Source organism: Haematobia irritans, chromosome 1 (assembly GCF_050003625.1).
Source record: "Haematobia irritans isolate KBUSLIRL chromosome 1, ASM5000362v1, whole genome shotgun sequence".
Classification (NCBI taxonomy): Eukaryota; Metazoa; Arthropoda; class Insecta; order Diptera; family Muscidae; genus Haematobia; species Haematobia irritans.
Window position 1 is genome coordinate 236,625,328 of NC_134397.1, and position 115,234 is coordinate 236,740,561.

The following is a 115,234-nucleotide window of genomic DNA, read 5'->3' on the forward strand; positions in this document are numbered from 1 at the left end:
TGGGAAATATAGTGAATCTTCCTGATTGTATGATGTCCGTCCGTCTTTCAATTACGGTTGCCACAGTTGGTAAAATTCTACGAAAAATGGTAGATTTTTTACTGGTATATTGGTAGAATTCTTCAATTTTTTTTATAGAAATAACAAAATTTCCAATGGAAAAAATGTTGGCAAAAACTGTTAACAAAATAAAATAGTGGCAAAAATTTCTGTAGAAATAATATTTTGACAAAATTTTCTATAGAAATAAAATTTTTACGAAATTTCCTATAGAAATAAAATTTTGACAAAATTTTCTATAAAATTACAATTCTGACAAATTTTCTATAGAATCAAAGTTTTGACAAGATTTTCTATAGAATTACAATTCTGACAAATTTTCTATAGAATCAAAGTTTTGACAAGATTTTCTATAGAATTAAAATTTTGACAAAATTTTCTATAGAAATAAAATTTTGACATAATTTCCTATAGAGATAAAATTTTGACAAAATTTCCTATAGAAATAAAATTTTGACAAAATTTTCTATAGAATTACAATTCTGACAAATTTTCTATAGAATCAAAGTTTTGACAAGATTTTCTATAGAATTACAATTCTGACAAATTTTCTATAGAATCAAAGTTTTGACAAGATTTTCTATAGAATTAAAATTTTGACAAAATTTTCTATAGAAATAAAATTTTGACATAATTTTCTATAGAAATAAAATTTTGACAAAATTTCCTATAGAAATAAAATGTTGACATAATTTTCTATAGAAATAAAATGTTGACAAAATTTTCTATGAAATTAAAATTTTTTCAAAATTTTCTATAGAAATACAATTTTGCAAAAATTTTCTATAGAAATAAAATTTTGCAAAAACTTTCTATAGAAATAAAATTTTAACAAAAATTTTTATAGAAATAAAATTTTGCAAAAATTTTCTATAGAAATAAAATTTTGACAAAATTCTCTATAGAAATAAAATTTTGAATTTTTCTACCGAAATAAAATTTTGCAATAATTTTCTATAGAAATAAAATTTTTCAAAAATTTGCTATAGAAATAAAATGTTGACAAAATTTTCTATAGAATTAAAATTTTGTCAAAATTTTCTCAAGAAATAACATTTTGCAAAAATTTTCTATAGATATAAAATTTTGCAAATTTTTTTTTTGCAAAAATGTTCTATAGAAATAAAATTTTGCAAAAAAATTCTATAGAAATAAAATTTTGACAAAATTCTCTATAATTGTCAAAATTTTGAAATTTTCTATCGAAATAAAATTTTGACAAAATTTTCTCTAGAAATAACATTTTGACAAAATTTTCTGTAGAAATAAAATTTTGACAAAATTTTCTCTAGAAATAACATTTTGACAAAATTTTCTGTAGAAATAAAATTTTGCAAAAATTTTCTATAGAAATAAAATATTGCAAAAATTTTTTATAGAAATAAAATTTCGACAAAATTTTCTATGGAAATAAAATTTTGACAAAATTTTCAATAGAAATAAAATTTTGCTAAAGTTTTCTTTAGAAATAAAATTTTGACAAAATTGTCTATAGAAAAAAAAAATTGACAAAATTTTATATGGAAATAATACATTTTCTAAAAAAAATTAATGCAAAATTTCAAATTAATTTTTTAAATTTGGTAGATTTTTGGTAATATTTTCTTCAAATTTCAATGTCTATGTCTACATTTTGGTTTGTAATATTTGAGTTTTAATGGCAATGCAAAATTCGTTATCATTTGAAATTTTCAACAAACTCAGCTATTTATATACTGAAATCGTCAAACGTTATTTGTACACTGAAAAAAGCTTACCAAGATAATAAGGTATATTGTAGGTATGTCTTGTAGATTTTATGATGTCCGTCCGTCTGTCCAAGTATATTTCTATATTTTGGTTTCTAATACCTGAGGCAATTCATACTTTGTCATAATCTGAAAATTTTAACAAACTCAGCTATTTATACACTGAAAAAAGCCAAATGGACATCGATGAAAGTTTTATAAAACTTTTGTCAAACAAAAAAATCATAATGTTAAAAAATTGTGTCTTCTGTGTTATGTTACGCAAAAATTGCATTCTTACCACGGTTGCCACTGGGGCCAAAAATAAACTACCAAAATTTGAAGAAAATTTTACCAAATTCTACCAAATTTAAAAAATTTTAAGTTGAAACTTTGAATCAAATGTTTGTAGAAAATGTATTTCCATAGAAAATTTTATTTCAATAGAAAATTTTGTCTAAATTTTATTTCTATAGAAAATTTTGTCAAAATTTTATACTCTATAGAAAATTTTGACAAAATTTTAATTCTATAGAAAAGTTTGATAAACTTTTACTTCTATAGAAAATTTTAATTTTAGAGAAAATTTTAACAGAATTTTAATTCTATAGAAAATTTTGACAAAATTGTATTTCTATAGAAAATAATATTTTTTTTGTTATTTAAGAAAATTTCTTATGCTAAGAGAAAAAATTGGATTTGAAAATTGTTAAAATATCTTTAGCGCTGTACGAAGTTCAAGGCATATACAATTTTAGTAAATTTTACTCATTTCAGAGACTTATGAACACAATTTTAGCAAACTTCATCCATTTTAGGAAAATTTTAGAAAATTTTGTCAAAATTTTAATTCTATAGAAAATTTTGTCAAAATTTTAATTCTATAGAAAATTTTGACAAAATTTTATTTCTATAGGAAATAATAATTTTTTTCTGTTATTTAAGAAAATTTCTTATGCTGAGAGAAAAAATTGGATTTGAAAATTGTTAGAATATCTTTAGCGCTGTACGAAGTTCAAGGCATATACAATTTTAGTAAATTTTACTCATTTCAGAGACTTATGAACTCAATTTTAGCAAACTTTAACAATTTTAGGAAAATTGTAGAAAATAATAATTTTTTTCTGTTGTTTAAGAAAATTTCTAATGCTGAGAGAATAAATTGGGATTGAAAATTGTTAAAATATCTTTAGCGCTACACGAAGTTCAAGGCAGATACAATTTTATTAAAATTTTACTCATTTCAGAGACTTATGAACTCAATTTAAGCAAACTTCACCTATTTTAGGAAAATATGAACTATTTTTTTTAGTAAAATTGTGCAATATATTTGTATAAATTTTTTTCTTATTTTTAGTTCACGTCATTAAAGTTTCCAAAAAATTATTCAAATAACAAAATTTAACTAAAATCAACTAGCCTTAATGAACTAAAATAAAGTTCAGTTGGCATTAGCGCCCTCTTTTGTGAGTATATTGGATCCATGTTATGTTTTTTTCTCGTTTCTAGTGTACATAAATCTTGTAGCAGAGTGTAAAATGTTAATTTCTTTAATATTGTTAGCAGTGATCTAATGCACGAATATAACAATCGGAAATACGTGCAATTCCTTTCAAAAAAAATCCCCTTCCCCGTCCACTTCACTCTCAACTGATTATGAGAAATGTGTTTTTGTATTCCATACATATAAATCTAAACCAAGTCTGGGACGAAAAAAAAATTAATCAAATTGCCCCCCATCATTCAAAAACTATTCAAAAAAATGGGCGGGTACTTGAGTCTATCAAACTATGGCAAAAATCTGGAAAAAAATAACGACAATGACTTGTAGTGATTACAGAAACGACGACGATAATTATGACGTCGATAGTGTTGGCGTTGACCAAATCCCTCCATTCAAATTTTCCTCGTATCGCTTCTAATTCATAACAACGAAGTACCAGTGATAGATATGAAAATGGGTTCTTTAGACCAAATCAATAACGATAGGTAAGCCAGTAGACTCGCGACCGCCAAAGTTGAATATAGTAAAAAATTAAAAAACATATACAAAAATTAAGAAAAATAATTAATAAATGCAAATAAAAAGAAAAAAATATATTAATATTATAAATATTAAAAAAAAAAACAGATAACCAATTATAGATGATACAAAACAAAAAACAGTGTCCTAACCGTTAAAACAAAAGTGGTTATTAAAAAAAATTCAGCAATAACAAAAAACGAATACCAAAACAATTGATAAAACAAGACAGTCAAATCGCTCATCAATTTTAATTGTTTAAAAAAAATCGGACGAAATAAAATCATTACGAAAAAGGTCTCGTTTAAAACAGTGCATATAAATCGTTTTTCTAGAGTGGCAGAAGAGTATGATGAAAGGTGTTTTTTATTTGAAAATTTTATTGTCATTCCTGGTATTAGTCGCTGATGTTTGGATTAATATTGGACCAAATCTAGTTACGGGTGGAACTATATCTAGATATGCCGATGAAGTAAGGAAAAAAATATTAATGGCTCGATCATTGCCATTTCAAGATTGTGGTGAGTATTGATAATAAAAAATATACATTTCTAAAGCCAATCTGAAGGGGTATGGTCACACATATTTGACCGAAATTAGTGCCAACCTTTTCCCACGAATATTTTCGAAATAAATTCGAATAACATTAAAAAAAAAAGTGAACCTATATGGCATTAAAGCCAATTTAATTCTATTTTAGTTCATGGAATTATTATGTGTTTGAGAAAGTTTTCCTGACTTTAATATTATTTTTGCGTACTTTAGTTAAAATGAATTAAAATGAAAAAAAAAAAAAACAAATGAAGCATAACGATTTACTTAATTCGTACTTCCCACAAAATAGTTCAGATTTTTTTTTAATTTGTTCAGAATTTTCTTACAATTTTACCAATAATGCGCCCGTCTTGAACTTCGTATGGCACTAAAGACATCTTTCCAAATTTGAACTCAATTTTTTTATTTCACACAACGAAATTTTCTTTTACGAGTGAAAAAAAAAATAATTATGTCTAATAATAATAAATCTGTCGAACGGGTGGAACTATATCTAGATATGCCGATGAAGTAAGGAAAAAAATATTAATGGCTCGATCATTGCCATTTCAAGATTGTGGTGAGTATTGATAATAAAAAATATACATTTCTAAAGCCAATCTGAAGGGGTATGGTCACACATATGTGACCGAAATTAGTGCCAACCTTTTCCCACGAATATTTTCGAAATAAATTCGAATAACATTCAAAAAAAAGTGAACCTATATGGCATTAAAGCCAATTTAATTCTATTTTAGTTCATGGAATTATTATGTTTTTGAGAAAGTTTTCCTGACTTTAATATTATTTTTGCGTACTTTAGTTAAAATGAATTAAAATGAAAAAAAAAAAACAAATGAAGCATAACGATTTACTTAATTCGTACTTCCCACAAAATAGTTCAGATTTTTTTTTTAAATTTGTTCAGAATTTTCTTACAATTTTACCAATAATGCGCCCGTCTTGAACTTCGTATGGCACTAAAGACATCTTTCCAAATTTGAACTCAATTTTTTTACTTCACACAACGAAATCTTTCCAAATTTGAACTCAATTTTTTTACTTCACACAACGAAATTTTCTTTTACGAGTGAAAAAAAAAAATAATTATGTCTAATAATAATAAATCTGTCGAAAAATAATTAATTAACCTAATTTTTCTAAAATTAACCAAAATTTTCCTTCCTGTTGGGTGGGGTCACTGTTGTTTGAGGTTAGTTTTCGAAATATACTCCTACACGTAAGGTTGTACATCCAATATGAGCTACAAATTTTGTTGGTTAGAGTATGGCGTCGAATTTTTGTACGTACAAAAAATTGCCCAGTTTGTCTGTATCATAACCGAAATATCGTACAAAAAAGTTTTTCAAGTCAATATGAGTCCTAATAATTTATAATTGAAATTTCTTCAATCACAGACAGTCATTACCGTAGCTAAACAATTTTCCAAGGGGGGGGGGTGGTCTATAGCCCCCCTAACAAAAAACATTGACTGAAGTTATAGGTTCAATTAATGTTTTTTATAAAAATGAATAAAAAATCAGACTTCAACATAACTAGACATTTAATTTATAAAAAAGCAACTATAAGTAGTTCCACAATTTTTCCCAGCAAAAAATTTGGGTGTTGGTCTAAAGGCACAACTTTAAAAGCATTTGAAAAATTTCCTCACAAAGAATTATTTTAACTACGCAGGAAATTGTTTTAATTCAATTTTTTATAACTCGTTTTTTTGTTATTTTTAATGGGTATTTTTTTTTTTGATAGGTTAAAAAAGAGTAAGAGTTTATAAAATGATACAAGTGTTTAACATTTTAATATTTAAAAAAAAATTTCTGAGGCCTTCCTACGCTTATGCACACAGTGTTTCCAGTACAGGGAATTTTCCCCAAATTGGGGACATTTTTTCATGGATGGGAATGAGATTTTTGAGTTGGGGACTTGGTGGGAAATTTCCATAAATTTTGGAACTTTTGTGGGGATTTTTTCCTAAATCGGTTCCGTGTAATCTGGTTTACATGGAATTATTTTTATTTCTCCATTATTAAACAAGAACGGAAAGCCTAACTAGGCCGGGTCCGACTTTATTATATCCTGCTCCTCTTTGTAGATCTACATTTTCGACACCATCTCCAATCCTTCAGATTTGTTGGGTGCAGTGTTGCCAGGAGATTTTGGAATCTTCCCCCCAAATCTCAGGTAAAAAACCCCAAATTGTACCAAATTTTTTTCAAAAGCGCCCAAAATTTTTTTTGTAATGCACATGGGAGCCACCGTGGTGCAATGGTAAGCATGTCCGCCTTGCATACACAAGGTCGTGGGTTCGATTCCTGCTTCGACCGAACACCAAAAAGTTTTTCAGCGGTGGATTATCCCACCTCAGTAATGCTGGTGACATTTCTGAGGGTTTCAAAGCTTCCTAACCTAACCTAACCTAACCTACACAGAAAAAAAATTCACGAAAATTTTTCCAATTAAAATTTTAATTGAGTTTTAAAAAATATTCAATTAAAAATTTAATTGATTCAACAAATTTTTTAATTGAAACAAAAGTCAATCACAAAAATTAATAGTATCAATTAATTTTTTAATTGGATCAATTAAATTTTAATTGATACTATCATTTCTGTGATTGAAAACATTTCAATTAAAAAATTAATTGGATCAATTAATTACGTGATTGAATCAGAAAAACATTTTTTGTGTGTAGTAATGAACATCAAAAATTCAATTTTACAAAAAAAAAAAAAAAAATATATATATATATATATATATATATATATATATATATATATATATATATATATATATATATATATATATATATATATATATATATATATATATATATATATATATATATATATATATATATATATATATATATATATATATATATATATATATATATATATATATATATATATATATATATAATAATATAATAATATAATATGTATATCAATTAAAAAAGCAGATAGTAGAAAATAATTCAATGAATAAAGGTTTTAATTCACACCCAGCAAAAAAATTTGGAAGTTCTTCTAAAGGCATAACTTTAAAAGCACTTCCAAAAATGTTTTCCAAAGATGTTCTTTATTTTAACTACATTGGAAGTTCTTTTAATTAAATTTTTTATAACTCGTTTTTTTTTATATTTTTAATGGGTAATTTTAACTTGTTTTGTTTCAAATATATTAAAAACAGGGTAAAAATTTATAAAATGGAACAAATTATTCAAATTTTGTCGGTAAAAATGCTAAATACATTCTAGAAAAATTGCGAATTTTTGAAAATATTTGAGGTCATACGTTTCAGACAAGCTTTAGAGTGTATTAAAAATCATAAAAAATTATAAAAATTATTTATTTGGTAAAATACCCGAATTTTTTTTATTTTGAGAAAATTTTTTATAAAAACAAATGTTCTATAAAAATAAAATTAAAAAAATCTAAAAATAAAATTAAAAAAATCATTAATTCAAAATATGTTATAAAGACAAATTTTCTATAAAAATTTAAATTTCACAAATTTTTCTATAAAAATACAATTTAAAAAATTCTAAAAACAAAATTAAAAAGAAATTTCATAGAAATACAATTTCTACGAAATTCTCTATATCAAATATACAAATTTGAACTTCAGAATCCTGTAAGGTTTACTGGCACTGACATTTTGACAGTTGATCTCACAGCTCCAAAACTGGTATGACAAAATTTTATATTTTTCTTCAATTTAAAACATTTTTTAAACAGAGCCTATTTCTTTATTTTTTTTTCATAAAAACTTGTCAAAAAAAATTTTTAAGTTGACAAAGTTTTCTATAAAAATAATATTAAAAAAAGAAATCTAAAACAAAACTACATAAAAACTTTTGTTGGGGATTTGTGTGAGGAACTTTAATTTAAATTGGGGATTTTTGGGGACAATAGCGTCCTAATTTGGGGACATGATGCAGAAAAAATATTGGCAACACTAACACAGAAATAGTATCAAATACCAAGGCACTATGGCTGAAATCGCGTTTTTAGCCAAAAAAAGAAAAAATTACAACTTTAAACTTTTTCTAGATGGGGTTTACTAACGAACACATTGATAGTAAAAAATCGAAATAAATTGTTACTGTTGGCAACCCTGTTTATGCACAAACAGCCGTTAATGTTGACACAACTTGTAATAGGCCATAACAAGAGTAAAGCAACGCAATTTTCGTAAAATTAAAAACTGTTGTTTTAGATAAATATTTTTATAAAAAAAAATTATGTAAGTATGAGTTCTAATACTCAAGGAGAGTACACACAAAAATTTTTTTCTCTGATTCAATCACCAAATTAATTGATCCAATTAATTTTTTAATTGAAATGTCTTCAATCACGAAAATGATAGTATCAATCACAGTTTTAATTGGGCATAGAAAATATTCTTGATTAAAAAATTAATTGATTTTTTCAGCAAAATTCAATTAATTTTTTAATTGATTCAATTAAAAATTTAATTGAAGTTGATTGCAAAACGCAATTAATTTATTAATTTAAAAAGGTAACTATTTTTAATTACTTAGTTAGATTGGCTTAGAGTTTTTATTTGGATTAACAAATGATTGTTTGAAATACATTTTTAATTAAAAAAGTAAAAAAAATCAGCACTTTTTTTAACTGAATTAGTCTTCCGAATTTGGTTAAAAAGTTAATTGTATCAATTAATTTTTTAATTAAACATTTTAAAAATTTCAATCATTGACTTAATTAACTTAATGTTTCTATCATGACTAAAAAGTTAATTGTATCAATTAATTTATTAATTGAAAAAATTTTCAACTTCAATTAACTTTTTAATTGGAAATATTTTGGTGATATTTTTTTCTGTGTAGTTTAACTACACACAAAAATTTTTTTTCTGATTCAATCACGAAATTAATTGATCCAATTAATTTTTAATTGAAATGTCTTCAATCATAGAAATGATAGTATCAATTAAAAAATTAATTGAAGATCAATTAAAAAGTTAATTGATCCAATTAAAAAATTAATTGATACTATTATTTTTGTGATTGATTTTTGTTTCAATTAAAAATTTGTTGAATCAATTAAATTTTTAATTGAATATTTTTTAAAACTCAAATAAAATTATAATTGGAAAAATTTTCGTGAAATTTTGTGTGTGTATATACAAATAGAATTTGCTAAATGTTTGTATTTCGTAGTAATTTTGATGGATTTTTGTGTGTACTTTTTTTGTAAAGTTTTGAAGAGTTTTATCGTTTTTCGTGGAGTAAAACTAAAAATGTTGTGAAGTGTCATGGGAAAGTTTTACATGTGATTGTTTGTAGAAATGTTCAGTTTTATGCCATGACAAACTGTCTGCATTTGACTGCTAATGAATGAATGAATGATATTTTTCAGAAACACTCAGGTTTAAAAATTTTGAAATCTTTGAGTTTTTGTTGACAAATAAGAGAAATGATTCGAATTATAGAAATTACATATTGAAGTCTGACGGTTTGAGTCGTTTGCAGGCGTAGTCTTGGCAGCAAAAAAAAACACAAAATTAAAACAAAAAGTTTTGGATTTTCATGTCGAAAAGCCGAAATCAAATGGCAGTGGAAACGGTGATGAAAACCATTTTTTCGCACGAAAGAGAGAAGAGCATTTTCTCGCAAGAACCTTTTAGGATCTTTTACTGGTATTAGTATTGGTTTTTAAAACATTTACAGCCAATCTTAATTGCTTTCTCCTCGGAAAATGGCACTCAAAAGTCTCGTCGTCATTGCATTAAAAATAGTGAAATATTTTTCACAAAATATGAAAGGTCCCCGATGTCTGCCACATTATACAAAATATTAGTATATTTATCTAAAAGAAACAAGATTTTTGTAGTAACTGTAGATTTCCTTGCAAAAAATTAATCTGAGGCCCGAAGCAAGTGTTGAAAAAAAGATCGAGAAGGTACCTCTCGTCAGGATTCAAGGGTGCACAATATACTTCATCTTTGAACTATGGACAGATCTAGCTCATATATTTCTTGTTTACAAGAACCTACACATACCATAATTAAAAAAAAAAACAACATCAAAGTGACTAAACGTTTTAAAAAGTTTGGATTACCAAAAAGACAAATAAAATTGCAAACATTTTTGTTAAGGAGTAGTCGTATGAACTTTCAGTGTACTAGAAAGTTGTTCATAATTATATAGGCTTACCTTGTTTGTTTGGTAAAATTTTCAATAGTTCATGAGCTGAAGTCAGAAAACCGAATTTTTTTCGTCATTTTTGGGGTTTTGAGAAGAAATTTTCCGACTTAATATAACAGGTTGGCTGATAAGTCCCCGGTCTGACACATAAATGGCGTCGCTAGTATTAAATGCATATTATTTTTATATAGTACCAACCTTCAAATGATTCGTGTCAAAATTTGACGTCTGTAAGTCAATTAGTTTGTGAGATAGAGCGTCTTTTGTGAAGCAACTTTTGTTATTGTGAAAAAAAATGGAAAAAAATAATTTCGTGTTTTGATAAAATACTGTTTTCTGAAGGGAAAAAATACGGTGGAAGCAAAAACTTGGCTTTATAATGAGTTTCCGGACTCTGCCCCAGGGAAATCAACAATAATTGATTGGTATGCAAAATTCAAGCGTGGTGAAATGAGCACGGAGGACGGTGAACGCCCGAAAGAAACATCAAACATCAAAAAAAACCACAAAATTATTTTGAATGACCGTAAAATGAAGTTGATCGATATAGCAGAGGCCTTAAAGATATCAAAGGAACGTGTTGGTCATATCATTCCTCAATATTTGGATATGCGGAAGCTCCGTGCAAAATGGATGCCGCGCGAGCTCACATTTGACCAAAAACAACAACGTGTTGATGATTCTGAGCGGTGTTTGCAGCTGTTAACTCGTAATACACCCGAGTTTTTCCGTCGATATGTGACAATGGATGAAACATGGCTCCATCACTACACTCCTGAGTCCAATCGACAGTCGGCTGAGTGGACAGCGACCGGTGAACCGTCTCCGAAGAGTGGAAAGACTCAAAAGTCCGCTGGCAAAGTAATGGCCTCTGTTTCTGGGATGCGCATGGAATAATTTTTATCGATTATCTTGAGAAGGGAAAAACCATCAACAGTGACTATTATATGGCGTTATTGGAGCGTTTGAAGGTCGAAATTGCGTCAAAACGGCCCCATATGAAGAAGAAAAACATGTTGTTTCACCAAGACAACGCACCGTGCCACAAGTCATTGAGAACGATGGCAAAAATTCATGAATTGCTTGCCCACCCACCGTATTCTCCAGATCTGGCCCCCAGCGACTTTTTCTTGTTCTCAGGTCTTAAAAGGATGCTCGCAGGGAAAAAATTTGCCTGCAATGAAGAGGTGATCGCCGAAACTGAGGCCTATTTTGAGGCAAAACCGAAGGAGTGATACCAAAATGGTATCAACAAACTGGAAGGTCGTTATAATCGTTGTATCGCTCTTTAAGGGAACTATGTTGAATAATAAAAACGAATTTTGAGAAAAAATGTGTTTTTCTTTGTTTGACCGGGGACTTATCAGCCAACCTGTTATTCAGCATTTTTGTTTGCCTAGTCAAGAGCTACAACTGAAGGATACAAAAAATAACACCGTTTTTGAGGTATTTATGGCAATTACTTTAAAAAGGGGGCGTGGCCCGCCCATCTTTTCTAAAATCGATTTTTTATAACTACAAATCTTCTAACCAAATTTTGTGAAGCTAACTTGGTGGGAAGTATTTTGTGCCGCTAAAATCATGATGTAGCCCCATAGTGCAACGTAAATAAAAACGAATCAATCAAATTAATTAATTGCAAAAGCGCAACACAAAAATGGATGAGAACATAACACACTGTTACAACAACAAAAATTAATTAGTCGAATTAAACAATTAATTTGATTTTTGTTTTAATTCAAAAGTTGGTTGAATGAATTAAATTTTTATTGGAATATTTTTTATAATTCAACCAAAATTTTTGTTGTAATCATTTTGGTGATATTTTTTCTGTGTACTTTCTTCCATTACACCCAAAATAAAAAGTATTGACGTGAGGCCAAAGATTCCATGTCCTTAAAATGCGAATTCTTTTTTTGCTTAATTGCCGCACACAGAGAAGAAATATGATCACTAATTGTGCGTTTCTATTATTGTTAGCTTCATTGCATTTCACACCATTCCATTCTAACTCACTTCATTCCATTCCATTTGTTCCAATTAAATACACCCGATTTTATTTATGAGGCTCTTAATACAAAACCCTTATTTTACCCATTGCACCAAGGTCTCTCCCATTTGCTGTATAGCAAAAACTCTATCTGTGCCGGCTTTAAATGCCGATAGAGAGCAAATTATTTTCAAAACTATTTTTAATTTTCAATTGGAGATAGGACAATTATTATGGCACTATTTTATATGACCAACAATCCAATTTGTCATTGTAGTAATCGTCTAAACCGTGTGACTTCTTATTTATTGTGGGAAAATTTCCCCTTATCAGCGTTTGGTGACTGATTACCATTGTAGTTTCTTTTCGTTTATGGTTATATGATCATCATCCATAATAAATCAAAGTTTCGTGAAAAACTTTAATCGACAAAAACAAAAATCACTAACAATTTTACTACCAGCACACAATATTAAAATTAAATTGATCCAATTGTAGTTACAGAGAGCATTGGAATAGAATTACTAAGACAGACAGGCCCATTTTCATGTCATAGTGATATTAAAAAAAATATATAAATATACTGTCGTCTTTAAATGACCATATTTAGTTCAATAGATATTCGAGTAGTGAAGGTAAAAAAATATGCTTATCAATCGTTTTATTGGTCATAAACTTGCATGGATTTTTTGGGTAAACAAAAACGCTATTTTTATACCACCCATATGGAATACCATGGGAAATATGTGACATTGACTATTTGCAAATGTCTTAATGGGGGGAATGAAAGCTTCAATAGGGAAGAACTTTGGTAATCGAAATCAAATGTTTGTTTTTCATTATTATTATTTGAGAATTTTTTTGAATATTAAAATTATATAGTCCATATTCTTAAAAAAATGTGAAATGGCTAAAGTTGTATGTTGTACACAGAAAAAAAATTTCCGTAGTTAAACTAACGCTAAATGTAATTTATTTTTATTGGAAAAAAATTATTTGCTTGTAGTTAAATTTTAATATTTTTATCGAAATTTTCCACAACTTAATGAAATCTTAAATTTTTTAAGTATGTCTCAAAAATTTTATGAACTAAACGTGAGTATAAAGTTCAATGACCGTACACATAAGTTCAATATGAACTAAAACAAATGAAAATTCTCGTACGATTCCCAAAAATAGTAAGAATGATCACGATTTGGCGCCAATGATTTTCTTCTTTACTTTTAGTTAATTTTTTCTTCTATAAGATGATGTAATTTCGTGAACTGCAGTTAAAAAGTACAACTAATCATTAATTCTTTTGTTTGTTTTTATGCGTACTTAAAAAATTGATCATTAGTGTCGTCTTACTGGTTCAACACTAAATGTCTCTCTCCCGCTCTCGTTTAATAACTCACTGCCAGGACTGCCAATAACATTTCAAGAAAAATCGTCACTTTTTTCCGAAAAAAATCGTCATAATTGGCATATTAATCGTAAAATCGTCAAAAAATCGAGAATGCATTTTTGCGTGGTCGAATGACATTTTTGTGTGGGTGATTTATATGATTTGACATCGGATTTGTTCACTCAATTGCTTATAACTTTGTCATTTGTCTATTTGGTCTTATTACTTACGTTAGAGTATCATCTATACGACCATGAAGTGAAACAAAATGTTTCTTTCAATGGTTTGTACTTTGCGGGGAAAAGGTTCACTGTAAAACATATTTTTTGAACATTTGCCCTTTTTGCATCGATATTTTTTGAACCACTTAACCAATTATACAGATCCAATTATACACGATTATTTGTCATCTCAATACCTTTCATTTAAGTTCCAAAGATATAATCGGACATTTCTAACTCGAGATATAATTTGTTTAGTGAAAAAAGAGCGAAAAACTAAAAATAACGGGATATTACAAAAACTGTTCCATAATTTTTTTTTAACCTTTTTTTCGAATTCAGCAGATCAAAATACATAACAAAAGTCAACTCTCATCAAATGAGCATTCTACGCATTCTACGCAGTAAAGGTGGAATTACATACCATGCGGTCATGCGTGCGTACGTTGTATTCGAATGCGTTGACGAATACGATTCTTCAATTGAGTTATACAGCATGCGTCGGGGCACCAATGAATTTGCTGATTACATTCCTTGCCTCTGCGCTTTTTGTTATGTTTTCGTATTCCACGCACTTTTTACAGTAAAGGACTTTATGTATTTTAACTTCAATCAATAATTTCTCGTCCATATTTTAGATTGTTCTTCGTTTCTTGATTTGTTTACATGTTGTCAACGCACCCGACGCATTGAAAAGTTAAAAGTTCGTCAACTTTATGCGTCATATGCATACGTTACTTTTGTCGTGTAACTCAAATAATTGTAGTTCCAACATTTTAACTTTTTTTGACAATAGCATATGACGTACGTACGCATGACCGCATGGTATGTAATTCCACCTTAAGTCATAGCCGAAAGCACTCGAGCGCCATACAGTAACTATTTGCATATTCAAAATGTCCGCTTCTAAAACATTAAAGTTAGGGTACAATTACTTTGATCTGAAAAAAATTGCCTACCACTAATATTGATTTTAGACCCCATAAAATATATACTAATCGACTCAGAATCACCTCCTGAGTCGATCTATCCCTTCGCCCTGTCTGTCCACGTATTTGGAAATTTCTAACTCGAGATATAATTTGTTTAGTGAAAAAAGAGGGAAAAACTAAAAATAACGGGATATTACAAAAACTGTTCCATAAATTTTTTAACCTCTTTTTCGAATTCAGCAGATCAAAATACATAACAAAAGTCAACTCTCATCAAATGTATATTTTCAGTGTGAACTAGTGTAATTAGTACATTAACAATAACTTTGATCTGAAAAAAAAAATTGCCTACTACAAATATAGATTTTAGACCCCATAAAATATATACTGATCGACTCAGAATCACCTCCTGAGTCGATCTATCCCTTCGTACCCCACGTATTTGGTAATCGCAGGATTCCAGTCGCAATTATTAATGAACTTTGGTTCATTGCGTTTTTTTGACGCAAGGACGAACGCTATTGAAAATAGGAACACATTTAGATATAGCCCCCATATATTGTATCGTCCGATTTCAACAAATAGGTTCATATTGCGCTTATTTACTAATTGATCGTCTTCAAATTTAATACAATGTAATTAAGCGCCATTAAAGTACGCAAAATTTCATCGAATTATTTATTTACCAGTCAAAATCAGTAAAGATTTAGATATAGCTCCCATATATGTATCGCCCGCTTTGCCGAAATAAGGCCATAATATCCTTATTTAATAACTTGCAATTTGTATATCTGCACTGAAAAAACAGTGAACCCACCAGAAAGAAAACTTTCGGTTTAATTTAGAAAATTTTGAACATTTTTAGAAAATTTTAACTAAACAGTATTACAAACGCTGGCATCACGCCAATGTAATTAAAATAAGTAAATATTTTTCGACAAATTCAAGAAAATTTATTAGATATAATTAAGTTTTTTCACTTGCTAATGAAAAATGTGTAGTTTAAAAGAAAAAATTGGAGAATGTCTTTAGTGACATACGAAGTTCATGGTGAACGCATTTGTAGTAAAATTTGCAAATTTAAAGAAATACTCAACTAACTATACTCAACTAACTATAACATATTTTGTGGAAGACACGAATTTAGTTTATCTTTATGCTTCATTTGTGTATATTTTTTTCTTCAGTTTTGGTTAATTTAACTAACGCAAAAAATTATTAGAGTAAATGAAACTTTCCCCAAACATAATAATTCCATGAACTAAAATAAAGTTAAATTGGCTTTAGTGAAATAGAGAGTTCACTTTTTTTTGAGTGTGAAAACTGACAAATGTATGTGTCTCTTTTGTTGGATTTTCCGGGTAAACAAATGAATTCCATTAAAAATTTGTAACGGAGCTAATATCGCCATTTTCGAGCCAAAATCGAAAAATCGGCATTTGCTATTTTTTGAGTCAAAAATCGTCAAAATGCCGATAAATCGGCCAAAATTGGCAGCCCTGCTCAGTGCATTGTAATATCACTCAATTATTCGAAATACTCAATTTTGGAAGATCTTATTTATTTTATAACAACAACATTAATCTCATTTGTATCACTGTCGTTAGGTTATTGCACAGCGTTGACAATTTGGCTTTTTTCGTCAGATCTGTTTTTTAAGTCGTTTAGCGATATTTAGATATATTGCACATATGATTTGACTTAATTTGAGAATTTGCATCTTTGTTTGTTTTGTACAATAAGCTAAATTTTCAATTATATTTTTTATTTTAATTAAAATTTTCACAAAGCTTCGTTAGAACCCGTTTAGCTAACAAACTTTTAATCTGTTTTGTGTATATATCTGTAAAAACTATATTGGTGATATTTTTTCTGTGTAGATGAAATCTCATGTAACATATATGTGACGCATTGAATTATTTTTTCAATCAAAATAAAATGTAAAACATTTCGTATCGTATTGTTAAATCCAAATTAATGGCATTATTATTTTTTTTTATACAATACACCAAACATTAGCTTGATTATAAATCTTCGACTTTATAATTTCTTTAATTCAAATGTTTATTTTTTCTGTAAATTAATGATATATATTATTTATCTTTTGTATAAAATTCACAACAAGCTCAATTTGTTTGTTTTTTTTTTTTTTTGTAGAAAATTTACTATTACAATTTAATATTAATCAGGGATAATATATCGGTGAATTTCTAATTTTAGAATTTCTTTAAAATATTTTGCGTTTTATTTTTAAATTCGAAAAAATCGCCTACATTTGTCATACCGATTAGAAATTTTTATTGTGGGTTTTTCTACCTTGCTACGATGATGATAATAAGGCAGCAAGTCTACTAAGTGATCGAAATGATTAATACAAAATTTATAAGGGAGCGTATACTTGTTGAAGAGACATAAATAATACGTCTCGAAAGCGTCATTGATGTGAGTGCGTCATTGATATGAATGGCATTTCTTGTGACTTCTGATGACATATCTGGTGAAGTTTGTTCAACAACAGTACTTGGCATTCGGCAAATAATTAAAGCCATTAAAATCATCGATTTGCATATATAAGATGTTAGTTGATTTTTTTCTAAACCATGGCAACCCTTTAGTCAATTGGATGAAAGAGCCTTTTTTTTAAGAGGCAGCTTTGTCATAGTAAGACCGCTAGATGTCTCTGCTAATACAATGTCATGATTTTGCGTCGATATGCCTCCCAAAAGTCTAGTTTAATAGCTCCACAAACGAAGAAAATTGGAGGAATTCTAAATTCTCTAGTTCTATTTATATTTCCTCTCGATTTTAAGTGAGCGCTTCCTATTGATAATTAAGTGTAAATCGATAGCGCCATCAAAGAGACATAAATAATTAAATTTCCTAATAAACAAAACTGTATTGTATTGACATATACTGATATACAATTAAGTACTCGTATTTAAGAGACTCAAGTGCAATTCAAAATATTTTATGTTACAAACCCAGTTGTTGTAGTTTTTCAGGAAAAAAAGCAAAACAACAACAGAGCTATTGGTATATTTATTTGCTGTTATTGACCGGTTCTTAAATTGTCACCGGTTTTTAATTTTTTGATTTATTATTTGTTGAAGAATCTAAAATATTTATAAATATTGTTTATCAATATTGGTTTGTAATGGACGTTTTTGTTGTTTGTCTTGTATTTTTTTTATTAACAACTTAATACCATTATTAATTATAAATTATTGTCTTATTTTGTTGTTATTTTTGCGACTTAAATGTCTTTATGGTCACAGACATTATTTCATTGTGGAATTTTCTTTTTCCATCCATGCAATCCAATGCTTATGGAAGTCATTGCTTTGGTGTGATACTCTAGGATTTGTGATTGATTACATATCAATGAAATATTTATGCAAAAGGTAGACGATACTTTGTTTTGTGTGCAAATTACAAACGAATTTAGTAAATCTTTAGGCTTCATTTGTGTATAATTCCGTTTTTCAGATCATTTAACTAACGTACACAAAAAATTATTAAATACCAGGAAACTTTCTCCAAACATAATAATTCCATGAAATAAATAAAATTAAATTTAAATTAAAGACTTCATTGAAAAGTTAATCGACTTTTGGACAAGGAAAAAACTTTATATCAAAGATATACGTCTTTGATTCTAAGCTTAATTCACAGTTTTTATACCCACCACCATAGAATGGTGACGGGGGTATAATAAGTTTGTCATTCCGTTTGTAACACACCGAAATATCGATTTCCGACTATATACTACTATAAAGTATATATATTCTTGATCAGGGAGAAATTCTAAGACGATATAACGATGTCTGTCTGTCTGTCTGGCTGTCTGTTGTAATCATGCTACAGTCTTCAATTTCAGCAATCGTGCTGAAATTTTGCACAAACTCGTCTTTTGTCTGCAGGCAGGTCAAGTTCGAAGATGGGCTATATCGGTCCAGGTTTTGATATAGTCCCCACATAAACCGACCTCCCGATTTGGGGTCTTGGGCTTATAGAAATCGTAGTTTTTTTCCAATTTGCCTGAAATTTTAAATCTAGAGGTATTTTATGACCATAAAGAGGTGTGCCAAAAATGGTGATTATCGGTCCATGTTTTGGTATAGCCCCCATATAGACCGATCTCCCGATTTTACTTCTTGGGCTTATAGAAACCGCAGTTTTTATTCAATTTACCTGAAATTGGAAATCTAGAGGTATTGTAGGACCACAAATACGTGTGCCAAAAATTGTGAGTATCGGTCCATATTTTGGTATAGACCCCATATAGACCGATCTCCCGATTATACTACTTGGGCTTATAGAAACCGAAGTTTTTATCCAATTTACCTGAAATTGGAAATCGAGAGGTACCTTAAAACCGTAAAGAGGTGTGCCAAAAATGGGGAGCATCGCTCCATGTTTTGGTATGGTCCCCATATAGACCGACCTCCCGATTTGGGGTCTTGGGTTTATAGTAACCGTAGTTTTTATCCAATTTACCTGAAATTGAAAATCTAGAGGTACTTGAGGACCATCAAAAGGTGTGCCGAAAATGGTCCGTATCGTTCAATGTTTTGGTATAGCCCCTATATAGACCGATATCCCGATTTTACATCTTGGGCTTCTAGAATCCGAAGTTTTTATCCATTTTGCCTGAAATTGGAAATCTGGAGGTATTTTCGGGCCATAAAGAGGTGTGCCGAAAACGGTGAGTATCGGTCCATATCTTAGTATAGCCCCCAGAAACCATAGTTTTTATCCGATTTGCCTGAAATTTTAAATATTCTGGTATTTTAGGCCAACAAAAACGTGTATCAGATTAAGTTTTTATCGGTCCATTTGGTAATGCCTCCATATAGACTTGACTTCTTGAGGGTATAGAAGGCGCACTGATCATGAAAATTGCTTCTCAATGTAAAATTTCCAGATTTTACTTCTCGGGTGAAAATCTACAGATTTAAGATTTCAAATCAAGACGTTATTTTAAATTTTCTTACACACTTACAAGAGATGTTAATGATTCCTTTAAAACTCAAACAAAAATGGTTCTTATAAATCCAGAATCTGATATAGTCCTCATAGGTCCTCATGCCCTCCTGAAATTTCAAAGGAAACCCTAATATTTGGTTCATGGTGGTGGGTATTTAAGATTCGGCCCGGCCGAACTTACTGCTGTATATACTTGTTTTTTTTTATAAATACTATAATTTATGTTCCCATTTGCAACATTTAAAAAAGTTTTTTTTATATCCGGATTTGGCTTTGTCCAAAGTATCAGCAGTTTTCGAAATAATAGTACTTTATAATGAGAATCAATAATAAATTATTTTTTTCTCGTTCCAGGGTCTCGTTATTTAATTCTATACCTGAAAATATCGAGCTGTTCGGAAATTCCTTGTACCATGTACCGTGGTACAACAGTTACTGTTGATGTCATGTTCGATGATGAAGGTACTTATTTTTACTTAAGCCAGTTTTAATGCTTTTATTTTTATTTATTTTTTTTTTTTTTAATTTGAAAATTTTGATTTTGCAATTAAATTTTTTCTTCAATTTTCAGATAATAATACGACATTTTTGAAACATGAAGTAATGTGGATATTGAATGCCGTCAAAACAGATGCCCACATTAGCCCAGATCCTTGTGAGGGTGATGAGGCATGCATTTCCAATGATAGTGATGGTAAATCATATTGGGCTTCTCTTCATGTAAATCGAACACTACCAACGGTATGTAAACTAATTAAATTATTAAATTATTAATTATTTGCTTTGTTGTTCCACAGGTACCAGGCACTATGATGTGGGAGGCGGTTAATCAATATTATCAAAAGATACTTTGTTTCTTAGTACCAGTTACGATAAAAGAAATGTAACAGCATCTTTAATAATTATGTCAAATGATGAATAAATATTTAAGGGCAAATCAATATTATTTGGGATATTCATTATTTATGGAGAAACCTCGATTGAGAGGCATCGTTGTGTAAAGATTAGCATTTTACATTTTGGGAAGAACATAAAAAAGTCATATCGGTGTTGTTTCAAGTAAGAGGTTTAACACGGCTTTAAAAATCAGATTCGTTATCATTGTGCTAAGCATAGAATGAGATAGTATTAATTGCACGCAGAGAAGAAACGTGATTGTCACAATCATATTCGAAGAGCAAAATAATATTATAGGAGCTATTTTTGCGATGAACATGGTTCTAAGAAAAATAAAATTGTCCTCATCTAAAATGTTATTATATTGATAAAAAGAATTTTGTTTGAATCAAAAGACAATGGCAGCGTTGCCAATTTAGCTTTTTTCCCGCTAGATTTGGCTTTTTTTGGAGTCGTTTAGCGGGAAAAAAATGCATTTAGCTTTTAGCTTTTTTTCTGGCTTTTTTCATGACCCTTTTAGCTATTTTTGGCTTTTTTTATTTTCGACATGTTTCTATTGAAATATGGATAAATCGGCGTTTTTATCTAAGCCTTGCTGCAAGTATAAGGGTTTCCACATATTTCAAAGCTCAGTTGAAACATTAATAATGAGTCCAGCCATTATGCGGGCATTTTTGTAGCAAATACACCTTGTTGTAAAGTTTTTTTCATTATATACATAAAAGTTATCGTAAACTTTAAATCTACTATTACCATACAAATTTGTTAGATAAACTGTCAGTAAATTATTGGGAATATTATCATTTGACTCAACTTATAAATGGGTATGTTTTCATGAAAGAAGGAAGAATTAATGAAATAGTCTTTAAATGTGAGGAGTTTTTGCATCTTAACCACAAACCAAAATAGCGTTCAAAAATAGAAGATGTTTTTCAACACTTTATTTTAAAAACGTATATATACAATAATTTCTACTTGAAGTCGAGTCTGAATTTGGATATTTATGTTGGCGTTAGCACGTTTTTAAAGCACTTTGATAGCTCATGAAGAAAAGGAAAATGTTTTTACTGGGAAATGTAAACTATAGGTATTTTCTACTATTTAAATAAAAGTAATGTATTTCGAATTTTTCGCAATTTCAAATCCAAACTAAAATTTTATTTAAAAAAAATGACAAATCATTTTTTTACCAAATCCAAAGCATGCTTAGATCATTTAATATTTTAAAATAACAAGTAAATAAAATAGAGGTGTTGGGAAGGTAGCTCCCACAAAACGAAGGACTTCCAGTAAAAAATTTGTGATAGTAATCAAAATGTATCGAATACGCAAACAGAGCTAATATGCCTTAGATATTGTTACAGTCTCACAGAAGTGGAATTAAAATGAACATAATATGCATTGTAAGTGAAATAAAGCCTTTAAGTTTGTTAAATTTCAATCATAAATGTGACTTTTGATACAAAAAAATTTAGCTTTTTTTCTAGCTATTTTTTAGCATTTTTTAGCTTTTTTTAACTATTTTTTTGGGCAAATCTAGCGGTTTTTGGTGAAACAATTCTGGCAACGCTGGACAATGGTCACGATCTAAAATGTTATGGTATTCGTCAAAAATGTTTTTCTTCCAGTTAAAAAAACATGGTCACAACCTAAAATGTTTTGATCTTTATGAAAAACACTTTTTTCGTCGTCGAAAAAAGGACGCCACTCGAGAAAAGAAACACACAAAATTAACTTTATTTATTTATAAACTAATTAATTGTTTATTAGTTTTCATAATGTCGTGCAAGCAAACATCACATATTTTTACACACTCTATTTTGGTTCAATTTCAACAATAATTAATCATTCCATATTTACGTTGTGCCCATCAAATGCACAAACGCAGGCATCATGTAACTGCAAATAAAAATAAATTATACCATAAGCAAAACGCAGATCAAACACCACACAGAAAAAAAATTTACGAAAATTTTTCCAATTAAAATCTTAATTGAGTTTTAAAAAATATTCAATTAAAAATTTAATTGATTCAACAAATTTTTTAATTGAAATAAAAATCAATCACACAAATTAATAGTATCAATTAAGTTTTTAATTGGATCAATTAATTTTTTAATTGACTGTCAATTAATTTTTTAATTGATACTATCATTTCTGTGATTGAAGACATTTCAATTAAAAAATTAATTGGATCAATTAATTTCGTGATTGAATCAGAAAAATATTTTTTTGTGTGCAGGTAAATTTTTGCAATTACACTTTCCTTTTTATACCCTCCGCCATAGGATGGGGGTATATTAACTTTGTCATTGCGTTTGTAACACATCGAAATATTGCTCTAAGACCCCATAAAGTATATATTCTGGGTCGTGGTGAAATTCTGAGTTGATCTAAGCATGTCCGTCCATCCGTCCGTCTGTTAAAATCACGCTAACTTCCGAACGAAACAAGCTATCGACTTGAAACTTGGCACAAGTAGTTGCTATTGATGTAGGTCGGATGGTATTGCAAATGGGCCATATCGGACCACTTTTACGTATAGCCCCCATATAAACCGACGCTCAGATTTGGCTTGCGGAGCCTCTTGGAGGAGCAAACTTCATCCGATCCGGTTGAAATTTGATACATGGTGTTAGTATATGTCTCTAATAACCATGCAAAAATTGGTCCACATCGGTCCATAATTATATATAGCCCCCATATAAACCGATACCCAGATTTGTCTTGCGGAGCCTCTAAGAGAAGCAAATTTTCTCCAATGGGCTGAAATTTGGTACATGGTATAAGTATATGGTATCTAACAACCATGCAAAAATTAGTCTACATCGGTCCATAATTATATATAGCCCCCAAATAAACCGATCCCCAGATTTGACCACCGGAGCCACATGGATGAGCAAAATTCATCCGATTCGGTTGAAATTTGGTACGTGGTGTTATTATATGGTCTCTAACAACCATGCAGGAATTGGTCCACATCGATCCATAATTATATGTAGCCCTCATATAAACCGATCCCCAGATTTGACCTTCGGAGCACTTTGGAAGAGCAAAATTCACCCGATCCGGTTTGAAATTTGGTACGTGGTGTTAGTATATGGTCTCTAACAACCATGCAAAAATTGGTCCATACCGGTCTCAATTATATATAACCCCCATTTAAACCGATCCCCAGATTTGACCTCCGGAGCTCTTGGAGGAGGAAAATTCATCCTATCCGGTTGAAATTTGGTACGTGCACTCATAGAAAAAAGTCTGCTAAAAACAGCAGTCGATGTCTGCTGTTATATTTTTGTACTTCAGGGCGAAATGAACAACAATTTATAAAAGTTTTAGGTTATACAATTTTCCCCAAAGCCTATTTAAGAACCAAAAGTAGTTTTTGGTATATTTTTGCACTGTAATATACTTACAAGCTCCTAAATACGATCAGCAAACATTTTGTTTGCTGTTATGCCTCAATTCGATAAATATTCAGATTTTTGGTCAAATGCTATAGATATTCATAAAATATTGTGTTCATTATGTTAGGATAGCTCCTAAGTTGACATTTTTATTTCTTTTAGCCAAAATAAAACATGTTTTAGTGTAATCGAGCTTAAAAAATAGCAGGAAATGTTTGCTATTTCAGCAAACAATGACTGCTGTCCTTTCTTCAGCAGACTTTCTGCTGTTTTAGCAGACTTTTCTGCTGTCCCTACTAACAAATTTCTTTGGGTGTGGTGAAATTTGGTACATTGCGCTAGTATATGGCCGAACAACCATGCCAAAATTGGTCCATATAGGTCTATAATTTTATTTCTATAGAAATTTTGTCAAAATTTTATTACTATTGAAAATTTTGTCAAAATTTTATTACTATACAAAATTTTGTCAAGATTTTATTTCTATAGAAAATTTTGTCAAAATTTTATTTCTATAGAAAATTTTGTCAAACTGAATTATATACGTATTTAATCGGCCTTTTGTTGTTTAATATATACCCCGTATGGACTAACTTACAATTGAGAAGACGGTATTAAGAAGTTCTAAGATACCTTGCCATCGGCAAGTGTTACCGCAACCCAAGTAATTCGATTGTGGAAGACAGTCTTTAGTACAAGTTTCTACACTCTTAGAAAAATATGTTTTTCATATGTTCCGATATAAACAAAATGTGTTTCGGGCACAATTTTAAAACACAATATATTTTAGTGCAAACATGTAATGTTCCTAAACTAACACTAAACGTTTGGGACATCTATGTTAATATGTTAGAATATACTATGTTTGGGGCATGAATTTTTCATAAAAATCATATGTGTGAATGCAAACATATATAAATTTACAAATTTCGACTAAACATACATATGTTTTGATATTTTATTCAAAGCGACAGAGAGAGTATAGAGAAAGAAATAGAGATGGAAACCGGGAGAGTTGACGAAAGATATCAACATAACATAGGCTGTCCATTACATCTCTTTTAAAGAGAACATGTTCTCTTTTTGTGTTCGTATCTTTTTGTTCACTCTCTTGTTTTGGTGCCGTATTTTTATGTCCAACAGTGCTCTTTATGTACTCTATTTAAAAAAAAAACTAGATTGATGGAATTTTATTTATTTAGGAATTCGCCACAATTGTTCGCCACTAATTGTTTACTGGGTTAAATATGTTGACAAATTAAAGGCCGGAACACAATTACGACGTTTCGACGTACGGCGTTAAAATTAGTAATATATGTAATTGAACGTAGGACGTAAATACGCCAATACGTTGTCGTCGTCAATTGTGGGCGAGATCATAGGAACATGTGTGTTTTATTTTTGACAGCGTATTTTTGAATTTATTTTGTTTATTTTTTAAGAAAATGTGATTCTTTTTGTTTTTTATTGTTTTATTATATATTTATTTCGTCGTTTCTATCATTAGAAACTATTATTATTTTAATTTTAACATCAATAAAATTATTCATTATTTAATAATGAATTTTTTTATTGTAAACTCTTTTTTAGTTAAAATGTTCTCTTTTTTAAAGCGAAAGTTCTCTTTTGAAAATTATCCATATGAAAACCCTAACATAACACAGTGAAAGAATCAAAAGAGAACAATTTCTGTGAAACCGCTTGTATGTTGTTTCGGAAAACTGTTTCATGATAAGGCCAAACATTTAATATGCTTAAGTCTAAATATTATTTAATTTGAATAAAGAGAATGGGCATTCGGAACCAAGAGAATAGACATTTGAAAAACAAACACCATATGTTTACGCCTTGAGAGCAGCATTTTATGTATGTATGGACATGTGTTTTGTTTATCATTTTGGCATTATGAGCAGTGTTGTCAGTATTTTTCGGGATATTGTCCCCAAAATAAGACGCTTTCATCCCCAAAAATCCCCAATTTAATTTAAAATTCCCCACAAAAATCCCCAATACAGTTTTTGGCAAGTTTTTTGAAAAAAGAAATAGGCTCTGCTGTAAAAAATCCGTCATAATCTAAAAGTTTTAAAAATATGCAATTTTTTATACCAGTTTGCGAGTTACAATCCAAAAAATGAGACGGGTGCTCAAAATATTATCTGATACAATCCCTCATCAGAATTAATTATTGGTATAAAGAATCATCGAATTTATATCTTATGCAAATCATCTTCTAAATGAACGAGAAAGAAAAAAAGAGTTGGGTCAACATGTATAGTTATGAATCAAAACTTAGTTCTGAATAGCTAAGAAATAAAATTGGGTGATCGATCAAAAGGCGTTGTTGTCCCGATATGAACTCTATTACATATGTTTTATATATATTTTCCAAATCAGTGATGTATGCAGGTGAGGGTCCAACACTTCGACCCAAGTCCTCACGAAATAATTTCACAATAGTGAACAATTTCATAGAAACAACGTAAATTGTAAAGTGGCTCTTGGAATAGAATTTTTTTTTCATATTTTGAAGATTCTCTGTACTTCTTTAAGCCACTTTTTAAGCATATAGATGTAAAGAATTTCATATAAACTCAAAACCTGATTTGTTATACTGACCAGAATTCCCCACAAAAATCCCCAAATTTGTGGAAATTCCCCACCAAATCCCCAAGTCCCCAACTCCAAAATTTTGTCCCCATCCACGAAAAAATATCCCCGATTTGGGGAAAAATCCCCAATACTGGCAACACTGATTATGGGCACAATTTTTTTCTTGGTTCGTTAAAAGAAATCAGGGGTCTTCATAAAAATAAATGAAATAAATGAAATAAAATGAAATAAGGAGGAAATAGTGAAAAATTACACAGTAAAATGTATAAAAACAAAGTTTAGTTCCTCTTTATTAATAAGTAGTCCACGAAGAGTTGACGGATACCTTCAAACATAAAAGCGGGCATTAAGTACGAGTTTTGCAGCTAAAACAATTTAAAATGTTTATTTTCTTTAAAATGAATTATTAAAGAAAAATAAAAGGCATTTTAGAGCAATGGTGTTAAATGCTATTAAAAAACTGTTCACGCCTAAATAAATTTATGTTTATATTATAAAATAATTTATGTATGTTTATACTTGACTCCACGTTCATCTTTTGTTAGAGTTTTTGAATTTCTTCCAAATTTTAAAGTTTTGTACCAAAAACAGTTTTTTGTTACAAAATTGTTTTTTTTGCAATAAAATCATCCAAAAATCAGTCAATTTTGTTTATATCAAGCACTGTTACTGACTATAAATCTTTAGTAACCCACATTTCGAAGTTTCATTATAGAAATTTTATATAGTATAATATAAAAGTGTAAATTAAAAAAAAAGTGTTCGGTCGGAGCAGGGATTGAACCCACGACCCTTTGCATGCAAGGCAGGCATGCTAACCACTGCTCCACGTGGCAAACAAATGTATGTTTCTGTTAAATAATATTATGTTTGCATGGGCTCGTGGGCCCTGCAAACTATGCTATATAAATGTAACTTATAACGATAATTATCTACTGGTGACCATAACAGCTACGTAGCCCAGTGGATAGTGTGTTGGCTTACAAACTGTCTGGTCCTCGGTTCGATTCTCCGTGCAGGCGAAAGGTAAAATTTAAAAAATTTATAAACGTGAACAATTTCTTCAACATTATTTGTATTGCATAAAAAGGTGCCAAGAACTAAAATATTTCGTGGAAGTTAAAATTACGAGTATGTTAGGCAATGAGCACAATCGTCTTTGGGAAAAAATTTTCCAAGCATATAATATTTTTGGGCTCAAAATGCTTCCAAACATATAATATGTTCACATAAAACAAACATATTAATGTTTCGGCAGTATCCAATAATATATGTGCTTCCTGCAAAATATGTTTGGAACATATGTTAAAGAAGCGAATTTTTTTAAGGGTGTAGACGGTATACTATAATATTATAGACTGTATACTAATTATTTTCTAGAAAAAGTTCCATTATTTGTATTAAATTTATATTTATTAAATTGTTAGAAATATTCATTCGTTTTGTTTCTTATGTGAACTTAAACCATTACACGCCATTGCTGATTTTCTGTACTCAAGCGAGTACAATGGCAGGAAATGGGTTAAATAATTGTTCATTATACTCAAAAAACACTGAACCCACCAGGAAGGATATTTTTTTGAATAATTTTAGGCTAATTTTAACTAAACAAACGTCTATCTCACGGCGATATCACAAAATTAACTAAATAATTTTTCGATAAATTCAAGAAAATAATTATTTTTTTTTTCACTTGATAAAGAATATGTTGTAGTTTGATGGAAAAAATTGGTGTTCAAAATTGCAAGAATGTCTTTAGTACCATACGAAGTTCATTATTGGTAAAATTTACAAATTTTAAGAAATTCTGAACTATTTTGTGGGAGACACGAATTTAGTTAAACATTATGCTTCATTTGTGTATAATTTTCCCCCTTTTTGAGTTAATTTAACTATTGCAAACAAAAGAAATATATTAAAGTAAGAAAACAATTGCAAGAATGTCTTAGTACCATACGAATTTCATGATGTGCGTATTATTGGTAAAATTTAAAAATTTTAAGAAATTCTGAACTGCATTTGTATATAATTTTCCCCCTTTTTCAGTTAAATAAAATATTTGTATAAAATATATATCGTTTCGCAAAAACTATGTTTTTCTGATGTTACAATACTTTTCCCTCATTGTATTTTCGCTTAAATGATAGAGTCATTCGAAAGTTATTGTTAATTCATAATGTTGTGAGGGATACAGGACACTCCTTTCCCACCTCTTTTCCCAATCGAAATCGCCATAAAATTCGACCCTCTTTAATATAGCCCCAAGCACGCATACATCACACTTGAATGATCAATTAACTTGAAAAAATAATTACAATTTACAATTCAAAAGAATCTTTTTGCAAAATTGCATCTCCTTCTGTAAACTTAACAGTCGTTCACTCACTCATTCACAACTACTCACACAGAATTCATTTGATTACATGGTTAAACATTTTGCCCTCTTGCTATGAGCACGCTAAACATATAACAGTGGAGGAGTTGTTGTGTGCTGTTATTTGTGAATATACTACAACAACGGCTGCTCTAAAGTCCCCCCAAACAAAAGTCAACAGCAGCAGCACCAGAATGTGACAATAACAACGCCTATGAGTGAAATGTTGTTCCCCCTTCACAATCAATGGCAAAAGCACTAACTAAAAACAAATCAATGCTCAAAGCACATGTTTGGGGGCCTAAAACAAAAAGCAGCAGATTACCCGGCATGCCGGCAACAGCAACGTCTACGTTACCGTTATCGTCACTGTCACCTCTGATGCTTTGCGTTTTGTTGTGTGTTTGTAGCTAGTGTGTGTGTGAAGTGTGCAGTGCTGCCGCTAGTGAAAAATTGAGTGAAGTAGATTTTGGAAAAAAGTGGAGTAGATTGAATAAAATTGAAGTAGCATACATTTTTGAAAACAACACATTAGAATTCATTTTATTATATCCTCCACCATAGGACGGGGGTATATTAACTTTGTCATTCCGTTTGTAACACATCGAAATATTGCTCTAAGACCCCATAAAGTATATATATTCTGGGTCGTGGTGAAATTCTGAGTCGATCTGAGCATGTGCGTCCGTCTGTTGAAATCACGCTAACTTCCGAATGAAAGGTCCACTTTTACGTATAGCCCCCATATAAACGGACCCCCAAATTTGGTTTGCGGGGACTCTAAGAGAAGCAAATTTCATACGATCCAGCTGAAATTTGGTACATGGTTTCAGCATATGATCTCTAACTACCATGCAAATTGGTCCACATCGGTCCATAATTATATATAGCCCCCATATAAACTGATCGCCCGATTTGGCTTGCGGAGCCTCAAGAGAACCAAATTTCATCCGATCCGGCTGAAATTTGGTACATGGTGTAAGTATATGGCCTCTAACAACTATGCAAACATTGGTCCACATCGGCTAACAATTCAATGATTAAAACCGATATGTTCATCGTAATTAAAGGAATAGGAAAAACAAATAGGTAATATGGGGTAAAAATTTTAAAATTTGAAGCAGAACAAAAAGTGAAGCAGATTTTAAGAAGAAGGAGTGACGAAGTAAATTTTGTGAAATTGAAGCAAAATACTTCGATTGAAGTAGTAGCGGCAGCACTGGAAGTGTGTGATGGGGCTGTGCAAAATGTATTAATGCGGCTCTGCCAGAATAAACGTCAAAGCTCAGTGCTGCTTTTTAGTGCTAAATAAACTGTTGACAGCAACAAACGCGCTTGTTTTTAAAATTACGATCGATCAGTTTGTTTTCGCAGGAGCAACAAATTGGTTGTGTCTTGAAAACGGGTTGCAAATCGGGTGTGTATGTGTGTACGTGCGTACGAAGAATAATAATATTACGGTAACGAATACGACTAATGGCACATGGTATGGATGGCTGACAAGTAGAAGAAATAAACGGCATATTACAAAAATTTTATAAACAAAAATCGAAATAACAAAAACAAAATAGAAAACAACCAACGATCTAATTGTGGCAAGGAAGAAGAAGAAAGTTTGTGTTCATATTCACACACACAGAAATAACATTACGCATGTACGCATTTCAGCTAAACCTATAAAGAATGAAATCTAATAGAAGTACAATAACAACAACAAAAGTTTTAGAAACCAGCACACTTTATTGTAGTATTTATATTTATATATAATAAAACACTAAATAAAGAAAGTGTGTTTAGTGTAAATCGAAAAAATATTTTGTAAACTAAACCAAATAAATCACAAAACCCGCCAACCACGAAAAAAACAAAAATTACCCCCACCACTCAAAAAAAAAAAAAACAAAAATGCAATAAAATACGAAAAAGTTTCAATTTTCAAAATATGTGAGTAAAAACATGGTTCAACTCTCTATAAGTGCGGTGTTATGCATAGCGGTAGCTGTTCCTTGGGTCTCTTGTAGAATTTGCATAGAACACATTTAAATTGAACGCAATTTATTGATTTTTGCTTAAGTCACAATGGAGGGCCCCATCATACGGAGAGCACAGGGCAGATGTATACTCACAAGAGAATGGACGGACGGCTAGGGAGAGAAAGACGACAGATGAATGTAAGTTCGAGCGAGCGAACGGACAGCAGTGCTGCCGCTACTACTTCAATCGAAGTATTTTGCTTCATTTTCACAAAATTTACTTCGTCACTCCTTCTTCCAAAATTCTGCTTCACTTTTTGTTCTGCTTAAAATTTTAAAATTTTTCCCCATATTACCTAATTGTTTTTCCTATTCCTTTAATTACGATGAACATAGCGGTTTTAAACATGGAATTATTAACCGATGTAGACCAATTTTTGCATAGTTGTTAGAGACCATATACTTACACCATGTACAAAATTTCAGCTGGATCGGATGAAATTTGCTTCTCTTAGAGTCCCCGCAAGCCAAATTTGGGAGTCCGTTTATATGGGGACTATACGTAAAAGTGGACCGATATGGCCCATTTGCAATACCATCCGACTTACATCAATAACAACTACTTGTGCCAAGTTTCAAGTCGATAGCGTCTTTCGTTCGGAAGTTAGCGTGATTTCAACAGACGGACGGACGGACATGCTCAGATCGACTCAGAATTTCACCACGACCCGGAATATATATATACTTTATGGGGTCTTAGAGAAATATTTCGATGTGTTACAAACGGAATGGCAAAGTTAATATACGCCCATCCTATGGTGGAGGATATAATAAAATGAATTCTATTGTTTTGTTTTCAAAAATGTATGCTACTTCAATTTTATTCAATCTACTCCACTTCTTTCCAAAATCTACTTCACTCCATTTTTCACTAGCGGCAGCACTGACGGACAGCCAAACGGGCAGACAGACAGGCGGACATTGAACGACACCCCTTAGGCGCCTTTTGGGGGAGTAAGAGACCAATGAGACATGGAGCAAGGCATGTCATGCCTTCCAGTATAGCAATGTCTCACATCAAGGAAGAACACTAGTGTTTTTTCATTTTTTTTTGAAGTGTGAAACACAAAACGGAAAACAAAAGTGTCAACAAAACAAGCCTAACAGTTTTAATTAAGTGTAATAATCCTTAAAATAACAAATGAAACAAATATACGCACACACACATCTGCATATACAAATACTATTGCATATGCACATGGGTATTATATAGGTTTATACATTGCATAGCGATATCCAACTGCTACTTCATAAAAGAAAACGGCAATAAACAACCAACGATGTGACAATCAGCTACCAATCCACAAACAATTACAATAGCAACAACAATGTCAACGGAACAACAGCAACAACAACAAAACCACATCAACAATACGAACATGAAGAGCCTGTCCGTTTTAGCCTAGAACCAACCGATTGACTGGTTCAAAAGAATAAATATTTCAAATAACTGAATGTTTCATCATCATACGAGCATGCATTAGCCCCATACCATCCATCTATATATGTATTTATCCCATGTCAGACTATTTTCACCCATTAACGATGCACTGTGGTTTTCTAAATGTGGCCCCCTTAAAAGAAAAGGACATCGAAAGTGTGGAGCTTAAAACAGCTCATATGTTATAGGAACTTGACAATTTGATAATCGGAAATAGAATACTTTTATAGGAATATTAGAGGAAATTCTTCTTTGAAAAATAAATTTCCTTAAAATAAGCTATGTTACGTGGTTAGTCCTATAAGTTGGAGCCATATTGGTGCAATGCCCGTCTTGCATACATAGGGTCGTGGGTTCAAACCCAGTTTCGACTGAACACCAACATGTTTTTCAGCGGTGGTTTACCCCCTCTCTGTAATGCTGGTGACATTTCTGAGTGTTCCAAAGCTTTTTTAAGTGGTTTCACTGCAATGTGGAACGCCATTCGGACTCGGCTATAAAAAGGAGGTCCCTTGTCATTGAGCTTAACCCTCTAATGCCCAAGCCCGCCTTTGGGCGGGCTTCATTTAATAAGGAAGCTTTTAGTAAAACACACCTTAAGTTAACAAAAATGGGCAAAATAAAAACAAAACTTATTAGAAACTATTCAAGAGGCTTTGCAGCATATGCTGAATTTTACGGTATAAATTTTTTTTGCTTAGTTATCTTGCTTTTGTGTCGTTAAAATTGAAAATTTAATCAGATGGCAAAAAAATTGGGGCATTAGAGGGTTAACATTGAATCGGCAACACTCAGTCATAAGAGAGAAGTTCACCACTGTGTATCACAATGGACTGAACAGTCTAAGTGAGTCTGAAATATCGGCTGTCACTATACGTAACCTAGTTCAATAAGTATTTACCCTACCCGAGTTATATATATTCCCGGCTTGTGAGAATTGAAGTTTTGAGATCAAAAGATGTCGCCGAATCAAGAGCCACATATTTTGACCTGCATTGGTATTGATTCCAAGCCACAGGCGATGTTTCTCTAGAATAAAAACAGATTCTAGGAACCAACAAAGTTTGCGATATATTAACAAACGTGTAACGTGTAAATAAATGTTAATTTAAATTTTTAAATTAGAATAGACACACTACAAAGCAAGGAATGATTTCTCAGAAAGATTGAACCACATTTTTATAATAATTTTTTTTGTACATTAGGAAAATTTGGCTTACTTCAAAGACATACGATTTTAACGGAGGGACGTAAACAGAAAAAAAATATTTCAATACAAATATAATGAAAATTAAAATTACTTTATTTTTGTCATAAAATTTAGATAGTACAATCTTTCATATTAGGTCAATATATTTTTTGTATTTTGTGTGCGCTAGTCGGAGGAATATATAAACAAGTAAGTAAAGTAGAAAGTCGGGCGGGGCCGACTACATCATACCCTAAACCACCCCTACTGAATTAGTAAACACAAGCATTTGTGGGGTATCCTTGGTATAGGTTTTGGAGAACATAAAGGGGGGAACATGTTTATGGGTGTCTTGTCACAATCTGAGCAGAAATGTCTAATATTAGGAGCTATAGTTTATTTTGCACCAAAAGAGTTAGTATGCCACTAATATTGAGTCCATTATTAAAAAAGAGGAAATCGGTCAATTAGTTGTGGGTAATAAATTCAAATTTCTGCAAATATGGCAATAGATTTATGTAAGAGCTACGTGTAAGTCTAAATACGATCAGCTAGTACATCAAAATTTGAAATTTGAATAACATAGGTTAATAAATAAGAGTATTATGGCCAAATATGACAAAAGTGAGCGATGTATATATATGGGACCCGTATCTAAATCTGAACCAATTTGTATAATATTTTGCAGGTATGATTGATACCACAGAAGGTCACTTTGTGTAAGATTTGAGTACGATAAGTTAATAAAAGAGGCCCCTATGGTCAAAAATAAGGTTATTAGGGGCAAATTTTTCAAAATCGGGCGATACATATATATGGGAGCTATATCTAAATTTGAACCGATTTCGATGAAATTTCGCACATACAGTTAGATCTATAGAAGATTACATTTAGCCAACTTTGAGTACAATCGGTTGATAAATAAGGGTTTTACAGCCAAATTTGACCAAATCGGGCGATACTTATATATGGGAGCTATATCTAAATCTGAACCGATTTCGATCAAATTGCGCACATACAGTTAGAGGTCTAGAAGATTATACTTAGCCAACTTTGAGCACTATCGGTTGATAAATAAGGGTTTTACGGCCTAATTTGGCAAAATCGGGCGATATATATGGGAGCTATATCTAAATCTGAACCGATTTCGATTACTTTTGGCACATATTGTCAGTACCGTAAAAGATTAGAGTAAGTCAAGTTTGAGTAAGATCGTTTAATAAATAAGGTTTTTATGGCCAAATTTGGGAAAATCGGGCGATACATATATATGGGAGCTATATCTAAATCTGAAACGATTTCGATGAAATTTTGCAGACTTAAAAGGTGATGAAAAAGTTTACTATGTGCAAAATTTGATGACGATCGGTTTGTAAAAAAGCGCAACTTGACTCCATTTGTCGAAATCGGGCGATACATATATATGGGAGCTATATCTAAATTTGATCCGATTTCTTCCAAATTCAATAGCGTTCGTCCTTGTGCCCAAAAACACCTTGAACCAAATTTCATCCAAATCGGTTAATAATTGCGACCGGAATCTGTAAACAACAAATACATGGACAGACGGACGGACACCAAGCGCTAGATCGACTCAGGAGGTGATTCTGAGTCGATCGGTATATATTTTATGGGGTCTAAAATCAATATTTGTGGTAGGCACATTTTTTGGCCGATCAAACTTATTATACCCTGACCACTATGTGGTTTAGGGTATATTAACCATGTCAGCACCATTTTTTAGGAGTTTTAATTTTTGAAGTTTAGGAATTGCTCAATTGGGAAATATTTCTCGTCAGAAAATATGATGTTTGGAAATTCACCAAGTACTATGTGCAGCAACAATCTCAAAATATTAATTTACAGTCCCTATTTTTTGTATTTGTAGGGGTATCGGTATCTTTATATCGGTTTATACACGAGTCTCTTACATGTAAGGGAAACATATATAGATTCTATTGAGAACTCCATTTATAATGAAAATGTCTCAAAAGTTGGAAAGTCGTAATGTCATAAGTCGAAGGCAAAGGCACATTTTCCACAGATTTAAATAAACGATTTTTCTAAATTTGCAAAATGATGGGCATTCCATTAGTGGAAATTCAAATGTTTTAAATTTTGAAAAAATCGAAATCTCGACTTTTTGATTCGCAATTCAATTTTAGTCTGCTGCATTTTGTGGGAAATTTAAAATTAAACTTCGCGGGTTTTATATTTCGAGATACTTTTTTTAATGACATCTGTGCCAAATTTCTCAAATCTTGAGAGACCACTCCGAGAACCCACTCAGAAAAAAAAGTTAACACTATATTTTACTAAAGCCAATTTAATTATATTTTAGTTCATGGAATTTTTATGTTTTGGGAAAGTTTTTTGACTTTAATAATTTTTTGGAAAAATTATACTATATTCGTGTCACCCTCAAAATGATTAACATTTTTTTTTATTTTGTAAATTTTATCAATAATGCGGCAATTTTGAACTCCAATTTTTTCCTTCATGCTAGGGAATTTTCTTTTACAAGTGAACAAAAAAAATAATTATGTTTAATAAATTTTCTTGAATTTATCGGAAAATATTTACTTATTTTTGTGAAATTGACGTGACAACTGCATTTGTGATACAGTTAAGTTCAAATTTTCTAAAAGTATATAAAATTTTCCTTCCTGTTTTTGAGTGAGTTTAGAGTCTATTGAGAAGATTCAAGTTCAAACAAAAAAGCTCTGATGGTTACACCTGAAAGGGGCTTTTTAGCATATTTCGGGGATTGGATAAAATGTCCACATAAGTTTCGCAACGCGTTGAATTTGATGTTGAAGAATAAACTTTTCATTTAAAAACAAATTTGACTTACTTTTTTTCCCACATTAGGATATGTAAAAAAGGCACACTGCTTGCAAAGGGGTTTCTGGTGAAAATTCCATAGGTTTGATACTTATTTTTGGGCCTATATATTAGGCTACGTAATTTTAAATATTTACCACATTTTGATCCCTGTATTGAGCCAAATGCACTTTATCACAATTTGTTTTTTCTTTTTTTACAAATTACAAAACCGTATATATGAATGGTATTTAATTTCCGTAAATGTCAGCAAAAATTTACTAAAAAATAGACACAACGAACAAAATAGTTTGAAAATACAATTTGTTTATCCTCTAGGATTCCTTATGATTGATCATTGCCCTTTCTGATGCCCTATATTTAAATTATAAAATTTCTATTTAAAATACATTTTATAAAAACATTTTCTCGGCGTAGGTTATTTTCAAACTTTACATTCAAACATTTTATCTTATTAATACGTTTTTGAGATATAGAAATAAAAAACTGCCGGAAGTATTTTGGCATAACTTTCCGATATATCGAGGATAATTCAGAATACCTGACGTACTATGTCACACTTCTCTTGGCCTGACTATAGTCGAATGAACTTATTTTTCTCCTAAATATTCACATAACCGTATAAATACCATGATTACGTCTCCTATCTCCATTATTTATTCCCTAACCAAAAAAAGAGACAATTTAACTTTGTACATCACTGTGCTATGCACAGTGACAATTTTGATTCGCATCAATGAATTGGCAATCAACCATTGGGCTATTAACAAACGCAAGCAGCCACAAGCAAAGCAGGCACGGTGTAGTCAGTCAGGCGCAAAAGTGCGTTTACACATTGTGTAATTCTAATTCTAATTGAATTCCGTTCGAATTGGGGTCTATGGGTGATTATTACGCGTTTTGCGGCAGTGACTGATCTTTAGGTTAAGTGGTGATGTGTATAAATGGTAGAAGGATGATATATGGCTGCCAGGCCAGTCCATAGTCTCAGAGGGGACTTGGTTTAAGTTGGCTGACTTGGTTGGTTGATTGGTTTGTTTGTTTGTCAGTTCATTTGTTGGCGGGTACTGATGATTTTGTTACGATGATGACAATTGGTATGGATGAATAGATGATAAGAAGATGTGTAGACGTAACATACGTAAACATACACACAGACACACACGCACACACTATGTGTTTTAACATCGACGTGAGTTTATTGTTTGTTGGCGCTCAAGGCATACGATTATCGGTTTTAATAACACACAAATACTGTAATAGTGACAAAATGCCAGCTAAGCTGATTGCTGTGCAATGCATAAACGCACGCACTCTAAACCCAAACCCAAACACACACACACATACACATAGATAATGTACATAGAAATGTGAATACACTCTGTATAATGCTGTGCACTGCAATGCGTAATAAATACGCACGCATGCATTCACTTATTCAAAGGCATACACATCCAACGAACCAATCACAAGCACACACACGTTCACACAATCTGACAAACACATGTAATACGCAGGGTATTAATGTGGCTCGTATGCAATCTATACTGAATTGAATTGCACAGCAAGTAGAAGTGAAGACGTATGTCATCGTTTTAACACTCTCCTCTAGTTGTTGTTACACAGATGCGTTTGAGTAAAGAAATGTGAATGTTGGTTTAAATGCGTGTGGGTGTTCCAATTTCACTAAATGTGATGTGTTATCCCTTATTTGCGTTGTCGTCATCATCATCACCATCATCGTCGTATTATTTAGCTTGGCTGGTTTTATAGGTACAATTCAATATATGTGTGAATGATTCATACGCACTCAGCAGAAGCAGCAGCAATAACAGCAGCCAAAGTGTGAGTACTTCGACAGTGATACACTCATTCATTGGGGTGCATTCATTCAATGCAAATACATACGTAGAGTGTTTGAAAAGTTTGGTTTTGCACATTTCAATAAATTATATGGATTCAAAGGTACCATTTATAGAATTCTCTCAGTATAGTCAAAATCTTTCTGTCTTTCTGATTTCAAAACCGTAATTTCAAATGTAAACTAAGGCAATGTCAAATGTAGTATGAAAAGAGAATTAGATTGTAGTTCACGTACACATAGACGTATGATGAATACTTTGTTACAATTATATCGTGATCACTCATACGCCATATTGGACATTTGAGTAAAAAAAAATAATATCATAAGAGAAAAGCTAGCGTTTTTTAGTGAAACAATTCTGCCAACGTTCGAGTTTAAAGGTTAATAAAAGTATAGTATATGAATAAATAACTACTTTGCCAAAGGAAAGTGATATGTTTCAAAAGTAAAAACTTTTTTCGGGAGGTTCAAGTGTAATTTACCAGCAAAAAAATTGGAAGTATTTCCAAAAAACATTTCTTTTAAAGCGCATCCCGGGATCCCCTATCGATTTTTTCCACTCCCGCAGTCCTTTTGGACAAGTCTTAGAAAGTAGGGAATTAGGCCGTTTTAAGTAAAAATTTAGGTTTTGGACAATTAAATTTCGCAAAAAAATAGAAAATCAATAAAAAAACCGTAAAAATCATCTCTGCTGTGCCGTTTGACTTTCTTCCAAGTAAGTTCTTTCGAGAAGATTTTGAAAATTACAATAAGTTTTAGTTTTTTGTTGATTTTCAATGGAAAATAAATTTATACAAAAATATATGCAAAAAACAAAATAAAAAAGATGTATAAGACAAAAAAAATATTTTTTAGAAAAATATTTAATAAAAAAAATTGCCGCTGATGAGATTTGAACCGGCCGTGGTGTCATATTAGGTTCATATCAAAAAACAATTGAATAGACGTTTCGATGCATCGTGTTCAATGGCATTTGTTGCTGAGTGTGCTTAGGCGCTCTGTTATGGTGCCAACAGACCCAGGTTCAACCCCCGGTGGAAGCGAAGAAGTTACTTCGGGTTACTTTGGCTTTAGTGAATTAACCGAATTTATTCTGATAATTGGTTGATAGTTTTGCTGCTAGTAGAGGATGCTGATGAGGAATGTGATAATTCTGAAACGGCCGTCCATCCAACCATATTGCAATCTATAGGGCTTTGCCCAAATAAATTTGACAAATATACTTTTCCTCTGTTTGTTAAGCCAAAGACAATAAACTGTAGGATGATAGGAAATTGGCTTGCGTCATACCAAATATTGCATTTACCATGTTAGTTCCATACATGTTTGTAATTTTTTATTTGTTTTTCGTTTTTATTTTTTAAATGAAAAACTTAATTTTCTTAATGAAACTATGTTAAGTTTGAGGAAACAACAAAAAAAAATTACATTTTCCCTTTTATGGAAATTTATTTCGTGTACTTAATTTCTTTTTATTTGCATTTTAATGCTATGTCAATACTTGTCGTATACGCGTTTGGTTCGATAAACAAAAAGCATGAAACTGACACCGTAAATGGTTTGATCTCCTCAGTAGCCAATTTCCTATCTTCCTAAAGTTTATTGTCTTTGGGTTAAGCAACTCTTGTAGTTTTGTCAACGCATGGTTTTAAGCTGAAATCAAAACAACAACAATGATTGAAGAATAAAACAACAATTATAAACAAAACGAATTTATTATAACTTCAAAGGAAATGTCCAAATTGATAATTGAGAAATTTCATTTTCTTCAAAATGAATTAGTAACGTAGCGTTAGCATGAAAAAATACAATATTGCGATCTTAGGGCTCGTACGTAAAACAATATATTGGTCGAACGCCCCATGTTCAAAAGATGAAAAATAGACTACTATCAGTTTATCCGCACCGTGTCCAACTTTCGTTTGACCATCCTGTACGATTTTTTATAAAGACAGACATTTCTTACGGATAAACTGATATTATGAACGCCGCATTAGAAGGGAGAGAGGGAGAGAGTATTAACTAACCTAACCTACGTATTTTCATATAATAGAATCTGCTTCAAAATATTGTATTTTTATAGGGATTACATATAGGTCACATAAACCTCATTGGAAACTTAATTACAAAAATCTCTAAAGCGTATCTCAAAACTTTTTACACAACTCCACTTGTGACGTACAATCTGTCGACGCTGGTGGCAGTGAGTGCAGTGTGTGTGCAATGCATAGTGAGTGAGTAAGTGTTCGTTGCGTGTCATTTAAAAATTGCATGTTTAATTGAAATCTATTTCTTTTTGTACGCAATGACGTTGTTGTTGGTACCGTTGAAGTTGGCGCTGTGTAATTGTTGTTGCTGCTGCTGTTGGGGTTCTGTATTTCAACTATATATGTTTTTGGTTGTTCCCTAGTTCAACTTGTCTTTGTTTTTAGAGAAAAACACTTCATGTTCTTTATACTGGGAAACTGGGCAACATACAAATGCATGCGTCTACTGTGAACGATGATAATCATGAAAATGATGCTGCTGCCAAGGCAACAGATAATGATGATGATCTCAATAATGAAAAATCGTTTTTTTCGAGTTGTTGTTGTTCTTGTGATTATGGTTCTTGTTATTGATGTCGGTGTAGTAGGTTTTATTTAGGAATAGGGGAAAATAAAATGAAAAAATTCTATGAAAGACATTTGTAGTTTGTGAAAATATTTGCATTTAAAATTTTCCCATTTCATTAATGCCATTGAATGGCATTCCCTCACACTTCTCTTGCTTTCTATCTCACTCTCTCTCTCTCAATGACTCTCTTTTACGACTTTGACTACACTAGTGTGACAACACAATAAGCACCAATGCCGCTATTTACAAACGAACACTCATTTGGTTACACTTCACGTCACAGTAGATGCCTTATTTACATTTACACCAAATGTAACCACACTCAGTGTGTGTGTATCAATATGTGCGTATGTAAAGCACTAACATGTTAAGGATGATAGAGGAGAAAGCCTTACTGTTTCAATGAATGAAGGCTGACTGACAAAATACACGATGATTGGAGTATATTTTGAAGTGTTTGTTTAAAAAAAATGTTGCATGACATGGTAATGGGGAGAGATGGGTGGATGAATGGGTGGTGTTTTAAGTTTGTGCTTACACATGTAACACCTTGAAAATATTCTTGGGAAACCTTATAAAAATTTGCAAAAAAATATAACCAATCCCTTTACGTTTTCGAGAGTGAACAGCCTAGTCTCACTAACAGTTAGGAGTTTAAACTCACTCTCTCTTTCTCTCTCTTCACGTAATAACATTTTTTTTGTATTGTTCGAAGTTGATCTAGTAGACATACGTAGTAGCTTATCTATTAAAATTATGATGGACTCACATAAACCATACCAGACTGAAAAACCAAAGCTCAGACTCTCATAACAAAGGTGTTTCCTAGAGTGTGTGTGCATTTTTGCGGCTTTTTATTTTCTTATTGTTGCCTTATTGGTCTTACCACTATTTAATGTCATCAAATATCCAGAAACCCATTGCAACTAGCAATCATTTGACGTTTACATGACATCTATATCTGAGTGTATCTGAGAACTATCCTACAATATTACTATAAGTTGTCTCACACACATGTATATGGCCGGCTAACCGCGAGAGCCTGACAAATGATAAATGATACCCGGTATTGCGGTCTAAATAAAACATTCTTCCGACATTTCGCGCTTTGAACCAATCAACCATCTAATCGACTAACAAAACCAAGAGCAACCGACGGGTATTGTGTATTGTGAGAGTGTTGTTGTTCTTCTGTTAACATTTTGTACAAAGTGTGAAAATCCTTTAAGTGCTTAAATGTAGATCGAATTACATTTCACCTTAGCCAGTATGAACGCTTCGATAGAGGTGTAGTGGAAAACAAAACGTAAAAGAACAGACAGTTTAAGCAATATTAATCTTAAAACAAAAATCTGTGTAGATAATTTAAAATATACACAACACTGTGGATCTAAATTCAACATAATATAAAATTTGGAAGGTATGTTTTTAAAAATTCTCTGCTTAATATTTACAAATATCCATATAACGTGATTGTGAAATCATAAAAATATTTATTTTATGGTCATAACATTTATATCATTTTAATGATACATTCTTTATATAAAAACTTATTTATGAACATTTTACATTTTATGAACTTTTTTACGTTCCTCGATTTTTTGAAGTAAAGTAAATCGCGCTTTAAGGATGATTATTAATATTTTAATTTAAGTTTTAGATTAGAGGTAAATAGCTTCAAAAGTAATTTTAGGAAATAAAATATACATAATATTAAAAGCAAATTTCTTTGAAATAAATCTCAATAACAGACCTTGTTTTATTTTGTTTTTAATTTGGTATTATTCTATTTGAAATTTTCATCCTTCTGTTAATTTCATAATTCTTTGGAGAAAGGCAAATTTGTCTTCATGTAGAGAAAAACTATTTTAAGATTTCAAATTTTTTCATTAAACACAATAAAGCTTTAAGAATAGGCTAAGATTTATTTAAATGATGTTGCAGCCTCGATTTATAGTTATTTTTTTTTTTTATTAACAAAACTTATTTTACTTTAAGTATCTATAATAATTTGGATATTTTAAAATTAAATTAAATTTATTAAAAAAATATGAAAGATTATGCCACCTACATTTTAGGATACGCAGTTAATAATCATAACGTTTGCTTTAAGAATTGCTTTCTTTAATTAATTTATAATAATCCCTCCGTTAAAGTCCCTTAAGGTAAATAAATAATCTATAAATTAACTGATAATTCCCTCAACTCAAATATAAAGGCAACTGATAATCTATCTTTGGATTAAGGACAAACAAGTTTCAAAAATAGGGTAATACTTATTTTGAGAATTTGGATCTTCGGTTACATTTTTTTTTCTTTTGAAAATAAGAAACAAAAACATTTGTATCTGTTATAATTTGGATTTTTAAACTGGCATTATTTGTACATGGATACCTTTGCAATATATCAAATATTGCAAAAATAGAGCGAAAAGTCGATATATGAGATCTGCATCCTAATTTTAAATTTAATGAGCCCAGATTTAATGCTAGATAGCTTCTTAAAAAAATATCTTCATTTTACATCTTTTGTTCGGATACCAATACCAAAATCCTTAAGAGAAACTCAAAATCATTGAATTCAATTAAAGCTTGTTTTTGAGTTTTAATTTTAATTTTATAAAATCCAGATTCTTTTATAAGAATCTAATATATATTATTTTTTAATTTCATTCAACTTTAACTGAGATTTTGGGTACGTTTTGACTTTTTAATTGAAATATCCCTTGGTGCCATGTTCGACTGCTCTCGCTAAACGTTGTATGATGGAAAGAAGATGTTAGAGCGTGCAACAAGCCGGAATGAATCAGGGAAGCCAGCATCCTTTTTTCAACCTAACCTATCTATTTCACACTAATTAATGTAGAACCACACAAAATTGTATTCATATATTAGTGGTCCGACAACTTTCATACGAACTTTTTTAACTCCATATTCAATTTTTTATATGTTTAGTGTTTGAAAATATTCCTCTCCAACTAAGAGGTACTTCACAAATTTTCTATAGAAATAAAATGTTGACAAAATTTTTTATAGAAATAAATTTTTGACAAAATTTTCTATAGAAATAAAATTTTGCAAAACAAGATTTTTTTGTTTGGTAGATTTTTGGTATAATTTTCTCCTAATTTTGGTAGATCATTTTTGGCTCGAGCGGCATCCGTGAAGGCAAATCCGAAAAGCATGGAAGTCAAGTCTTTCGGGGTACTTTCAATGGTTTACACGTTTTTTTTTCGATGATGATCCTCTTCTCCTCAAAAGCATAATTAAAATCTTCGGCTAATAGAACTCTAGTCTTTATTAAAATATTTTTCCTTCCACTGTTCGGTACATCCTACTCGCGACTACATACAACTTGTAAGAAAATGTCACAATTTATTTACGCCCAAAAAATTCAAGCAATCTTCATTAACATTGTAATGATTGTCATCATCATTCATATCGGTAAAAAGGCATCTAAACGGTCGCACACATGGTGGCAAGCATTTACGCAGTACCATGAGATGAAATATAAATGCAGATATACACACATACATATGATCATATTCGCCCATATCTATACAAACACGTACGTTAATGCATAAAAATACAACAACACAAACAAAAACGATATAATGCAACAGCAACAACAGCATCAGCAGCAATCGTTAACCAAGAAATTGTGGAAAAGAAGACGAAGAAAAAATATTCACAATATTTGGTTCGTGGTCGTGATCGTGACCCGCATTAAAAGACGCGTGCACGCAATTTTATAGCTTGTGGCGTTCACTGTTGCCTTCATTACATATTCGGTTCGCATCACTTCATCTCACCTCGATTCTTCATCGCTTTTTTTCGTGAGATACAACAACACATCCTCGACAACCACAACAATGCCGCAGCAGCCGGCAACACCAATAACAGCAGCATCAACCGAACACGTACAACGGCAATAAGAAGAGACATATAATTTCTCATTGTGGTTTATTTCATAAAGGCATCGCAACGCATATCAACACTCACACACACACGCACAATTGCACATTTCTATATCTGCACGAAATAAAAACATCGTTGTCGTGCTCATCGTCATTGTTGTCATCATCTTCATGATTTTCGCACTCATATGAAGAATGAGACGCTGCATAGTGTTGCCAATCTGTTAATATTTTTTGAATTTTGATTTTTTATGCAAGACGATATGCAAATATTACAAATTATGACAAGTCCTCCAATAGGGTCGTCAGCATTTTTAGCTTTCATTTACGGCCCTCGATTGAATCCAATACTCTGAGAAATACTAAAACTTGGAAAATAAAAAAACTTCATAACAGTGATGTTTGTGAAATTGCAAAGTAGTGTTGCACATGTTAAGATATTTTCCTTACCCAATGAGCCAAGGGACTCAGGATCTCCCTATACACATACAAGCGTTTTTACGCTTGTAAAATTGTATTTATGTATATTTACCTTTACATGGTCATGTTCTTTTGGAAAATACTTAGCCAATTTTTACTAAGTATACAAAATAAAATAATGAATACAGAAAAAATATACTGATTCAATCAGGAAATTATTTGATCCAATTAATTTTTTAATTGAAATGTCGTCAATCACGAATATTATGATCAATCACAGTTTTAATTGGGCATAACAAAGCAAGATTAAAATATTATTTGATTTTATAAGCAAATTAATGATTTAATTATTCACCCAAAAAAGTGAACCCACCGTGGAAGAAAATGTAGGTTTATTTTAGAAAATTTTAACTAAAATAGTTTTCTAATGGCAACATGTTATAAATAAGTTAATAATTTTTGTCAAACTGAAGAAATTTTTTTTAAAACTAATTAATTTTCTTCTGTTGTTTAAGAAAATTTCATATGTTCAAAGAAAAAATTGGATTTAAAAATTGTTAAAATGTCTTTAGCGCTGTACGAAGTTCAAGACAGGTACAATTTTAGTAAAATTTACCCAAACTTCTGCCATTTTAGGAAAATATGAACTATTTTATTTTGTAGTAAAATTGTGCACTATATTTGTATACAACTTTTTTTCTTATTTTTAGTTCAGGTCATTAAAGGTAGCAAAAAAATATTTAAATAAGGAACATTTACTCATATTGTGCAAAATTTAACTAAAATTAACTAATCTTCATTAACTAAAATAAAGTTCAGTTGGCATTAGAGCCCCTTTTTTCTGGGTGTTCGATTAAAAATTTAATTGATGTTCATTGAAAAACTTAATTAATTTTCATTCACTTTCTAACAGACTTTTAGTTTGATTAAAATCTTGATTGTTTCCATTAATAAATTAAATTAATATTTTAATTAAATATTAAAAAAAATTCTCATCATTTTTTAAATGACTTAGTAGTGTATTATTTAATTTTGTAATTGAAAAAGTTTTCAGCTTCAATCAACTTTTTAATTGGTAATATTTTTTCTGAGAGAAAAAGAGTAAGATATGTTACCTTCAATATTGATTAAGTTTTGATCTTCGTGGAATTACATTTGTTTTTAATTACATATGCTAATCGACATACATACATTTTTTTATGCTAACTCCGAGGTATGTATTTTATTTGAAAAGTGCCCTTATATATTCCACAATAACGCAGAAAGAAAAGCGTAAACTACATTATGGGAAAAATGGACTATCTCGTGCGAAAATTGCACTAAATTATATTCCAAATTTTAAAATTAATTAAATTAACGAAAATTTTCCGAAATTTTTGGATTTTTAACTGCCATTTACGAAATGCATCTCTCTCGAAAAGCAAAAATGAACTAAAAATAAAGAAAAAATCTTAGGCGCCAGATCATACCCATTTTAACCACGCTGTAGTTCATTCTTACTATTTTTGAGAAGTGTACGAAAAACTTCTTCTTTTTTAGTTAGAATTGAACTAATTTGTATGTCATTGAAATTTTACTGCTATTTAGTTCATAACATTTTTGAGACATACTTGGAATAAAGAAAAAATCGTTGGCCTGGGAAAAATTTCTTACAAAATATTAAAAATAAACTAAAACAAAATAAAATTTTTGCAATAAATATTAGGTCATTTTGGTCGCTGACACCAAACTTTTGCCTCCGACGGCGGCAGCCTGAAGACTAAGCCGATATAATTTTGTCTATTCGGCAGCAGACAATCCCCCGCCGAATAGACAACTTGAAGTTATCAATGGTTAATGAGATTATTTATCAAATTTATATTTCATTAAATTTCATTAAAATTTTCCGAGCTACATTTTTGCGAAATTATTACAGCCACCTTATACTGATTGATTGCGAGTAAAAGGTTTAAAATTTTGGCAAAAAATGTAGCAACTACACTAGTTTACACTGAAAATGTACACTTGATGAGAGTCGACTTTTCTTATGCATTTTGATCTGCTGAATTCGAAAACAAATGTTTAAAATTTTTTTTATGGAGCAGTTTTTGAGATATCTCGTTATTCACTAAACAAATTATATTTCGAGTTAGAAATGTCCGATTATATTGGTTGTTGGTACTTAAATGAAAGGTATTAAGATGACGAATAATCGTGTATAATTGGATCTGTGCTCTAATTTCGATGGGAAAAAGCCAAAATTTCAAAAAAATCGTATTTTACAATGGACCTTTTCCGCCAGAAAAGTATAAACTATTGAATTTTTTCGAATTCAGCAGATCAAAATACATAAGAAAAGCTGCCTCTCATCAAGTGTACATGATTTTTTTTTTTTTTGTAAACTAGTGTTATTAATACATTTATTTGATATATCGATATCAAATTGATATAAAATATCAATTCCATTTAATAAATTTTAGAATTAAAAAACAAAAAGTAATACAAAACGGATGATAAAAAGTTTGTGTTTGAAAACGATTATTTATTGTGACTTTTCCAACATATTGTCTTTTTGGTTTTCCTGGGAAATTTACCCAAAACATAACTTCTACTCGTCTATAGCCTTGACGTTTACTCTCTCAATAGAAGAGAGCAGGGTTATATCGTAAGAGTAAATCGTCTTTGGATACACATTCGATAAATACAAATAAAATAATTCGATAAATAAACAAGTAAGGAAAGTCTAAAGTCGGGCGGGGCCGACTATATTATACCCTGCACCACTTTGTAGATCTAAATTTTCGATACCATATCACATCCGTCAAATATGTTGGGGGCTATATGTAAATGTTTGTCCCAAATACATACATTTAAATATCACTCGATCTGGACAGAATTTGATAGACTTCTACAAAATCTATAGATTCAATATTTAAGTCGGCTAATGCACTAATTTGGAACACAATTTTAGTAAAAAATATGGGAAACATTTAAATCTGAAGCAATTTTAAGGAAACTTCGCAAAAGTTTATTTATGCTTTATCGTTCAATATATATTTATTAGAAATTTAGGAAAATTAGAGTCATTTTTACAACTTTTCGACTAAGCAGTGGCGATTTTACAAGGACAATGTTGGTATTTTGACCATTTTTGTCGAAATCAGAAAAACATATATATGGGAGCTATATCTAAATCTGAACCGATGTCAACCAAATTTGGCACGCATAGCTACAATGCTAATTCTACTCCCTGTGCAAAATTTCAATTAAATCGGAGTAATAGATTGACCACTGTGGTCATATGAGTGTAAATCGGGCGAACGATATATATGGGAGATATATCTAAATCTGAACCGATTTCAACCAAATATGGCACGCATAGCTACAATGCTAATTCTACTCCCTGTGCAAAATTTCAATTAAATCGGAGTAATAGATTGGCCACTGTGGTCATTTGAGTGTAAATCGGGCGAAAGCTATATATGGGAGCTATATCTAAATCTGAACCGATTTCAACCAAATTTGGCACGCATAGCTACAATGCCAATTCTACTCCCTGTGCAAAATTTCAATTAAATCGGAGTAAAAGATTGGCCACTGTGGTCATATGAGTGTAAATCGGGCGAACGATATATATGGGAGATATATCTAAATCTGAACCGATTTCAATAAAATTTGGCACACTTGACTACACTACTAATTGTACTCCTAGTGCAAAATTTCAACCAAATTGGGGTAAAACTCTGGCTTCTGGGACCGTATTAGTCCATATCGGGCGAAAGATATATATGGGAGCTATATCTAAATCTTAACCGATTTCAATAAAATTTGGCACACTTGACTATAGTACTAATTGTTCTTCTTGTGCAAATTAGGGTAAAACTCTGACTTCTGGGGCCATATAAGTCCATATCGGGCGAAATATATATATGTGAGCTATATCTAAATCTGGACCGATTTCTTCCAAAATCAATAGGGTTCTATTCTGAGCCAAAACACATACTTGTGCCAAATTTGAAGTCGATTGGACTAAAACTGCGACCTAGACTTTGATTACAAAATGTATTCACGTACAGACGGACATGGCTATATCGACTTAGGAGCCCACCCTGAGCATTTTTGCCGAAGACACCATGTGTCTACCTCGTCTCCTTCTGGGTGTTGCAAACATATGCACTAACTTATAATACCCTGTTCCACAGTGTGGCGCAGGGTATACAAAAACTTTAATAGATAATTTAATTTATAATGGCAACTCTGCACTAGGATATAACAAAACTGTTGCCAATATTCCGGCTAGTGTTGTTGCTGCGTGTTGTCTACTCGTTTTGACTTTACAAAAGCCAAACAATGAACCAGGAATCTTTGTTGTTGTGTCAACCACTGTGCTATAGTTGTTGTTTTATTTTGTTTTGCCTATATTCGTGGTGAAGTGTTAATCGATTCGCATGCATTTATTCTTGTTGGGAGTGTGTGTTATTAGATACAATGGAAGTTGTTGCTGTAGCAGCAGCAAATAACACCAACAACAATGTCAATAACAACACATATTTCAGGATCAATAAAAAAATAGCAACCGCATGTACATTACCAATAAATATATTACAAATAATATTAAGTCAATGAGAGACATGGTATCAAAGCAAAAAACATGTTGGCGGTCGCCAAAAGGTCCCAGTGCAAAGAGTATATCATTGTCTACTACCAGCCTGAACATTCATTCACACTTCTAAATGTAAACTAGGGACAGTGTTGCCAGTATTTTTCGGGCTCTTGTCCCCAAAGTAGGACGCCTTCCTCCCCAAAAATCCCAAATTTAATTTAAAATTCCCCATAAAAATACCCAATATATTTTTGGCAAGTTTTTTTTGAAGAAAGTAAAGGAATAGGCTCTGCTGTAAAAAAATCCACCATAATTTAAAAATTGGAAAAATATGCAATTTTTGTTATACCAGTTTCCGAGTTACAATAAGATTAAGATTTCAAACCCCAAAACCAGGAGACGGGGGCTCAAAATATTATCCGATACAATCCCTCATTAATTATTGATATAAAGAGTCATCGAATTTGTATCTTATGCAAATCGTCTTTTAAATGCTCGAGAAATAAAAATGGGAGTTGAGTCAACATATGTAGTTAGGAATCAAAACTTAGTTCTGAATAGACAAGAAATAAAATTGGGTGATCGATCAAAATGTGTTGTTGCCCCGATATGAACTATATTCTATATATATGTGGTCTATATTTTTCAAAGCTGTGATGAACGCAGATGACGGACCAAGACTTTGACCCAAATCCTTACGTTATAATTTCACAATAGTAAAATATTTCTCAGGAAACAAAGTAAATTTTAAACTAGCTCTTGGAATAGAATTTTTTTATTTTGAAGACTTTGTACTTCGTTAAACCCCTTTGTAAACATGCACAAGTAAAGAATTTCATATAAACCATTGTAGCTACTTTGTTGTCTTATTTAGAATTTAAAATCAAATCAAACAGATAGACATTGAAAATATTGTTTGTTTTATTCATTCGAATCCTGTTGTAAAAAACCACTAAAGAAAAGATTGGCTACAATCAAATATTTAACGGCCTACGAATCATTCTACACTCGGAAAAATGTAGATCCTTGGCACCCACACCATAACTCAAAACCTGATTTATTATACTGACCAGATTTCGAAAAATCCCCAAATTTATGGTTATTCCCCACCAAATTCCCAAGTCCCCAACTTAAAAATGTTGTCCCCATCCACGAAAAAATATCCCCGATTTGGGGAAAAATCCCCAATACTGGCAACACTGATGATACATGATTAATTATATTTGAGGGAAAAATATTTTCAGTGTGATCATAACGCTAAATTAAATGACTACAAATAAAAGAAAATTAAAGCATTTAGAAAACTCGTTATTCATTATCACTTCTTTTTCATTATATTCACATCACAGGGTAGCTGACATGACATGTTCACAATAGTGTATGGGTCAAACTTGTAATGACAGCTGCATAATATTTGTAAAACGGATGTAGCAAACGTTGTTGTTACAGTTTTTTTGTATCACCAACCGATACTTATTAATTATAAAATTTTTAAAATATATCTATTTAAATAAAGTATTTTTGCTCTAAAGCCACAGTCTGTACAATGTACGGTTGATAAGGTAACATCGATAAAAGAAAAACTCAATAACAATTGTAGAAGCAAAGTCGCACAAATGAAACTAGGAATCTTATAAAATAGGACTACTGTGCAATCCTGTCCACGATATTTTGGCATCATATCCCAGCTCCCAAAAAAGTAGTTTGGGCCTTATTTGAGTGCAAACTTGAATCATCTCCAATGAATTTACATGGGCTTGTCATAGGTCGAAAGTACTCAATTTTTAGATCATTTGAATTGCTTTAGAAGTGTTGCCTTGGAAGTTCATATGGATGAAGAAATTAAAAAAAAAAATAAAAAACCAATTTAAATTTTTTGAACCCTTTTTTTCTTCTGACGGCAAGCAAGTTGGCAGTTTGGAAGTAAAATTCTTGACTTCTTGGAAAATATTAATTCAAGTTTTGGAAAATCGTTTTATCAGTTAAATGACACAAAGTGACAAATGTATCTGATTTCTCAAAAACGTTTGAAAAAATTTGCATTGGGTGTAGGTGGGGGCTTTAATTTGAAGAATCACATGGATAACAAACATCCAACTGTTCATTTGAGACAACGTCTCATGCCAATAGTATGAATAATAATGTTGACTTCAGCTGGTCCAATCCAATTGTTTGTTTTATTCCAATTTTGTTGTTTTATTCAATAACCCTCGGAAAATTTAAACATTGGATCTCACAATAAAAATGATCGCTAAATATTTACATCCTCTGTCAATGGTAGAAAATGATGAATTTAAAAAGTTTACAAATTGCAAGCATCAGTAATACACATTTCCATCTAGATATACCCTGATGAAAAAATACCGAATAGTGAATACAAAGTTGGCTTTAAAAATAAGGTACATCCAACTGTCAAAACCATGTCTTGTTACAATTGGTTACATTTTACATTCCACAGGTTACTATTGTCAAAAACATGTCTGGTTACTACTGGTTACATAGGTAACTATTGGTAACTAACATTACGATTTAAAGAAAGCAATTCGAAAATATTTAATATCTTTTGTTTCCTAACATTAAATTCGTAAACAAAACTGACATCCGGATGTACTTGAATTTTGTTGTTTTTATTGTTTTTGTAATACTGCAACTACCTGGGAATTATTTTACTATGGTCAGTTGTGATTCACTACAGTTTCACTATTGACATTTCCTACAGGGTCCTTTTGAAAACCGAGTCCGAACGGCATTTTCCATTACGATGAAACCTCTTAAAGAAGCTTTGAAACACAACAACAACTCTGTGTAACGCTACATGATGGGAGCCACCGTGGCCCGTCTTGCATACACAAGGTCGTGGGTGCGATTCCTTCTTCGACCGAACACCAAAAAGTTTTTCAGCGGTGGATTATCCCACCTCAGTAATGCTGGTGACATTTCTGAGTGTTTCAAAGCTCCTCGAAGTGACTTCCTAACCTAACGCTACATGATGTTATGGTTAGGTAGCCAGTATTTCAGCTATAAACCGGCCATTAAAAAAAAAATCAGAGAATTTTTCAGACGCATTAAATAATTCAGGTACAGATTCCCTTAATGCCATGTTGCATATATTGGCCAAGCACTCAGTTACAAAAGCAGCGGTAAGCTATCACAAAATTGGACAAAGAGCACTTCTACAATTAATGACTTATTTATTCAGTGGACCGAACACCAAAAAGTTTTTCAGCGGTGGATTATCCCACCTCAGTAATGCTGGTGACATTTCTGAGTGTTTCAAAGCTTCTCTAAGTGGCTTCACTGGAATGAGGAACGCCGTTCGGACTCAGCTATAAAAAGGAGGTTCCTTGTCATTAAGCTTAACATGGAATCGGTCAGCACTCAGTGATAGGAGAGAATTTCACCACTGTGGTATCACAATGGACTGAATAGATGCCACCTAACCTAACGCTACATGCTTTTGTGGTTAGGTAGCCAGTATTTCAGCTATCACCCGGCCATTAAAAAAAATTTCAGAGAATTTTTCAGACGCATTAAGTAATTCAGGTACAGATTCCCTTAATGCCATATTGCATATATTGGCCAGGCACTCAGTTAGAAAAGCAGCGGTAAGCTATCACTAAAATTGGACAAAGAACACTTCTACAATTAATGACTTATTTATTCAGTGGGCCGAACACCAAAAAGTTTTTCAGCGGTGGATTACCCCACCTCAGTAATGCTGGTGACATTTCTGAGTGTTTCAAAGCTTCTCGAAGTGGCTTCACTGCAATGTGGAACGCCGTTCGGACTCAGCTATAAAAAGGAGGTTCCTTGTCATTGAGCTTAACATGGAATCGGTCAGCACTCAGTGATAAGAGAGAAGTTCACCGCTGTGGTATCACAATGGACTGAATAGTCTAAGTGAGCCTGATACATGGGGATGCCACCTAACCTAACACATGATTTTGTGGTTTGGTAGCCAGTATTTCAGCTGTCAACCGGCCATTAAAGAATTTTTCAGACGCATTAAGTAATTAATGTACAGATTCCCTTAATGCCATGTTGCATATATTGGCCAGGCACTCAGTTACAAAAGCAGTGGTAAGCTATCACTAAAATTGGACAAAAAGCACTTCTACAATTAATGACTTATTTATTCAAAAAGTTTTTCAGCGGTGGATTATCCCACCTCAGTAATGCTGGTGACATTTCTGAGTGTTTCAAAGCTTCTATAAGAGGCTTAACTGCAATGAGGACGCCGTTCGGACTCAGCTATAAAAAGGAGGTTCCTTGTCATTAAGCTGAACATGGAATCGGCACTCAGTGATAGCAGAGAATTTCACCACTGTGGTATCACAATGGACTGAATAGTCTAAGTGAGCCTGATACACCGGGATGCCACCTAACCTAACGCTACATGCTTTTGTGGTTAGGTAGCCAGTATTTCAGCTATCACCCGGCCATTAAAAAAAAATTTCAGAGAATTTTTCAGACGCATTAAGTAATTCAGGTACAGATTCCCTTAATGTCATGTTGCATATATTGGCCAAACACTCAGTTACAAAAGCAGCGGTAAGCTATCACTAAAATTGGACAAAGGGCACTTCTACAATTAATGACTTATTTATTCAGTGGATACTATCCACAAAAGTTTTCATTATGTTATTCCATTCTATATACATATGTACATTCTAGAGGTTCTTATACGAACAATATAAACTGAATTTTGCTTTCATTCATATTCTCTACGCTACTACAATGTATGATGACCATGGACTTCTACATTCATTCATTCATAATGTCCACGCATTCAAAGACCGTTGGGATTTTACATCCATGATCCATGGTGTTGAGTTCTCCACTTTTCCGCTTTTGTTTTCTTCTTCTCTTATTCTTGTACCTTCCTGTCCGACTTAATTGAAATGTTTTATTAATTTCAGTTCATTTTAAGTGAATAAGAATTTTTGTGTCATAGGATGGTAAGCTTTTCATAAAAAGACAAAAACAATTCACTTATCACTTACATATCAATTTGTTGATATTTTCCACAAGCTAGAATAATATACATATTAATTGTGGGATGAATAACTCAAGAAACCTCTAATGTGGAGAACATTAAAAAAAAATCGTTCCATCCTAATGTGAATTCCCATTGACTAGCAGAAGTAGTTGGGTGCTGGGTGCTCTTCACTCATGATTGCTTGTTGTGGTACCCAAAGCACATCATTACTCCATTTAGTGGGACTTATTAATGTTTCACTTTGATCTTCTTGATTTCCTTGTATCTCTTGTATGATGCCTTAGATCCTCCTCCTCTTCAATTATCAAATAAATAAGGAGGAAGAAGGAACTAAATCAAAATTAAAGAAGTTAAAATTTATTTTTGCTCAAAAATCGGTTCATACACTGAAGACTTATCCACTTAATAACGAATATTTAAACTGCATTTTCATATATATTATTTATGAGAAAAATTTTCTTTCTTTCTTATATATACAGAATGTTATATTGCATCAAAGACTTAACGGAACTGTGACACTGGGTAAATGTTAAACATAAAATATAAAACATCAATTATTATGAGTGTAAATAAAAAATATCTTACAGCCTCTTCAGTATTTTAGCCTAGATAAAATAATTGCAAATACATAGATGCCAGATGTGCGTTCATGAGAATTCTTCATCAAAAATTTTACGATTTTCGTTCATTAATCAAATGGATATCGAAGGCCAAATGCATGTGTAACTAAATTAATTATTTTTTTAATGCATTTGGGAAAATTTAGACATAAATAAAAAATTCCATTAGAATTTTCAAAAACAAAAAATTAATGGACCTCTTAAGTAGTACACGCATTTACGTCTAAAGTAGTATGAACATTTTGGTTTTCATCCGAAGCGAAAATTTGTTGGGAGCTAACAGGTTGGCTGATAAGTCCCCGGTCTGACACATAGATAGCGTCGCTAGTATTAAATGCATATTATTTTTATATAGTACCAACAGCTGCAAACACCGCTCAGAATCATCAACACGTTGTTGTTTTTGGTCAAATGTGAGCTCGCGCGGCACCCATTTTGCACAGAGCTTCCGCATATCCAAATATTGATGAATGATATGACCAACATGTTCCTTTGATATCTTTAAGGCCTCTGCTATCTCGATCAACTTCATTTTACGGTCATTCAAAATCATTTTGCGGATTTTTTTGGTGTTTTCGTCGGTAACCACCTCTTTCGGGCGTCCACTGCGTTCACCGTCCTCCGTGCTCATTTCACCACGCTTGAATTTTGCATACCAATCAATTATTGTTGATTTCCCTGGGGCAGAGTCCGGAAACTCATTATCAAGCCAAGTTCCCTTCAGAAAACAGTATTTTATCAAAACACGAAATTCCTTTCTTTCAATTTTTTCACAATAACAAAAGTTGCTTCACAAAAGACGCTCTATCTCACAAACTAATTGATTTACAGACGTCAAATTTTGACACGAATCATTTGAAGGTTGGTACTATATAAAAATAATATGCATGTAATACTAGCGACGCCAGCTACGTGTCAGACCGGGGACTTATCAGCCAACCGACAGCTACTTATTCTTGTTCTCAGACCTCAAAAGGATGCTCACAGGGAAAAAATTGGCTGCAATAAAGAGGTGATCGCCAAAACTGAGGCCTATTTTAAGGCAAAACCGAAGGAGTACTACCAAAATGGTATCAAAACATTGGAAGGTAGTTATAATCGTTGTATCGCACTTGAAGGAAACTATGTTGAATAATAAAAACGAATTTTGCCAAAAAAAATGTGTTTTTCTTTGTTAGACCGGGGACTTATCAGCCAACCTGTTAGGTTTAGTGGTAGACCGATATTTCAGGGACCTCTTTTTATAGCCGAGTCCACGACCCTGTGTATGCAAGGTGGGCATGCTAACCATTGCACCACGGTGGCTCCCGTGGTGCAGCTTACCCAAAACGTGCATGTTCGATTGACGGGGTGTTACCCATCGTAAATTTTGCAATTTTGCAATGTAGCTAGTCTACACAGAAAAAAATTTCACGAAAATTTTTCCTATTAAAGTCTCAATTGAGTTTTAAAAAATATTCAATTAAAAATTTAATTGATTCAAAAATTTTTTTAATTGAGACAACAATCGATCACAAAAATTAATAATTAATTTTTTAATTGATATTATCACTTAACAATTAATTTTTTAATTGATATTATCATTTCAGTGATTGAAGACATTTAATTTAAAAAATTAATTTGATGAATAAATTGAGTGATTGAATCATATTTTTTTTGTGTATACGGTGCAGATGGTTACACTTTCAAACAGCTGTTGAAAACGATTTTATTCTTCGATCTAAATAATAGCGCTGTTGAAAATACAAAAGAAAACGTATGACGCGTGTATTGTGATTGCTTTTCAATTTCTTCACCACAGCTGGTTAGTTTAGCAAGAAGAAGCATTTCAGTTGTTTAGTTCTGCGACAACAAATTAGATATGAAATATTAAAAAAAAAAATAGAAGCAAAATGTAAAAAGCAAATGTGTTTGTTTAATAATAGTTGTTAACAACAATATAAATATTTCCGCGAAATTTATTTCCTTTACAAACCACTTGTTGTTTTTTTATTATTTCTTAATAATGCTCTTACTATGTAGCTATTTTATCACTGCATAAATCTGTAATATATTGTTAATTTGGGCCAGTTTTGGAATTGTATATATTACTTTGGCGAATAATAAACGAAATGAATACATTTTGGACACAGATCAATAAAAAATAAAATTTTGACAAAATTTACTATAGAAATAAAATTTTGACAAAGCTTTCTATGAAAATAACATACTGAAAAAAATTTCTATAGAAATAAAAATTGGCAAAATTTTCTATAGAAATAGAATTTTGACAACAATTTTCTATAGAAATAAAATTTTGATAAAATTTTCTATAGAAATAAAATTTTGAAAAAATTTCCTATAGGAATAAAATTTTGAAAAAAAATTGACAAAATTAAAAAAAACGAATTAGAATATTCACAAAATTTTCTATAGAAATAAAAATTTGACAAAATTTTCTATAGAAATAAAATTTTGACAAAATTTGCTATAGAAATACAATTTTGACAAAATTTTCTATAGAAATGAAATATTGACAACATTTTCTATAGAAATAAAATATTTGAAAAAATTTTCTCTAGAAATAAAGTATTAAAAAAATTTCTATAGAAATAGAATTTAGACAACATTTTTATAGAAATAGAATTTTGGCAAAATGTTCTATAGAAATAGAATTTTGACAACAATTTTCTATAGAAATAAAATTTTGATAAAATTTTCTATAGAAATAAAATTTTGAAAAAATTTCCTATAGGAATAAAATTTTGAAAAAAATTGACAAAATTAAGAAAAAATGAATTAGAAATAAAAATTTGACAAAATTTTCTATAGAAATAAAATTTTGACAGAATTTGCTATAGAAATACAATTTTGACAAAATTTTCTATTGAAATATAATTTTGACAAAATTTTCTATAGATATAAAATTTTGACAAAAATTTCTATAAAAATACAATTTTGACAGAATTTTCTATAGAAATAAAATTTTGACAAAAATTTCTTTAAAAATACAATTTTGAAAAAAAAATCAATAGAAAAAAATGGCAACATTTCAATAGAAATAAAATTTTGACAAAATTTTCTATAGAAATAAAAATTTGACAAAATCTTCCATAGAAATAAAATTTTGACAAAATTTTCTATAGAAATAAAAATTTTACAAAGTTTTCAATAGAAGTAAAATTTTTAAATTTTGACAAAATTTGCTATAGAAATATAAGCTTGACAACATTTTTTATAGAAATACAATTTTGACAAAATTTTCTATAAAAATACAATAAAAAATCAATAGAAATAAAATTTGGCAAAATTTCAATAGAAATAAATAAACTTTTGGCAAAAATTTCTATAGAAATACAATTTTGACAGAATTTGCTATAGAAATACAATTTTGACAAAATTTTCTATTGAAATATAATTTTGACAAAATTTTCTATAGATATAAAATTTTGACAAAAATTTCTATAAAAATACAATTTTGACAGAATTTTCTATAGAAATAAAATTTTGACAAAAATTTCTTTAAAAATACAATTTTGAAAAAAAAATCAATAGAAAAAAATGGCAACATTTCAATAGAAATAAAATTTTGACAAAATTTTCTATAGAAATAAAAATTTGACAAAATCTTCCATAGAAATAAAATTTTGACAAAATTTTCTATAGAAATAAAAATTTTACAAAGTTTTCAATAGAAGTAAAATTTTTAAATTTTGACAAAATTTGCTATAGAAATATAAGTTTGACAACATTTTCTATAGAAATACAATTTTGACAAAATTTTCTATAAAAATACAATAAAAAATCAATAGAAATAAAATTTGGCAAAATTTCAATAGAAATAAATAAACTTTTGGCAAAATTTTCTATAGAAATACAATTTTGACAAAATTTTCTATAGAAATAAAATTTTGACAAAATTTTCTATAGAAATGCAATTTTGACAAAATTTTCTATAGAAATACAATTTTGACAAAATTTTCTATAGAAATAAAATTTTGACAAAATTTTCTATAGAAAAACAATTTTGACAAAATTTTCAATAGAAATACAATTTTGACAAAATTTTCTATAGAAATACAATTTTGACAATATTTTCTATAGAAATAAAATGTTCACAAAATTTTCAATAGAAATAAAAATTTTACAAAGTTTTCAATAGAAATAAAATTTTGACAAAATTTTCTATAGAAATAAAATTTTTACAAAAATTGCTATAAAAATAAAATTTTGACAAAATTTTCTATAGAAATGCAATTTTCAAAAAAAAATCAATAGAAATAAAATTCGGCAAAATTTCAATAGAAATAAATTTTGAAAAAAATCAATAGAAATAAAATTTGGCAAAATTTTTTGGCAAAATAAAATTTTGACAAAATTTTCAATAGAAATAAAATTTTGGCAAAAGTCTCTATAGAAATAAAATTTTGACAAAATTTTCTATAGAATTAAAATTTTGACAAAAATCAATTTCTTTAAAATTTTAATTTTCGTGTTATTTTATAGGATCCATTGTAAGTTCTCCCTTTTGTTAGATATAGTCCCCTTATTGGTACAAGCTAAAATCGTTAGTACATTTAAAATTCGACACATTTACAATCCAAAGGATATTTTACTATAATAGTATGTTTTCATTGGCAACTTAGGATCAAGTAAAAAAAATCTTTTATGGTATTTTAAGGACATTACATTTTTTTCAGTGTAGATTTTCCAATTATTTTTTCTGGTTCGCGGATCGAATCGCAAATATTTATGACCCCTACGCATGTCTGTATATGCGTTGGAAACGATACTATTTGGAAATATTTAATTTAGTTATACAAAATGAAATAAATTTGGAATACATTTTGTTTTATCACACTATTCCATCAAATTTCCCAGTAGTAGTGGCAAAATGACCTGCGTCAGTTTTTATTTGCCAGAATGTGTTCTTTGTTGTGGGGCGTTAAGATATCAGGTAAGCATTCTTAAATTTCATTTAAAACCCTTTTTGTTGGCACAAAGTTATTATGTTTTGGCACAAAGTTATCGACCCTTACCAATGCCATATCTACGTATTTAGTATGGAGTTTTGGTTTCTGAGATTTCATCTTCGATTTCTTAATAAAAGTAAAAAAAAAACAAGGGAATATCACAACGACTCTAATGTTTCAAACCAAATCATTGGGATTGTTATACATGAAATGTAAAAGAACTTAATACGAATAAGTTAAAAAAATAATTACAATTAATTTGATTAAAAAAATAAAATTTAAATAAAATTAATTATTTTCATTTAATTTATATTTAACTAAATTGAATTTATTTACATATAAACTAAATTAAACTCAAATAAAGCAAAGAGAAAGAGAGAGAGAAACAAAGTGGTATAGAAATGAAATAGGCAATTTTACTAAATCTGAAATATTTGCTTAAATTGCGTTCAGAAGTTTCTGAAATTACAGTCAAAAAAAGTTTACTCGGATCCAAAGATTTTGACCTTCCAATAAGGTTTTTGGTATTGATTCCTAGCCAAAGATGCGGCTTCTTTAAATTATATACATTTTTTAGTGCCTTATCTGGTTTTAAATCTAGGACAAATAAAATTAAAATTAGGATACTGATCTCATGTATCAAATTTTCATTCTCTCATCGCGGTTTATTGATAAAGGTACTCACGTACAAGCAAATGCCAGTTTAAAATATCCAAAGTATAACGGATACTTCAAAGTAAAAAATGTTTTCTTAATTCCAAAAAAAACTTTAAACCAAAGACGCTAAATCCTCAAATTAAGTCTTAGCCTATATTTGAAGCGTTTTTATCTTAAATCTAAAGTTTAAATATTCCAGTTAATTTTTTTTCTTTACTTTAAGGAAAATTTTACAAAATGTGTGTCTTAAATTTAATAAAAAATATTTTTGAAGGAAATATTATAAATTTTAATTAAAATGTCATTATATTAAAGAAATTTGTCCTTAATTTTTTGTTAAATTCGCATCCTAAAATTTTGATTGCGTAATCTTTAATATCATGTAAATATTTTTTTCAGTGTAGCAAAGTAAACCCTATATGGCACTAAAGACAATTTAATTCTAACAGGTTGGCTTATAAGTCCCCGGTCTGACACATAGATGGCATCGCTAGTATTAAATGCATATTATTTTTATATAGTACCAACCTTCAAATTTGACGTCTGTAAGTCAATTAGTTTGTGAGATAGAGCGTCTTTTGTGAAGCAACTTTTGTTATTGTGAAAAAAATGGAAAAAAAGGAATTTCGTGTTTTGATAAAATACTGTTTTCTGAAGGGAAAAATACGGTGGAAGCAAAAACTTGGCTTGATAATGAGTTTCCGGACTCTGCCCCAGGGAAATCAACAATAATTGATTGGTATGCAAAATTCAAGCGTGGTGAAATGAGCACGGAGGACGCTGAACGCAGTGGACGCCCGAAAGAGGTGGTTACCGACGAAAACATCAAAAAAATCCATAAAATGATTTTGAATGACCGTAAAATGAAGTTGATCGAGATAGCAGAGGCCTTAAAGATATCAAAGGAATGTGTTGGTCATATCATTAATCTTCAATATTTGGATATGCGGAAGCTCTGTGCAAAATGGGTGCCGCGCGAGCTCACATTTGACCAAAAACAACAACGTGTTGATGATTCTGTGCGGTGTTTGCAGCTGTTAACTCGTAATACACCCGAGTTTTTACGTCGATATGTGACAATGGATAAAACATGGCTCCATCACTACACTCCTGAGCCCAATCGACAGTCGGCTGAGTGGACAGCGACCGGTGAACCGTCTCCGAAGCGTGGAAAGTCTCAAAAGTCCGCTGGCAAAGTAATGGCCTCTGTTTTTTGGGATGCGCATGGAATAATTTTTATCGATTATCTTGAGAAGAGAAAAACCATCAACAGTGACTATTATACGGCGTTATTGGAGCGTTTGAAGGTCGAAATCGCGGCAAAACGGCCCCATATGAAGAAGAAAATAGTGTTGTTCCTCCAAGACAACGCACCGTGCCACAAGTCATTGAGTACGATGGCAAAAATTCATGAATTGGACTTCGACTTGCTTCCCCACCCACCGTATTCTCCAGATCTGGCTCCCAGCGACTTTTTCTTGTTCTCAGACGTCAAAAGAATGCTCGCAGGGAAAAAATTTGGCTGCAATGAAGAGGTGATCGCCGAAACTGAGGCCTATTTTGAGGCAAAACTGAAGGAGTACTACCAAAATGGTATCAAAAAACTGGAAGGTCGTTATAATCGTTGTATCTCTCTTGAAGGGAACTATGTTGAATAACAAAAACGAATTTTGACAAAAAAAATATGTTTTGTTTTTGTTAGACCGGGGACTTATCAGCCAACCTGTTATTTTAGTTCATGGTATTATTATGTTTTGAGAAAATTTCCTTAACTTTAATAATTTTTTTGTACGCCTGTTAAATGAACCAAAAAAATGTTCCCCTTTACACACGAACGAAAAATCTTCCACAAAATAATTAAGAATTTCATAAAATTGGTAAATTTTACTAATATTACCATACCCATCTTGAACTTCGTATGGTACTAAAGATATTTTTACAATTTCGAACATCCAATTTTTTCATTCAAATTTCAAAATTTTCTTCAAGAAGTGAAAAACAAATATGTCTAATAAATTTTCTTGAATTTGTCGAAAAATATTTGCTTGGCGTGTCATCTGCGTTTTAATATAGTTTAGTTAAATTTTTCTAAAATTAACCAGAATTTTCTTTCCTCGTAAGTTCACTGTTTTCTGAGTGAGCCCTCAGTTCGTTCTCGATGGCCTATTAAACTGGCACTTGCCATTGAATGAATCTATATAGCACACGCATAATAAGCCCCCCTCCCTTTAAAAAATTATTATAACTTTTTTTATTGTAATTTGGCTATGTCGTTATTCAAACATTTTTTCCTTCGCTTTCATTTATGGTCTTTTTTTAATTTAAATAATTTTTTTAAAAAAGCGTTTAATTGCTCTGTAGCATCTTCAATAACAACAGCAATAAATGCAGATCTACGCAGCAACACCATCAACCATAAAAACAACTATGGTCGTTGGGCGAAAACGACACCAACGACAAATGATCATCACACCAAGCTCACAAGTGAGAAGACAAAAAGCAAAAAAAAAACAAACATCCATCGACATCAAACCATGCCATCGAAATTCTACTCCCTGAATACCACATGCCATAAAAACTTGGTCGATTGACTTGCATCCATATTTGAACGCACCAGAAAAAGAGTAACTCGTCACATGCTGCGATGGTGAGTTCGGACATGAATGGGGGCACTGCGTTCAAAGTGATGTGTGAAGTAGTCCTACGTATTAGGTTTGCGCTGTCATCAATAAAATTGTGGCTCCTTTTTAAAAAATCTGTCTGTCCAGCTACCATCCATCCCATCCGTTCATAGTGTGTCCATCCATCCATCCATGCAAAGGGTGCAAACTTTTTGTTTTAGATTAACATTTTATCGTTTTCGTTGATGGATGAAATATGCAACTTAATTCTTTTTTACATTTAGTATGAATGTGTATGCGATTTTTTTTTTTTGTTTTTTGATATTTTTGCGATTTCTTAGGAACTACAATGTTGTTAAAATATTTTATTAATTTTTTTCGAGCAAATTTTTTTTTCGAAAATTGCAACAAAAAAATAAATTAACAAAGAAATTTAAACATTTCCTATGAAAAGAAGATTTCGACAAACACTCGGAATCAAACAAAGATAATATTTTCAATATGAGGTATTAATGATCACTATTCTATAGTGTTGCTTTTTATCGTCTGTTTTATTTGTATTACACGCAACAAAAAAACTAATGGCGTTTTCTTTTCTTGTAAAAAATGCGCATTTTTATGTATTTTTCCCGGAAAATGTACTTTTTAGGTTCTTTTCTAAAAAAAACAGGCAAAAGTGCGAAAAGGCTGCGAATTCTGTTGTGAAAATAGCGCCACGTATAGAGCAAAATTGCGACCATTTTCAGCACTGCCAACAAACGAGAGTGCTGCGATTGCCCTGTTTCCTTCTTTGAATTCTTTTCTGCCCGCTGAAATGATAGCATTTTTTTAGGTTGCTGGCCACATTTTAAAAATGCGCATTCTATACAGACAATATGAAGACAAAGCACTTTTTTCAGAAAAGAAAACACAAATATCAATCACAAAAATTAATTGTATCAATCAATTTTTTAATTGGAACAATTAATTTTTTAATTGACTTTGGTGAGTGATACTATCTTGTCTGTGATTGAAGACATTCCAATTAAAAATTAATTCGATCAGTTAATTTCGTTTTTAAACTGTTGACCAGGGATGAAAAATAAAATTTTTAAATTGTATCAACTAGAATAAAAAGAAATGTATTTTTTAGGTTCAAATTGTACCAAATTTCAAAAACAATGGATTGGAATAAAAATTATAATTCAGCTTGTAAAAGGAAAGGATACTGGTAGAAACCGAAAACGAGTCATAGAATTGTTCTTAGTAATACATACTGTCAATATTTTTGAGTATTTAAGTTGGAGAACTTCACAAACAAGGCACATTACTCAGATTTGGCCACAACATGGCTTGACATGAGAGAAGTTCGCATCGTACCTCGATATTCGTGGGAAATTACACTGAAAAAACAGGAAGAAAACTTTCGGTTACTTTTAGAAAATTTTGAATATTTGTAGAAAATTTTAACTAAACAGTATAACAAACGCTGGCATCACGTTGATGTCATAAAAATAAGTAAACATTTTTCGACAAATTCAAGAAAATTTATTAGACATAACTATAGTTCTCTATACACGCAGAGAAGGAATATGATCACCTCAAACATGTTACAAGAGCAAAATGTTATTTTTGTATGGTAACCATGTAACATGTTTGTCACTAAAATGTTATTTTCTCGTCAAATATAATCTGGTTGCCGAAATCAGATACATGCTTTCCGAGAAAATAACACGGTTGCGAAAACCATGTTACATGGTCACCACCCAAAAATAACATTTTGCTCTTAAAACATGTTTGAGGTGATCATATTCCTTCTCTGGGTGTAGTTCTCACTTTCACTTCTAAAGCTCTCATGACATTTTTTGTTAATCGGTAGTTTATTACTAAATGTATTTTATGCATCCATAAAGTAGTATAATTTTGTAATATAAATTCATTTCTTATTAACTCTGTCACTAAGGTCTTTTTTATGAAAATTTTTATAGGAACAGTTTGCATCATCGTTTTTAAAGATTCTTTCAATATGTTTATTATTTTTCATTGTCTGAAAACGATATGGTGATTAATTGGAAATATTGTATTTTTTCATCCAAATAGTGTTTATAGAACATATAAACAATTATTTAACTTATGATTGATATGAAAATAAACATTTGAAATTTATGGATACTTATTTGACTTGTGGAAGCTTTTTAGTTTTACATAATTTCAACAAGCGGCAACACTGACTTAGTATTCCGTGACAGGGATGGAAAATACAATTTTTAAGAAAGTACAAAAAAGGTATTTTTCTGAGCGAAAAAGTACTTTTCTCTAAATTTCAACAAAAATTCCCTTGGAAGATAATTGCCAAGAGCTCCTTTAGATTGGATTTTAATGAAAATAAAATTTTGTTTGTCAACTCCTTAATTTTATTCATTTTTTTAGTTGTATATCCGCTTACAACGACTACCGTAGTATTGTAATCACGGTTGCCACAGTTGGTAGAATTCTACTGTTTGCTAGAGTCCATGGTACATCATAAATTGTCTAAAGATAAATAAAAATAAATTTTTGAAAAAATTTTCTATAGAAGTAAAATTTTGACAAAATTTTCTATAGAAATAAAATTTTGACAAAATTTTGTATAGAAAAAAATTTTTGACAAAATTTTCTATAAAAAAAAATTTCGAGAAAATTTTTTATAGAAATAAAATATTGAAAATAAATAAAATAAAATTTTGAAAAAATTTTCCAAAATAAAAAAATGTTTGACAAAATTTTTTGAAGAAATAAAATGTTGACAAAACTTTCTGAAGAAATATATTTTTGCAAAATAATATTTTTTTGGTAGTTTTTGGTAAGATTTTCTCCAAATGTTGTTAGGTTATTTTTGTCTCAAGTTTCGACCGTGACCGTATTTTAGGACGCGATTGATATCTTCTTAGAAAGTGTTCGTGTGGAAGCATAATACAGAATCGCTTGCTTTTTTCGACTAAAATATTCCTTAAATTCAATAAAATCGTGTTTTTGACTATGGCTTTTACAAAATCGAGATTTTCCTCCCGCATGAACTTGTCTGTTTTGCCAAATTTGTAAAAGACTATTAGCAAAAAAGTTTGTTAAAGACTTCCTCAAAATATTGAAATATTTTGTCAAAACTATTATACCATAAACCTGATATCGGCTCAAAAATGTCTACACAAAAGGTACTAAAGCATTCGCGGGGGTACTGCGGTACTGACCAGGGTGAAAAAGTATTGAAAAAAGTACTATAGTACTGCATTTTCCATCCCTGTTCCGTGAGCGTACAAATGAGAGTAAACTTTATATTTTTTCTCTCTCCATTTTCTCTATTTTTCTGAACTAAAACAAGAGTGTTTGCACTTCAGTGAGTACTATTTTCTCATTTTTAGCATCTCATAGCTTGATTTCGTTAGATGATCTCTTTTCAACTTGATTAAAGTACAAAGTAGTACAGACATACTTAAAATTTCAAGTACAAATCTGGGCTAAAATCAAGAATTTAAAACTCAATTTAGTTTAGCATTATTTTTTTGTGTGTAAGTTTTTTCACTTGTTAAAGAAAATTTTGTAGTTTGAAGGAAAAACTTCGAGTTCAAAATTGCAAGAATGTCTTTAGTGACATACGAAGTTCATGATGGACGCCTTTTTGGTAAAATTTACAAATTTAAAGAAATTTTGAACTATTTTGTGGAAGACACGAATTTAGTTAATCTTTATGCTTCATTTGAGTATATTTTTTTCCTCGGTTTTCGTTAATTTAACTAACGTAACGTATTAGAGTAAAGGAAACTTTCTCCAAACATAATAATTCCATGAACTAAAAATAAGTTAAATTGGCTTTAGTGAAATAGAGAGTTCACTTTTTTTGAGTGTAGTAAATTCATGTAACAAGTCGAAATTCTAAACCTGTTTCCTTCCATTGTGTCTATTGGCACATCCTTCATTTCATTTCAGTAGGAAATTTGGTCAAATTTGCTTTTAATAGGAAATTTAAGGGTGTGAAGTTAAAGTTGTTTTCTAAAGTTGTTTTAGTGAAGACACAAACCACTTAAATTTTTTGCATTTTCGTTTTTGTTGCGAATTTAAGACTTTTTTGCAACAAATTAAATATATTTTGCTTCAGAGAACTTTCGAGATGTCCTCAGAGAGAATAAAAACACAAGAGGACGAAAATTTCTCTTCTACAAAAACAACAAATGTCAACCGTATAGATGTCGCACAATGCCTGCAGCTTTGGTATTACCGACGTTGCGGTCGCAGCGCTGTTTTGATAAATTGTTTATAAAGGCATCCGCAGTTATAATTTCAAATTGTCTGCCAAAAAATTTAATGGAATGAAAACATTTATAAAAAAGAACATTTGTTACTACAAAATAGGTTTTAAATCCTATTTTCTTTACGTTTCGTAAAGTCGGCAGAGAACTGAACTGGGTGACGCCGACGCAAACTGTATGATATTTGAGAGAAGTGCCGACAAAAACTGCATGATATTCGAGAAATTTTCCTCATGACTGCCACCTACTGACGCAGTTTCGCTTCACAGTATCGTTCTTTTGTGTTTTTATTGTCTCTGATGTCCTCACTAAAGTTCAATGGAAATATTTCATAAAGCACATAAATATATAAATATTTCGGGATATAGAGCAAATGGTCTATGTGGAGTCCATATTTGATATCTTGAATATTTTGAAAATGCATTTTGCCATCAATTTTCCGAAATTTTGCATTTGATTGTCAATTTTCGTCGATGAATGTCCTACTCACCGGATTTTAAATGGATAATTTTTATCTCATTTGACTGTAATTAAGTCAGTACCGAAAAAGATGTGAACAAGATCATTTATATTGGACAAAATTATTATAATTATAAATTGCCGTTTCTAGAGTAAATATGAAAACGAACCGAATATTTCAAATTGTATTTGGTACAATTTGAAATATTCGGTCATCATCGGATCATTTTAGTACAATTGTACTTTTGGGAAGAGAGATGTACCAAATTTAGTACAATTGTACCAACAATTACATCCCTGCCGTTAACATCTTAGACATCATGAAAATTCTAAGCGAATTCAACTCGTTTATGAGCGTATTTTTCGATTTTTTTTTATTAGACAGACGTAGGAATGTACAGACGGAGGGATGGACAGACGAATGAAAGGAAGACTGACGGACGGACAGAAAGATGAGATGAATGGAGGTATGGATAGACGGAGGGATGGTCAGACAGACAAGAAGATGGACAAAGGGGTGAACGGAGGTATAGACGGATGGACAGACAGAGCGATGGACAAACGAAGAAATTAAGAGTCGTAAGGATGGACAGGATAAATGGAGGTATGAACGGTGTAGGTGTAGTGTATGAATTTATTCCGACATTTTTGTCTGACATAGAATTCATATGAATTAACTTACAAATCAAAGTTGTTGCCATATTTATTGTTTATCTTTATTCAAAAGATTCTGCAATTTCAAGATATTTCTTTCAAAAATCTTTTTTTTACATTAAGCACATTTTTTTAAATTTAAAAAAGGAATATACCAAGTTAAAAAAGAATTAAATGAAATATTAAAACAAATTCTAGTTATTTAAAAGAAATTGATCCTTATTTAGTGTCCTAAAATGTGAGCTGCATATTCTTTCATATTAGATCAATATTTTTTCCCTATAATATAAACATATTATTCTGCATTGGAATTTAGTAGCGGTTGGAAAATGGGATAAATGGCATTAAAAATTCCTACCAATCAAACATTAATGTACTTAATAGCAATTTTTGCATTCCATTCTTCCATAGATGCGGTAGCAGACAAACGATCACAGATCAATCCTTGGTGGTATAGACAGGCGGCAATTGACTTTACTCGTTGATGACATTCGACAGAAGAGACTTGGTTATTGTTGCTGTTGCTGTTTTTCATCTTCTGTTTTGTTTTTTTGTTGGTGACATGTTTTCACCATAACATTTTTGTTAATGTCTAAACATTATTGAGCTTGAAGGAACCAGTTGCCGTGCCGTTGTTCTTATGACCGTCTAGACTCTCTCGGGCACACATACATTCTTGGCTTCTTGGCAGACATTTACCAATCCAATCATCTTCTAAAGTTGATAAAAATTTACCGCCACCAACCATAAAAAGAAGATGAAGAAGTGAGAGAGCGTACGCTCATACGGCATTTTGTCATCATCACCACCACCAGCTTCGGGGCTGCAGGACTGCGGGGCAAACAAAGAATTTTCTTCAAATACAGTCTATAGAATTCAAGCAGTAGGCTCAGATCGACAACTACATATTTTAAATGACATGCAATAAAAATGTCAAGAAACACATTTGATTCTTTTTTCTTATTCCGTGCCCTCGTTCGTTCCCAATTGTATGGTCGTGGCAAACATAACTTCCTTCCACTAGGCTAAGTGCAACTTCTTGCTAACTGTCAGTCAATTTTTAGTTTGGCCAATTATAATGGTGGAAGTTCTTGAAAAGTTCTCAGGCCATTAGTTATGCATGCGTATCTATTTGACGGCATTGATGGCTAATAAAGATTTTCGAATATTTCATGATGGAGTTTGGATGAAGCAGGTCGAATCTCCACAAAACTGATTAGGTGTTTTTTTTTTGTTAAAGTATATGGTATGGGAACGTTATGGACAACTCAATTTACTTAACAGCAATGAGACAAATGAATTTCAAGAAGAGCTTCTAAGACCCCGCGAGACCTTTTGGGCAAGTAAATGGTAACTGATTAAAATTATGATTATGGTTCTGTTCCTCAAATCATTATGTCTTCCGAAGAGTCCAGTACAATTATATACCAAGCTTGATATATTAAAAGGAGCAAAGCAATTAATATTCCTGCAGCATCGACCATATTGCGGAGTAATTTAACCAACAGTTAAACAGAATCGGGCAGCACTCAGTGATAAGAGAGAAGTTCACCAATGTGGACTGAATAACAGGTTGGCTGATAAGTCCCCGGTGTGACACATAGATTGCGTCGCTAGTATTAAATGCATATTATTTTTATATAGTACCAACCTTCAAATGATTCGTGTCAAAATTTGACGTCTGTAAGTCAATTAGTTTGTGAGATAGAGCGTCTTTTGTAAAGCAACTTTTGTTATTGTGAAAAAATGGAAAAAAAAGAATTTCGTGTTTTGATAAAATACTGTTTTCTGAAGGGAAAAAATACGGTGGAAGCACAGACTTGGCTTGATAATGAGTTTCCGGACTCTGCCCCAGGGAAATCAACAATAATTGATTGGTATACAAAATTCAAGTGTGGTCAAATGAGCACGGAGGACGGTGAACGCAGTGAACGCCCGAAAGAGGTGGTTACCGACGAAAACATCAAAAAAAAATCCACAAAATGATTTTCAATGACCGTAAAATGAAGTTGATCGAGATAGCAGAGGCCTTATAGAAAGAGGTAGTTACCGACGAAAACATCAAAAAAATCCACAAAATTATTTTGAATGACCGTGAAATGAAGTTGATCGAGATAGCAGAGGCCTTGAAGATATCAAAGGAACGTGTTGGTCATATCATTAATCAATATTTGGATATGCGGAAGCTCTGTGCAAAATGGGTGCCGCGCGAGCTCACATTTGACCAAAAACAACAACGTGTTGATGATTCTGAGCGGTGTTTGCAGCTGTTAACTCGTAATACACCCGAGTTTTTACGTCGATATGTGACAATGGATGAAACATGGCTCCATCACTACACTCCTGAGTCCAATCGACAGTCAGCTGAGTGGACAGCGACCGGTGAACCGTCTCCGAAGCTTGGAAAGACTCAAAAGTCCACTAGCAAAGTAATGGCCTCTGTTTTTTGGGATGCGCATGGAATAATTTTTATCGATTATCTTGAGAAGGGAAAAACCATCAACAGTGACTATTATATGGCGTTATTGGAGCGTTTGAAGGTCGAAATCGCGGCAAAACGGCCCCATATGAAGAAGAAAAAAGTGTTGTTCCACCAAGACAACGCACCGTGCCACAAGTCATTGAGAACGATGGCAAAAATGCATGAATTGGGCTTCGAATTGCAAAACCGAAGGAGTACTACCAAAATGGTATCAAAAAATTGGAAGGTCGTTATAATCGTTGTATCGCTCTTGAAGGGAACTATGTTGTATAATAAAAACGAATTTTGACAAAAAAAATGTGTTTTTCTTTGTTAGACCAGGGACTTATCAGCCAACCTGTTAGTCTAGGTTAGGTTAGGTTAGGTGGCTGTATGCGGGGATACTACGGTACTGACCAAAAGTGAAAAGGTATTGAAAAAAGTACTATAGTATTGCATTTTTCATCCTTGATCTGAGTATGGAATAGGTGGTCTCTTGGAACTATTGGTTAGGTTAGGTGGCAACCCGATGTATCAGGCTCACTTAGACTATTCAGTCCATTGTGATATCACATTGGTGAATTTTGTCCACCAGGTTTCGCCTGTCGCAAACAGTGACTTTTTCGACATACGTTTACGACGGTATAATACGTATGTCGCAAAAGTCGTAAACCTAGTGTAGAAAACCTAATTTGAAATTAAAGAAATTTTAATTTTATTTAGTTAAGCTCCCCGATAAAGGTATGCAAAAATGCTTTATATTGTATTTATTCAAAACTCTACTAGATTTACGTATCCCATTCACAACTTCAAACTATTCTTGGTTTTCGTGGTCCATAATGTCCATCTAAGCTAATAAGCCAAAAAGTGATATTATAAAATTTTCTCTTAACAGCAATTCATTTATGTAATGTATTTATGTTTTCCTTCCTTCCAGTTTCTGCAGTGATTTGTGAAAGGTTAACCATGAGCGACTACCGACCGTCACGTTTACTGCACCATCGAGTAGTTTATAGTAATTTTGGCTTCGAGTTTCCAATTGAAATAACTGTATTCTCAAGTTTTTTAAGCTCGTTAATAATTTTAAAAACATTCCTGAGAATTGAAACTTCTTCGCACGTATCATCATCTTGGATTATCATGCGCTGCCTATCTGAAGGGTCTGAAGTATTTGGAGTTTGCGACGTTTGCTACTTTTTCTACATTTACGACGTGTATGTGAAGTTTACGACGTTTTCAACTTTGCAACAGTCACAAACCTTAAAAAGTGGTATACAGACCATCTCTGGTTGCCACCTAACCTAACCTAACAAACAGTTCCAAGAGTCCACCTATTCCATACTCAGATCAAGGATGGAAAATTCAGTACTATAGTACTTTTTTCAATACCTTTTCACTTTTGGTCAGTACCGTAGCACCCCCGCGAATGATTTAGTACCTTTTTGTGCATACAGTTTTGAGCAGATATCAAATTTATGGTACAATAGTTTTGACGAAATATTTTAATATTTTGAGAAAGCCAAACTTATTAGCTAATAGTCTTTTCCAAATTTGGGAAGACAGACAAGTTCATGCGGGAAGAAAATCTCGATTTTGTAAAAGCCAGAGCCAAACCACGATTTTATTAAATTTCAAGCCATAATTGAATTTCATTTTATTCTATTTTACATTTCCACACGAACACTTTTTATATAAGAAGTTATCGATCGCATACTAAAATAATGCGAACCATTACAATAACGCTTGAAAACTTAAGACAAAAATAATCTACCAACTTTTTTGTCAAAATTTTATTTCTATAGAAAATTTTGTCCAAATTTTTATTTGTATAGAAAATTTTCTCAAAATTTTCTTGCAGACTATAGGGCCTTTCCCAAATAAAATTGACCAACACTATTTTCCTCTGTTGGTTAAGCTACACTTGTAGTTTACTCAATACATGGTTTTAAGCTGAAATCAAAAACAACAACAATGATTAAAGAACAAAAACCAACAACAACAAAACGGATGAGAAAAAGCGGAAGCACGCTCAAAATAAACCCAGCCAACTGAACTCAAATCGATGATTTGACGGTGACAAACGAAAAGAGATATGTTTGTACAAATTTATTTCGGCATAAGCCGGCTCATGTAAACCCTTTTTTCGGAAGGTTCAAGTGTGGTTCACTGTTGGGTTTAGTGAACTGCCTGAATTTATTCTGATAATTGGTTGATAGTTTTGCTGCAAGTAGATGATGCTGATGAGGAATGTGGTAATTCCGAAACGTGCGTCCATCCAACCATCTTGCAGACTATAGGGCTTTGCCCAAATAAATTTGACAAACATTATTTTCCTCTGTTGGTTAAACTGCACTTGTAGTTTAGTCAATGCATGGTTTTAAGCTGAAATCAAAAACAACAACAATGATTAAAGACCAAAAACCAACAATAACAAAACAAGGTCATGTCATAAAAACAGATGTTGTTTTGTTGAGTTGTTTTTTATTTAAAAATATCCTCCAAATATTTCGAAACATCTCCACTGTTCGTCTTCAGGGAAATTTATTTAGAAGTAAAGAACCATGAACTGATTCGCAAACAAGTAAATTTACAAAAAATCTTATTTTATAGAAAATTTTGTCAACATTTTATTTCTATGGAAAATTTTGTTAATTTTTTTTCTATAGAAAATGCTGTCAAAATTTTATTTCTATAGAAAATGCAGTCAAAAAAAAATTTTCTATAGAAAATGCTGTCAAAATTTTATTTCTATAGGAAATGCTGTCAAAATTTTATTTCTATCGAAAATTTTGTTAACATTTTAACTCTATAGAAAATGTTCTAAAAATGTTATTTCTATAGAAAATATTGTCAAAATTTTATTTCTATAGAAAATTTTCCCAAAATTTTATTTCTATAGCAAAATTTTCTCAAAATGTTATTTCTATAGAAAATTTTCTCAAATTTTTTTTTCTATAGAAAATGTTGTCAAAATTTTTTAGAGTTTGTAAGGCTTGAGGTCATGTTGTAATAAAACAAAATAAAATCAAACGCAGTGGCGAGCAAGTCACTTTGTCTTATTAAAAAATTTAATTTCCCTGAGGACGGATAACGATGGTGTTAGAACTATTGGAAAGAATTAAAAATAAAACACTATACAAAACTAAAATTTTTTTTGTTACAACATGACCTCAAGCCTTACAAACTCTACAAATAATTATACTAAAAGGTCAACTATACAATAACTACAAAAAATTTTATTTCTCTAGAAAATTTTGTCAAAATTTTATTTCTATAAAAAAGCTTGTCAAAATTTTATTTCTATAGAAAATTTTTTCAAAAATTTATTTTTATAGAAAATAATTTATTTTAGTAGAATTCTACCAGCCGTGGTCACTACACTACGGTAGTCTTTGTAAAACTAAAAAAAGATATTTAAAATTGAGGAGTTGACAAACAAAATATTATTTTCTTTAAAATTCAGTTCTGTTGACAAAAATCTTCCAATGGAATTTTTGTTGAAAAGTACTTTTTCGTTCAAAAAAATACCTTTTTGTACTTTCTTAAAAATAACATTTTCTTATTAATTATTTCTTATTAATATTAAATTTCAAAGATTTTAATCTAAATGGAAATAGAATTAAAGGTAGACTAGTTCAGATCTAAATTAAAAAAAAGTTATTTCACTAGGCTATATAATACACTGGTAAAAATGAGTTTAATTGTTGAATTTTCTTTATGAAAAAAGTGCCACTTTTTGTGCCACCTTTTCATAATGAATGAGCCACTTTTTATGGCTAGTGACACTTTCTGCAATTCTCAACGGTAAAGCTAATCGGGACAATTCTATACAAAGAACATAAGCCATGTGTTTCGATAAACCATAATCCATGTAAACCTCTAGACGTTCCTACAAGGTCTCTCCAAAGCTTGCCAAACTGTCTTATCGACTCTCAAACGAAATGTTTTGCAATTACAATAAAGTGTTAATACACTTCTATGAGAAGAAGAGAGTGTGAGATATGTTAATGGCTTCAGAAATATAAATTAAATTTAATTAAAGTTAAAATTGAACTTTAACAAAAGCTTGACGAAGCTGTCATTATCGGTCCGCGACCAAACTTATTTATTGCTGCTAAGAACATTACACATCGATCCAAGTTATCGTATCCTAAGCCCTGAACAAGAAAAAAGTTAGCGAAATTTTCGGTAGAACGATACTATCGATTGTTTAGATTTTCTCTCATAACCCTGCCAGCATTTCAAAGTTCCATTTCATCCTCATCGCTACCATAGACTCGTAAGTGACACTACAACAATCGCCAACTGTGATGGGGGAAACATCAAAAAGTACGAAATGTACATGGAAGTATTTAGCCTTCACTATTGTTGCAAGAGCCATTTTATAATTTGTGATCCACCAAGCGCAACTGGCTTATTATAATTTATTTAAATAAAAACAAAAATTAAGTGCTGAAAACACAGTTATTTCTTACCTTAAATTATAAAGGTTAAATTATGAACGGTTTGCGACTTTCCAAATGGAATAAAGTGATAGTTTTTCAGATATTTTTCCAGACACGCTGCCTCCATCGAGAATAAACACACTGGCTGACATGTAACATGCTGCTTGTAACTCAACATCATTTTTTAATTAATGCAAAAAATTATGTTAAATGTGGTGTGATAGTCGTATAAATGTTATATTTATAAGAATTTATAAATGTTTAATCAAATTAATAAACATCAAAACAATCATGTTTTACTTAACCACAATGATTCTTGTACAACTATCTTCAAATGCACTTTTTCTGATAGTTTGAAGGGGCTCTTATTGTCGTCGTCCCAAATTTATCTAAAAAGGCATCTAATAATTGCACTTATGCGATACTTTTTTGTAGTAACTTGGCGTGGTACAACTTCTCAATAGTCACGGATCTTTTGCGATGAGTTTTGGATATCGTATACGACTGTTTTCGACGTGGTGGGGATTCTCAGAAGCGCCGTCAAATTCAAAAAATGTTGGCAGGGAAGATATATATATGTAGTAAATCTGCCTTATCGACAGGAAGGCAGGGATTTTCTCTGTAGCAGTAAAGTGCATACAAAAAAGGTCGTAATAGGTACATTTTACACTTAGATCAAGCATATCCGGAGTGAATTATCGGCTAAAAAGAGCAGTCAATATTTACTATTATAATTTTGCTCTTTGTGGCTCTTTTATGGAAAAATTTTTTTTCGTAAAAATTTTAGCCCTCTAATGCCCAAACGCGTCTTTAGGCGGTCTTCAATAAAACAAGAAGCTTTTAGTAAAACACACCTAGAGACAACCAAAATATATAAACCAAAAATAAAACTTTGTCAAACCCCTACAAGAGACTTTGCATCATATACTGGATTTTATCGTATTGAGTTTCCTTGTTTCGAGTTCTTGCATTTATGTCGTAACCGTGGACTATTTTACCAGCTGGCAGAAAAAATGGGACATTAGAGGGTTATATTCTAAAATGTAACCCAAGGTATTTTCAAATACCAAAACCAGCAGTTTAGTATATTCCTACTTATAACAATCTTAAAAACTCCTAAATGTGTCTATCAAACTGTTTCTTTGCTATTATGCCAAACTTAGTGCTGTTTTAGCAGATCTTTCTGATGTGTCTTCTAAAAAATTTCTTTGGGTATACATACAAAAAATAACATAGAAGACTTTATTAATTGTATATGAGTATGTTGTTATCGGCTGTTTACATTTTCATGTCACACTTCTAAAATATTCGGAAGAAGGAGAATTTGATTTATTAAATAAATTCGTTGTTTCATTTTTTCATTTCAGCATAAATCACACACCATGAAGTTGTTCAATAAATTTTAAACATAAAAAAACGAAGTTTCAAACGAAACGGAAGAAAACAAGAAAACGCTAGAAAGCTAAACAAAGCTATAAAATCGACTCGACAAAACAATGTTAAATACATTTACCATAAAAATCACTGTCATCATTACACTATGGATACTTAATGCACCTTCAAATGCCTATAGTCGCCATCACGGTCGCAATGGTGGTTTAGGAGGTGGAGGTGGTGGCGGCCGTTATCGTACTTCACAAATGCAACAAACATCGAATATAGATGTGCGTGATAAAATCCTAGAATTACAATGCTACGCAAAATGTCACGAGAGCGGTCCGGCGGCACATTATACCGACTATGAATCCTGCCGCAAGCAGTGTCAAATCGATATGATCAAAGCACCAAGACGTGGCTATTGCCCGGTCATGCAAAATGCCATCTTTCAAAACATCAACATCCAGCCTCTGCAGAAACTCTCATGTCTCGACAACTGCAGCTATGACTTTGATTGTCCCGAAGTACAAAAATGCTGTAGTTCATCATGCGGTCCGGTGTGCATGCAACCGATAGGGGTGCGTGATGATAGTCTCTTGCCGCCCATACCAAAGATACTCAAATGCACGCTCATAGCCCGTGATCAAAAAGTCGAAATTAGTATACAATCGAATTCATCATATTATTTTCATGTTGAAATACGTCATCACATAGGATCGTTGTTGTCACCACGTAAATTAAGTACATGGCAATATCAACCAGTGGAGTTGTTAGCAGAAATGTTAGATCTAAACAGTATGATGTAAGTAAAAAATTTTGTATACCACAATCTGTAAAGTTGTCTGGCTATGAATGAAGCCGAAGAGTGACGTCGCCGATTTTAGCCGCTGTCAGATCATATCGACTAAAATTTAGCCGTCCGGGATTTGCGGTACGGGATTTATCCTGAATCCCGGGATTTTTATTTTGTATCCCGGGATCCCGAACAAATAATCCAAATTTGTTAAATTTACAGCTTTTTAGTTTTTTTTTATTAATAAATTGGTGTCTTCATTCAGTATAAACGACCCTTATACCAGTGCCGAATAAGAGAGAAGTTTTTCATCTGCGTATATCTGATGAAACTTTGGGTGACTTGATGTTTAAGAAGTTACATAAAACGATGAATTATAAAAGAAAATCCTTAAAATCTTTTGTTGAGTACGAAAGCATTAAGTAGCAATTGAAATCGCTTTTTAATATACTCTTATAGCCCATTCACATTAGGTTCGAAATCTGCCAAAAAGTGGATTTGAAATCCCTTTCTTATAAAGTGGATTTTAAAGGTGTAATGTGTATGAGGTTTTATGTTCTTTTGTTATGATTTTATATCCTCCACCATAGAATGGGGGTATATTATTTTGTCACTCCGTTTGTAACACATCGAAATATTGCTCTAAGTATATATATTTTGGGTCGTGGTGAAATTCTGAGTCGATCTAAGCATGTCCGTCCGTCTGTTGAAATCACGCTAATTTCCGAACGAAACACGCTATCGACTTGAAACTTGGCATAAGTAATTGTTATTGATGTAGGTCGGATGTTATTGCAAATGGACTATATTGGACCACTTTTACGTATAGCTCCCATAACATACAAACCGGCCCCAGACTTGTCTTGCGGAGCTTCTTAGAGAAGCAAATTTCATCCGATCCAGTTGAAATTTGGTACGCGGTATTAGTGTATGTTCTCTAACAACCATGCAAAAATTAGTTTATAATTATATATAGCCCCCATATAAACCGATCCCCAGATTTGAACTCCAGATCATCTTGAAGGACCAAAATTCACCCGATCCGGTTGAAATTTGGTACGTGGTGTTAGTATATGGTCTCAAACACCCATGCAAAAATTGATCCGTATCGATCCATACATATATCCACACATACAGATTTGACCTCTGTAGCCTCTTGGTGGAGCAAAATTCATCCGATCCGGTTGAAATTTGGAACGTGGTGCTAGTATAGCAAAAATTGGTATATAGCAGTCCATAATTATATATAGCCCCCATATAAATCGATCCCCAGATTTGACCTTCGGGACCTCTTGGAGGAGCAAAATTCATCCGATTCGTTTGAAATTTGGTACATTGCGCTAGTATATGACCGCTAAAAACCATGCCAAAATTGGTCCATATTGGTCTATAGTTATATATAGCCGATCCCCAATCACACAAAAATTGGCCCATATCGGTTCATAATCATGGTTGCCACTCGAGCCAAAAATAATCTACCAAAATTTTATATCTATATTTTTTTTCAAAATTTTATTACTATCGAAAATTTTGTCAAGATTTTATTTCTATAGAAAATTTTGTCAAAATTTTATTTCTATAGAAAATATTGGCAAAATTTTATTTCTTTAGAAAATGTTGTCAAAATTGTATTTCTATAGAATTTTTTTCAAACTAAATTATATACGTACTAAATCGGTCTTTTTTAGTTTAATATATACCATGTATGGAGTAACTTACAACTTAGAAGAAGGTGTTAGGAAGTTTTGAGATACCTTGCCATCGACAAGTGTTACCGCAACCCAAGTAATTCGATTGTGGATGACAGTCTTTAGTAGAAGTTTCTACGCAATCCATGGTGGATTTTATATTGGATAATTGTCCGTCGCCGAATGGACAAATTTATATCGGCTCATCCCTTAAGCCGCCGCCGCCGCTGCAGGCAAAAATTTGTGTCAGCCGATGCCGACAAAAATGGGTCGGCGGCTTCATTCTCTGTTCGGATACTTTTAGTTTGATATATTAATAGATAACACTAGTTTAAAAAATATTTTTTTCATGTACATTTGATATATTTTGATAATTTCTTATATATTTTGATCTGCTAAATTCGAAAATGAAGGTTAAAAATTTTTTATGGAACAGTTTTTGAGATATCCAGTTATTTTTAGTTTTTCGAACTTTTTTCACTAAACTAACTATATAAATAATGTTCGATTATATCGTTGATAAAATCATATTTATGAACATGAAGAGACGTTTTTTTCAATGGTTTGTACTTTTCCGGCACAGAGTCATTGTAAAATTTTTTGTTCTACATGCTGTTAGCAAGTAAAAACAGAAGAAAAATTTAAGTTTTAACATTAGGTTTATTTCGGTAGTGAAAGGGTTAACTTTTTAATTGAATATTTTTTTAAAACTCAATTAAGACTTTAAATGGAAAAAGTTTCATGATTTTTTTTCTGTGTGGGTATGACTAAAATCGAGAGCGTTATTAAACTTTTGACACCTTAGGCGTCACTAAAACTATAAGCGAATTCAGCTCGTAAGCGTTATTTTGTTCGTAAGTGGAATATTTCTCCGATTTTCGTTACTCATTCAATCTCAAGAGTAGATCATAAGTCATGCTCACGCACGAAATTTAGTTCGTTAATCAGTGTAAGTCACGACAATTTCGGGTCACGTGAGCACTTCTAATCCTCAGTCAATTCTGAAATTAAAAAGAGGCTATTATACTTTCGAAATGCATGTAACTTAATGCTTTAATGGATAGATTTCTGCGGATGATGGTATAAATATAAAAAATTATAATAAATTTATTGATACGGATGAACAAATTGTACCTGGTTTTAATTTTAGCAATAGACTCCCCTCAATAAAAGTTGATTTCATATTTTGTAAAAGCAAAGATGTAAATTGTAAAGATTTATGCCCATATTCATAATAATTTAATTACAGTTTATCAAAACAATTTGGTAATAGTGGGTTTAAAGTTTACGATAACTTTTATGAATATGGGGGTAATTATTTGGAAATCCAGTAGGGATAATTTAAACCACATAGATGTCGTTCTGTTTTGTAAACAAGAGTTCATTTTATTCCAGACGAAACGTATGAGTGAAAAAGAAATGTAGAGTTGCATTCTAATTTATTGTCGAAGATATACTGGGCAAACTGTGTATGCAAATAATATGTCAATTAGAAAGATTTTTGTAAATCTGTATTCACCAGAGTTTGTGCTCCAAATTCTAGAACATTATTATTAGACTGAACTGCATATTTAGCTTAATTTCCCGCTTACTTTATTGCAGTACTATATTTAGCTTCGAGGTATGTAAAGCAAAATGCTTAATGTGTTCGATCATGTTCAATCAAGTTTTACAAAAATAAATTGGTTTTCAAACAAACAATAAAATCTTTTTGCCTCAAAATGGTGTTTTGCTAATATTGGATATTAGCTTTTAGTTGCTTTATTTTGTTTGGTGTTGACTTAGTCCTACTATTTAGCGTATTTAGTTTGAAATAATAGATAATTAAAAATAAGTATCAGTAAATATGTAGGTGTTAACATTGTATACGCTAATACCAAAATAAAAAACATCTTAAACGACACTAATTGCCACCAAATACAACACTAAGGTGTGCTTATCGAAGACACACTCCATAGCAAATTGAGTTAAAATAAGAGCCAAAAAGTATGCCACAAAATTTAATAAATTGTAATAATCAACCAGAATTGCCGTTGCTAATATATTGAAGAGTCATAGCGGTCATATCGCAGGAACAAGTAATGCCTAAATTATAGAAATTGCATTATAGTCTTTGCCATAGACTTTACAATACATAGATGATCCACTATTCTCTTTAAAAAAAATGTGTCAGTTCCAAAAATTAATTTTCTGACATTTCGTTTTGATTTTTTCGTAAAGAGTCAGTCCCAAACATTAATTTTCGTGCATTTGCTTTTGTGTTGTTCGTAAAGAGCAATGCTGCTCAAAATTAAAATTCGTATTTTCGCGATTTTGGTCAAAATTTTTTGTTCAAATATGAACTTTTAATATATTAATTTATTTATAAATCCTCTGGTGCATCATAAACGGTCTAATTTTGTGTAAAATTGGCAAACTACAAAAAGGAAAACGAAAGAGATTGTAAGCGTGCTCTTATTTTTCTCGTTTATTTTTAATCTTCGGAAACATAGTTTGACACCCATGGCTCATCTATGTATTATAAGGTCTATGTCTTAATACTCTGTTTTGTGTCACATATACTTATACAGTAATCCATCGATTTACGTCGTGATTGGTTCCGGAATTTGACGACGTTAATCGAAACGACGTAAACCGAATTAAAAGTTGCTCATACTTACTCCTAAGTCCATTTAATTATGTATGCATGTGCGTGTACATTATAAAAAACTTTAAAAATAAAGGTAATTCAGTCTTTTATTCATAAAAAATAAATGAATACATAAAAAACATGGACAATTGCGTTATATATGCAATATCAATCAAAATTTGTCGAATTTTCGGTAAGAATTTCAGAAATAAATGTTTCGATGTCATCATCGTTGGTACTTATTTCACTTATGGAAGGCGTTTCTGACAAAGTTGGCAAAAAATCGACGACGTAAATCGAATGGCGACGTAAATCGAAGTTGGATGGAACAATAAATTTGACGACGTAACTCGAAACAACGTAAACCGAGGCGACGTAAATCGAGGGATTACTGTACATATTTTGTCTGTTCCAGCCCACCCGACCAAAGTGCCGAGAAATGGCGAAAGCGAGCATTTTTCGACATAAATTTACGCGCACATTATTCGAGAAAAGTTCGATAATAGAAAATTTTCGAACGTTCGTTGTTTCGAAGTAATAACGAATATTTTTCGGCTTATTTGTTGGTGTTTCGCCATGTTTGTTTTTGACAAAAACAGAGATTAAAAAGTCATTTCAGTTTAAGAAATTGTTAAGTGCGGGTTTAAGAAATTGTTAAGTGCGAGCGAATCTAAAAGAGGTAAGTAATTTATTTATATATATTTTAAAAAAACTACAAATTTTCTTTCATGTTTAATTTTCAGATGTATCCAGGAAAATGTTACTCATTGATTATAGTCCTTTTCCATGGCATAGCCCCGACCGGCTTAATAAGAAATTCCTCGCAAAGAAGTCAATGCAGTGCCTTAAATCACTTTAAATGTAAATATTTTAAGTATTTTGTTCGCAACACTAATATCTATATTATTTTGTATTATAATTATCTATATTGTGTTGTAATAAAATAAAAACAAACTTGAAAATTTTCTTTTACTACACAACTTATAATGGGAACAAAATGGGAATAAAACAGTATAGAAAACCTTCGAAAGCGGAATGATATCGAATACGAAAACGAATTCGAAATAGATTCGTTAACGATCAATTATAGATATCGCGAAACCTTCTTTAACGAATCACTAGCAAGCCTTCGAAAACGAAGAGTTTGCTGGCAGTAACAGCACGACAGATGAACGTTTTTCGAAATTTTTTCGAACCATTCTCGATATCGTTTTCGATAGTTTTCTTCGAGAAAAACCCGAGAATATTTCTATATCGAATACGATAACGAACGTTGTGGTCAGGTGGGAGCCTTGTAGGAAGTCTGTGTGTTGGGTTTACTGTCCTAAAGTCACCACTTTTGTCAACTATTATGGTGACATAGTCAACATATGATCTACATTTGGTTTTTCGGGTAGACATTTATTCCTTTTTTGTGAAAGTTTTTATTAAACAAATGAAAAAAGTGAGTTGTAAAATGGAAATAAAAAAAGAAGTTAATGTGAGTAAAAGAAATTTTAAAAGACTAGTGAAAACAAAAACAATATATAAATTATAAAAATAGAAAATATTTCGAAGAGGACAGGTATTATTGAGTGTCTTAGATTACACGATTTTGTGGAGGCCGATGAAGCTTGTAGAGAATTCGATGGAAATATTATTGCGCCTTTGGAGGATAGGGCCGACAGAAATCTGAATTTGAAAGAAAAGTTAAAGCAGTGGTTCCTCGAAATCGAAACAGAAATACCTAGAAAAACTACTGGCCTAGATGTTCCAATCTCTGCACCGGCACTGTTGGGCAAAAACATCAAGTTACTATAAAAAAGTGTTTCCTGGTATACTGCCATACAGAATATTCATGACATATTCACAACAATATATCCGAACTCCTTGTGTTATTTTCCCCATCGTGTTTGGCCCTGACAGCGTTTCCTACAATTCAATTCATGTCAATTAGGGATTTGAAAAACGTGTCTTGAATTAGGAGAAAATGAGAAGTTTTTATTAAAGGATCTTCAGTATAAGTTTTTTATTCTTATCATTTTTTACTACATTTGTAATTACTATTTTGCACAGCTATCGCCCTCCACAATGTCAGACAAACAATTAACGCAACCACAACAACCAGACAAACAATTACAGAAACCACAACAATCAAAGGCTAAATTGAAGTACATTCCTTCACAAGGTAATTTTTTCAATATTTTAAACCAAAATCTATAACAAAAACATTTTTATTATATTTTTAGTTAATCAAAGTTGTCAAAATTGTGAAGAAATTTTGAAACAGTTTCAATCATACAAAGGTTTGTACGTAACAAATTTAAAGTTATAAATATTCTTAATTTATATATGCATGCATCCTTACAGCATCTTCTGAAAGGCAATTCAATACATTGCTTGAAATATTGGCGGAGCACAAAGTGTTATTGGATAGGATAGTCTCGCAAAATGCTGAAATAAACAATTCAATGGACATATTTCCTATTAAGAGCGTAGAAAAGTTAAAGGAATTTGATAATAGTTTAGCAACGCAAGCGGACCCATACGTATGTATTTTCAATGAAAACATAATGTGTACAAATATTAATCATTTTAATCGACATACATTTTTTAATAGAAACGGCAAATCAGAACACTTCTTGACGGAAACACAGAAAGTAATCTGCATCAAGTGTTTGGTCAAGAAATTATTATGAATTTCAATGTAGATGGGTCTTTCGGAAAACAACGATTACGCGATTATGGCAATGTGTTTGCGGCTATGATAGGTAAAATATGTTTAAGCAATGTATTATATATTAGTGTTTGGTCAAGAATTTTTTTCTAATTTCAGATGTTATTTCAAGTTTTGCAGAATCGCCAGATAAATGTTTAAGAGCTGCATTTCAGCGGCAGAAGAAAAAATATTTCAAGCAAACCAGTAGAAGCAAGTTGCAAAATAAGAAAGATGGAAACAATGAAATCGATGACAACGAGGATAAAATGATCTTGCCATAGGGCCCCTGTGTAGAAATATATCTTTGTTTAGAGGTTTAGCTAGCCCAGAAGAAAATTATCCATTCATTTTGAACATTAGAAAGCAACTACACGTAACTATTTTTATAGATTTACGGCCATTTTCATGTAGCTCCGTTAGGCTTTAACTGTCAGTTAACAGAAAGTAAATCGCAAATGTCTTCTCTCCAGTTAACTTTAACTGAAAATTTTCAGCAGTTAAGTTTCTAACTGACGTATGGAATATATAGGCAAAATGACAGATATGTTCATAGTGCGGTTTAAAAGTTCGTTAGCTAACGAACCACTAACGGAGATTCATGAAAATGGGGGTTAGTATGATAGATAAGGGAAGCTTTGAAAAAAATAGAGCCAATAGACTGAATTAAAGACCTGATTATATATTAAAAAAAATTTATATATATAATTAAATTAAAATAAAAAATTAACCCTTTTTATTACCAAAAGCATCCAAAAGTTTTGACTAAAGTAGCAACAAAGTACTACTGACTCATTACTTCAAATGTCTCTATATGGTCCGACAAGTACCATCTAGTCAGTATTTCTACTGTCAGTAGTGAATTTTCAATGACAAGCACTGCTCCCAGTCCTTTCTAAGGTTGAACATGTATTGAAACAGCAACTCATTTTTAACGTTAAGGGACCCACCGGGGTGCATTGGTTAGTATGCCCGCCTTGCTTACACAAGGTCGTGGCTGCGATTCTTGCTTCGACCTAACACCAAAAAGTTCTTCAGCCGTGGATTATGGTGACATGTCTGAGAGTGTCAAAGATTCTCTAAGTGGTTTCACTGCAATGTGGAACGCCGTTCGTACTCAGTGACGAGAAGTTCCCCAATGTGGTACCACAATGGACTGAATAGTCTAAGTGAGCCTGTGACATCGGGCTTCAACCTAACCTAACCTAACGTTAAGGAACGTTTAGCACATGCTCTTATCATGCCCAATATTTTATATTGCCTCGAGGTTTATTCTGGAACAAGCGGGGGTAACATGTTGAAAACCCAGATGTCCATCGTTTTCTTAATTGTTCTTTTTCTAATTTTTATTTATTTTTTTTTTATTTATTTCAACTTTATTAGCAACATAGCCTCATAGAGGCCCTATTCGTTACAAAATATATTATTGGTTAAACTTCAAATATTTCTTAAACACTAATAATAATAATAATTAAAAATTAAATAAATATGATATCTATAACGTATCTCTATATCCTACTGACAAATCAATTTTAAGTTAAAAAAAAAATTTAATGAGACCGTTAATGTAAACTACTAAGTTTCTAAAAGTAAAAATAATAACAATGATAATAAAAATAATAACAATGATAATAAAAATACAAACAAACATTTTGATTACATGACACTAAATTATTAAACTAATAAAAAATTGAAAAAAAAACAATTAAATCATTAATAAACTAAAACTAAAAATTTAAAAATTTATTTAAAAAATTTTGTATAGTTTCGAATTATGTTGATGTTTTATAAAGTATTCCGTAGTCGAATTCCATCTTTTCTTATTAGTAATTTCACGTTCTTTCCCTCAGTCAGGGTTATACCTAGAGTTCTGCCCTATTTGGATGGATCTTTCGAGGTCAGAGCAGCCCGAATTTTTAAAGCGCTACCCTCAACTTTGAAAACATTCAATGATTCATGTTTTACATATCGAAAAAAAGCTACTTCTTCATTTTGCTAATCTGACATAATTTTGTTTTTCTTTGGTAATTTAATATGAATTGTATGGTTTTTAAATTACATGTCCTCTTGGTTTGGTTTTTTTCTGCAGCAAATTTTTTAGTGGTATCCATTACTTGGCTTAATATGATTGTCATGTAATATTATTGATGCTAATTCATAAATATGTGATTCAATTATAATTATTATTTTTTTACTGTTTTTTTTTTCCTATGTTTCTAAATATTTTCTTTTTTACACATAAATTTATATTTATTTATTCCTATTTAAGTAATTTTACCCATAATATTATTACTTTTTTAGCCTTAAGTCATAATGTTTATATAATTTTGTATTCTATATTTTGGAGTAGTTTTTATTGTAATTTCTTCAATAATTCAATTCAAATTACATGACGAAAATAAAAATAAATAAATAAATAATTTAACCTATATGGCTTCAAAATACAAAATCGAGGAAATAAAATAAATAAATATATTCAATAAATAATTCAATTCAAATTACATGACGAAAATAAAAATAAATAAATAAATAATTTAACCTATATGGCTTCAAAATACAAAATCGAGGAAATAAAATAAATAAATATGTTAAATGCCTGTAGCGAAATGCATTGTGTGGGTAATACTTGGTAAGTAGTACTGCTGTCATGGCCAATAGTGATTCATTAAAGTTTCACTATTGACATATCCTACAGGGATATGGATGAGATGTGTGAGCAAGAGTTTTCATTTAAATTAGCTCAAAAAGTGCTGCTCATTAATTTCAGCACTTTGTTCATAGGGATGCGGGAGCAATAGCTAACAAACTTTTTTTAAGTGCTGAGCCGGAGCTAAAGAGCCATTTCGAACACTTAACACTATTAAGTACGAGTTTCACCATATTTTATCATAATACAATAATGAAATTATCATAATACAATAATGAAATTCTTATTGTGATTATTTTCTTCAACAGAACCACAGTGGGATTCTATTTGAGACCTGGTCGTTGGTATCAAGTTCGTGTAGCAGCCATAAATGCCTATGGATTTCGTGGATACTCGGAAGCATCGCAAGCTTTTACTTTACCAAATCGTAAGTACTGAGCCTATATAATAATGTCGGAGATGTACTAAGCCTATATAATATATAATAAACGTTGTCGCTTTAATTTTATATAATCCCCTATGTTCCAATATTCGGGATCTTAAATCGCAAAAATTTATTTTTCTTATAGCAAAAAGTTCGACATAAACTGGTACATAAATCCAAATTCTATTTGAACTTCTTATTAGGAGACTTATCATTCCAAGTTTTATGTCTCCATATTTTAGGATTATGAAAATGTCGCAAAACGTACTAGAAAAACTTCCTTAAACAACAACAGTAAATGGTATCCGATGTCACACTATTGTATCGTGAACACAAATTTGCAATTTTTTTAGGCTTCAAACTTTTACCCAATCAAAGTTGAAAATTTTTCTACTTCAAGCGTCGTAGAATTTACTAAATGCAAACAGCAACCATTTTATAATTGAGCCAAAAAAAAATAATAATATAATAGGTTTGCTATTTTAACATCGGCTATTTTCCCATTGCCGGCAGACTGGTTTCTCACCCAGCAAATTTTTCTGTCCTATTACATATTTTTGAGGGTAATCTAACCAATTTCCCTTCCATATATTTTTAGATCCAAAACCACCAAAGCCACCGGCAGATTTGAAAGTTGTATCATCACATTACGATGGCAAATATGTTACCATAAAAATTGTATGGTGTGCCTCTAAGTCAAATTTGCCAATTGAAAAATATAAAATCATATGGTCACTTTATGTAAATACTCATATGGAATCATTAATATCGAATGAGGCGTATGTAAAGGATGTAAGTATTTTGGTCATAATCAAAAATCCTGTTTTAATATTTTCAATTTTAGCGTCATCAATATGAAATTACAAATCTTATTCCTGACTCTAGTTACTATGTTCAAGTCCAAGCCATGTCTATTAATGGACGAAGACGCCTTAAATCGGAAAAATATTCAATTCTATATAATACAACAATAGTGCCAACGCAAAGCTTTGACGGTCTCAGATGCGGCAAAGAACAGCGAATGACCAGAGATGGCGGTATTAGTGGTGGTAGCTTAAGCAATGCTCTAGCCTCTACAGACGAGAGATACTATACGAAAAAGTATTCCCTTAATGATGCATCACTTGCCGATACCCCATCCACCTCATCGTTGTCGATGAAAAATGGGAATTATTCCACAACGAAATCGAATGATAAATTTGAAGTAAAATATCGTCTAAATCGAAAATTAGGCATGTTGGTGATTATCTCTGGTTTTCATCCGAAGGAGGAAAAGTAAGTTAAAGCTTCAAGTTTATTATATTTACCTGTTTCACTTGAAAGTCTAGTGAAAATTTCCCTTCTCCTAAAATATATATAGCATGATTATTAGGATAAACCACCGGTTAGTCGAAATTGGGATTGAATATACACGCTAATCATTGTGTCACGGTGGCTCATGTTCTAGAATTTGAACCTATAATCGATTACCCGAAGTAATTTTCCGTCTCAAATGATCCAAAATATTGTCAAGCACATAGCATGCTTGAGCAGATTGTATTTGCGTATTTAGACAATTTTTAGCTAAGATGGCTAGATACCCCTTTCTATAATAGAATACAGTGGAAAATCCTAAATTGTTTTCAAAATTCTGGGGGTGGTTGTAAAAATTGTATACACCCTACATCCCAGTGACTTTTCTAAGCGTATGCGTCTTTGATCGACTCTGAGAAATAGTCATATATAGTGATCATATCGAACAAAATTGGTAACACTTCGTGTCAGCTACTTATTAAGGCTTGGAAGAAAAATATCTACATATTAAAAACGCAATGACAAATTTATTACAGTACGGTGTTGGAATGCATATGTGACATCATTATGACACTGCATTGCCGACCCCTCACATAAAGACTGTAAATAAAAATTTCGTGAGACTTCGTTATACACTTTTCACCTTAAGGTTTACAACTTTAAACAATTTTTACCCATATGAAATGCACTAGTATTTGGTGGTTTATCCTCCGGTTAGCCATTAAAGGGTGATACGGTCAAAATTTGGTCAATATAAACTTGACGTATTTCTTTCAATTTTGCATTTAAAAAACCTGAACACCCCTCATTTTGAAGGTGTGTGTGTGTAGAATGTTGCTCCTATTTTGATTTTGGAATTCACTCTTCAGATGTCAAAATGCCGTCCAAGCAAGAAGAGCAGCGTATCAAAATTTTGCTCGCGCATCGCGAAAATCCGAGCTACTCGCACGCAAAGCTGGCAAAATCGCTAAAAGTTGCCAAATCAACCGTTACAAATGTAATTAAAGTGTTTGGGGAACGTTTGTCGACAGCCAGGAAGTCTGGATCGGGGGGAAATCGAAAACCGGAAGCGTGAGGCCCGGCAATTCGGATTTGGAAAAGCGAAAGCCTAACTGAATATTTTTCCTGAATTTTATACTAATTGAACTTGAAAAAGAGATTTAATTTGATTTTTTAAATAAACGATTTCACCGATTTACACGCGTTTTCCCTTGACCAAATTTTGACCGTATCACCCTTTAATAGCTAAATAATAATACGACTTTTTATTTTTTTATTTTTTTTTTTTTCAGAATTTATGAACTTTGCCCGCTTCAAACAAACTGCGCAGAAGGAGAATACAATGCAATACGTGTAAATGTAAGTAATGCGAATTTAGAAATGTGCATGATAGCTGCTCAATATTTGTGATTTCAAAGACGGGATTAGGTAAAGTTTAGTCAACTGTGGTCTTGGTCATTTTCTGGGCCAAGATAGCTACCTCAACATTCTCTCGAATCACTTGAACACTTACATGAAAATTTAAATAAATTACTAATAATTTTCTTATCTTTTTTACTTCTAGAAAGATTCACTGGTCTTCAGTAAGCTGAGCTATAATACTGTTTATACATTTAAACCACGCAGCAATTCCATAGGCGATGTTGAAGGCATGAAGACCATAACATTTACAACGCCGAAATGTGAGAATTTTCGTAAAGGATTTCCAAAAGCTAATATTAAGTGTTGAAAATATAGATCTAACTATTAATAAAGAAACCCTGTTTGTTTTTAATACATATGTAGGAAATCGCAGCACGTACTTTGGTTAGGTTAGGTTATATATAACACCAATCTGTAGAAAAGGAATTGGTTTCCACTTAGACCATATTGGTTCATGTGATTCCTCATAGTTGTTTCTCTCTCTCTCTCTCTTCTTCACTATCTATTTTCCTGCGTTTTCAAGAACTTCCAGAGAAGATAAAGGTGCCGATAATAAAATGTTCTCATGTGGCAGAACAATGTATGCAACCGATAACCCTACCGCAGGGAATATTCGTCGATTATCGGCTTTCCGGGAAAAAGTGAATATTTTTTCTAGGTAACAAAATTTAGAAATATGTCAGTGTTCTATAGAAATATGCATGATAAAACAAGAAAGTATGGCCAATCGTTAGCGTCTTAAAAATTTTTCAAATTTTGGTATATGCTACGATATAATCTGTAGCAATAGTTTTGGTAGACGTAAGCATGACATGCAATTGATTGTTTAAATTTTCTACCTTAATGCCAGGTTCGCACATTTTTCGAGAATTCTGTTACTTGTAAGTAATAAATAGGAACTTTTTCTAGAGGATTTCTCTTTATAATCATATAGATTGTTCCCGATTATACAGTTTTGCAATGTATTTCTTATGAGAGCAAAATGTAAACAATCGATAATAACGCCCCACGAAATTTTCGTTAGCAAATATGTAGCAATGCATTTTTTATGGGTAGAGGAAATTTCCTTTACAAGTGCATACCAGACTTAAGACCCAAATGTAGTTTGGATGTAATAAGGCAGTTTTGGCTAGCGAAATTTTCGTATTTTACTAGCATTCATTGATTTTATTCATTGATGTCCAGTGAGATGATTGAATTTTTCGTAGCTAAAAAAATTAACATATGACAAATTCTAGCACACAATATATGTATTCCTTTTCATATATAAAAATATCTATAGTTCACACAACTCATCCGATATTTCAATAAAATCAAATGTCAGATTCTTTCATTCGGATTTCAAAAGAAACCAATTTGATTTTTATTCTATTTCGAAAGGAACGCAAGTCTCCTCATATTTGCTATCGAGTAAGAAACAGTGAATAAAATCGACTTTTCCAAAAGTTTAATACGTCGAAATCGAAAAGTAGACTTTGGAAAAGTTAGAACGTCAACTTTTTAATTATAATTTTGATTACAATACGCTGCCATTCTCCCAGTTAATAGCAAATATTGGAAAATACTATCATAGACACAAATGAAAGTAAGTATATCAATAAATAACGAATTTATTTAAATAAAGATTGGAATTCTCCAATGGCCTTATTGCTAGTATTAATATTTGATGGAGGCATCAAAAGATCTGTTATTCTCTTTGCATCCAAAGACCCACCGTTTTCAATTAAAGCAGCTAGCAGTCGTGTCGTATAGAGTATGGGACCTCCAACTAAATGCAAAAATTTGTACTCTTTTTGTTCTCGCATGGTAAAAAGTATACGTTTGGATACATAATCAGTGTAATTACTAACACGTCCAACGCAAACATAACGTTTTTCGTGTGTGGAATATACCTCAATTTGAGCCCTTAGGCTTTCGGCGGGCGATAAATCTGCAGCCTTTACATAAACTATGCGAAATTGCAAATTGTCAAATAATTTATAAAAATCAACACAGAGATTAAGAATAGCGTCCATTTGTTCTTCACTCTGTTGAGGATTTAGCGTAGCCACAAATGTCTGCACAGCATTCGTCTGTGTGGCCGTAAATAGTGTAGATTTCTCTTTATCGTCAGTTTTTTCATAAAGGCGTCCACTGCACACATACTTCAGAGGTACAACGGAAGGATAAATACATAATTTTGTAACTGCCCCTAGGAAACTCTCAAATGCACCTCCTCCCGTCAAATAGGCACAATTTAATTTATTTTGCAATTGATGCTCCATAACCTTGTGATAGTTTTCTATGGGTGTAGCATTTGCTTCCAATAGCACACATCGGACAAAATCAGGGTTAGATGTGTGTATAAAATTTCCCTTTTCTCTAATGTATTTGGTTAAGGCATCTGTACACTTTAAATCAAATTCGGCTGCTTCATTCAAAAGATAGTAGCGTGATTTATCGACAAAACGTACCAACCTCTTATTCTCAATATGGGAATTCGCATCTGTGCATTTTTGCTGTATTTTATTTCGATAGAGTAGCCTTTCAAAGTCTCCATCTGGGCACTGGGAATGCAACACATTGGGTAAATGTAAAAATGCTTGAAAGAACTCATCTTCCACTGGATATAGGTTACTTTTCATGGATTTCATATCGTTTCTCAATTCCTTGCCTCTTTCCTTTAATTTTTTTGCTATATCCTCATCTGCATCTTTTGTCTTGGATAATTCCTTTAATTGCTTGGCAATCATCTCCCTTTCATCGTCCACTTTGTCAATACTCTCCACAGCCTTTTTGTACTTTTCATACAAATTCTTTACATGTTGCAAATCTGTTGGTATTTTTCGTTTTCTCAGAGAACTTTCCAAAGACTCGGAATTTGCAAAGGTACCCTTAAAATCCAGATACGGCTGTATGGTCACATAATTTTCTCTGGCTTTATCACCGGTTATGTGCAGGGCGGATATTCTTCTTATATTCACAGTATTTAATAATTGAAAATTATACTGTAGCCTTGAAGCTTTTAAAGCCGTTTTAACTACACAGTTTCTATACATGCTTCGCAAGAATTTTGCTTTTCAATCCAAATCTTTAATTTCTCGGCCGCTTGCTTCGTAATAAAAACAAAGTCAGCTGTTCAATCTCAATAGACAAAAACATTGAATAATGCGCCAACTTTTCAAGACAAATCCCATATGTTGGCAACGCCATAATTTGTGTTCGATATTTTCAATGAGCGCTATCGATAAGTTTTATATCGAACGAAGCCCAATCATTTATTCAACTCGTTTTCAAACATGTTTTCACAGTATCATTTCAATAAGAGAAAATTTGAAAAAAATACAAAACAAAAATGATAGATTAATGTACTGAGAACCCGAAAAAGGGGGTATGATAAATATATATGAAAAATCGATGTTTTTTATTTGTAGGCTAGGTTAGGTGGCAGCCCGATGTATCAGGCTCACTTAGACTATTCAGTCCATTGTGATACCACATTGGCGAACTTCTCTCTTATCACTGAGTGCTGCCCAATTCCATGTTAAGCTCAATGACAAGGGACCTCCTTTTTATAGCCGAGTCCGAACGGCGTTCCACATTGCAGTGAAACCACTTAGAGAAGTTTTGAAACCCTCAGAAATGTCACCAGCATTACTGAGGTGGGATAATCCACCGCTGAAAAAATTTTTGGTGTTCGGTCGAAGCAAGAATCGAACCCACGACCTTGTGTATGCAAGGCGGACATGCTAACCATTGCACCACCGTATTTGTAGATTATTATTATTATTTCTTTATTAGTATATAATACTTTAAATTAAATTAAAAATTACATTATTTGACTCATTTTTTATTTTGTTTGAAAGCTCAATATACAATTGCAATCCTTTATGGAAGAGTGATCGTTGCATGTTGATTGTTCTTACTCTCTGTATCCGAAAATTATTTGATGTACGCATTTTAATGCGTCTAGCATACTTCATATGGGTGTATATCTATTGCATTGCAATATTATTCTCATTGATTTGTTTTGTAATTTCTGGAGTCTTTGGATTTGGTCATCTTTACAGCAATATAATATTGTCGATCCATATTCGAAATGGGGCTTGATTATGGTGTTATGAATATTGACTGCAGTTATGGGCGAAATATTGTATTAGATGTAATAATATTAAATTATACAAAACAAAAATATAAGAATTTAACATATAAAGGTGGGTATTTCACGATTACTTTTCATTAATAATCCATTTTAGGGAATACAAACTTTGTGAAAATTTGCTTTGGGCTATTCCCCATCAAGTTATAAAGAAATCTGTAACAAATGTGTATAATTTTATGCCTTTTTTTACTGATTTAGTTTTCACTTTAGTGAAAAAATGATTTTAGCGGATAAACTCGAACTTAATACCCACAGTTTCTCACTGTAGTTTGATTTTTTCAAGTTGAAAAATAATCCTAGTTAAGGCTAAGGCCTTTGAAAATTGTTTGAAAACGTGTTGAATATTAGTATTTCTCCAGTACTTGTGGTATTGGGATACTACCGATAGTCATTTGAAAATATCGATAGTGACACAAAAAAAAACAACTATCGGCACGATCGATATTTTCGATAGTTTTGCATCTCCATCTATAATAGATAGATACATACAAAAGGATCTGTGTCAAAATATATAATATTAATACTTAACTAAGTTTGAATTATCAATATTATTTAACCAGCATGTTAACTCACTAAAAATCTTAATATAGACATGGCAAAAGTAAAAATATCTTCAAAACCCAAGGGCGCAACCGCTGTGCGAAAAACCAAAAACACGCCTACGAAAATAGCTAAAGGAAAGGTGGAAAAAGTGCGCACCAAATTTGAAAAAACAAACTCAAAGCGGGAGTACAGTGATTATTTAAGTAAATGCTATGAAGTACAATCACAAACACGACTTTGTTTTGTCAATTTGAAGCGCGTTTCAATATTCGATGGCAGTAGTCTCTGTATTAGCGATGCTACAATTAAAAATAATACAACCAGTCAAAATATTAATATTGAGCAGGCTCAATGTATTGGCAGTGACAATGTAACAGAAATTAAAAAAGGTGGAATCAAAACGAAGCCAAATTTATGCACTGGTTCAAATAAACAAGACGATGAAAACAAGGAAAATCGATCCCCAAATTCTATACGTAAACACGACAATAATCAACAACTCTCGTCTAAGGATGCCCTGACTTCATTCGCCTTAAACGAATCTGAGAAAGATGACACAGTGTCGTTCAAACGACACTGTGTCGTGCGTATCCGTCGTACTTGTATTGCGCAATCAGATAATGAACCGATGGATAATAAACACATTACAAAAAGAAACCTTCCAACAGCTACAAGACAATGTTCGGTACGTTTGCGCAAACTTCCAAATACAGTATCAAAAGGTGAGTTGTGGAAAAACAAAAATAGTAATAATATATATGAGTTAAAAATTATGAACCTGCAATGAAAATGAGAAAAATAATATATGTATGTGTAGTACTGTACCCGGCCTTATTTAATTCGGATGCTTTAATTAATGCGTAGAATATCATATACCATTATGGGGGATGATTTATTAACAGATAAAATGAATTTATTGTAAAAGGCATTTACATCGGAGATTTGTCTTCAATCACGAAATTAATTGATCCAATTAATTTTTAATTGAAATGGCTTCAATCACAGGTATGATAGTTCCAATTAAAAATTAATTGAAAGTCAATTAAAAAATTAATTGATAGTTTTTGTGGTTAATTTTTGTTCTAATTAAAAAATTTGTTGAATCAATTAAATATTTTTTAAAACTCAATTGATCCAATTAATTTTTAATTCAAAATGTCTTCAATCAACGAAATGATAGTATCAATAAAAAATTAATTGAAAGTCAATTAAAAAATTAATTGATAGTTTTTGTGGTTGATTTTTGTTTTAGTTAAAAAATTTGTTGAATCAATTAAATTTTTTATTGAATATTTTTTAAAACTCAATCAAGTCTTTAATTGGAGAAAAATTTTGCGAAATTTTTTTCTGTGTATGGAAGAATAGCCAGAAAGCAATGTATGAAAGAAGTTTTTACTTGCTTAAGTTTCGACTAATGCTTGGTATTAAATTAGAGTTTAGTCGCTAAAATCGAGAACAAATCAATAAAAACAGTATAAAATAAAATTGCATACAAGGAATATCTTAGGCATCCGACTGACGTAAATCGTCAGGTTTATCGTAAATATAGGAACCGAGCGAAGGTCATCCTTCGGAGGGAGCGTAGACGTTACTACACGGAGGCTTTTAGTGGTATGGGTACCTCACAGATGTGGAGAGTTCTCCGTGAAGGAGGTTGTATATATAGTGATGATGATTTACATGGCTTATCTTATGATGCGTATGATCTCAATAATTTCTTCGTTATGTCGAACTCGAATGTAACAGACAGACCGGATTTGAGAAGTGAATTGTTTTCTGATTCGTGCTTTTCCTTTGATTGTGTTTTCGAGGAGGACATTGTCAGGGCTATGGACCGTGTTAAATCTGGCTCTCTTGGCGTAGATGGTATTCCCATTAAATTTATTAAGACTTTTTCCCCTTATATTTCTCGATGTCTATTTCACCTATTTAACACTATGTTTATGACATCTGTTTTCCCCACCGCCTGGAAGAGAGCTCGGGTTATCCCTATTCCGAAGAGTAGGAATGTGACTTGTATTAATGATATGAGACCTATTAGTATTCTCCCAGCTCTATCCAAGATTGCTGAACATTTAATTAAGAGACAGATACAGGAATATGTTGACGACCATCAGATGCTTAGCAGTTTTCAGTATGGTTTTCGGACAGGTCTAGCTACTTCCTCATTGCTCTTGGATTTGACGGAGACGATAAGGTGGTTCGTTGATACTGGTGAGAGTGGTGTGCTTGTTGCTCTGGATTTAACCAAAGCATTTGACAGGGTAGATTACATTAAGCTGATTGGTAAATTGAGGACCAAATTTTTATTTGGTTCTGATGCCTGTAAATTGATTTTTTCTAACTTATCAGGCCGCTCCCAATTTGTCCAATTTGATGGCATTACGTCCGATACACTTTCAATTAGTAGTGGCGTTCCTCAGGGCTCGGTCCTAGTTCCATTGCTTTTTATTCTATATCTTAATGACATTTGTAGCTGCATTCCAAAGTACTGTATTCCTTTTCTGTATGCTGATAACATCCATCTCTTTTTCTATAATAGTTGTATTTCTCAGCTTCAAACAAGTGTTGACTGTGTCTTGAATATGGTTGGTACTTGGTTGGAGTCAAATAATTTAGATGTCAATGTCTCGAAATTCAAATACTTGCTTTTTGGACTAGTACTTGAACGGCCGTGGAGAATTGATGTTACTTATAAAGGTACGCCAGTTACAGGTGTTGATGTGATGAAATGTTTGGGTGTTTTTCTAGACGGAAAACTTAATTTTGGGGCCCATATTGATTACTTGTTTTCGAAGGTATTAATTTCCCTACGTAGGCTCTACAGTACTAACATGTACTTACCCTTGTTTGTCAGGAGAAAACTTGCGTTTGGTTTACTTATGTCGAATATTTGCTACTGCACAGAAAAAAATTTCACTAAAAATTTTCCAATTAAAATTTTAATTGAGTTTTAAAAAATATTCAATTAAAAATTTAATTGATTCAACAAATTTTTTAATTGAAACAAAAATCAATCACAAAAATTAATAGTATCAATTAATTTTTTAATTGGATCAATTAATTTTTTAATTGACCTTCAATTAATTTTTTAATTGATACTATCATTTCTGTGATTGAAGACATTTCAATTAAAAAATTAATTGGATCAATTAATTTCGTGATTGAACCAGAAAATTTTTTTTTTGTGTGTGTATTGAAGTGATTTCCGGTACGACTGGGGAGAATATGCATAGGCTGGAAAGGATATTCAATATGGTAGTACGTTTTGTGTTCAGTTTGGGTCGATTTGACCACGTTTCGGAACAAGCTATTGAATTCCTTGGGATGCCTTTTGCACTGTACGTTCAATTGCGGAACCTGATCTTCTTTTATAGGGCCATAGGTTGCTTTTTCTTGATAAGGTGTTTTTCTCCAGATCGACTCGCAATCCACAGATTATGTTGCCTCGTATATCGCATTCTATATGTGAACGTTCCTTCATTGTCCGCGTTGCTCGTATATGGAATAGACTACCTTTAAACCTTCGTAGTTTCAATTTTCCTATTAATACTTTTAGAGCTATGTTTTTGGAGTTTTCTTTACCACGAATATAATCATTGTTAACGCATTATCAACGGGTGTTCCATAACTCTAAATACACATTTGCAAGTCCTTTGGCTGGGGAGCCATTTTTTCAACGCTTAGTATGAGATATCTACTATATCTTAATATATATTCAACATTTTTACTATTTATTTTTACTATTTATAAATATTTTTTATTATTATTTCTATTTACTACACCATTGTCTTAAAGATTTTATCTAGTTTTTTTTATATATACCATTGTTGAAGTTTATATTTTATTACAATTTTGTGTGATGCAGGATTTTAGGTCTATTTATTGACTTTTGTATCACTTTGTACGATAATAAAAATGAAAAAATGAAATGAAAAAAAAATATATATATTTCTTTTGATGCAAATTTTATTAAAACTTGATGGGGAATACGCCAAAACAACTTTTCACAAATTTTATATTCTTTATAATGAAGTATTAGAGAGAAATATTCGTGAAAGATGGAGATGTTAACGGCTAAATTTCAAATTATTAACCACATTAAGCATATTTCACTTTGAAAAACAAAATGCAGGATAGTCTTGTTTGTCTGCACGGAAAAAAATTTCACGAACATTTTTCCAATTAAAGTCTTAATTCATTTTTAAAAAATATTCAATTAAAAATTTAATTGATTCAACAGACGCGACGAAAATAGCTAATTTGGATACTTTTATACCTATACCTTCTCATAACTCCTGTTCACCTGTGTTGCCAAGATAGAAGTTTTCCTATCTTCGCGGCTTGTTGTTTAAATTTGGCCAAAAGAGGTGATAATCTGCACATCCTGATACTTTTTCTATGCAGCTGATAATGCAACAATGACACCCATCAATAATTATAGTATGGCAGTAGTAGTTAACAGTTCCTTATAACTTGAAAGTCCAAATCAAATTTGCCTGATAGGCTCCTATACATTACACTCAAATTCAAAACCCTGATAACTACAATCGGATGTACATTCTCTAGATGAAAGTAATTTCTTGTTCTTTTCGATTTTTTTTGTCTTCTTTTTATTTTATTACCATAATATTTTTGGGTAGATGGAACTTTAAAAAAAATGTACTTTCTTATGTCGAGAGATTTATTTAGGCATAATAAATGTTTGTGGAATAGTTATTCTCTTTATTAATTTTCTTTTCATTAAATAGTTATTCTCTATATATAATAGTTATTCTCTATATGTATAATTCTTTTGTAGCAATGATATTTGGTCATTAAATTATATGCACATTTGCTTTTATTAACACTGTTTCTATGTTTGTATGCACATAATATACTGGACCACTTTTATTATTATTTTTTCAGTCTTTAAATGTTTTATCTAAGTATTCTGGTTTTTATTTTACAAAAAAAAAACATTTTGAATCTTTGCCAGTCTTATTCGAGCTGGACAAATTTAATCACATATACACAAAATTAAATTAGTAGTTCAGCTCCATGTGATTTCACTGCCTTTTCCTTCAAGTCTCTCGTTATTAATTTTCTTTTCATTTCACCAAGAAAAAGCTTAATCGTTTCTTCACAAAAACTGACTACCAACTGATTTTTATGTATCCCTCCTTAGTAGTCTTACGGTACCTTCCTAATATTGGAACTACACAAAGAAGGAATTGACAAGAATCCAATTGCCTTCGCCTCCCTCCAAACCAACTACAATCAAGTTATAGTAGGAACTATAAATATAACATTTAAGATGAAGGCAAGAGATATAAAGAGAGACTATCTATGCTCTGCTCAACTATTAGCCAATCTACAAAATTAGCTGGTGATGCCACATCTGCACAATGGGGTTAGTGAAAGATAGAAAAAGACGGATTCTGCAAAATATTCTGGAAGTTGCCGGCCTTTGGCCGGGTTTTAAGACTTTCTCCTATAGACAGAGTCCAAAGTGGTCTAAAGCAGGCACAAGGGGGGACTTTCTCCTACGAACAGAGTCCAAAGTGGACTAACGCAGGTCCAAGGGGGAAAAGTAGTGGGAAAGGCTTAAACACCGGCCGAAGGCCGGCCACTTTTCCCCCTTGAGTTAATACTGACTACATAAAAATTATTTCAGTAATAATCAATTTTTTGTTTTTTGTTCTTACTCAGAATAAAAGCTGAATAACTTTGCTAAAAGTGGACCTACAAAGTGCATTAAATAAGCTTTCATATGATACCAAGCTCGTTCAGATTGGACAACAAACAAATGAGATATATCAAGTTTTTATTGACCCTTTCGAGGGATATATCTCAAGACCTGGGTACTTCCCCCGGCTATGGTTCACTTCGTTGGAATGAGTTCACCGAATGACACAACATATATGAAATTTACGCAATTCGGTGAGGGGCCCATAAACTGCAGTTGAGCCTTTAAATGCAATAAAGTTAGAATTTGTAGCGACAACAGCTATGATAGGTTTAATTTAACTCACAGAAATGCTGAAGAAGGAGGACTCAAAGAAAAGTCTTTGATGCTTGCAGGGAGACGATTCCAAAGCCTAGCAATACGAATAGCAAATGAGCGTTCAAAAATTGCTCTATTGAAATGCTCTATTAAAATCTGACAATTTCTGCTGGAATTGAGAAATGAAAAGTTAGAAGATATATAATTGGGTCTATCGTATTTCATGAATCGGAAAAAAAGGCATAGACACCTCGAACTAATGAAATCGTCAAACGAGCATCCCAGAAACTCCTTACCGTAATGCTCATAGTCATTCCTACAGCGATTACCATAGACAAAGCGCAATACACTGTGGAACAATGACGACAGCCTACTTAAATTCGATCGTAAAGTGCCAGAGACGACCTCTATACCGTATGTCAGATGTGGCATCACTAGTGACTGAGCCAAAATATATCTGATATGATCAGGTAAAAACATATTCAGATTGTACAATTTGCTCAAAGTAAAATTCACTTTTGAAAAAATACGAGCTACATGGTCCGTAAAATTCAGATTACAATTAATAAGCATGCCAGATTATTAGAAAAAGTTATTGTGTTATTCTGAACAGTAACACTGAGTTGTTCGATTTTATCATAGATTATATGCGATTTTAAATATTTTTTTATTTATAACATTTATAAATTAAAGAACTATTTCAAGACATTTTTGTCGAATCGCTAAATAAAAAGAATATTTTTACAATGTCCGCTTTAATAAGACAATGTGTAAATATTCGATTCAACAGGGCCTCAAAGATTCAAGCCCATCTTTGATGGTAGTATGCGAATCAAACAAAATTTAAATAATTTAAAAGATAATATATTTATGGAAAAGGTTTTATTGATAATTACTTTTTCTTTTACTTTTTAGCGTTCCCTACGATGGCTGAATTAGATGGGCAAATTTCTATACCTCTATCACAAATTGAAAACCCCATTTTAAATGAAGAAAAACGTAGGGCTTTTTCAAAAATGTCATTAAAACAGTATAGCCAAGATAATAAGAGAAATAACTCAAATGACAATGTCAGTCGCAAATCCAATGAAGACTTGATTACACAAAACTGTAAGAAAGATACGCTTATGGAAGAACACAAAGCAGATAATGGCAATGAAAATGAAGCCAAAATCGTTAAAGAAATTAACAAAGAAACAAAAAGAACAGGAATACCTAAGAGTATGGACACGAATGACGATATCAAGACCGGTTCAAAAGTACAAAATGTACCCAGGACTAGGAAAGTTCTTAGGGATAGACAAACTGCAAGTAATATCGAAGACAAAGAAAAAGAGTTGCAAACTACCGAAAACCGGTTACAGGGTAAGAAAAAGGATACCAAATTGGCAAACCAACACAAATATTCGGTTCGGGATAGACAAACTGCAACGAATAATGAACGCAAAGAAAATGAGTTGCAAGCTACCGAAAAACGGGTACAGGGTAAGAAAAAGGATAATAAATTGGTAAACCAACAGAAAACTTGCATTGTAGACATTGCTACAGACATTCCACCACCTTCGATGGTTCAAACAAATGAGGAAAATTGCAGCCATCATATAGCAAAGTCCAAAGAAACTTTTAAAGCAAGAGAAGAGGCGATTTCGAAAATTAAAGATACAGTAGTTAGTCAGAAAAATAAAGATACAGTAATCGAGAAACCCCAAGCAAGGACTGAAGTACAAACTTCATCCAAAGACAGCAATGATAACACCAATTGTAGGCCTTTGAAAGATCTTAATGGAGATCTAGAACAAGAGGCATTTGCCAATACCACCATTGAATTGGAAAAAATCGGCTTTGTGCCACAAAGAAATTCTACAATGCACTTTGATAATTTTACCAAACCTACCTCAAGAGCGGTTAGGCAAAAAAATGATAATAACAACAACGAACACAATAAACTGCAGGAAAAAAGCTCGAAAATAAATGATCCAACTAAAAGTTCTGAAAATTTAGAAACACATTTGAATATAGTCAAGCCCATCGAAGCAATAAATAAAACCAATAAATTTTTCCATCGCAATGAATCGGAAAGAACCTTACAATTTCAAAGTAATCGAAGAATACTAGCTTATATAAACAATAAAAGTCCCATATCAAAGAAACATCGTTTGCTCTCGAGGCGTTCATCGCAAATCAGGCGAGAAAAAGTATATGAATTTCTATCTCAATCTCAAACTTCCGATTCTGAAGGCAATAGCGCAAAGAATTCCAAAATCGATGATCCTATGGCAGATGTAATCAGAAAGTTAATAGCTCAAGGAAAAGTCGCTGTAGCTACAACTCGCAAAGGAAAAGGCAAACCAGTACTTAAACCTAGCAAACCAAATAGACCAGCTAAGAATAAAGTAATCAATAAAAAGAATAGGATCAAAACAACATCAAGTAAAAATGATAAAAAGGTGGATTTCGTTAAACCGCTTCCACCACCCCCAGTAAAGGCTAATAATAAGAGCAAGAAAACCGATGGTAATAATCCAGAGGACGAGGAATACGATCATTTTGACAATTTAATGGTTGATGACGAGGACGACGATATCGGGAACGATGTGGATTACAATTTCAATAAACCTTTAGGCCCAGCACCACTAAAACCTCCACCTAGTCATAACATAACAGATCAAGATGGCACATTTAGCAGTTTAGCTAAATCAGTGTTGATCAGTCAAGCTGGAAGATCGGATGCTCAAAGATTGAAAGCTCAAAACCTTTTGGCAAAGGTTAGGAAACTCATTAGTACCCCTAAAAATAATAAAATGCCATCGCCCCAAGCTGCCCTAAATGCAGATTTTTCACCTATCGCTGCACCAATAAGTGTAAGACCTCCCACAAGACCTTCACCTTGGCGCGTAGATGAAGATGCCGATTTACCAAGAGTATTCAATTTTTCGAGAAGTTCAGCAAACTTGCCATCATTTTCAAGCGATTTTATACCTCCAACACCACGAAAAGAAACACCCATGAATAGAGCAATGCAAGATTCTTCATTGCATGCTGAGCGTCAAGTTGAAAATTCATCAATTCCATCTGTGCCAAGTCATGCGTCTACGCCCTTTGATAATAAGAGAAATACAAGTGCACCCTCGTCCTTCTCTTCAAATGATTCTAATGCTGAGAACAACCCACCACCCTATAGATTAGGTTTAGATAAAAGTCCTGATAATAATGCAAACATATTCGATTTGAAACAACTGCCTAATCCACGACGAACATTAACGTATCGCAGCCCATTGAAGGCCATAAATATTTTGGAAGTTGTACATTTACCACCTTTAAAAAATACAGGTCTTACAAATAATTCCAAAGTAAATTCCACAGAAATTGATATGTTTGGTTTCGAAGAACTAGCGGCGAATGATACTTTCAAAACTCCACAAAAAACTGTACCCAAAAAATCTCGTAAACCTTCCCCTGAAAAAGATCTCTTTGGATTTGAAGAATTTCTATCACAAACGGATATCTCCAGTCAAGAATCGCAAGGCCAAAATACCGTTCAAATTACAGAGGAAATATCAGTTCATAAGATTCATGATAAATTGCAACAATTACGTAAATTACGTCCAGACTCTAATGATTTAGAAGATAATTTGCATCAAAAAACTACTAATCAGAAATGTCCTAATCTTTTCAATGAACCAGGTATTGTGGCTAAACCACAAAAAACTATAAAAGAAATGCTGTGTTCAACAATGTTAGAAAAACCATCAACAAGCAAAAAAGCAATGGAAGAGCTAAATTTACGCAATTTGAGAACGGCAAATGAGAATACAGCCGATATTAGTGAGATATTTAAAGACATCGAACCAGAAACAACATTCAATGCAGAGGTGAGTAACAAAATGACATTCTTTAAACAGTTACAAATTGAATGCGATATAAAATAGTTATTTTCTTTATCAAAAACATATAAATTAAATAATTATTACGATGGTATTCATTACCGTATCGCCATATAAAAATGGTTGTTAACTTGAAATATCTTCTTTAATATGATATTCAATTAATTTCCGATTCAACAGGGCCTCAAAGATGTTAGCCCATCTTTGATGGTAGTATGCGAATCAAACAAACAAATGCCCAGAATTATTTAAATAATCTTAGTATAATATAAATATCGGCTATATGTGACTTCTTCAGAAATCACAAAAAGAGGGAATAAATTAGTATTAGTATTATAATACAACAACGATTTATCAATCTCTACTTTTAGGATCCTCATCGCACCTATATTCGCCCATACAAACGCAAACGTCGACTGCGTGAGAATAAACTAATTTATGTCCTTGATACAGATGACTCCGGTGATGATGATTATGTTTCTTCGCCCGAAAAGAAGTCTAAAAAGCGGAAAAAGAAAGAACACGACCCCCATAAAAGTCATGAAACCGACACAAGTTCCGAAAATCCACCACATAAACGAAAAAGACAACAAAAAGAGCAACCAGAACTAAAATCATTTGTGGAAGAATTCCAACAAATGTGCAAGGAAGTGGAAAGTTATGAACTGGTAGTGGAGAAGAGTGCATAATTTCTCGCATATGAATGTACTAAATAGCTTATAAATTATTACATTTTTATTTGCCTTTTAAAGGCCTTTACAATCTTTTATTTTTTGTTTTTTTTTTTTAATAATAGTTTTACAAAATTTTTTTGTGTGTTTTTCGATGCAATTTTATTTATAAGTTACGGTTCAGATATATGTATGTATAAGAAAAAAATGTAAGTAAAATATATTGATTGATTCAATATCCTGTTTTCCAATTACACAGCTCTATTGGTTTTACTTTCATCTCATTTAGAAATAATTTTGAATTTGTTCCCAACAGGGCTTTGGCTGACACCTGGACTAGGAAACTAATGGACTTTTTCTCTAAACCGCTCGATGTGGTATCTTGAATAGTTTTCAATATTTGAAATCAATTTTCGAAGAACTATCAATTCGTATGATTTACTCTTAAGTAAATGGAATTCAAACAGGATCTAGCAATGACATCTGGTCAATTCAGAAATTTTATTTGTATTGTTGCGGCATAGGCAAAGTCCAACGCAAAATGGGAGAAAAAAATTATGCGAGGAGCCTCGCCTAGATAAGGCATTTTTCGCACTGTGTAGGACTCATATACCACATTTTTTAGAAGATTCTTAATTATCCACGTTGAAGGGGGCAAAAATTTTGAGGAATAAGTCTTCTTTTCCATTTCCCTCATATTTTGCCATGTTGGAGAAAGTGGGGTCATATTAAACATGGCTTGTTGCAACTGTATGACCATGGTTTGGCGGGCGACTGGGGGTTACATCTCCCTCCCTATTTGGATGTGTGTATAGAGTGTTTTTTATTGCCTTTGAAAATGATTGTGGACGTCAGACAGTCGGAGCTAGCTGGTCAGACTAACTCCTTCTAGTGCTAATAATGCTAATATGGCATATAATAATATTTAATTTTTGAAACTGTATCCATTTCAACAGTTTCATCCGATTTTCATGAAAATACAACAACAATAATTCCTCTTTAGCAAATATAAGGACAACAAACAATAATCAATCGCCACAAAGCAAAAAATAATAAGGGAAAGAACAGCAAAAACTCCCATTACCAGGTATGAGTGCAAGTACGCCTGCGCCAAATTGGTAACAACTTTCTCGTACATATATCAGTAAAAATACTTTTACACGGGCATGACATTAGAGGAAAGTATTTCCGTGCAAGCATACCAGCAGTCGAAAAATAAGTACTTCTTCGCAAGCATACCAGCTCTCCAAAAATAATATCTTTACAATAAAGATACCCAAAAAGTGCGAACTCACCCCTGTTGTTTAGTAATCCAACACACTATACCACGCTCCACGAAATGGATCTATTCAACGATGTTATTTTGTAATATAAGGTATATATAACCTTAGAAAACAAAGGTATATTTTATCGGCAATTTTTTTCTGAAATGTAATTTGACATTATTTATGGCTACTATCAACTGTAGAGCCGAACCCGGACCTCAAGATATGATGTTGATTACCGGTATTAATAGAATCACTTTTTGTCTACACAGGTAAGTTATTATTTTTAAATTCCAGGTAATACTGCAAGTAGTAACTTTTTGATTACCGGTATTACTGAAAGAATCACTAGAGCTTACCCAGTTCTTGCTGAGAGATCTAGAGTTAATTTTAATTTAAAAAAATACAAAAAAAAAACAAAATAAGGGAAGTGGCTGATAGAAGACGGGGAACATTGTGTTTTTTTTTTTAATATTTAGTCATCCTAACTTCTTTTTTATCAGACCTACATTTCTTAGCACTCACCTCGCGATGACACTCCGTATAAAATTTATATGAAGTCAGGGTGAGATGATCAGGCGAATGCAAAATCACCAATCAAATAAGTCCTTCTATGTAGCATTTCCCGCCACTGGATAACTTATTTTTAAACATACCCTTCATAGTAATCTTTCTTGGTCAAACATTAAAAATGAATTAAATTAGAAACAGCGAGCTCATTCATCATTTTTTTCATCCAGCGTTTTTATTAAACATGCTCCATTTTTTTCTTGTATTCCACCACACATTGGTTTCAGCGCCAAAAAAGCCAGCTTTTTTCTACTATTACATTTTTCAATTAATTAATTACAAAACACTAAATGTTACGCAATCAAAGCGATTGAACTCCACCATAAAAACTTTTATAATATTTTTAATTGGATTTGTGTATATTTCTGCACTTTTAATTTAAAGTCTGGCTGAAACACAAAGTAACCATCTTAATGTTGATTCCGATACTAAGTGACATCTCTAACGCCGTCGCATTGGTGAAAAGTTGGGCTTCGATTTTTCTTAACGGCAAAAAACAGCTGTTTTGTTCTACCCCACCACCCCCTTTGATAAAAGTGATTACATTTCGGAAACTCATCAACAAATCCTCTGTGATTAATGGTCATCATACTAGAGTTGTGTTAGATTTTCATTAGACTGTTGGAATAAAAAAGACGTTAGAAGTATGGAAAGTCAATATGCTCCACTTAGTGAGTCCTGTGCGAAAGCCCTTGGAGACAAAGTCTATGAAAAGCGAAAATTGGCATCCCAGGAAATAGAAAAGTGGGTGTATTTTGTCAACATAGATGATAAAATCCTTTTATGCATATTTATTTTTTCGTAGAATGGTAGTGGAGTTTAATGCAAAAAATAACTCAGCGCAAATACGGAAATTAATCGATGTTCTGTCAAATGATTTTGCTTCATCCCGAGATGCAAATAAACGAAAGGGTGGTTTGATAGGTCTTGCTGCCACAAGTTTGGGTTTAGGGAAGGTGAGTAATACATTTATATTTTAGGTGAATAATCATAACAATAAATTCTTACTTCAGGATTCTTCTAAATATGTTAATGAGTTAGTAACACCTATTCTCAATTGTTTAAGTGACCAAGAACCTCGCATTCGTTATTTTGCATGCGAATCCCTATATAATGTAGTGAAAGTGGCTCGCTCGTCTATTATCCCATTCTTCCCGGATTTATTTAGTGCTCTCTCTCGTCTTGTGGCCGACTCTGATCAAATGGTTAAAGATGGTAGCGAACTATTGGATAGAATGTTGAAAGATATTGTCACCGAATCATCGAACAATTTTAATTTGGAAGCTTTTATACCGCTATTGAAAGAGCGTATATATGTAAAAAATTCATTTGTGCGTCAATATGTTATATCCTGGATATCCATATTAAATGCTGTGCCCGAAATTAATATGGTTGTGTACTTAACCGATATTATAGATGGTCTCTTCACAATGTTGGAGGATAATACCCAGGAAATTCAAAGAATGTGTGAAAACACATTGACCCAATTTCTTAAATCGATACGTAATGATTCTACTTCAGTACGTATGGAAGATACTATAAACATTTTAATAACACATGCCCAATCACCAAATGAATTGATAAAGGTAAATTATCCATAGATAAAATTAATGTAACATGTCATTAGGTAATATCGATATTTTATATTAATTTAGGCCACTGCCATTACTTGGATTAGAGAATTTGTTGTAATATTTGGTTCTAAAGTATTACCTTATGCTAGTGGCATATTTACGGCCATTCTTCCTTGTCTTGAATATAATGTGGATAACATGAAAAATATAAAAGAATGTGCTGTATCCGTTAATAAATCTATGATGAAATTGGTGTCATCCAAAGAGCACAAATCGCAAAATATTGAACAATTAGATTTAAGATCGATTATGGCAGTATTATCACAATATTTGGCACACAATTCGGTTCAAACAAAGGTTGCAGTTTTAGAATGGATTCACCATTTATTGATACATTTTCCCAATGAGGTATAAGATATTTGGCAATGATGAATAATGATAACTAATTAAATGCTTTATTACAGATGTCCAATCAAAATCAATTGGGAAATAATCTTTTAAATATTCTATCAGACAATTCAGATGAAGTTGTTCTAAAATGTATTTCAGTTTTAGCAGAAATTGTCAATTCTCAGCACTCGAAAGGTATGTGAATGTAAAAATATTGTATTTGTAATGTAATAATTCCATTGTATTAATTCTTTCAGAAACGGCCGATTTCAATAAAGCCCATTATCGGAAATTTCTTTTGAATTTGGTTAATCTGTTTAGTGATGACAAAAGTTTTTTGGATAATAGAGCTAGCCTTATAATAAGACAACTCTGTGTATTGCTCAATGCCGAATACATATATTTAACATTTGCCGAAATTATTTCTGAAGAAGTTACTAATCTAAAGTTTGCCTCATTATTAGTCCGTTTACTCAATAGCATACTAATGACATCATCGGAGCTTTTTGAATTACGTACTACTTTAAGAGATATTTCGAATCCCAATTCAGCAAATTTATTCAAGACATTATATTTAAGTTGGGCCCATTGTCCTGTATCAACAATATCCATATGTCTATTGTCGCAAAGTTATCAACATGTTTCCGAATTGGTGAATCTCTTGTAAGTGATATTGATGATTACTTGAAAATATATAGATTTCATTTAATTTATTTTACATTTTTAGCGCCGATATAGAAATAACGCTAGAACTATTGAATGAGTTGGATAAATTGGTGCAGTTAATTGAAACACCCATATTTGCTTGTAAGTAATCTCCAAAACAGGTAATAGACATGATGTCCGTGGTAATTTCTCAAAACGCACTTAAGCAAACTTTCTTTTATACACATTAATTAATAAGTAAAATAAAAATAAGCACTTAAAGCTTAAGCATGTTTTAAGAAACTACAATTTGGATTAATTAGTGCTTCTTTTACAACTTTTTCGTCTTTGCTTATGTTGTTTCTGCAATCATGATATTAGATAGCAGCTAAAGTTGCACTCAAAGTTGCCACAGTTGGTAGAATTCTACCAAAAATTTTAGAATTTTTCTTGTTTGGTAGATTAGTAGAATTTTAGATGTTAAGGTAGATTTTTAAAAAAGGTTTCTCTACAATTAAGTGGTACCACTTTCTATAGAAATAAAATTTTAACAAATTATTTATAGAAATAAAATTTTGACAAAATTTTCTATAGAAATAAAATGTTGCAAAAATTTACTATAGAAATAAAATTTGCAAAAATGTTGTATAGAAATAACATTTTGGAAAAATTTTTCATTAGAAAAAAAATATTGACAACATTTTCTTTCGAAATGAATGTTGACAAAATTTTCTATACACTCATAGAAAAAAGTCTGCAAATAACAGCAGTCGATGTCTGCTGTTATATTTTTTGTACTTCAGGGCCAAATGAACAACAAATTACAAAATTTTTAGGTTATAAATTTTTCCCCAAAGCATATTTAAGAACCAAAAGTAATTTTTGGTATATTTTTGCACTGTAATATATTTACAAGCTCATACATACGATCAGCAAACATTTTGTTTGCTATTATGCCTCAATTCGATAAATATTCAGATTTTTAATCAATTACTATAGATTTTCATAAAATATTGTTTTAATTATGTTAGGATAGCTCCTAAGTTGATATTTTTATTTGTTTCAGCCAAAATAAAACATGATCTAGTGTAGACGAGCTTAAAAAACAGCAGGAAATGTTTGCTATTTCAGCAAACAGTGACTGCTGTCCCTTTTTTAGCAGACTTTCTGCTGTTTTAGCAGACTTTTCTGCTGTCCCTACTAACAAATTTCTTTGGGTGTAGAAATAAAATGTGAACAAAACGTTTATTAATTTATGTGAAGAATTCGTATATGTTTAATGATTTCTTATAAAGCAAAAAAAAAAACAAATACAAAAACAAAAAAATAAAAGAATAGATTGTAATGATAAGTCCCGATTTATTCTGTTTAAATTAATATTATAATTGGTTTAAGCTTTTCTTTTTATTTTGATTTTAAAATATAGTCTTATTGTAATTTGTGTTAAATTAGCCACGAATTTCAAAATAAAATAAAATTAATTAGTTAAATAAAATGTTGACAAAATTTTCTATAGAAATAAAATTTTGACAAAATTTTCTATAGAAATAAAATTTTAAAAAAATGTCTATAGAAATAAAATTTTAAAAAAATGTCTATAGAAATAAAATGTTGACAAAAATTTCTATAGAAATAAAATGTTGACAAAATTTTATATAGAAGTAAAATTTTGACAAAATTTTTTACAGATATAAAATTTTGACATTTTCTAAAAAATAACATTTTAGCAAATTTTTTCTTTATAAATTTAATATAAAACATAACATTTTGCAAAACATTTCTATAGAAATAAAATATTCTATAGTAATAAAATGTTGATAAAATTTTCTATAGGAATAAAATGTTGACAAAATTTTCTATGGAAATAACCTTTTTAACAAAATTGTCTGTAGAAATAAAATTTTGGAAAAAATTTCTATATATCTTTTTTTTTTTGGAATAAAACAAAAATTTTTTATACTAACCACAAAAATTTTTATGAACAACTTCAAAATAAGATTTTTTAATTTGGTAGATTTTTGGCAAACCGTTGTTGCATTATTGAGAAAGGGAAATTAGACCTATACGATTCATGGTTACACAATTAAATAATTAATTGAATTTAAAAATTTGCATGTCTTCAGTAGCAGAGTCATTGTGCGCATTTTCCTGCATTGGTTATAATTAAAAATATACCGGGACAAAATAGGGAGTGGGGATAGGTCTGTGTTTGTTTTTTTAGAAACCAATGATTTTCCATTTCTCTTTTTATCCTGTTAATACAAACAATCTGATTTAAGTGTAGGCTAAATTTAAAATTTTAGCCTAAAAATTTACATATATACATACAATATCTAAACAATATCTAAATATTTAATTCTGAATGTTATGGGAAGAGGGATATACATTTAAGGTCATCGCGATGATAAATTTAACCGACTTTTTGTAATACTTTTTTATTTGGCACTCAAACTTCTTTCTATATTTTAGCTTTGCGCTTAACATTGGTATCCAAAGCCAACAATTGTATCGATGCCCAGTATCTGGCTCATGCTTTATTTGGAATTCTGATGTTATTACCTCAAACGGATGCTTTTAATATGCTAAAGAATCGTTTACAATGCGTACCTAATTATTGGGGCGAGCAATCTGCGTAAGTAATTTTTTTATTTGCCATTCCCCTTTGGATGTATTTGTTTGTTTATTACAGAAATGAGAAACATTCCATGCAATATAAGAGTAACATCAATTTTGCAGACCTATTGGAACACTTTAAGAAAATTCAAAAGAGTCATCGAGAGCAACGTTTGACACAACGCAAACGTAGTGTTATAGTTAATGATATTTAAAAGATAAGAACCATTTGAGGTGTCCCCCTTACCCATGTAATACCAATGTTATTTTATAATTTTTATACATATTCTATTGTATGTTATGCTGTGATGCAATAAATGTTTCAAAAAAATAATATTTATTGACTTATCAACATTTATTAGATATTTGTGGTTTTAACTCCTTACAATGTTTATTATTAACCCTCCAATGCCCCAATTTTTTGCCAGCTGAATAAATATTCAATGTTAACGAAACAAAATAAAGAAAAGGATACAAGAAAAATTTATACTGTAAAATTCAGTATATGCTGCAAAGCATCTTGAACAGTTTTAACAAAGTTTTCTTTTTATTTACCCATTTTTGTTGACTTCAGGTGTGTTTTACTAAAAGTTTCCTCAGGGGATTGGGCATTAGGGGGTTAAATATTTGTAATTATTGTCCTAGTGAACCACAAGTAGCAAAATGTTTACCTCGATATTCAAAACAATTTCTTTTGGACAGTTTATTGGAAGAATTTACATTTAGACAAGGTATATTGGCTACCCATTGTTTTTAGGCTCCCTTAGAGTATTCATTCCATTGTGGCGAATTTGTATTTTTCAAACGAAATTTTCGTTTAAGGTGGGTATTAAGTTCGAGTTTATCCGCTAAAATCATCATTTTGTTCACGATTACTTTTCTTTAATAATCCATTTTATGAAATACAAACTTTGCTTTGTGCTATTCCCCATCAAGTTATAATTAAATCTGCAACAAATATGTATATATGATTTTATGCCTTTTTTACTGATTTAGTTATCACTTTAGTGAAAATTAGCGGCTAAACTCGAACTTAATACCAACCTTTAGACGATATTGTCATCCACATTCCTACTACAAGAACTATTTTAAAAACTGCGTTATCGGTACGCAACAGCAAGGGCTACATACAGGCCTTAGAAAGTTAATCAACGGATTTAGGACCAAGCAGTTTTGTTTATGCCCGGAATTTCGCATGCGTGCCAATAACACAGTTCTCCAATGTATATATTAGGGAAGCAAACTGTAAAAAAATCGATAATAATACATACGGCTGGAGGAGCCTTTACAGAAAAAAGCGAAATGTATTACTCCAAGAAGTTTGCAGGAAGTTAGGAAGAATTAATTAATTTGGTGCAATTGGTATTCACCCCTACCCTAAACTACTCACAATACCCTCATGCAGTACTTCTCGTATAAACCAGATCGGACTTGCATTTTCATTTTAGCGCCTGTGAATGCAGGTGTTGGAAAAATTTATCTTGGGTGATTTCTTGTTTTTAAGGCCGGTATGTTCCTGTAACGAAATTTCCGCTACCCATTTCATTTATTTATTTATTCCATAAGAAATGCATTGGTAGTTTTGCTACCGTAAATTTCTTGAGGCGTTGT

At 31.6% G+C, this 115,234-nt stretch overlaps 6 protein-coding genes across 16 annotated transcripts; 5 read left to right on the top strand and 1 right to left on the bottom strand.

The window, feature by feature from the left end:
• The first annotated feature begins 3,791 nt into the window (after nucleotides 1-3,791).
• On the top strand, nucleotides 3,792-20,991 carry Npc2f (Niemann-Pick type C-2f). Of its 2 annotated transcripts, none has more exons than XM_075302175.1 (4): nucleotides 3,792-4,331; nucleotides 20,405-20,512; nucleotides 20,622-20,791; nucleotides 20,848-20,991. In XM_075302175.1, the coding sequence occupies exons 1-4, from the start codon at nucleotides 4,160-4,162 to the stop codon at nucleotides 20,935-20,937; spliced, it is 540 nt and encodes a 179-aa protein (XP_075158290.1). In that variant the 5' UTR covers nucleotides 3,792-4,159; the 3' UTR covers nucleotides 20,938-20,991. The 2 variants fall into 2 exon arrangements, with proteins under 2 accessions (XP_075158290.1, XP_075158347.1); XM_075302232.1 differs by lacking the exon at nucleotides 3,792-4,331 and adding an exon at nucleotides 4,825-4,924.
• Nucleotides 20,992-30,679: 9,688 nt separating this feature from the next.
• Nucleotides 30,680-91,677, top strand: Kal1 (anosmin-1 Kallmann syndrome 1). Of its 10 annotated transcripts, none has more exons than XM_075302320.1 (8): nucleotides 30,680-31,282; nucleotides 42,239-42,745; nucleotides 77,741-78,552; nucleotides 88,511-88,629; nucleotides 89,225-89,418; nucleotides 89,471-89,901; nucleotides 91,212-91,278; nucleotides 91,484-91,677. In XM_075302320.1, the coding sequence occupies exons 3-8, from the start codon at nucleotides 77,870-77,872 to the stop codon at nucleotides 91,646-91,648; spliced, it is 1,659 nt and encodes a 552-aa protein (XP_075158435.1). In that variant the 5' UTR covers nucleotides 30,680-31,282; nucleotides 42,239-42,745; nucleotides 77,741-77,869; the 3' UTR covers nucleotides 91,649-91,677. The 10 variants fall into 10 exon arrangements, with proteins under 10 accessions (XP_075158435.1, XP_075158495.1, XP_075158692.1 ...); XM_075302447.1 differs by having other exon boundaries at nucleotides 30,688-30,824; XM_075302708.1 differs by having other exon boundaries at nucleotides 30,688-30,824; nucleotides 42,555-42,745.
• LOC142232238 (uncharacterized) lies at nucleotides 84,197-87,045 on the top strand. Its single transcript, XM_075303005.1, has 6 exons — nucleotides 84,197-84,340; nucleotides 84,916-85,027; nucleotides 85,089-85,145; nucleotides 85,210-85,388; nucleotides 85,460-85,610; nucleotides 85,676-87,045. Exons 1-6 carry the CDS (start codon nucleotides 84,296-84,298, stop codon nucleotides 85,837-85,839), a joined length of 708 nt encoding a protein of 235 aa, XP_075159120.1. The 5' UTR covers nucleotides 84,197-84,295; the 3' UTR covers nucleotides 85,840-87,045.
• Nucleotides 91,678-92,927: 1,250 nt separating the features above from the next.
• On the bottom strand, nucleotides 92,928-94,474 carry Slimp (Seryl-tRNA synthetase-like insect mitochondrial protein). The gene has a single exon (XM_075303103.1). The coding sequence runs from the start codon at nucleotides 94,377-94,379 to the stop codon at nucleotides 92,952-92,954; it is 1,428 nt and encodes a 475-aa protein (XP_075159218.1). The 5' UTR covers nucleotides 94,380-94,474; the 3' UTR covers nucleotides 92,928-92,951.
• Nucleotides 94,475-95,951: 1,477 nt separating this feature from the next.
• dmt (dalmatian) lies at nucleotides 95,952-106,820 on the top strand. The gene is made up of 3 exons (XM_075303215.1): nucleotides 95,952-96,747; nucleotides 102,927-105,883; nucleotides 106,267-106,820. Exons 1-3 carry the CDS (start codon nucleotides 96,075-96,077, stop codon nucleotides 106,582-106,584), a joined length of 3,948 nt encoding a protein of 1,315 aa, XP_075159330.1. The 5' UTR covers nucleotides 95,952-96,074; the 3' UTR covers nucleotides 106,585-106,820.
• A 2,095-nt stretch (nucleotides 106,821-108,915) lies between these two features.
• LOC142232477 (protein VAC14 homolog) lies at nucleotides 108,916-113,957 on the top strand. Its single transcript, XM_075303270.1, has 9 exons — nucleotides 108,916-109,145; nucleotides 109,207-109,357; nucleotides 109,415-109,987; nucleotides 110,057-110,383; nucleotides 110,440-110,560; nucleotides 110,623-111,028; nucleotides 111,093-111,172; nucleotides 113,480-113,642; nucleotides 113,700-113,957. Exons 1-9 carry the CDS (start codon nucleotides 109,048-109,050, stop codon nucleotides 113,836-113,838), a joined length of 2,058 nt encoding a protein of 685 aa, XP_075159385.1. The 5' UTR covers nucleotides 108,916-109,047; the 3' UTR covers nucleotides 113,839-113,957.
• Nucleotides 113,958-115,234: the final 1,277 nt, after the last annotated feature.

Coding starts and splice junctions, on each gene's coding strand:
- LOC142232238 (XM_075303005.1), top strand. CDS start 84,296: ATGAAAAAAGTGAGTTGTAAAATGGAAATAAAAAAAGAAGTTAAT. Junction 84,341..84,915: donor AAATAAAAAAAGAAGTTAAT/GTGAGTAAAAGA, acceptor TATTTTGCACAG/CTATCGCCCTCCACAATGTC. Junction 85,389..85,459: donor CAACGCAAGCGGACCCATAC/GTATGTATTTTC, acceptor ATTTTTTAATAG/AAACGGCAAATCAGAACACT.
- LOC142232477 (XM_075303270.1), top strand. CDS start 109,048: ATGGAAAGTCAATATGCTCCACTTAGTGAGTCCTGTGCGAAAGCCCTT. Junction 109,146..109,206: donor GCATCCCAGGAAATAGAAAA/GTGGGTGTATTT, acceptor ATTTTTTCGTAG/AATGGTAGTGGAGTTTAATG. Junction 109,988..110,056: donor CACCAAATGAATTGATAAAG/GTAAATTATCCA, acceptor ATATTAATTTAG/GCCACTGCCATTACTTGGAT.
- Slimp (XM_075303103.1), bottom strand. CDS start 94,379: ATGTATAGAAACTGTGTAGTTAAAACGGCTTTAAAAGCTTCAAGGCTA.
- Npc2f (XM_075302175.1), top strand. CDS start 4,160: ATGATGAAAGGTGTTTTTTATTTGAAAATTTTATTGTCATTCCTGGTA. Junction 4,332..20,404: donor ATTGCCATTTCAAGATTGTG/GTGAGTATTGAT, acceptor TTCTCGTTCCAG/GGTCTCGTTATTTAATTCTA. Junction 20,513..20,621: donor TGTCATGTTCGATGATGAAG/GTACTTATTTTT, acceptor TTCAATTTTCAG/ATAATAATACGACATTTTTG.
- dmt (XM_075303215.1), top strand. CDS start 96,075: ATGGCAAAAGTAAAAATATCTTCAAAACCCAAGGGCGCAACCGCTGTG. Junction 96,748..102,926: donor TCCAAATACAGTATCAAAAG/GTGAGTTGTGGA, acceptor TTTACTTTTTAG/CGTTCCCTACGATGGCTGAA. Junction 105,884..106,266: donor AAACAACATTCAATGCAGAG/GTGAGTAACAAA, acceptor CTCTACTTTTAG/GATCCTCATCGCACCTATAT.
- Kal1 (XM_075302320.1), top strand. CDS start 77,870: ATGTTAAATACATTTACCATAAAAATCACTGTCATCATTACACTATGG. Junction 78,553..88,510: donor TTAGATCTAAACAGTATGAT/GTAAGTAAAAAA, acceptor TTTCTTCAACAG/AACCACAGTGGGATTCTATT. Junction 91,279..91,483: donor ACAATGCAATACGTGTAAAT/GTAAGTAATGCG, acceptor TTTTACTTCTAG/AAAGATTCACTGGTCTTCAG.